Here is a 116,624-nt window from a genome sequence, read left to right as displayed (position 1 = left end):
GAACTATACTGCACCTAATGTGTGGGAAATGTACTGCACCTAATGTGGGTGAACTGTATTGCACCTAATGTGGGAGAACTGTACTGCACCTAATGTGGGGAACTATACTGCACCTAATTTGGGGAACTATACTGCACCTAATTTGGGGAACTATACTACACCTAATGTGGGGAACTGTACTGCACCTAATGTGGGGAACTGTACTGCACCTAATGTGGGGAACTGTACTGCACCTAATGTGGGGGAACTGTACTGCACCTAATGTGGGGGAACTGTACTGCCAACCTAATGTGCTAGGACCTATACTGCACCTAATGTGGGGAGCTATACTGCACCTAATGTTGGGAACTATACTGCACCTAATGTGGGGGAACTACAACCTAATGCAGTGGAACTATACTGCCAACCTAATGTGGGGGAACTATACTGCCAACCTAATGTGGGGGAACTGGGGGGGGGGGGGGTTGTTGAAGAAAAGTGTAGTGGAGAAGGACCAGGAGGGCATGGGGGGTTGATGTGAGGTTGTTTGGGGGGGGGGGGGGGTGAGGTAAGGTAAGTGTGGGTTTGGTAAATGGGGCAGAGGAGTGTGAAGGGGACTGGGGGGGGGGGTAGGGAGTGCATAAAAGTGGTGTGATGGATCCATCTGCTGGTTAACCTCTTGGCCCCAATTAGAACATTGTGGTTAACCGCAGACACCTCTCCATTCTATTCGTACGGGATGGTCGTCGTTCGTCGACCACGTGGCGGCGGCCGTTTTTGGGATCCGAGGAAAAATCTGCAGTGTTCGGTACAAATCCTATGCAACTAAAAACGGACCCTTTATCTACCAAACACCGCTGGAAGCTGCCGCCCATCTTCTATTTCGTAATTTATATGTTTAAATGTGTTTTCTTGTTGTGTTCTGGAATGGCGATTGTCTCTGTCCTGGGAGATAATTGGAGATTTCTTCCCAGTTGTCTGGGGGATAGAGAGGAGGGAGGTATGGGTAAAGTGGGAAGGGCTTATGTTGAAGCCACTGCGATTGGCTACTGTCCACTATGTTTTACAGTCTTCCATCAGGTCCCCTAGGGGAGTGTCCACCTGGTGGAGACCTGCATAAATATCGCGCCGGTAGCCCCATTAAATTAATTCCTGTTTGACCCTCAAGAAGGAGCTGGTCTTGTTTGTGGGGGGAATTACTAATGGGATAGCGCTTTCGTTATTTCTAGCTATGGAAAGAGTTCGACTGATTTGCTGATCGGGAGCAGCCGCGTTCGTATCCTCTGGTCGGGAGTTGGACAGTCGGCTGGAACCAACCTGCGTTCCTAGAGAAGGGGATCATTCCAAGTGGCAGCTTCCTCTACCTGTCGGGGAGTGTCGTAACAAGTGGAATAGTGGAAAAGGACCAGGAGTGTTGAAGGGGGGGGGGGGGGACTTAAGGACCAGGGGAGGACTAAGGCTAGGTTTCCAAAGAAGGCAAAAGCACAAGAAAATAATGCCCAAAAATTACCATAACACAGGAAAAAGCAGTAGCAGTTTTTCTGTTTTTTTTTTGCACGTAAAAAAAGGGGGGAAACCTAGCCTTAGGGGTCTCTGGGAGCGGGAGTCTGGAGGAGGACTTATGGGTTTGGGGGAATTAGGGCTCGGCCACACTACGAAATTCCGCCAGCAGAATTTTGCTTGTTTTCAATGGGATGCTGCTGCTCTGTGCACACTACGGAAGACAGTGTGTGGTAGTATTATTTTTAGGGCATGATGTTTGGCAGTATAATATACACGGTACACAGGGTTTGGCAGTATTATATTTAGGTAGCATAGTCTCTTGAAGGGTTATAATGATTGTTGTCTTTATACTGAGGATGAGGATCGGCTGGAAAAGTGAGGAACCAATGATGTCCAGGCATCGAACTTTACAGAGGAAGATGGAGCTGGAAGAAGACATGGCGTCTGGACCAGATGAAGAAGAAAAGGAAAGACAACAGAGAAGATGTCTCCTGTGAGTCATTTTATGTTTGTGTATTCTCCTGACTGTCCCATTAAATCTCTCGTCACTTCTAAGTTTTGTAGTAATAATGGATGACACTGTACCCCAATTTGAGGCTTTAGCAGTTACAAAACTACAACTCCTATAACCGCTGAAGCTCTCCAGACAGAATGGGTGTTGTAGCTTTGCAACAGCTGGAAAGAGTGACTTGAACTGAAGTGATTTTAGACCATGCAGCCCATTTTATTTTAACGGGGGCCTGACTCCTGTGACACCCACCAAAAAAAAAAAAAAGGCAACAGTCTAATATGCCCAGGCCTATTCTTAGTAGTCAAAATTATTCAAATTCTAAGTGTATATATGTATGTAATGTATACTTACCTTGTTGTGGTGTCGCAGGACCTGCGGGTCACGTGATGCGTTCCAGAACTCTATGGTTTTCTAGTTAAGGACCTTTGGAGGTAGTCAGGTGATCACCCACCATGCATTGTAACGGTGAGTGACAGCTGACATTGGACCAATCCAAAACGGCCCTGCCCATATAAGGGAGCGGCGGCCATTAATCTCTCTTGTTCCTGCGCTGCTGATGAGGACGGATCTGCGCAGCTGTCATCAGCACTTGCTAGGCCTAAGCCCTGCGGCCACGGCCATCTCTCAAAAACTGTGAGTTACTTCAATCCCTGTTAACTCCGCAAAGATCACTGGACCTAAATAATCCCCTAAATCCAGCGCATCTCTGGAAGAAACCCTAATTCTAATGATTTCTGGATAATTCAGTGGTCCTCAGCATCTGTCAATCACTGCCGTGCTGAATAGAGACTTTGTTAATAAGACTGTTGCTGTTATTGGATGTACCGCAAATACCTCAGTAAAGTTTCACGCAAGTTCAAGTTCATCTTTGCTGTGGACATTCAGTTATTTATGCATGCACCTATCGTTTCTGGGAAGGGTGGCGATAGGCCGAAAATTTACCTCAGCGTATTAACCCTCACCCTGGCGTCACAAGTGGCAAGGGTTAAATTAACGCCTCATATACCAACACAGCAACACCCCATCTACACAACACCCCAAGGCACTTACCACATGGGCTTCTAGTACGGCCCCCCTTTATAAGCAGGGCCGGCGTTAGATAAGGGCAAACCAGGCAATTGCCTAGGGCCCCCATCCCCCAGGGGGCCCCCTGCCGGCTGCTCAGCATAAGCATGCACACGGGATGTGCCGGGTGTGCCTTGGCCGCGGCTGCCGCTGAGCATCCCGCAGGAGGCCCCCGTCACATTCTGGACATCCCTGTGTCCCGAAATATCTTTTCGGGACACAAGAATGTCTCTGTTACCTTTCTGTGGCGGCCCCCGCGTTAACTTTAAAAACGCAGGGGCCGCCGGGAGGTAGCGCACGCAGGGACCTCACTGACGTCACCCGTGTGTGTGCCCATAGCAATGGAGGAGCGGAGCATCGAGGAGGACGCACGCCGGCCGGTATGGTAAGTCACAAGCACCAGCTGGCAGTCCGTCAACTTCGGTGTTCCGACCACCTCCGGTCCCGGGACCTACTGCTATGGTCTATAGGCCATAGCAGTAGATTGTGACCCCGGATCGGAGGACCGGTGGTTGGAATACTGAAGTGGGGCAGTACACAGACATACAGCCTCCAGCCATACACTGTATATGGCTGAAGGCTGTATGTCTGTGGGGGAACTATAGTGCACCTAATGATGGGAACTATACTGTACCTAATGTTCAGGGCCAGATTAAGGCTGCCTAGAAGACTGAGCACTTCATTATGATGCCCCCCCCCCCCCTCCTGTTCTTCTTCATCTGGTCTAGACGCCATGTCTTCTTCCAGCTTCTTCTTCCTCTGTAAAGTTCGACACCAGGACATCATTGGTTCCTCACTTTGCCAGCCAATCCTCATCCTCTGCATAAAGACAACAATCATTATAACCCTACAAGAGACTGTGCTTCCTAAATATAATACTGCCAAACATCATGCCCTCTAAAAATAATACTACCACCCACTGTGTCTTCCGTAGTGTGCACAGAGCAACAGCATCCCATTGAAACAAGCGAAATTCTGCTGGTGGAAGTTCGTAGTGTGGACAAGCCCTAATTCCCCCCAGACCCCTCTGCCCCCCAGACCCCTAAGGGGTAATTACAGTATTTATCTGCGTATAACACGCACTGGCATATAACACGTATCCTCATTTTCACAGGAAAATTTGAGGGAAAAAAATAAGCTCTGAACTATATGCTTCATCATCCCCCAAACTCTGATTCCCCTTGATCCTCAGTTTGCCCCCCCCCTCCTTCCTCCCCCTTTTATCAGCCCCTGTGCCATATTTACCCCTCCCCCCCCCCCCCCCGCTTCCTTTCCCGTGTTTTCCCCTGCTCATCTTTCCCCCCTGCTCATCATTTCCCCCCGCTCATCATTCCCCCCCTGCTCATCATTCCCCCCCCCCTGCTCATCATCCCCCCCTTCTCATCATTCCCCCCTGCTCATCATTCCCCCCCCTGCTCATCATTCCCCCCCGCTCATCATTCCCCCCGCTCATCATTCCCCCCCGCTCATCATTCCCCCCCGCTCATCATTCCCCCCCCTGCTCATCATTCCCCCCCCGCTCATCATTCCCCCCCCCCTGCTCATCATTCCCCCCCCTGCTCATCATTCCCCCCCTGCTCATCATTCCCCCCCTGCTCATCATTCCCCCCTGCTCATCATTCCCCCCTGCTCATCATCCCCCCCTGCTCATCATTCTCCCCCCCCTGCTCATCATTCCCCCCCTGCTCATCATTCCCCCCCTGCTCATCATTACCCCCCTGCTCATCATTACTCCCCCTGCTCATCATTACCCTCCCCTGCTCATCATTCCTCCCGCTCATCAATCCCACCCCTGCTCAACATTTCATCATTACCCCCCTGCCAATCATTCCCCTCATGCTCATCATTACCCCCTCTGCCTCATCATCTCCCCCCCCCCACTCATCATGCCCCCCCACTCATCATCCTCCCCCACTCATAATCCTCCCCTGCTCATTGCTCCCCCCCTCCCTCCTCCTGCTTTTTTTATTTTTCATATTTCCTTACCTGAGCCTGCCGACGCACTCGTCACAGCCCACAAGACCCGACACATTACATGAGCCTGCCGAGCGCGGCCAGGTAAGGAACTAAGAAAAATAGAAAAAGCAGGAGGAGTCCGGGCCCACAGGAGCCGCCGCTGGTCACTGTTTTAAAGTGGCCGCGGCTGGGCTACGTACTGATCTTTAACAAGCAGCCGCCCCATCCACTACTGAGCAGCCCGCAGGGATGTCCCGAATGTGATGGGGCCCCCTGTGGGCGCGGGGCCCGGAGCAGGTGCTCCAGGAGCGCCAATGATGATCCGGCCCTGCTAATGTGGGGAGCGAATAGCTCCCCACATTAGGTGCAGTATAATTCCCCACATTACGTGCAGTATAGTTGTCCACATTAGGTGCAGTATAGCTCAGAGCTATACTGCACCTAATGTGGGGGAACTATACTGCACCTAATGTGGGGAGAACTATACTACACCTAATGTGGGGGAAATATACTGCACTTAATGTGGGGGAACTATACTGCACCTAATGTGGGGAGAACTATACTGCACCTAATGTGTGGAACTATACTGCACCTAATGTGGGGAAAATATACTGCACCTAATGTGGGGGAACTATACTGCAATTAATGTGGGGAAACTGTACTGCACCTAATGTGGGGGAACTATACTGCACTTAATATGGGGGAACTGTACTGCACCTAATGTGGGGGAACTATACTGCTCCTAATGTGGGGGAACTATACTGCACATAATGTGGGGAAACTGTACTGCACCTAATGTGGGGGAACTATACTGCACTTAATATGGGGGAACTGTACTGCACTTAATGTGGGGAAACTGTACTGCACCTAATGTGGGGGAACTATACTGCTCCTAATGTGGGGGAACTATACTGCACCTAATGTGGGGGGAACTGTACTGCATCTAATGTGGGGGGAACTGTACTGGACCTAATGTGGGGGAACTATACAGCCCTAACTAATGTGGGGGAACTGTACTGCCAACCTAATGTGGGGGAACTACACTGCCAACCTAATGTGGGGAACTATACTGCACCTAATGTGGGGAACTATACTGCACCTAATGTGGGGGAACTGTACTGCACTTAATGTGGGGAAACTGTACTGCACCTAATGTGGGGGAATAATACTGCACCTAATGTGGGGGAACTATACTGCACCTACTGTGGGGAGCTATACTGCACCTAATGTGGAGAACTATACTGCACCTAATGTGGGGGAACTGTACTGCACCTAATATGCGTGAACTGTACTGCACCTAATGTGGGGGGAACTGTACTGGACCTAATGTGGGGGAACTATACTGCACTTAATGTGGGGAAACTGTAGTGCACCTAATGTGGGGGAACTATACTGCACTTAATATGGGGGAACTGTACTGCACTTAATGTGGGGAAACTGTACTGCACCTAATGTGGGGGAACTATACTGCTTCTTATGTGGGGGAACTATACTGCACCTAATGTGGGGGAAACTGTACTGCATCTAATGTGGGAGGAACTGTACTGGACCTAATGTGGGGGAACCATACAGCCAACCTAATGTGGGGGAACTGTACTGCCAACCTAATGTGGGGGAACTACACTGCCAACCTAATGTGGGGAACTATACTGCACCTAATGTGGGGAACTAAACTGCACCTAATGTGGGGGAACTGTACTGCACTTAATGTGGGGAAACTGTACTGCACCTCATGTGGGGGAACTATACTGCACCTAATGTCGGGGAACTATACTGCACCTACTGTGGGGAGCTATACTGCACCTAATGTGGAGAACTATACTGCAGTTAATGTGGGGGAACTGTACTGCACCTAATGTGGGGAACCTAATGTGGGGGGAACTGTACTGCACTTAATGTGGGGGAATTATACTGCACCTAATGGGGGGAACTGTACTGCACCTAATGTGGGGGAACTGTACTGCACCTACTGTGGGGGGAATTGTACTGCACCTAATGTGGGGGGAACTGTACTGGACCTAATGTGGGGGAACTATACAGCCAACCTAATGTGGGGGAACTGTACTCCACCTAATGTGGGGGAACTGTACTGCCAACCTAATGTGGGGAAACTATACTGCCAACCTAATGTGGGGGAACTACACTGCCAACCTAATGTGGGGGAACTGTACTGCACCTCATGTGGGGAAACTGTACTGCACCTCATGTGGGGGAACTATACTGCACCTAATGTGGGGGAACTATACTGCACCTACTGTGGGGAGCTATACTGCACCTAATGTGGAGAACTATACTGCAGCTAATGTGGGGGAACTGTACTGAACCTAATGTGGGGATCCTAATGTGGGGGGAACTGTACAGCACTTAATGTGGGGGAATTATACTGCACGTAATGTGGGGGAACTGTACTGCACCTAATGGGGGGGAACTGTACTGCACCTAATGTGGGGGAACTGTACTGTACCTAATGGGGGGGGAACTGTACCGCACCTAATGTGGGGGGAACTGTACTGGACCTAATGTGGGGGAACTATACAGCCAACCTAATGTGGCGGAACTGTACTGCACCTAATGTGGGGGAACTGTACTGCCAACCTAATGTGGGGAAACTATACTGCCAACCTAATGTGGGGGAACTACACTGCCAACCTAATGTGGGGGAACTATACAAAAATATAAAATTGTACTATTCCGACCCCTATAACTCTTTTATTTTTCTGTATATGGGATTTGTAGTTTTTATCGGTACCATTTTTGTTTTGATGGGACTTTTCAATTGTGTTTAAGATATTTTTTATGATATTTGAAGTGACCAAAAAAGTGCAAATCTGGTTAGTGCACTATTACGACTTTTGGGGCCCCTCTTTTGATTTTGCCCAGGGCCACGCTAAGCCTAAAACCGTCCCTGTTTATAAGGAAGGGAGGTGCTGGAATCTGCCTCTTTTGGCTCTTTTTGCTCCTCTACCATCACTCTTGCTGAGGAACAGTGGAGACCAGATGTCTCAGTGCTAGTGTCCAGCTACCTGGAAGGCCTCAAATCTACAGTCACTTCCAGTAAGTCAAGTCTATGTCTGCTGTCACTACCTACAGTCCAGTCAAGCCTAAAGTCAATTATCTAAAGTCTATTACAGGTACAACTAGTCCCAGCAAGCTGTGAGGTCCTTCTGTGTTCCGGGCCACCTCTCTGGGATTTTGGCCGAGTTGTAGAGACTATAACAACTGTCTGACCTCCGTAAAGCCTCTGTTAAACCATAACCTGGTTGTGGACTCTCATTTCACTGAATAGCCATTGGGATAGCTGAGATATCGTTTGTGTTGTTCCCGATACCCAAAAACCACTCTGGCGTCACAAACATTACGGGTTAATCACACCTCACCCATCGGGTTAATACCATCTGCCCCATCCACCTACACCGCTACACCCCGTGGTCCCACCATTCACCGTGGCTCACCACAGTGGCACAATAAATAGGGGCATAGCGGCACAGTACATGGGGGCTTAATGGCAGAGTTCACGGGGGGGGGGGGTATAGTGGCACAATATATAGGGGCATAGTGGAACAGTACATGGGGTATAGTGGCACAGTACATAGCATAGGGACATACTGGTACAGTTCATAGGGGCACCATGGCACGGCTTATGGGGGCATAGTGACACCGTTTATGGGGGCACAATTCATGGAGGGACAGTGGCACAGCTTATGGGGGCATAGTGGCACAGTTTATGGGAACATAGTGGGAAAGTTTATGGGGGCATAGTGGTTCAGTACATAGGGACATAATGGCACAGTTCATTGGGGGACAGTGGCACAGCTTATGGGGGCATAGTGGCACTATACACGGGGACATAGAGGCACACTTCATGAGGGCATAGTGGTGCATTTCATGAGGGCATAGTGGCACAGTACATGGGGGCATAGTGGTACAGTTCATGGGAGCACAATGGCCCATCTCATGGGGGCATAATGGCACAGTTAATGAGGACATTGTGGCACAGTTCATGGGGACATAATGGCACAGTACATAGGGGCAAAATGGCTGATCTCATGGGGGCATAACGGCACAGTTAATGGGGACATTGCGGCAAAGTTCATGGGGACATCGTGGCACAGTTCATTGGAGCATAGTGGCACAGTACATGGGGGCATAGTGGCTTATTACATGGGGACATAGTGGCACAGTTCATTGGAGCATAGTGGCACAGTACATGGGGGCATAGTGGCTTAATACATGGGGACATAGTGGCACAGTTCATTGGAGCATAGTGGCACAGTACATGGGGGAATAGTGGCACTGTACATGGGGGCATAGTGGCACAGTTAATGTGGGGACATAGTGGTACAGTTCATAGTAGGGCAAAATTGGCATGGGGCATAGTGGCATCATTCTTTGTGGGGGCACACATTCATTGTTTTAAGGGACACAGAGGTACAATTATTCGCTACAGGGCACATTGTTTGGCAATATTATATTGGGGGCACAGTGTGGTGCAGTATTAAACCGTGGGAACAGTGTGTGGCAGAAATATACCAGGAGGAACATGTGCACCACTAATGCATTTAGGGGCACAGTGGGTGGCAGTATTATACCAGCGGCACAGTGTGTGGCAGTATTATACCAGGGGCACAGCATGTGGCAGTATTATACCGGGGCACAGCGTGTGGCAATATTATGCCTGGGGCACAGCGTGTGGCAGTATTATACCTGAAGCACAGTGTGTGGCAGTATTATAACAGGGGCACAGTGTGTGGCAGTATTATACCTGGGGCACAGTGTGTGTGGCAGTATGATACCAGGGGCACCGTGTGTGGCAGTATTATACCTGTGGTACAATGTGTGGCAGTATTATACCAGAGGCACAGTGTGTGGCAGTATTATACCAGGAGCACAGTGTGTCTTAGTGTTATACCAGAGGAACAGTGTGTGGCCGTATTATACCAGGGGCACAGTGTGTGACAATATTATACCAGAGGAACAGTGTGTGGCCGTATTATACAAGGGGCACAACGTGTGTCGGTATTATACCAGGGGCACAGTGTGTGGCAGTATTATACCAAAGGCACAGCGTGTGGCAGTATTATGCCTGGGGCACAGCGATTGGCAGTATTATACCAGAGGCACAGTATGTGGCAGTATTATACCTGGGGCACAGTGTGTGGCAGTATTATACCAGATGCACAGTGTGTGGCAGTATTATACCAGGGCACAGCGTGTTGCAATATTATACCTGGGGCACAGCGCGTGTTAGTATTATACCTGGGGCAACGTGTGTGGCAGTATTATACCAGAGGCACAGTGTGTGGTAGTATTATACCTGGGGTACAATGTGTGGCAGTATTATACCAGGGGCACAGTGTGTGGCAGTATCATACCAGGGGCACAGTGTGTAGTAGTGTTATACCAGAGGAACAGTGTTTGGCCGTATTATACCAGGGGAACAGTGTGTGACAATATTATACCAGGTGCACAGTGTGTGGCAGCATTAAACCAGAGGCACAGTGTGTGGCAGTATTATACCTGGGGCACAGCGACTGGCAGTATTATTCCAGAGGCACAGAGAGTGGCAGTATTATACCAGGCGCACAGCGTGTTGCAATATTATACCTGGGGCACAGTGTGTGGCAGTATTATACCAGCGGCACAGTTTGTGGCACTATTATACCTGGGGCACAGTGTGTGGCAGCATTATACCTGGGGCACAGTGTGTGGCAGCATTATACCTGGGGTACAGTGTGTGGCAGTATTATACCTGGGGCACAGTGTGTGGCAGTATTATACCTGGGGCACAGTGTGTATCAGTAATATACCAGAGGCACAGCATTTGGCAATATTATACCTGGGGCACAGCGAATGGCAGTATTATACCAGGGGCACAGCGTGTGGCAATATTATACCCTGGGCACAGCGTGTGGCCGTATTATACCAGGGGCACAGTGTGTGGCAGTATTATACCAGGGGCACAGTGTGTGGCAGTATTATACCTGGGGCACAGTGTGTGGCAATATTATACCTGGGGCACAGTGTGTGGCAGTTTTATACATGGGGCACAGTGTGTGGCAGTATTATACCTGGGGCACAGTGTGTGGCAGTATTATACCTGGGGCACAGTGTGTGGCAGTATTACATCAGGGGCACAGTGTGTGGCAGTTTTATACCAGGGGCAAAGTGTGTGGCAGTATTACATCAGGGGCACAGTGTGTGGCAGTATTATACCAGCGGCATAGTGTGTTGACTACTCTGGTTTGATAAATATGGTGACTGTCATGGTGCAAAATTAGTTATATAAGTGCCCAATGTGTCCTTTCACATTGTATCAAGAGGATCCTCTAGGTGTGACTTATAGGTTGGTGGCACTGTATGTAAGGTGCTTTCTTGCTTGCACTGTATATGGAGGACTCTCTTAGTGACACTGTATATAGTTGATTCCCTTACTGACACTGTATATGGAGGACTCTCTTAGTGACACTGTATATAGTTGACTCCCTCAGTGACACACTATATGGATGACTCCCATAGTGACACTGTATATGGAGGACTCTCTTAGTGGCACTGTATATGGAGGACTCTCTTAGTGACACTGTATATAGTTGACTCCCTCAGTGACACAGTATATGGATGACTCCCATAGTGACGCTGCATATGGATGACTCTCTTAGTGGCACTGCATATGGATGACTCCCTTAGTGACACTGTATGTGGAAGATTCTCTAAGGGGTTCTGAATATGTTCACATTAGAAGACACAGTAATTTTGATGGTTCCATTACACTCTAGGTGGCGGTGACCGGTGACTGCTGCTGGTGTAGAACACGGAAACATTAAAAGATACAACCTTAAAGGGTTTATCCCAGTATTAATAGTTATCTGGAACTTCCTGCTGCCATTGTTCCTGGGATAGTGTTTTCCAACCAGGGTGCCTTCAGCCAATGCAAAACTACAACTTCTAGCATGTCCGAATAGCCGAAGGCTGTCCGGGCATGCTGGTAGTTGTAGTTTTGCAAAAGATAGAGGCATCCTGGTTGGGAAACACTGGCCTGGGGTAACAATGAAGCATCACACGTCCACAAATAAATCATAAAATACCCCTTTAATTTCTATGGATGTAGAAGGTCCTGAAGGTGTCATGTGTTGGTGTCTCAGGACCAGGGCCGGATTAACGTAGGGGCGGATGGAGCTGCCGCTCCAGGCCCCTACATGAAAATAGGCCCAGTGGCCTGCACAGACGGCCCGCATAGGCCGCCCGGCACCCACGATAAATATGATAACAGAAAAAGAGGGCCGGCCCTGCTTCTTACTTAGGGCCCTGGGTCACTGCAGGCCGCTGCAGCACTGTTTTCTTTTTATAAATAGTTAGCCTCCGGCCCTTTAAGGTGAGTGCAGGGGCCGTGGCTGCAATGCATCTCTGGGAAGAGAGCAGAGGGAAGCTCCCCCCACACTCCTCTGTGTGCAGGCTGCAGCCCTATTGGAGCAGGCAGGTGCTTTGCTTCCTGTTCCATTGCTGACTACATCACCTGCCCGCGCCGAAGGGGAACAGGAAGACTTCCCATGCCCACCGCTGCGGCCCCCTATACAACAGGTAATTTTCTGGGAGGAAAAGGTTGAGGGGCAAATTGCTGTTTGGGGGGGTCAGTGGGAGTTAAATGGGCAATTTCTTAATGTTTCCTGACCAGGGTGCCTCCAGCTGTTTTAAAAATACAACTCCCAGCATGCCTTTGGCTGTCCAGACATGCTGGGAGTTGTAGTTTTGCAACACTTTATCTATCTCATATCTATCTATCTCATATCTATCTATCTCATATCTATCTCCTATCTATCTATCTCATTTCTATCTTATATCTCAGTGTTTGCTGACCATGGTGCCTCCAGCTGTTGCAAAACTATAACTCCCAGCATGCCTTTGGCTTTCCAGACATGCTGGGAGTTGTAGTTTTGCAACACTTTATCTATCTATCTCCTATCTATCTTATCTATCTATCTATCTATCTATCTCATATCTATCTATCTATCTATCTCATATCTATCTATATCTCATATCTATCTATCTATCTATCTCCTATCTATCTATCTATCTATCTCAGTGTTTGCTGACCATGGTGCCTCCAGCTGTTGCAAAACTATAACTCCCAGCATGCGTTCGGCTGTCCAGGCATGCTGAAAGTTATAGTTTAGCAACAGCTGGAGGCACCCGGGTTAGGAAACACTGATCTATCTATGTATCTAATATCTATATTATATCTGTGTTTCCAATATACCAGTGTACCCAGTATACCAGTGTACCCAATATACCAGTGTACCCAGTGATACAGTGTACCCAGTATACTAGTGTACCCAATATACCAGTGTACCCAGTGATACAATGTACCCAATATACCAGTGTACCCAGTGATACAGTTTACTCTCCCCAGGGCACCGGCTTCTCTTCTACCCCACATAGTGGATAGTCCTGATGGGCAGGGGCATATACTGTCACTGGGGTCCGGGTATATATACTGTCACTGGGGTCCGGGTATATATACTGTCACTGGGGTCCGGGTATATATACTGTCAATGGGGTCCGGGTATATATACTGTCACTGGGGTCCGGGTATATATACTGTCACTGGGGTCCGGGTATATATACTGTCACTGGGGTCCGGGTATATATACTGTCACTGGGGTCCGGGTATATATACTGTCACTGGGGTCCGGGTATATATACTGTCACTGGGGTCCGGGTATATATACTGTCACTGGGGTCCGGGTATATATACTGTCACTGGGGTCCGGGTATATATACTGTCACTGGGGTCCGGGTATATATACTGTCACTGGGGTCCGGGTATATATACTGTCACTGGGGTCCGTGTATATATACTGTCACTGGTGTCCGGGCATATTCCTCTTTCCTTCCTCATTAAACTAAAGGGCTCTTGTTTTTCTTGTCCTGTGTTTTCAAATATTTTTTTTTATAGATAATTTGGAAGTTAGTAGGCAGAGGGGGGCCTTGAGTTGTGTAAGGGGCCCCAACATTTGTGATGGCAGCCCTGGTCTTGTATATAATCACTTATATGGTATACAGACCATGTGTACAGCTAGTAACTTTTGCTATATGGGCACTGTGTGGGGGAATACTGGTCTGTGTATAGTGGTTTTATTCAGTACAGGATGGCGGTATTATCAAGTTATTGTGTGATGTATATATTTCCTCCTTGTATACTGGTATTATTGTGTGATGTATATATTTCCTCCTTGTATACTGGTATTCTTGTGTGATGTATATATTTCCTCCTTGTATACTGGTATTTTTGGTCATGGAAAATTATCTTACCTATGTTAACTTGTTATATATTTTCTTTTCTTTTTATTTTGTGTGTAGGTTGGGGCATTAGGAGGCATTTGGATGGGATAGGGGCGTGGCAGAGGTGTGGCCATGGGCGGAGCCTCACAGGGGCCCCTTACTTTATTTGGTCCCAGGGCCCTGCGTGTTGTCATTCGGCCCCTGCCTGGGTGGTCACATGGGCTGGGTAACCTCCTGACTAGCGTGACTCACGTCATGGTATCGTAGGACGCTCCTCCCCCCTGTCAGAGGATGGTATGTGCTGCTTTCCTGCCTGGCCCACGCCCGTCAAAAAATGTTACTGTGTGACAGCGGCTGAGGTCCCGCCGGCGGTCATTGTTCTCTGCTTCTGAAGTCCCCCAAAAAGGTACCACCACCAGTCATGAACTGACTTGCAATTCAGGTACATAGAAAAGCTTGGTGACAATTTCTCACCTAGCTTTTCCATGCTCCTGAATGGCAAGCCTGCCTATAAAAGCTCAGTTTTTATAGGCAGACATGCCATTCAGGAGCATGGAAAACTAGGTGAGAAATTGTCACCTAGCTTTTCTGTGTACCTGAATGGCAATGGTGCTTATCATAGCTCAGCTATTATAGATAGATTTACCTATAACCTTTCTGTCATATCTGTCTATTCTATGGTAAGCAGATATGCCATTCAGGAGCCCAGAAAAGCTAGGTGACAATTTCTCACCTAGCTTTTTCATTCTCCTGAATGGCATATCTGCTTTTAATAGCTCAGCTATTTTAGACAGATTTGACTAAAGGCTATAGGTAAATCCTATAATAACTGAGCTATTATAAGCAGATATGCCATTCAGAAGCATGAAAAATCTAAGCGAGAGATTGTCACCCAGCTTTTATGTGCTCCTTAGTGCCATTTCTGCTTATATTTTAAGCTAATATAGACAGATTTGCCTATAATTTATAGTAGGTTATCCTTATAGGCTATAAGCAGCAATGGCATTCAGGAGCACAGAAAAGCTAGGTGATAAGTTCTCACCTAGCTTTTTTATGCTCCTGAATGGCATATCTGCTTATATTAGCACAGCTATTATAGACAGATTGGCCTAGAAGTTATAGGCAGGTGTGCTTGACCCCTTCCTGCGAAAAAAAATTAATAATAAAATTAAATGAACCCTTTCCCTGATAAAAGTTGAATGACCTCCCTTTTCTAATTTTTCAAAGAAACATTTTTTATCCAAAAAAAAAAGTGATATAGCTGCTTATAATGTTGAGTAATCTGCATGGTCAATGGCCCAATTTGGGTATCATTGTAATCGTATGGACCTACAAAATAAAGCTAATGGGAGAGACTTATCAAAACCTGTGTAGAGTAGTGATGCAGTTGCCCATAGCAACCAATCAGATCGCTTCTTTCATTTTTTTTAAAAGCCTCTGAAAAATGCGATCTGATTGGTTGCTATGGGCAACTGCACCACTCTTCCTCACAGGTTTTGATAAATCTCCCCCAATGTGGGACTGTTTGCAAAAAGTGCACTGTGTAGAAAGACCCCAAAATTGCATTTTTATTCAAGTTTGTCCCACAAATATTTGTTTGTTTGTCATTGCAAAGTATAATTGGTGACGCAAAAAAACAAGCCCTTATATGAGTCTGTAGGTAGAAAAATAAGAGTTATGTCTAGAGATGAGCGAATCGGAGCTGACGATCCAGAATTCATTACGAATTTCAGAAAATATACGATTCGCAACAAATGTGAATATCGCTGTGATTCTATTGCGCAAATCACTTCATTAAACTCCATTTACTGCGGTGCAGGCTCCAGGGCATCTAAAATGGCAGATCCACATGTCAGTATATGGGGCAAGGAATGCTGGGAAGGCGGGAAGGGAGGTAGACATGATGACCCTGAATCACATGCAGGATGTAGCCAGTCACCCCTGTGATGTCACAGCCCTATATAATCGGCAGCCATCTTGCGGACAGTCACTTCATTATATTACACTGCAGAAGGATCATAGGACGCAGAGCCTGTGTGTGTTACAGCAGAGAAAAGCGCAGTCCTCCTAACATCCTCCTAGTAACATCAGATAAAAGAAGCCATCTGATTGGTTGCTGTGGGCAACTCAGCAACTTTTGGACACCAACATATATTCATCTATCCTGGTAATTTAATGTGCATAACGTGACGGATGCGCTTTATTTGTGTTAAACAAAATTGCTTTGTGTTGCTTTTTCATTTTATATATTTCGATAAAAATGCCCATCAAAATCTTCAGCACCAGGCCCATGATCCTCTTAATCCGGCCCTGCTCAGGACGTTCGTCCATGTAGGGTAGATTCAGTGTGTGAACACCGCCCAATACACATGGGGTCCAGGTGAATCTGATCACAATTATGTTACACACTAAAGCAGTATGGCGACATATACTGTAACATAGCGCAGAGGGTGCCCTCCATTTCAATGCATTCACTTATAATAACTAGGGTTGCCACTAATTTTGTAATTTTTATATATGCGTGACATCACAGGACGCTATATAAGAGATACAATACATATGCCAGGGGAATTTTTTTTTAAATCAAGCCTGGGAATTTTTTTTTAAATCAAGCCTAAATAAAGAAAATTAGAATTTTTTTTCTGGTATACAAAGTGATCAAAAATACACAATTCTGGACTCTGGTATCTTGTTTTTTTTTACTTTACGCCATTGACCGTGCTGCTTAATTAACGTTATCAGGATATGGAGATTTATCAAAACCTGTTCAGAAGAAAATGTGCTGAGTTGCCCATAGCAACCAATCAGATTGCTTCTTTCATTTCTGAAAAGGCCTGTGAAAAATTAAAGAGGCGATCTGATTGGTTGCTATGGGCAACTTAGCAACTTTTCCTTTAGGCAGGTTTTGATAAATCTCCCCTTATATGTTGTTACGCCGAGCGCTCCGGGTCCCTGCTCCTCCCCGAAGCGCTCGCGGCATTTCTCTCCCTGCAGCGCCCCGGTCAGACCCGCTGACCGGGAGCGCTGCACTGACATTGCCGGCGGGGATGCGATTCGCATAGCGGGACGCGCCCGCTCACGAATCGCATCCCAAGTCACTCACCTGTCCCGGTCCCCCGCTGTCATGCTCTGGCGTGCGCGGCTCCGCTCTCTACAGCTCTCTGAGATTTAAAGGGCCAGTGCACCAATGATGGTGCCTGGCCCAATCACCCTAATTAGTTTCCACCTGCTCCCTGGCTATATTACCTCACTTCCCCTGCACTTCCTTGCCGGATCTTGTTGCCTTGTGCCTAGAGAAAGCTACTCTGTGTTTACCACTACTGTGTTCCTGACCTTCTGCTATCACCATTGACTACGAACCTTGCCGCCTGCCCCGACCTTCTGCTACGTCTGACCTTGCTCTTGTCTACTCCCTTGTACCGCGCTTATCTCAGCAGTCAGAGAGGTTGAGCCGTTGCCAGTGGATACGACCTGGTTGCTACCGCCGCTGCAAGACCATCCCGCTTTGCGGCGGGCTCTGGTGAATACCAGTAGCAACTTAGAACCGGTCCACCGACGCGGTCCACGCCAATCCCTCTCTGGCACAGAGGATCCACCTCCAGCCTGCCGAAGCGTGACAGTAGATCCGGCCATGGATCCCGCTGAGGTCCCCCTGCCAGTTGTCGCTGACCTCACCACGGTGGTCGCCCAGCAATCCCGACAGATCGCCCATCTAAGTCACCAGCTGTCGCAAGTGTCCACCATGGTACAGCAACTTCAGTCGCAGCTACAGCAGCTGCAACAGCAGCCACCATCTCCTGCACCTCCTAACCTCCGCTTGTCCCTGCCGGACAAATTTGATGGGGACTCTAGACTCTGCCGTGGTTTCCTGTCACAATGTTCCCTACATTTGGAGATGTTGTCGGACCAATTTCCTACAGAACGGTCGAAGGTGGCTTTCGTGGTTAGTCTCCTGTCTGGGAAGGCTTTGTCTTGGGCCACACTGCTCTGGGACTGCGATGATCCTGTCACCGCCACTGTACACTCCTTCTTCTCTGAGGTTCGTAGTGTCTTCGAGGAACCAGCCCGAGCTTCTTCTGCCGAGACTGCCCTGCTGAACCTGGTCCAGGGTAATTCTTCAGTAGGCGAGTACGCCATCCGATTTCGTACTCTCGCTTCCAAATTATCTTGGAACAACGAGGCTCTCTGCGCAACCTTTAAAAAAGGCCTATCCAGTAACATCAAAGATGTGCTGGCCGCACAAGAGATTCCTGCCAACCTGCATGAACTTATCCATTTGGCCACCCGCATTGACATGCGTTTTTCTGAAAGACACCAGGAACTCCGCCAGGAAAAAGACCTTAATCCCGGGGCACCTCTCTCACGGTATCCCTTGCAATCTACCCCTGTGCCTCCCGCCGAGGAGCCTATGCTTGTGGATCGGTCTCGCCTGACTCTTGAAGATAGGTCTCGCCGTAGGGATAAAAATCTATGTCTGTACTGCGCTAGTACCGAACATTTCTTGGTGGATTGCCCTATTCGTCCTCCACGTCTGGAAAATGCACGCACGCAACCAGCTCACGTGGGTCTGGCGTCTCTGGGTACGGAGTCTGCTTCTCCATGTCTCACTGTGCCCGTACGGATTTCTCCTTCTGCCAACTCCTCCTTCTCTGCCGTGGCCGTCTTGGACTCTGGTTCTTCTGGAAATTTTATTCTGGCCTCTTTGCTTGATAGGTACTGCATCCCGGTGACCCGTCTCATCAAGCCGCTCTACATTTCTTCGGTCAACGGAGTCAAGTTGCACTGCACTGTGCGTTACCGCACAGAGCCCCTGCTTATGAACATTGGACCGCATCTCGAGAAAATTGAATTTTTGGTTTTGCCCAACTGCACCTCTGAAGTCCTCCTCGGTCTGCCATGGCTCCAGCATCATTCTCCCACCCTTGACTGGACCACCGGGGAGATCAAGAATTGGGGTCCTGCTTGCCTCAAGAAATGCCTCACTTCTGCTCCCAGCCCCGTCTGTGGAGCCTCAGTGTCTCCTCCTGTGCCTGATCTCCCCAAGGCCTATCAGGACTGTGCCGTGCCTCCTCATAGCCCCCATCCTGGTGACACTCTGCCCCCTCCCCATTCTCACTCCTTCTGAACTGTCTGCCGTTATTGAGCATACCCAGGACTTCACTGTCCCCCAGAAGGAGACTCTACAATCGCTCCCAATGTCCTCGTCCTATGTGGAGCGACATCCCGACAAAAAGAGGGGGAGACCTAAGGGGGGGGGGTACTGTTACGCCGAGCGCTCCGGGTCCCTGCTCCTCCCCGAAGCGCTCGCGGCGTTTCTCTCCCTGCAGCGCCCCGGGAGTGCTGCACTGACATTGCCGGCGGGGATGCGATTCGCATAGCAGGACGCGCCCGCTCGCGAATCGCATCCCAAGTCACTCACCTGTCCCGGTTCCCGGCTGTCATGCTCTGGCGCGCGCGGCTCCGCTCTCTAGGGCTCGCGCGCCAGCTCTCTGAGATTTAAAGGGCCAGTGAACCAATGATGGTGCCTGGCCCAATCACCCTAATTAGTTTCCACCTGCTCCCTGGCTATATGACCTCACTTCCCCTGCACTTCCTTGCCGGATCTTGTTGCCTTGTGCCTAGAGAAAGCTACTCTGTGTTTACCACTTCTGTGTTCCTGACCTTCTGCTATCACCATTGACTACGAACCTTGCCGCCTGCCCCGACCTTCTGCTACGTCTGACCTTGCTCTTGTCTACTCCCTTGTACCGTGCTTATCTCAGCAGTCAGAGAGGTTGAGCCGTTGCCAGTGGATACGACCTGGTTGCTACCGCCACTGCAAGACCATCCCGCTTTGCGGCGGGCTCTGGTGAATACCAGTAGCAACTTAGAACCGGTCCACCGACACGGTCCACGCCAATGCCTCTCTGGCACAGAGGATCCACCTCCAGCCTGCCGAAGCGTGACATATGTTAATAGTTTGTGATAACAAACAGTGTGTGATAACACATGTTTTGTCTACATTAATTTATCTATAAAATGGGAAAAGGGCATGATTCCAACTAATATTAGAGAGGATTATACACATTTATTACCTGTACCTTCTCAATCTGACCCACCTTCTGATCCCCCCCTGTGCCAGGTGTCATGTCCGTAAATTTTTTTTTTTGTATTTTTCTGTTTAGGTGTGTATTCACACACTAGTTTGTTCAGAGCAGTTTGCTATTCCACTTGGAAAGGGAATAGTTAATGCTCTGAGCGAATGAGAACTCGGGTGGAGTTATTTAGCCAGAGTTCTGCATTCTGGTGCTGGTTATTTAGTGCAATACTACTATGTCTGTTTGTGCTATATTCTGACTATGTCTGCTTGAGCATTTACCTTGTATGTATCTTCAAGAATAACTCAAAAAGAGGCAAAAACAGTCTTATGAGGCGCTGCTTAGGAGATCAAAAAACGGAAAGACTCAAGCCAGCACATGACAAGTGATTTTTATTTGCAAAATGGACAACGCATTTTGGCACTTACAGAGTGGCTTCCTCAGGTCCAAACATATAACAGCACTCTTCAAATGCTGATGGGTTCAAGAGATGCTGGTAAGGATCCTGTGTGATGCGGTGCTGGCGTGGTCTGACCACACCAGCGCTGCATCACACAGGATCCTTACCAGCATCTCTTGTACCCATCAGCATTTGAAGAGTGCTGTTATACGTTTGGACCTGAGGAAGGCACTCTGTATGTGCTGAAATGCGTTGTCCTTTTTGCAAAAAAAAAAATCACTTGTCCAGTGCTGGCTTGAGTCTCTCTGTTTTATGATCTCCTAAGCAGCGCCTCATAAAACAGTTTTTGCCTCTTTTTGAGTTATTTGTGTCGTAAAACTGTCTCTTCCTGCTAAGAGTCCAGTCCTGGTCTGAGTGCAGCAGCTTCTTAAATACCTCTACCCACCAATCCTCCTCAGAGATTTGCACCAACGGGTGAGTAATATCACCTAGGTGTGGTGGAGGGACCCACAGATCTTTTGCCTGTTATAAAGGGAGTGCCCCCTGTCTCTTGTTTTTTGTCTTTTATTTCTGAGCTTGTATTTATCTTGTCATTTTATCTGGTGTTTTAGCCATGGTTATATAGCATGCTCCTTGTATTTTAGTCTGTGTTACATTAGTCTGTTTTAGGATTATGTCTGTTTAGCTTTATCGGTGTTCACACTATGGCTAAGTCTTGCTTGTTACCTGTGCCCTGTATGTTATATTCCTGTTCTGGAGTCTAGTCAGACTCATCCGGTTCTAGTCTAGTGTTTCATGTATTATATTTCTGTTTTCCTACTGGGTCAGCATTTTGTCCACACGGTGGAGTGTGTCCACTGGCCAGTAGCCTATTTGGCTTTATTATTAATGGCTACTCCTATAGTGGAGTGGGGAGTCCAGTTTGTTTGTTCTGTGTCCCGGTGTGAACGGTGTCCTATATTTATATCCTGTTTGGTTGATCTGATCTTTGATCTTTTGTACTTGTACCTGATTGTGATAGTTCTTTAGTAACTTACCTGTTCAGTTACGTGTTTTGCTCTCAGTTCTTCTGTTTATCCCCTTCATCTCCTGGATTCTGCTGTATACTCGTATCATACCTAGTCTTGTTCATTTTATTATGTCTGCTGTTTATCTGGTATCCGGTTTATGAACTGTTTGTTAATTCACTATATTCTGCTCTGTTTGTGAGTTTATATTCTGCCCTGTTAGTATTTGTATTCTGTCCATTATATCTGGTTGTCCAGTAGTTTTCTGTTCTGGTCTGTGACCGACTATGTATATTATGTGTTTTTACGCCACTGCACTTTAGCGCAGGAAGGGACCAGCACCCAGTTGTTAAACCATTGTTTAGGATGGATGGGCAAGTAGGCAGGGGGAGATGTTTTAGAGTCAGTTTAGGGCTCACTCTCCCTGTCCCCCCAGTCGGTCTCTGACACCAGGACAGCTTAATCTATGTGGGATGACTGATGTGTGGGAGGGAGAAAAGTGACCTCACACTTACAAACAAGGGGGATCATGGGACTTGTAGTTGGAGGGAAGGAACTCCATCAGGAAATAGCCATAAAGAAAACAGCAGTGATATGGTGTAATAACAACACAGCCAATTAGAGCTCACTTATACATTTATCCATCTTTTTTTTTTTATAAATGCAATCGGGGGGAACAAACTGGGTGAAAACAATTATGTATAAGCTTAGAGAATGCTGCATTTTTGGAGAAGCGGTCCGTTCACATGTGCTTATTTTGCTACCTATTGACTTTATTCTGTGGGTCAGTAGGCATTTAAGGGCACCAACGCTTTGTGTATAATCTCAGGAATTTTGGGGGAGATTTATCAAAACCTGTGCAGAGGAAAAGTTGCTGAGTTGCCCATAGCAACCAATCAGATCGCTTCTTTCATTTTAAACAAGGCCTTTGCAAAATGAAAGAAGCAATCTGATTGGTTGCTATGGGCAACTGGGCAACTTTTCCTTTGCACTGGTTTTGATAAATCTCCCCCTTTGAGGGGCATTCATCAATATTTTACTAGTATATGTGCTATTATAGATGTGAAAAGTTTCCTAAGAATATACTGTCCTGCTCCAAATTCACCAAAGGTCACATGCCACTTGATGAATTAACCCCTAAAGGACCAGGCCCATTCTGGCCTTAAGGACCAGACCAATTTTATTTTTGCATTTTAGTTTTTTCCTCCTTGCCTTCTAAAAATCATAACTCTCTTATATTTCCATCCACAGACCCATATGAGGGCTTGTATTTTACGTCACCAATTGTACTTTGTAGTTACATCACTTATTTTACCATAAAATGTACGGCGCAACCAAACAAATATTATTTATGTGGGGAAATTGAAAAGAAAACAAACCGCATTTTAGCAAATTTTGGAAGGTTTTGTTTTCACGCTGTACACTTTCGCGTAAAAATGACATGTTTTCTTTATTCTGTTTGTCAATTTGATTAAAATGATACTCATGTTATATGCTTTTCTATAATTGTACCGCTTAAAAAAAATCGCAAACCATTTTAACAAAATTAGTATGTTTGAAATTGCCCTATTTTGACCACCTATAACTTTCTAATTTTTCCGTATTTGGGGCGATATGAGGGGTCATTTTTTGCACCATGATCTGTAGTTTTTATCAGTACCACTTTTGCTTAGGTTTTACTTTTTATTAATTTCTCATAAATTTTTTTTGGAATAAAATGTGACAAAAAAGCAGCAATTTTGGACTTTAAAAAAAAAATTACGTTTACGCCGTTCATCGTACGGGATAATTAACAATATATTTTAATAGTTCAGACTTTTACGCACGCGGCGATATCAAATATGTGTATTAATTATTTTTGCTACCCGTTCAGACTTCTTTCCGGGGCTGAAGTGACATGGTGCTGCGACTTTTGTGAGACTTTTATGAGACTTTCAGAGAAAAGTCTCACATAATGAATCAGTGCCCACTGCATAAAACTAGTCTAAAGCACTGCAAATGGTAGTTCACTTTCAGATATGATCTATAGCAAAAGTTGCACAAAAGTCTCAGGGGAAGTGACTAAGACTTTGTGTGACACAAAAATAAACAATCTAAACAGATTGATGAATTCCCCTCTTTATGTCTAAGGGTATTTTCCAGCATAGCACATCCGCAGCATATTTGAAATTTGGAATGTGCTACTGACTGTGCCTAGAGTTTGCCCCCTGCCGTGCCCGTGGGTCCAGCAGACACACAATAATCTGCAACTCAGAGAGCCGCGATGTGCGTGAGAACATGTGCAGTGTACAGACTTTGCGGCTCTCTGATTTGCAGATCCCTGTGTGTCTGTTCATAGCAGCGGATAACTCCTATGAGCAGACAAAGCAGGACACGAGGACAGCAGGAGGCACACTTAAAGGGGAACTCCGATGATTTTTTTTTTAATCAACTGGTGCCAGAAAGTTAAACAGATTTGTAAATTACTTCTATTAAAAAATCTTAATCCTTCCTGTACTTATTAGCTGCTGAATACTATAGCGGAAATTCTTTTTCTTTTTGAAACACAGAAATGTCTGCTGACATCACGAGCACAGTGCTCTCTGCTGACATCTCTGTCCATTTTATGAACTATCCTGAACAGCATATGTTTGCTATGGGGATTTCCTTTTACCCTGGACAGTTCCTAAAATGGACAGAGATGTCAGCAGAGAGCACTGTGCTCATGATATCAGCAGACAGCTCTGTGTTTCAAACAGAAAATAATTTCCACTGTAGTATTCAGCAGCTAATAAGTACAGGAAGAATTAAGATTTTTTAATAGAAGTAATTTACAAATCTGTTTAACTTTTTGGCACCAGTTGATTTAAAAAAAAAAAAAAAAAAGGTTTTCACCGGAGTACCCCTTTAAATACGCTGGCAATGCGATACGTGTGACTCTACCCTACTCTAAAGAGGTAGTCTTCCTACAACACTTATGTTACTTTCACACGAGTGGACCCACAGCGTATTTTACGCTGCAGATCTGCTGCTGAAGGACCACTGCATGGTTTCTTTCTTTACATGTGCCTGCTTGGAGCAGACACACTGCGATGTGCGAGTTGCTGCGCATGCGAGGTGTACTGGCACACATCGCGGCCGCTCCCCCTGCTCCATGAGCTAGGCCGAGAGCTGCAGCAATTTGCGAGTATACTGTGCACGCGTGCTGCGACTCGCACATCGCAGTGTGTCTGCTCGTAATGGCGTATTGCCGCTCCAAGCAGGCACATGTAAAGCCACAATGCAGGGGTCATTCAGCGGCGGATCTGCAGCGTAAAATACGCTGTGGGTCCGCTTGTGTGAATGTATCCTTATACAGGATGGAGCAGAAGTTTATAATCACAGGGGTCTAATTGTTGCCCCCTCCTGCCTCTCAAAAATGGGTTGCTGAATCTCCCATAGGAAAAGATTGTATATCTTTGGCAACAGGGCCGGCTCTCCCTATAGGCAAAATATAAAGCCGCCTAGAGCGCCCTCTTAACAGGGGGCGCCGATCTGCCAGCCGCAAGAAAGTTAGACAATCAGCATCCAAACCACTTGCTCAGCCAATAAAATGAGGAGGAGGTTTGTTACAGTGTGTCTCCACAGTAGTAAACTAATTACATGAGGAGGAGGTTTGTTACATTGTGGCACCCCAGCAGTAAGTTGCAGCAGGCCAATGGGCGGAGTCAAGGGCGGCAAAATTAGCTTTTGCCTAGGGTGACAAAAATCCTTGCACCAGCCCTGTTTGGCAGCATGTCCAATCCGTGACTGTAGTGACAGTGTATACTTGCTACCACTGCTCCAATACGAGAGACCATTCTTAAAGGGGTACTCCGGTGGAAAACAGTATTTTTTTTAATAACTGATGCCAGAAAGTTAAACAGATTTGTAAATTACTTCTATTTAAAAATCTTTATCCTTCCAGAACTTATTAGCTGCTTTATACTACAGAGGAAGTTCTTTTCTTTTTGAATTTCCTTTCTGTCTGAGCACAGTGCTCTCTGCTGACACCTCTGTCCACGTCAGGAACTGCTATAGGAATTTTGTTCCTGCTCTGGACAGTTCCTGAAATGGACAGAGGTGTCAGTAGAGAGGACCGTAGACAGTAAAAAACTAAAAAAATAAAAAAAAAAAGGAATCCAAAAAGAAATGAACTTTCTCTGTAGTACACAGCAGCTGATAAGTACTGGAAGGATTTAGATTTTTAAATAAAAGTAATTTACAAATCTCACATAGGAGATAGTGCGGCACTGCGTGAGTGTGCTGGATTTGGAATAGCAGGTGGGAGTTGGTGTAGCTGTAATGCCTCAGGTGGTGCTCAGATAATGCAAGCAAAGTTCATAGTATTCGTGAAAAGAAATGAAGATATCGGCACTCACCAGTGTGGCTGCAGGGTCTTCTTTCTTGAGACGTACTCACATGCGGGGTACTCCCCTCTCTTCTGTACCCCGCATGTGAGTATGTCTCAATAAAGAAGACCCTGCAGCCACACTGGTGAGTGCCGATATCTTAATTTCTCTTCACGGATACTAATTTACAAATCTGTTTATCTTTCTGGCACCAATTGATTAAAAAATATTTTTTCCATCGAGTACTCCTTAAAGATATAATTTTGCCATTACACTTATAGAAAGATTCACTTTTCAGGAGTGTGTGAAAGCTGGGTGACAGCCTCTGAGGTTGGTACGGTAATGGGCGCCATGTTGGTTGTCATCCTGCTTGTCCCGTAGACTATTCCTATGGGATCTGTCCATGTGGACACCTCTACCAGGAATTTCCCTTCTTCACGAATGTTGCTCTGATGCTCTTCTGGTGTGGATGTTCTCATAACAGGAGCGTCCATAAAGCGTCTATAGAGATCTATTACTCAATGAAGCATCCTCCACTGTGTGCTCATTCTAGGCAATCCTCCATGACCTAAATATACCCCAGCTCTGACTTGCACTGATACATTGTAACAAACCCTCACTTATATTTTATATTACCATAAAAGTTGTTGCTGCGTTTAGAAAACCAATCTTACAAACGATCTATTAGGGGATTAAAGATGGGTAATAGATGGGGGTCCCTCATTCAGGATCCTCATATATAAGTCAGAATGGAGAGAGGCTACTAGCAGCGTCAATAGGACATTTATTAGATTGACATCCAGTGGAAATAAAGACAAGTACAACCATGTAGAGGGTAAAAAAAAGAGTTTATTTATAGGGATGGGGGGGGGGGGGGACAATAATAAACAAGATACTATTATATTATACTATTATATATGTGTAAGTTAGTGGTCTGTTGTACTGAACCGTGCTCGGCCGTGTTGATCCAGAGGAAGGCGAAAACCCCCTGTAAGGAAAGAGCCAATTGTCCTTATTACCAGGGGGGAAAATTCCTTCCCGACCCCAAATATGGCGGTCAGAATAAATCCCAGGATCAAAGGCTGGAACCAAACCAGAGTGATAGAAAGGGGGGGGGGTAAATTAATTTAAATTATAAATATTTTTTTGTTATACATGTTTCTAATAGTCTATTGGTAAGTCTAGTAGTCTAATTTTAATGTTTGGGTCAAATACATTTTTAAGATAAAAAAATATATAAATATATATTTATTTATTAATTTTTTTGAATTAGTTGTGTTACTAAGAGGGTAATTTTATGTTATTATGCTAAACCTATTTACGGCTATATTGATCCAGAGGAAGGCGAAAACCCCCTGTGAGGAATGAGCCAATTGTCCTAAAATCAGGGGGAAAAATTCCTTCCCGACCCCAAATATGGCGATCAGAATAAATCCCTGGATCAAGCCGATATGTCCCCTATCTGTGGTCTGTGTCTATGTGTGTGCGCCTATCCCTATCGTGTAGTGTGTGTGGTGAGTGCAGTACTTACCCGGCCTGTGCTTGGATGGGTTCAGGGATAATATCCGCCACTCAGCACCGCAGTATTACAACATGCGGCTATTGTTCCTGAACTTACCAGATGGAATCTAAGCACAGGCCGCTCCTGGGGTTGTAGAGGATCTTCCGGCTGCAGTGATTTCAGATGCCAGCCCCGGAATGGAGGATGCCAGGTAAAGGGCCTGGGGCAGTAACACAATGGCAAAGGTGTGGCATAAAGATGTTCTAGAGCAGCCGAGGTTACAGCAGCAGAGACATGATGCCTGGATCAGGAGGCCGGAGGTTCTGAGCAGTAGGCGCGGTGTCCTCAGAGTCCAGATCCACCTATGGAGAAGTGAAGAACATGTGATGATAGTTATCCCAAGAGAAGGTTCTTACTGGGCCCAGCTTGGTGACGTATAATTGAATCCGGTCCCATGGTGGGTGTCCTCTGTGTCCTCCGGCCACTGCAGATGGTGATTTTGCAGAACTGTCTCAAACGGCTTACATGGTGGCTTGGCTCTCCTCTCTTCCAGTTCCTCCCAGCGAATGGTGGAAAAGAATGGATGCTTCCGGATGTTTCTGCGCACCCCAGGGCGCTTATCGGGATTCTTGCGCAGAAGTTGACTGATGAGATGTTCAATAGCAGCATCCATCCCGGGTGGAAGTTTTGGCTCCTTTCTGGTGATGGCTTTGAAAACCTTCTGCTTGCTGTGGCCGATGAAAAATGGGAAGCGTCCTGTCGCCATCCTGCACAACACAATCCCAAGGCTCCACCAGTCAACGGCTGTGTAATACTCTTGTCCGAGAAGCACTTCAGGGGCCATGTAGTAGAATGTTCCTGTCACTCCATCGATCTTGCTGGAGGCTGTGACTCCATCTTGTGCCAGGCCCAGGTCAATGATCCGGATGTGGCCTTCTGCATCCAACATGATGTTCTCTGGCTTGAGGTCTCTGTGGACGATGTTCTGTCCATGGAGGAACTGGAGGCCGCATACCATCTCTGCTGCGTAGAACCTTATGTTGTTGATGTCCAGGTAGCAGCAAATCCTGATCAAATCCTCCAGACTGCCGCCGGACAGGTACTCCGTGATGAAGTATGCGCGCTCCAGAGACTGATGTGCAGCATAAAGGTGGCATAGAAATGGACAGTCTCGGGCTGCCAGGAGTATCCGCCGCTCTCTCTTGATGGTTCCCTCGTTGTCCTCTCTTCTGTTGATGATCTTTATGGCCATGTGGGTGTCTCGGCCAGGGACTGATGCCAGGACCACCTGTGGAAAACAAATGGAAGACGCTCATTAGAAGACATCATAAGGTTGATATTGATCAGTGTTTGTCAAGCTCGGTCCTCAACACCCCCAACAAGTCATGTTTTCTGGATTTCCTTTAGTCTTTCACAGGTGATACAATTATGGTCAGTGAATCAGGAATCACCACAGTTATATCACCTGTGGAAGACTAAGGAAATCCTAAAAACATGACCTGTTGGGGGTCTTGAGGACAGCGCTTGATAAACATTGATATGGAGGAGGGGGGGGGGGGGCTGTTTATGGGTGGACTTAGTGATGGGTCAGTTAGATAGCACCCAGGAACCTTAAGCCTAGGAAAACTGCAAGAAAGAGCTATAATAACCTGTAAATCCCCCTTTAGCAACAATCGTCTATAACAAAGTTTCCTGCAGCTACAAATGCTGTAAGTTTTGTTCACCAATAGGATACCTGGCAGGTTTGGTGGCGGAATCCTGGTGGAATCCAGTCCGCAAGATGACGCCAGCTCTAAAAAGGGCGTTCAGTGCATAGTTGTGATGCCGATGTGATTAAATCAAAAGTAATTTGGCTAATAGTGGAGATACGGTATCAGACCTGCCATTCAGGCGCGCAGAAGCAGTAGATGGAAAAGTTACACGCACGTTCGGACAGCACTTTGAATCATTTATGCACTCTTATGCACAATTGGTTGAGGCTCAATAAGTACAAAAGTGGTAGGTATATGTTGCGCAAGTTCAAACAGCCTTATGGATGCATAGGCAAAATAAATACAAATAAAGATATGTGATATTGTAGGGACACAGGTTGGCGTTTGCGAACTACACATACATCCATAATAATATGAATATTTACCAATTTAATTGGCAGAAAAAGACCATTGTGCACATGTGTAAAGGGGGAGGAGACCAAATGAGTATCAGGTATATACTCTGTACACCTGTCTATAATGCAGTTATATAACAGTAGATGTTACAGCTATTACATAAGAGCTAACGCAATCTATGAGAATAGAACAGAGGGGAACTTGTGCCAAGTGTAACGAATTGTAATATTAAAAGTGTATTAAAAAGATAAAAAAAAATTAAATGTGAACAAAATTTAGGAAAATGTTGAACAGCTTATCCACCATCTGAAAAGGTAGCGTAAAGGAAAAAAACGAATGGTGTAAAAGCCAAAAACCTGGATCCCTAATGTGAAAGTGATTCATAGAGGTGGATGAAGAATGGGAATAGAGTGCGGAAATAGTGCTAGGCGAATGTCACTGAATATCAGCCGGTGCATGGTGGTTATGTAGCAGTTGTATGTTGATTGTAAAGCTGGGCTCCAACCTTCACAACTCCCAGATTAGGTACCAAGAGGAACAAAGAAAAATGATTAGAAAAATACTATAAAAATAGTCTACTATGTGGTATTGCAGTTTTCCCGGAATTAATGGCTCCAACATGAGAAATAGTCTTAAAAATGGGCAGAAGTCCCTACAATAATGATGGGTCCAGAAAACAAAATAGCATCCTCATCGAGAAAGAGGACAAGAATGGATCATCAGGAGGCATCAATGGGGGTATTTATTAGATAGTATAAAAACAGGGGAATTCCAGAGGGTTCACTTACTTTATCTCCTAACTCTATGAATGCATTGAACAATGGATAGACATGTCTTTGAGTTGGTTGGGATCAGTGTAGTTCTCATCTTCTGGTCCAAATAGGTTTCTGTAAGATTGTATTGAAACCATAGAAATCCATATATGGATAACTAAAAGAGAAGCATATATATATATATTTTTTTTACTAAGAGCCAGGGAACAGGCTCTTGAATCAACCAAAGTGCAAACGTGTTACACTAAAAAAAGTGCACAAAGGATGTGGTCTATCACAAGCCCTTCTCCTATAGTTCGCCTCCGGATCAAAAGGTACCTGTGAGGTTCCAGGTTCAATATCCCTTTTTGCCGAAGCTATTAAGCAACCACAAATGCTCCCTGCATCCCCCTTGGCGTTAGCAAAGGTATCTGCCCACAGAGTCGATAATAGTCGGTACCCTGCCCATGCAGGAGTACCCGGGGTTTTTGCAGGGAGGTGCAGAACCTAATGGCCACACACACCTCCCCTAGACCGCCAGGAGGAACACTGAGAAGGGCTACCGTATCCTAACAATCTTGTGGACACACAACACGCAAAAAGTGTCACAGTGACAAAAAAGGAAATAAATAAGTGAATGTGTGCAGATATCCTGGCCAAACATACAGCCAGATCTATAGAAATGTCTCTGATGCTAGCCAGAAGGCCGGAAATCAAGAGGTGAGTGCCACAAGGTGAAGAGTTTATGGTGCCAGTGCTTCCACTCAGTGCGCCAATACTCCCAGTGAGTTTCAGCACCTCAGGGTCACCACTCCCCAAGGCACTAAAGTACCTCAGCTCTAGACCCTCTCAGCCTCATGGCAAGACCCTGAGGAAACAGGTCACGTTGGGGCAGCAGTCGAGCTGTTTCCTCAGAACCAGCCCTGGAACGCCCTGGTACACCTGTTCCCTACATGCCTGACCCCTCCATGCAGCACCCATCCCCACCAGCCCAATACCGGAGCTTCGGGTCACCGCCTGAAACTGATAAGAACAGAAACTACACTTGATCTTAGTCAAAATGCCGAGAAGCGACCTCTACAGCTTCTAGATTAGGTGCCAAGAGGAACAAATAGAAAATGAATAGAAAAATACTATAAAAATAGTCCACTATGTGCAGTTTTCACGGAATTCATGGGTCCAACATGATAAATAGTCTTAAAAATGGGCAGAAGTCCCTACAATAATGATGGGTCCAGAAAACAAAATATTATCCTTATTGAGAAAGAGGACAAGAATGGATCATCGGGATGCATCCATGGGGGTATTTATTAGATAGTATAAATACAGGGAAGTCCAGAGGGTTCACTTACTTTATCTCCTAACTCTATGAATGCATTGAACAATGGATAGACATGTCTTTGAGTTGGTTGGGATCAGTGTAGTTCTCATCTTCTGGTCCAAATAGGTTTCTGTAAGATTGTATTGAAACCATAGAAATCCATGTATGGATAACTAAAAGAGAAGCATTGAAGGGGACAAAATTCAAGGACTTTATTCCACAGAAGACTGGGTGCTTTTCACCTTCTGGTCCTGGTCCGGTCACACACCTGTAGAGTCAGGGTTGCCACCTGACCGACATTCAACCAAGGAAAACAAAGGTAAAATATACATAATAAGCACCATCTGACCCCCAAGTAATGCACAAAAGAAAGAAAATGTGCAAAAAAGAAATACAACACAGCATACAGAGATATAGGGCAAGGAAAAAACCAGACAATAATGAATAGAAAACCGTAATCCCATAGGGGGAAACTCTTTTGTTTCACTTTATTATTGGATTTATATTTTGAATCCTATATATATTACATGTGAAGAGATATTATTTATTACCTGCGGTATTGGAGGAACAATTTACAGCGATATAATATCAGCACATAGGAACTTTTCTACATTTACCTTATATTATTGAGTATTCCCGTGCCCATTATAAAGACCTTTGTAGAGGAAGAGCGGTGCAGTTCCCATAGCAACCAGTTTGCTTTTATTTTTCAGAGGCCTTTTTCAATTGGTTGCTATGGGCATCTGCACCTACCAGCAGACCCACCTTACCACAACACTGCATGTATGGATAACAAAAAGAGAAGCATTGAAGGGGACAAAATTCAAGGACTTTATTCCACAGAAGACTGGGTGCTTTTCACATTCTGGTCCTGGTCCGGTCACACACCTGTAGAGTCAGGGGGATACCTCACCTGGTCGCACCATGGATGATGCGTCACTAGGGTTGCCACCTGGCCGGTATTTTGGCCACCTTGACGGTATTTTTATATTAAAAATACCGGCAATACAATGACCAGTATTTATCCAACCAATCCTCCAACTCCCGGAATGTTGCACCATAACCTATACCAGTGTTTCCCAACCAGAGCACCCCCAGCTGTTGAAAAACTACAACTTCTTGCATGGGCATGCTTGGAGTTGTAGTTTTGCAACAGCTGGAGGAACCCCATGGTTGGTAAACACTGACCTATACTATATACTACTGTACCGTCCAACATGCTGGGAGTTGTAGTTTTCCTTTGGGCAAGCTGCTGAGTTGCAGGCTGTATCAGGTCATGCTGGGAGTTATAGTTAGTAGCTAACTGCAACTCTTGAATTTAATTTAAAAAAAAGAAGCGATCAAAAAGTCACATTGAAATAAAAATGGTCCTGTTAAAAGCTACAGACCGGGGCACAAAAATGAGCCTCATACAGGCCCTTATAAGGAGAAATAAAAAAGTTATAGGGGTCAGAATAGCACAAAATTCCCCCCACATATTTGTATCATGTGATGTCACGCATATATAATTAATCAGGCCAATGATCATGGCCGGTATTTATTAATTTTTTTTTTTTTTGCAAAAAAGGTGGCAACCCTATGTGTCACATGTGGGCCATATAAAGTAAGTGGTGTGGGGATCCTACAAGTTTTCCTCAGTCCACCCCCAGGAATATCCAGGCCAGTTAGCTCAATTTAACTGGACTACAAAAGGGTTCAACCAAGGAAAACAAAGGTAAAATATACATAATAAGTACCGTCTACCCCCCAAATAATGCATAAAAGAAAGAAAATGTGCAAAAAACAAATACAACACAGCATACAGAGATATAGGGCAAGGAAAAAAACAGACAATAATGAATAGAGAACCGTAATCCCATAGGGGGAAACTCTTTTGTTGCACTTTATTATTGGATATATATTTGGAATCCTATATATATTACATGTGAAGATATATTGGGGAAGATTTATCAAAACCTGTGCAGAGGCAAAGTTGCCCAGTTGCCCATAGCAACCAATCAGCTTACGTCTTACATTCTTAACAAGGCCTCTGAAAAATGAAAGAAGCGATCTGATTGGTTGCTATGGGCAACTGGGCAACTTTCCATTCCACAGGTTTTGATAAATCTCCCCCATTATTATTTCTTACCTGCAGTATTGGAGGAACAATTTACAGTCATATAATATCATCACATAGGAACTTTTATCCCTTTACCTTATATTATTGAGTATTCCCATGTCCATTATAAAGACCTGTGTAGAGGAAGAGCGGTACAGTTCCCATAGCAACCAGTTTGCTTCTTTTATTTTTCAGATTGGTTGCTATGGGCAACTGCACCGCTCTTCCTCTGCACAGATTTTAATAAATCCCCCCTATATGTACTGTTTACACACTGCTCCAGAAGACCCCGCTGCACCTTCTCTTCTCCCTGCGTCTGGTTTCCTGCACCCACACCATCTTGGGCATCCCAACTTCCATCTGCCAGGACACCGTACATGGAGGTGCCCCAAGGGATCCGTTCACACCTAATACCAAGTGTAGTCCCTTCAGGGAGTCTTATATGGATGTGCATAACCACCAAAGCCATCAGGGGCATAATATTGTGGGACTACAAGTAACAGCAGACCCACCTTACCACAACACTGCAACCCACAACAATACAGATGCAGCCTAAAATGGCTGATAACAGAAAACAAGATGGAGATAGAACTTACTTTGCCGAAGTTGCCTCTACCCAGGACTTGGTGGAGGTTGTAGCGGCTGATGGTAAGCCTGGGGTAGGGGCCCGATGTTCCTTGGCTGCTCCCAGGTGTTGGCTCCTCATCCTCTGATCCTCCATTCTCGTCTCTCCTCCTCTTGACTCCATCCTCGCCTTCCTCTTCCCTCTTCCTCTTGCCTTCGCTCTTCCTCTTCTCCTCCTTGCCATCTTCTTCATGTTCAGTAGACGCCATCCCAGGTGTTGGCTCCTCATCATCTGATCCTCCATCCTCGTCTCCTCTCCTCCACTTGACTCCATCCTCGCCTTCCTCTTCCCTCTTCCTCTTCTCCTCCTTGCCATCTTCTCCATGTCCAGTGGACGCCATCCCAGGTGCTGGCTCCTCATCCTCCGATCCTCTGTCGTCATCTCCTCTCCTTCTCTTGACTCCATCCTCGCCTTCCTCTTCCCTCTTCCTCTTCTCCTCCTCGCCATCTTCTCCATGTCCTGTGGTCGCCATCCCAGGTGTTGGCTCCTCATCCTCTGATCCTCCATCGTCCTCTCTCCTCCTCTTGACTCCATCCTCGCCTTCCTCTTCCCTCTTCCTCTTGCCTTCGCTCTTCCTCTTCTCCTCCTCGCCATCTTCTCCATGTCCAGTGGACGCCATCTCAGCGGTTCTCCTTCAGTCTGTAGACCTCGGTCCAGTCACGTCGGTCGCCAGCAGAGAGTAAACGGCAGTTGGTCGTGTGCAGGTGATGTCATCGGCCATGGGATGCTCTGGTGGCACCTGCCTGACACTGGCCCTATAGACCTGCTCTGCCATATACAATGTGATGTGGGAATCATGAGGGGCATCTAGGGTTGACCTTAGGTTGTTTGCTACCCAGTGCAGTTTGATGGACCTTATGATGGACCACAGTGGTCTCCAAACTATGGACCTCCAGGTGTTGCAAAATTACAACTCCCAGGCTTGTTGGGCATTGTAGCTTTGCAATATCTGGAGGGCCACAGTTTTGAAACCAATGGATTTAGGCACCTATGGTCCTTGGGGTCCAAGCCCCTTTTGCCCTGGTGCAGGTCTCATTCCCCTGGTCATGGTCTAAAGTCAAGAGGAACAATAATAATTCATGGGGGTTCTTCAGTGTTTGGGGGTAGGTGGTGAAACTGCTAGTGGTATATATTGGCACAGTGGTCATATAGGCGGTATATATAGATCTATGTAGAGGTAGAATTAAATATAGTGGATAAAACACACACACTTGTGAGTATGTAAACCTATTCAGCAATATGTTCCTATTACAACTATTCCTGTAAATCTGCTGCACACACAGCACCAGATATGATGTATAGCAGCGGTACCCAACGGGCTGACCGTGGTCCAGGTCCAGACCATGACTGCCAGACATCCGGACCACTAGCCAGCTCTCCCCTCATTCATTTGTATTGGTGTCTAAGACACTCTACGGGGCATTTATTAAAAGTGTACTTGGTCTTTGTTCACTGTAGATTAAAAAAAGTTGCAGGCAAAGTGGCGTTTATGCGCCAAATTTATCAAATGGTGCATGGACGTTGTTGAATGCCCACTGAACTGCTTAGCTTTAAAGGGGTATTCCAGGCAAAACCTTTCTTATATATATCAACTGGCTCCGGAAAGTTAAACAGATTTGTAAATTACTTCTATTAAAATTTTTTAATCCTTCCAATAGTTATTAGCATCTGAAGTTTTCTGTCTAACTGCTCAATGATGATGTCACGTCCCGGAAGCTGTGCATGATGGGAGAATATCCCCATAGGAACTGCACAGCTACCGGGACGTGAGTCATCAGAGAGCAGTTAGACGGAAAACAACAACTCAACTTCAGAAGCTAATAATTATTGGAAGGATTAAGATTTTTTTAATAGAAGTAATTTACAAATCTGTTTAACTTTCCGGAGCCAGTTTATATATTTAAAAAAAAGTTTTGGCCTGGAATACCCCTTTAATGTTGCATAGCAGTGGCGGGCTGTGTGACAATTCTATTAAAAGTCACATGGACCCTAATACAATTGTCGCATGGTTGGGCATGGTTGAAGTGTCCTGTGATTTCTTCTAAATATGGTCTATGCACATTTTTTGCGACTTTTTGCAGAACAGTTGCACATGATCAATTAGTGACCACTGCACAAAGTGATCTAAATCAGATCAGTTCGTGGTAATAAAAATTAAACATTCTAAATGAAATGTTGCAGGAAAAACCACACGGAACCTGCAACAAATTTAGACAAAAAAAAAGCTGTCTAAATTTCTTGATAAATTCCCCTCTTTGTTCCCTGCCCAGCGCTTCTTCTCTGATCGGCGTAATGAGTTAACTGCACAGTTCATAGGGGGCATAGGGGCACAGTACATGGTACTTTGTGGAACACGTATTAGAGGCATAGTTGCATATTTCTTGGGGCCATAGTGGTACAGTTCATAGGGGTATGGTGGCACAGTACATTTTGAAATATTGGTACAGTACATAGGGGCGCAATGGCACAGCTTATGGTGGCATAGTGGCATAGTTTATGGGGGGATAGTGGCACAGTACATGGGAGCATAATGGCACAATACATGGGGGCATAGTGGTACAGTTTATAGGGGCCCAATGGCACAGCTCTTGGGGGCATAGTGACACAGTTTATGGGAACATAGTGGCACAGTTTATGGGGGCATAGTGGTGCAGTACATTGGGGGATAATGGCACAGTTCATGGGGGCATAGTGTCACATGGGGGTATAGTGGCACAAGACATGGGGGCGTAGTGGCACAGTTAATGGGAACATAGTGGAACAGTACATGGAAGCATAGTGGTGCAGTTCATGGAGGCATAGTGGCACAGCTTATGGTGGCAAAGTGGCACAGTTTATTGGGGAATAGTGGCAAAGTTCACAAGGGCATAGTGGCTCAGTACATGGAGGCATGGTGGCACAATACATGGGGGCATAGTGGCACAATACATGGGGCATAGTGACACAGTTAATTGGAACTAAGTGGCACAGTTTATGGGGCATAGTGTTGTAGTACATAGGCGCATAATGGCACAGTTCATGGGGGCATAGTGGTATAATGTCCCAGTACAGCATAAGGTCCTGCACTACACTTAGGTCCTGTCAGGTTGAGTCCCTCAGTGACCTGGGGCTCTTCTGCAGTGTCTCCCCTGCTGTTACTTTAATGTTATTTATTGTGCTATATGTATAGTCAGTATACTAATGTATAATCAGTATAAAGGACCTTTGGAGGACTAATGTAATTGTCTAAAGGACCTGTGAGATTTTACGCTCACATGATGTTACCCAGAGAGCACCAGCTTAACACATGAACCGCAGCTTGACCTATGGGCTTCTAGTACAGTCCCCCTTTATAAGGAAGGGAGGTGCTGCCATCTGCCTCTTTTAGCTCTTTTTGCTCTTCTACCATCACTCTTGCTGAGGAACAGTGGAGACCAGATGTCTCAGTGCTAGTGTCCAGCTACCTGGAAGGCCTCAAATCTACAGTCACTTTCAGTAAGTCAAGTCTATGTCTGCTGTCACTACCTACAGTCCAGTCAAGCCTAAAGTCAATTATCTAAAGTCTATTACAGGTACAACTAGTCCCAGCAAGCTGTGAGGTCCTTCTGTGTTCCGGGTCACCTCTCTGGGATTCTGGCCGAGCTATAGAGACTATAACAACTGTCTGACCTCAGCAAAGCCTCCACTAAACCATAACCTGGTCGTGGACTCTCATTTCACTGCCAAGCCATTGCTATAGCTGAGATATCGTTTGGGTGGTTCCCGATACCCAAAAACCACTCTGGCGTCACGAACATTGGGGGTTAATACACCTTACCCATGGGGTTAATACCATCTGCCCCATCCACCTACACCGCTACACCCCGTGGTCCGGCCATTCACTGTGGCTCACCACAGTGGCACAATACATAGGGGCATCGTGGCACAGTACATGGGGGTATAGTGGCACAGTACATGGAGACATACTGGTACAGTTCATAGGAGCATCATGGCACAGCTTATGGGGGGCATAGTGGCACAGTTTATGGGGGCATTGTGTTTCAGTACATAGGGACATAATGGCACAGTTCATGGGGGGACAGTGGAACAGCTTATGGGGGCATAGTGACAGTACACAGGGGCGTAGAGGCACACTTCATGAGGGCATAGTGGTGCATTTAATGGGAGCACAATGGCCCATCTCATGGGGGCATAATGGCACAGTTAATGGGACATTGTGGCACAGTTCATGGGGGAATAGTGGTACAGCTCATTGGAGCATAGTGGCACAGTACATAGGGGCATAGTGGCACAGTTAATGTGGGGACATAGTGGTACAGTTCATAGTAGGGCAAAATTGGCATGGGGGCATAGTGGCAGCATTCATTGTGGGGGCACAGACACATCATTCATTGTTTTAAGGGACACCGAGGTACAATTATTCGCTACAGGGCACATTGTTTGGCAATATTATTTTAGAGGCACAGTGTGTGGCGGTATTAAACCGTGGGGACAGTGTGTGGCAGAAATATATTTAGGGGCACAGTGTGTGGCAGTATTATACCAAAGGCACAGTGTGTGGCAGGATTATACCAGGGACAAAATGTGAGGCAGCATTATACCTGGGGCACGTGTGTGGCAGGATTATATCAGGGGCACAGTGTGTGGCAGTATACCAGGGGCTCAGTGTGTGGTAGTGTTATACCAGGGGCACAGTGTGTGGCAGTATTATACCTGGGGCACAGTTTGTGGCAGTATACCAGGGGCACAGTGTGTGGTAGTGTTATACCAGAGGCACAGTGTGTGGCAGTATTATACCAGGGGCACAGTGTGTGGCAGTATTACACCAGGGGCACAGTGTGTGGCAGTATTATACCAGGGGCACAGTGTGTGGCAGTATTATACCAGGGGCACAGTGTGTGGCAGTATTATACCTGGGGCACGGTGTGTGGCAGTATTATACCAGGGGCACAGTGTGTGGCAGTATTATACCAGGGGCACAGTGTGTGGCAGTATTATACCTGGGGCACAGTGTGTGGCAGTATTATACCTGGGGCACAGTGTGTGGCAGTATTATACCAGGGGCACAGTGTGTGGCAGTATTATACCAGGGGCACAGTGTGTGGCAGTATTATACCTGGGGCACAGTGTGTGGCAGTATTATACCAGGGGCACGGTGTGTGGCAGTATTATACCAGGGGCACAGTGTGTGGCAGTATTATACCAGGGGCACAGTGTGTGGCAGTATTATACCTGGGGCACAGTGTGTGGCAGTATTATACCAGGGGCACAGTGTGTGGCAGTATTATACCAGGGGCACAGTGTGTGGCAGTATTATACCTGGGGCACAGTGTGTGGCAGTATTATACCAGGGGCACGGTGTGTGGCAGTATTATACCAGGGGCACAGTGTGTGGCAGTATTATACCAGGGGCACAGTGTGTGGCAGTATTATACCTGGGTCACATTGTGTGGCAGTATTATACCAGAGGCACAGTGTGTTGACTACTCTGGTTTGATAAATATGGTGACTGTCATGGTGCAAAAATAGTGATATAAGTGCCCAATGTGTCCTTTCACATTGTATCAAGAGGATCCTCCAGGTGGTACATATTGGTTGGTGGCACTGTATATAAGGTGCTTTCTTGTTTGCAATGTATATGGAGGACTCTCTTAGTGGCACTGTATATGGAGGACTCTCTTAGTGACACTGTATATAGTTGACTCCCTCAGTGACACAGTATATGGATGACTCCCATAGTGACACTGTATATGGAGGACTCTCTTAGTGACACTGTATATGGAGTACTCTCTTAGTGACACTGTATATAGTTGACTCCCTCAGTGACACAGTATATGGATGACTCCCATAGTGACGCTGCATTTGGATGACTCCCATAGTGACACTGTATATGGATGACTCTCTTAGTGGCACTGCATATGGATGACTCCCATAATGACACTGCATATGGATGACTCTCTTAGTGACACTGTATGTGGATGACTCTCTTAGTGGCACTGCATATGGATGACTCCCATAATGACACTGCATATGGATGACTCCCATAGTGACACTGTATGTGGATGACTCTCTTAGTGGCACTGCATATGGATGACTCCCATAATGACACTGCATATGGATGACTCCCATAGTGACACTGCATATGGATGACTCTCTTAGTGGCACTGCATATGGATGACTCCCTTAGTGACACTGTATGTGGAAGATTCTCTAAAGGGTTCTGAATATGTTCACATTAGAAGTAATTTTGATGGTTCCATTACACTCTAGGTGGCGGTGACCGGTGACTGCTGCTGGTGTAGAACACGGAAACATTAAAAGATACAATCTTAAAGGGTTTATCCCAGTATTAATAGTTATCTGGAACTTCCTGCTGCCATTGTTCCTGGGATAGTGTTTTCCAACCAGGGTGCCTTCAGCTAATGCAAAACTACAACTTCCAGCATGTCCGAATAGCCGAAGGCTGTCCGGGCATGCTGGTAGTTGTAGTTTTGCAAAAGATAGAGGCACCCTGGTTGGGAAACACTGGCCTGGGGTAACAATGAAGTATCACACATCCACAAATAAATCATAAAAAAAACGAATTAAATTTGATTACACAGAGGGACACTTAAAGGGGTACTCCAACGTTTAACAGCTGTTGACTCCAAACCTCATTTGGAGTTAAAATCAGCAGCTCCATATTAGTGAACGGTCACATGGAATGGATCTGCAGTGTATCTTTACGAAAATATGGGGGACTGACCTCTCTGTATAGTAGATAAGTTCTTAGGGGCCGGAATACCCCTTTAATTTCTATGGATGTAGAAGGTCCTGAAGGTGTAATGTGTTGGTGTCTCAGGACGTCCGTCCATGTAGGGTAGATTCAGTGTGTGAACACCGCCCAATACACATGGGGTCCAGGTGAATCTGATCACAATTATGTTACACACTAAAGCAGTATGGCGACATATACTGTAACGTAGCGCAGCAGGTGCCATTCATTTCAATGCATTCACTTATAATAACTAGGGTTGCCACTAATTTGCGTAATTTTTATATATGCGTGACATCACAGGACGTTATATAAGAGATACAATACATATGCCAGGGGAAATTTTTCTAAATCACGCCAAAATAAAGAAATTTTGAATTTTTTTTCCGGCATACAAAGTGACCAAAAAATACACAATTCTGGACTCTGGTATCTTTTTTTTTTTTTACTTTACGGTATTGACCGTGTGGTTTAAATTAACATTATGGGGGAGATTTATCAAAACCTGTCTAAAGGAAAAGTTGCTGAGTTGCCCATAGCAACCAATCAGATTGGTTCTTTCATTTCTGAAAAGGCCTGTGAAAAATGAAAGAAGCGATCTGATTGGTTGCTATGGGCAACTCAGCAACTTTTCCTTTAGACAGGTTTTGATAAATCTCCCCTTATATGTTAATAGTTTGGACATTTACGCATGTGGTGAGAACACACGTTTATTTTTCTTTACATTCATTTATCTATAAAATGGGAAAAGGGGGCGATTCCAACTTTTATTAGAGAGGATTATACACATTTATTACATGTACCTTCACAATCTGACCCACCCTCTGATCCCCCCCTGTGCCAGCACAGCTTAATCTTGGTGGGATGACTGATGTGTGGGAGGGAGAAAAGTTACCTCACACTTACAAACAAGGGATCATGGGACTTGTAGTTGGAGGGAATCACAGTGATACGGTGGAATCACAACACAGCCAATTAGAGCTCACTTATACATTTACCCATCTTTTTTTTTTTGTAATAAATGCAATGGGGGGGGGGGGGGGAACAAACTGAGTGAAAACAAGTATGTATAAGCTTAGAGAATGCTGCATTTTTGGAGAAGCGCTTATTTTGCTACCTATTGACTTTATTCTGTGGGTCAGTAGGCATTGAAGGGCACCAACGCTGTTTGTATAATCTCAGGAATTTTGAGGGGCATTCATCAATATTTTACTAGTATATGTGCTATTATAGATGTGAAAAGTCTCCTAAGAATATACCGTCCTGCTCCAAATTCACCAAAGGTCACATGCCACTTGATGAATTAACGGCTCCTACTCCCATGCTACCTGCTTAGACTTCTTTCCGGGGCTGAAGTGACATGGTGCTGCGACTTTTGTGAGACTTTTATGAGACTTTTGGAGAAAAGTCTCACATAATGAATCAGTGCCCACTGCATAAAACTAGTCTAAAGCACTACAAATGGTAGTTCACTTTCAGATATGATCTATAGCAAAAGTTGCACAAAAGTCTCATGGGAAGTGACTAAGACTTTATGTGACAATTTTAGATTAAAAAAACAAAACAATCTAACCAGCTTGATGAATTCCCGTCTATGTCTCATAGTTGAGGTATATTATGATGGAAATTACAGGCCTCTCTCATCTTTTAAGTGGCAGAACTTGCACAATTGGTGGCTGAATACTTTTCTGCCACACTGTATAGACATGTCCTTGTTTCTCTCTTCAATAAAATATAAAAAATTTTTTTACAGCTGCCTCACCAGGTAAGTTTAGTCATCTTAGTTGGGCATATCGGTGTGGCAGCAGCTTGGCATGATGCAGATTCAGCAGACAAATCCTGTCCCAGCAAATGTGATGAAGGTCGAGATAGCAGATGTTATGGTGGCCATATCCAGACCCACAAGATATGAACCAATACCTGTGGTATATAGACAGCCATACCTATAGTACTAGGGTATGTTCACACGGCGGAATATCCAGGCATAATTCCGTCACCACTGATGGCAATGCAGGGTTGTGGACTTCCGTGCAAAGAATAAACATATTCTTTCTTTGCACAGATCAATTTTAGCAGCGGAATTACGCAGGGTGGACATACTTTAAGTCTGTAACATGTATTTAACCACATGTCCTTGCTCAGCTTTCCATGAAGAAAGTGACACTTAAAGGAGTACTCCCCTTGAAAAATTTTTTCTGGTTGCAGAAAGTTAAACAGATTTATAGATTACTTCTATTTAAAAATCTTAATCCTTCCAGTACTTATCAGCTGATATTTGCTCCACAGGAAGTTATTTTCTTTTTGGATTTCCTTTCTGTCTGTCCACAGTGCTCTCTGCTGACACCTCTGTCCATGTCAGGAACTGTCCAGGAGTATAGGTTTGGGGATTTTCTCCTGCTCTGGACAGTTCCTGATATGGAAAGAGGTGTCAGCAGAGAGCACTGTGGTCAGACAGAAAGGAAATTAAAAAAGAAAAGAACTTCCTGTGGAGCAAAAAGCAGCTGATAAATACTGTAAGGATTAAGATTTGGAAGTAATTTACAAATCTATTTAACTTTCTGGCACCAGTTGATTTAAAGAAACATATTTTCCAGCGCAGTACCCCTTTAAAGGAATAGGACTTTCATAAGAGGATAATGTGTATCTAAAATTACATATATGGTAATGAGGACACGTCTGACAGTGGATGATGATTAAGGAATCACCTCTAATGATTTATCCTTCCTGCAGAATAAACTCCTGGGAATTCAGTCCTTTAATGCTTGAGGGTGAAATCACAATAGCATAACACAAAGGTCATGGCAGCACTCATGCAGCTCCCTGGAAAAGCTGGGTACTTTAGTTGGCGCCAATCAGGAATGAAAGAAAGGGCACTCCAGAATCCATGTGTATGATTGTTGGTTATTGGATAGCAGACAAGGCATTTCGAGGGGTTTTATTCCTCTTCGTCAGGTCTCTAGTATAACATGGACACCTTTTTGTGTCTGAATTATGCCTCTGTCTCCCCGTCGGCTGAAAGTTCTGTTTGTGGGTCTAATAACCAAAGCAAAGCATCATAGGGATGGATGATCCTTCTAGTTCAGGTTATTAAACCCATACTCAGCTGGGACTTGTGGCTGCCACACAGATGCAATATAACCATATTACATAAGTCTAAAACCAGCCGTACAGTGGGTTCTCACCCAAGGACCTCCTATTTAGAGATGAGCGAACTTACAGTAAATTCGATTCGTCACGAACTTCTCGGCTCGGCAGTTGATGACTTATCCTGCGTAAATTAGTTCAGCTTTCAGGTGCTCCGGTGGGCTGGAAAAGGTGGATACTGTCCTAGGAAAGAGTCTCCTAGGACTGTATCCACCTTTTCCAGCCCACGGGAGCACCTGAAAGCTGAACTAATTTATGCAGGAAAAGTCATCAACTGCCGAGCCGAGAAGTTCCTGACAAATCGAATTTACTGTAAGTTCGCTCATCTCTACTCCTATTATTAAGCTTTAGTACAGGGAAATGCTTAACACGGGGTCACCAGCTGTTGCAAACTACAGTTCGCAGCATGCTGGGAGTTGTAGTTTTGCAACAGCTGGAGGCACCCTGGTGGGAAAACACTGCTCCATTCACCACACTACTACTGCATTTCTAAAAACAAACAAATAAATAAAAAATGTTGACATGTGATGTAAGTTTTTATTGGGAGTCTCTGTGCTGAGACCTCTACTGACCACTAGAGAGAGATGAGTGAAGCGAGCTCATTGCAGGAGATGGGCTCCTTTTATTGTCTATGGAGTCTATCCTCTACAACATGACTGATTGAGCACATTATCTAGCCATCAGTTGGAGAACGGAGACCCCGACCTATCAAAACTTAAGATGTGTCTGCATGACATTTCTCATTAGCTCATCTCTACTCTACTGAATGAGGCTAGGTTTCCACTTGGTTTTTGTTCTGGCAGTTTTTGGATATCTGCCACTGTAGTTTTTGGGCCAAAACCAGAAATGTATTCAAAAGGAATAGGAAATATAAAGGAAGGACTTATACTTCTCCTCCTTTATGGATCCACTTCTGAATTTGTCTCAAAAACTGCACTGGCAGTTTTCCAAAAACTGCCAGAAAAAAAGAACCAAGTGGAAACCTAGCCTTAGGAATTAGTTTAAGACGTACTCAAGTGGAAAACAAATGTTTTCAAATCAACTTGTGCCAGAAGGTTAACCCCTTAAGGACTCAGTGTTTTCAGTTTTTTCATTTTAGTTTTTCATTTTCTTTTTTTCCTCCTTGCCGCACATGAAATCATAACCCTTTCAATTTTCCACCTACAAAATCCATATGATGGCTTATTTTTGCACCTCCAATTCTACTTTGTAATGACATCAGTCATTTTACCCAAAAATGTATGGCGAAACAGAAAATCATTGTGCAACAATTGTAAAAAACAAAACGCCATTTTGTAACTTTTGGGGGCTTCTGTTTCTACGTAGTGAATTTTTCGGTAAAAATTACACCTCTTTATTCTGTAGGTCCATACGATTAAAATGATACCCTACTTATATAGGTTTGATTTTGTCGCACTTCTGGAAAAAATCATAACTACACGCAGGAAAATGTATATGTTTAAAATTGTCCTATTCTGACCACTATAACTTTTTTTATTTCTCCCGCATGTGGGGATGTATGAAGGCTCATTTTTTTTGCACCATGATCTGAAGATTTTATCGGTACCATTGCCTTAAGGTATAAAAAGTAACCAAAAATACGCTATTATGGACTTTGGAATTTTTTTACGTGTACGCCATTGACCGTGCGGTTTAATTACAGAACTATTTTTATAGTTCGGACATTTACGCACGGGGTGATACCACATATGTTTATATTTATTTACATTGTTTTTTTTTTTATGGGAAAAGGGGGGTGATTTAGACTTTTATTAGGGAAGGGGTTAAATCCCATTTATTAACACTTTATTTTCAATGGTATAGCCCCCATAGGGGACTATAAGGCTAGGTCCACACTGAGGAATCTCCGGGCAAAACATTTCCGGAGATTCCGAGTGCGGCCAGCGCCGACTGACTAGGACCGTGCGGACCCTGCAGTCTCCAATAGACTACAATGTGTTCCGCGAGTATTTCTGCTTGAAGAATGAGCAACGCCATTCAAGCAGATTTTCCGTTCACAACTTCCACTTGACAAATTCTGAAGTGTGAATTTGTGAACGGATAAGTATATAAGGAAAAGTATATGAGATACAATAACACCCTCCCTCCCATAATGCGGTGTTACACTTTAACCTACTTACCTGTCCTGTGTCTTGAGCAGACTCAGATGCAGGTAGGTGCAATCCCATTTGGTGGCGCACTGACGGGTGACATCCTCCTGTGCTGTGCAGCACCTCCCCACAATGCCAGGGAGGTCACACATCAGGCACGCCAGCCCCTGCAGCTCACTTGAAGTGCGGTGTCCAGTCCTCTCTCTGCGCTGAAAAATATCAGCCATTGCATGGCCGTTTTTTTATGAGCTAAATGCCGTACCCCCGCCTTACCCTTGTGGTACCCCTAGGGGTACGCATACCACTGGTTGAGAACCCTGGCTTTAGCACATGGGCTGTGTCAAGTGTAGAGCTGTTTATATGCACAATGCTGTATTGTGATTCAGCTATAAGAGGGCACCCATAAAGGAGCATTGGGCCCTACTGCATACCCCTGCGGGAATTGTTGCATGCATTACTGCCATTAGAGATGAGCGAACTTACAGTAAATTCGATTCGTCACAAACTTCTCGGCTCGGCAGTTGATGACTTATCCTGCCTAAATTAGTTCAGCTTTCAGGTGCTCCGGTGGACTGGAAAAGGTGGATACAGTCCTAGGAAAGAGTCTCCTAGGACTGTATCCACCTTTTCCAGCCCACGGGAGCACCTGAAAGCTGAACTAATTTAGGCAGGATAAGTCATCAACTGCCGAGCCGAGAAGTTTGTGACGAATCGAATTTACTGTAAGTTCGCTCATCTCTAGCTGCCATATTATGGGCGACACTTCTAGAGGAAAAAAATCTGACACCTGACAGGGCATCATTTGGATGTAAACGGAGCCACATGGGTGAGGCTGGATGGCCAAACACTGTCAATCATGTCCTGTTTAGATGGACCTTTGCAGTGGTGGTCAGCATCAGTTCCTCCTCCAGAATAAGGAGGTTGTCCTAACCCAGTGTTTCCCAACCAGGGTGCCTCCAGATGTTGCAAAACTACAACTCCCAGCATGCCTGGACAGCCTTCGGCTGTCCAGGCATGCTGGGAGTTGCAGTTTTGCAACAACTGGAGGCACCCTGGTTGGGAAACACTGGCGTAACTCTGTTTTATTTGTTTCCACCACTGTCTCACATTCCAAAATCCATAGTCAGATTACCTGAACATCACCTCCACACATTCTTTAGTCAGTAAGTGATAGATAAAATCAATGGCGATGGGAATGCCGCCGATCAGCTCTCCAGGAAGTTGAGATTTCTAGGGCACGAGACACCTGCCCGGTACCTGCTGCCTCAGTGGTGTCACTAGTTCCTGGTGACTGCTCCCTTTATAATAACATTACAATAATTCATGGAAATGCGATCACACCAAAGCACATAACAAATAAGCCACAGTCACGTTGTCTCTTATCGTAGGTGGAAATAAATACTTTATTGCCCAGTTAAGCATGCAGAGGCATGACGTGCCCATGTCACACAGTATCAGGACAATGGGAATAAGACATACTAGCAGTTTACATAGCACCGACAAGCCAGATTTGTTGGATAGAGCTAGGCCTGTCACACTTCACTGCTCCGACTATAGAGGAACTACATTTACTCTAATGCTTTGAGTTGGGGGTGAAAAAGCATTATGGGAAATGTAGTTCAGCAACAGAGGGATGCAGCAACCTGACTGACCCTTGGCTGATGTTCACAACCCTGAGTGCTGTACCTAAGGGTACGTTCACACTACGTAATTCCCACGGAATTCTGCAATCGGGATTCCGAGGTGTGAAGTTTAACATCAGCGTGAATGGCTCTGCCGTGAGACCCGTTCAAAGTGAGGAATTTCAGCGGCGGACAATTCCGCCACTGAAATTGTTCAGCGCAAAGAAAGAACATGTTCATAGCCATCAATAGTGACTGCACAGTGTCGGTCGGCGGCCGGCCGAACAGAATCTCTGCTTGTGGAATTCTGCGAGCGGAGATTCCGCAGTGTGAACATACCCCTAAGGCTGGGTTCACACCACGTTTTTCAAATATGGTAACCGTAAACGGTTTTCCGCAAAAAAACGTATACGACCGTATCCGAAACCGTATGCATAGAGAATGCATTGTAAACCGTATTCCAAATGTTGTGTACGGTTGCATCCGTTTTGCCTCGGATACGGTTTTGCCGATTTTTCAACCGTAGGCAAAAACGCTGTCGACCACGTTTTTTGCCTCTGGTTGGAAAACCGTATGCGAACCGTATGTGGTTCTTTTAACATTGTTGTCTATGGGAACCGTACACAGAATTTCAGAATACGGTTGCACACGTTTTTTCTAATCCGTTTTTGGAGTTGACACATGCGCAGATTGGAATTTCAATAGAACAATAGTAACTTTATTAAATTGCTGGAAAACTAATTCCAACAAAATAGCAAAACCGTTGTCAAAAACTGATGCAAACGGATAGAACCGTATGGGGAAAAACCGTATACGTTTTAATTTGGAGTCATACGGTTGTATAAGGTTGCATACGGTTTTTGCCATACGTTTTTTAGCGGAAAACCGTATACGGTAACCGTATTTGAAAAACGTGGTGTGAACCCAGCCTAAGACAGAAGATTGATGTGGTGCAGCCTTAGCACTCTGCACCATGTGCTACAATGTGCCTATGGTTTCAGAGGACACAGACAAAGAAGGTATCTACAGATTTACCATAGAGAACTATCTTCCCATCGCTGTGAAACATGATGCTAGTCGCAAATTAAAGAACATCTAGAAAAATAAAATCAGATCCTCTGCAAGAAATTACATATTGGAGGAGGGTTAAAAAAAAAAAAAAAAAAAAAGGAAATTAAAATGATATTTCCCATCATCCCCCACACTCCACATATGTCTAATATTACAATGAGCTGGGAATAAGGCACCAGTCCTCATGGGCGGGACATCTGACCACTTACAGTGATATGGCACATGACTCCTCCCACTAGGGGAAGAGGCAGACACCAAAAGACTTGTGGTAAGTTAGGAAATACCATGCATGGCAGGCCTGTCACTTATTCATGCCTGGGCAAATTATCAGGATTTTTTTTTTGTGGGGGGGGGGGGGGGAGGGGCACTGTACAATTTATTAAAATTTCTTAAAATATTACAATTTTGTTTTTTTTACTTTCCTCATTCCTCTACAAACCCAATGTAGTTTTCAGAAACACAACCATAAATGCATTCTCCAGTATATAATAAAGACAGCATGAAGTAAAAGTCACACAGCAACAATATACATATAAAAAAGGTGCTTAAAGCAACCAATATTGACCAAAAGTAAAGTGGGTTCCATGTAAGAGAGGCCCACAAATGGCTGCAATGAAAACAAGACCTGAGGTGGAGGCAATATGAGAGTGTAGTGGATGGAAAAATAGAGGCGGCCATTTATGGGTCCATAGTCTGACCCTATAGTCTGACTAGTGAGCACTTGTAATCATTTTGATCCGTGTCATAAAGAATAATGGAAAGGGTATAATGTTATTCATACAAGTGCCTGTATGTAACACCCACTATTGTTTCTGTTCTGAAGCAGTGGGGGGAGGGGGTCCAAGTGTTACAGATAGATAACATGGATATGTCCACCTGGATAGGACCTAACTGTGGTTATGCAATGTATCCCTTTTTTCATAAAAAATAATACAACCTTATTTGTGGAGCTGACAGTCTCACTGACCAGGGGTTTTGGGATGAAGGATCTCCAAGTACTTGGCCAAATGCAAATGGTTTTCCTAGGTTATTATTAAGCAACTACTTCCTCAATCTCTTCAATAGCAGCCTTAAAGGGGTTCTCCATTCCTAGACACCTTATCCCCTATCCAAAGGATAGAGGATAAGATGTCTGATTGTGGGGGTCCTGCCGCTGGGGACCCCCCACGATCTCTCCTGCAGCACCCCCGGTCATCTGTTGCATGAAGTTTGCTCCGTACACCAGATGACAAGCAGGTGCTGCAGCAGAGATTGTGGGGGTCCCCAGCGGCAGGACCCCCACAATCAGACATCTTATCCTCTATCCTTTGTATAGGGGATAAGATATTTAGGGGCAGAGTACCCCTTTAAATGTGGCTGCAATATGAAGCATCAATCCCCTTATTTCCCTTAGGTTGGCTGCTATATTTGCATCGATCCTGTTATCCAGGGCTTATTCTAAGAAGTGCTTTCTCCTTCGTATTCAGGCAGCACAAGTATAAAGCAGATGTGCAGCATTCAGACTAAAAATCAAAGCAACATTACAGATAACATTTCACAATTGTCTTCTATCAGATGGGAGGAAGGATGCCCTTTATCATGACACCATCATAAATGGTACAATAAAATCAATACAATACGAATCCCTATTATATATTTAGTGCAAATCTGTTACTATATATTCAGTGACAGGAAAAGCCTTCTATATGTATACAACTCCTGGGCCTGGTGTGGGTGGGCAGCACATCTGTCCAGAATGTACAGAAGAGCCACCGATTATAAAACTTAGCAATAAATCGGTGTCAACATAAAAAAATTCCATCCATGCACAAAAAGAAAAAAAATGCCTATATAAAGTTTGTTCTCGGCCATAAATCAAACTGCTTATCTTGCCTGTGTAAAAAGTTAGTGAGAGAAGAGGTAATGCCATGTGTGTGTCCTTCGGAGGCACATCAGCGATGTCCAGTGTATGCCTTAAACCAAGAGGTGACGGAGGCCGCGGCAGAGGAGATCATCCCCCCGGCACTACTGCTGGCGATGGGCTGAGACATCATGGTGCTCTCACAGTCCTGCATCTCCAGTGGTTGAGAGGGAATGTCACAAAATTTAGGACTTGGCAGATTTTCCCAGTCAGTGCCGAGGTCTGTTTCTTCATCGCTTATGTGCTCATCTCCACTGTCATCGCTCTCGCCAGCGCCACTGGGATCTACGAATTCCATGGAGTCCTCAAGATCAGCACTGATTTCAAAAGGTCCGGACCTACAGAACAGAAGGTAGACAATCGTATCTGTGTCTGTCACTATAACAGAGTGTACATGTGATGTCACTGCTCCGACAGGAACAGTGTCATCGAGATCCCCCCATCAGACATCTATGACACAATCCAATCTATAAGGTAGAAAACCCCTTTAAAATCCCTGTACTGTCAATTGCTCTTGCACAAGCTAAAACTTCAACTCCAATAAGAAGTACACATCTGCTGTGCATCCATTCATGTACATCAAAGAAGTACTCCAGTAAAAAATATATTTTTTTCATATCAACTGGCTCCAGACAGACTTTACAGATTTGTAAATTACTTATATTAAAAATCTTAATCCTACCAGTACTTATTAGCTGCTGAAGTTGAGTTCTTCTTTTCTGTCTGACCACAGTGGTCTCTGCTGACATCTCTGTCTGTCTCAGTAACTGTCCAGAGCATTAGAGGTTTGCTATGGGGATTTTCTACTCTGGACAGTTCCTGAGACAGACAGAGGTGTCAGCAGAGAGCACTGTGGTCAGACAGAAAAGAAAAAAAACTCAACTTCAGCAGCTGATAAGTACTGGAAGGATTAAGATTTTTTTAATAGAAAGTAATTTACAAATCTGTTTAGCTGTTTAAAGGGGTATTCCGGGCAAAACAAAGGATAGGGAATAAGATGTCTGATCGTGGGGGGGGCCCACTCCTGGGACCCCCCCCCCCCCACGATCTCCCTGGATCACCCGCATTCTATGCAGGAGCTGCGTCTCCAGTTTCGGGAACCTCCAAGTTTCCGGAACGGGGACGCGACATCACGCCAAACCACGCCCCCTCCCATAGACATGAATGGAGGGGGCGTGGCATCACGTCCCCAGTCCCGGATACCTGGAGGTTTCCGAAACTGGAGACGCAACTCCCGCATAGAATGCTGGTGCTGCAGGGAGATCGCGGAGGATAGGGAATAAAAAAATTTTGCCCGGAATACCCCCTTTAACTCTGAGGCCAGTTCATATGGAAAAAAAATAGTTTTGCCCCAGAATAACCCTTTACATACCAGCTGTTACAGTGCGAATTAGCTATGAATTAGTTTATGTTCCAGTGAGCAAAGGATCATACACACACTGTGCAGACACAATGCTACAGTCTTTCACTACTGTACATTGAGAACATTGAGGAAAGGAAAAACTTCAAGCTTACCTGCCCAGGTTTTCACTGTCTGGACTAACCAAGTACATAAGATTCCTGAGCGTATGTAGTGGATGGAGCAGATCCAAGTCCACGTGCTGCGGGTGAGACAAACAGTATTGTTATACAGCCTCACAAGACAGACTCCCTTTAAAACCTTTATGTCAGTGTTTTTACAACCAGGGGGCCTCCAGCTGTTGCAAAACTACAACTTCCAGCCTACGGCTGTCCAGGCATGCTGGGAGTTGTAGTTTTGCAACAGCTGGAGGCACCCTGGTTGGGAAACACAGCTTTATGTACTAGATAAGACACAAACAAAAGCTTAAACATGAGTAAGATCCAGTTCCTAGTGAATGGAAGCCCTGGAGGCCACTAAAGTGCCACAGATTTCTCTCCGTAATTGCTCTCCAAACCCTTGCAACTTGACTGGCAGGTCTGGAGTTGAATTTCCATAGGAATCAATTATGATAGGGAACAGGGCTTGGCTACACCTCCATACTTGTGTGACCGAATAAAAGATCATATTTTGGGGGTATCTGACTGATAGGCTTGAAACCCTGGGTATGTGTAAACTTGTTTTTGTCTGACCTATCCAGTAATGGTCGAGGTTAAAGGGTTACAATCATTCCGACTGGCAATATACAGTTGAAACTAAAAGTGCAATCCTGTTGCCCGAGAATAGCACCAAAACTCACATGATCAGACGAACTAGAGATGGATGGACATAAATGGGACATCAGGCAGTCCGTGTGAGCACATGAGTTTTGGGACTAGTCTCCACACTGACGGCAATGTAGTCCACACCAAATTCTTCCTAAAGAATGATCATGTTCATTCCTTCGGCGGAGTCTGGAATTAGAATTTTTGTGGCAGAAATTTCCGCTCGCTGCAGCAGAATCCCACTGCAGACAACTTCCCCTTCTGTATGGTCGATGGGACCTTAAAAAACCAGTTCACACCCCTGTTTTAGCAAATACTTGCATCGCCTGTGAAATATCATAGGGCGACTACTCTGTTATTCCTTCTGCAAATGCACGACTAGATTAACAACTATGCATTGCTGTTATCAATAAGGTTTGTCCACATACAGTACAGCACTGGTTCCCAACCGGGGTGCCTCCAGCTGTTGCAAATCTACAACTCCCAGCATGTCCGGACAGCCTTCGGCTGTCCGGGCATGCTGGGAGTTGTAGTTTTGCAACAGCTGGAGGCACCCCGGTTGAGAAACACTGCAATACAGTCTTGTTCAGTCTTGTTTGCACAGTAGCAGAATGCATAGAGACACACATTATTGACAATGGGAATGGAAACTTCCGGCTGTCTATTTATTCATACATTATCAGGAGAATTAACAGGAACTGCCCAATACAGCTGTAAAACAAGAGAATTTAGAATTGTGATTCTCTTCCTTTTGAGGGCTGGGGTAAAGAAGAATTTACTAAAACAGACATGTGGAAATAAGCAACGGGTCCGCGGGTTTATTGCACACTTTGGATAATGATATATACAAGTTGGATTATTCTATGGACAAGGGTTCCTATCTATACCTAAACAGTCACTAAATAAACCCCATGGACACTTTAACCCATCTAGGACACAGGGCGTACAGGTACGCCCTGGTACTTAAAAACCCAGGGCGTACCTGTGCGTCCTGAGTCCCGTTAATGGGGTTTAATCCGTTCTCACGAGCGGAAAACGGGTTAAACCCAGTGGGTACCAGTTGCTACAGGCAGCCAGGACCCACGGCTAATGCCGGGCACCACCAATCGGGCCGATGCCCGGTATTAACCCTTTAGACACCGCGATCAAAGTTGATCACGGCGTCTAAAATGAAACTAAAACTATTCCGGCAGCTCAGCGGAGCTGATCGGGACTATCGCGTCAAAAATCATGATGTCAAAAATAGGCTTGGACTTAAGGGGTTAATGTGTGTTTGGCCATTGATTTACTATTCCACTCACTATGATACAATGATAACAATAGGACAAACAATGATACAGACCTGAGAAAAGCACAGATAGAGAATGTTGGAGTTCAGCTTATTAACTGCTCGATTAAATTTCCACCGATTCAAATTCTCTCCACAAAATTCACTGTAAAAATCCAGAAAGAATATGGTAATGTATATGGTTTTAGTGTTATGTTGGGTTTGCTTAGTAACAAGAAGGGATCAGCTATTCTTTCCTTCTCTACTACCTGAACACTATGGTAATACATCTTCTCAAATTGAAATCTTATGTGGAGAATGCAGAGAGTATGGTCAGCTCGCCCCACATACGCCCCACTGCCGCACGGACCGGTGTGGACATCCACCGCAGGGAATATTAGAAACAAGGAAGACCTGTCCAGCACAGTTGTTCAGATAAACGCTTTTCTTTATATGAATCAAACAAAACATATTCAGAACGTGCTGAAATAGGTGACGCGTTTCGGTCAGATTATCCAACCTTACTCATGCCATGTATGGACACTTCTTCCTTGTTTCGAAAACTTATGTAGATCTATTAGGGTCCCATAGTCAAAGGTTTTATGTAGCGAAAATACTGCGCCTGAGGCATTATGTGCAATTTTTTTTATTTACCTAAAGTTGTTTTCCCAATATTAAAACTTAGGCTGCTTTCACACTGTGAAATAGTTCCGTTTAGGAACTTCTGCCAGAAGTTCCGTCACTATATCGGCGAAACCCGGCCGTTACAAAACCCCTGGCGGCTGTGACTAAATTGCATTGCAGCCTATGGGGTTGCATGCAGTAATTTTTCCGCCACGATGTCCCGTCACTATATAACGCCCGTAATGAATTACGGGCATATACGGGTGCAAACGGGCAGTTACAAAACCCCATAGGCTGCAATGCAATTTAGTCACAGCCGTCAGGGGTTTTGTAACGGCCGGGTTTCGCCGATATAGTGACGGAACTTCTGGCGGAAGTTCCTAAACGGAACTATTTCCCAGTGTGAAAGCAGCCTTACCACCTATCCACAATATAGGGGATACGTATATAATCAGTAGCCGTCAGACCCCTTGGACCCCCCACCACCATATTACGGTATGTTCATACATTAGTAAAAATGTGCGGAATGTACATTCTGTACATTTGTAAGTTCCAGCGGGGGCTAGGACTGTTCGAAAATGCGCCATCTCATAGACGGCAATGAATTTCCAAGCCAAATATGCAGAAAGAATAGACATGTCTATGCTTTCTGCGGACACCGGAATTGGGATTTCTGCTGCAAAAACATCTGCCGCGGAAATTTCACCATGTGCACAATGCAGCAGAATCCTATTGAAATCAATGGGATGTCAGTGCAGAATATTCGGGTGGAATTCTGCACAGACATTCTGCTGTGTGAACCTTCTCTTATGGGACTTTTAAAGGGGTATTCCAGGAAAAAACTTTTTTATATATATCAACTGGCTCCACAACGTTAAACAGATTTGTAAATTACTTAAATTAAAAAAATCTTAATCCTTTCAGTACTTATGAGCTTCTGAAGTTAAGGTTGTTCTTTTCTGTCTAAGTGCTCTCTGATGATACGTGTCTCGGGAAACGCCCAGTTTAGAAGCAAATCCCCATAGCAAACCTCTTCTAAACTGGGCGTTTCCCGAGACAGGTGTCATCAGAGAGGACTTAGACAGAAAAGAACAACCTTAACTTCAGAAGCTCATAAGTACTGAAAGGATTAAGATTTTTTAATAGAAGTAATTTACAAATCTGTTTAACTTTCTGGGGCCAGTTGATATGTATATATATATATATAATATATATATATATATATAATATATATATATATATATATATATATATATATATATATATATATATGTATATTTAAAAAAAAAAAGTTTTTTCCTGGAATACCCCTTTAAAGATAAATGTGGTTGTACTCGGCTATCTTCAGGAGTCTCACTACTGGGGGGTATTGGGCACTTTCTAAAAATAAAACTATAAAGCCATACTAGACCAAAAACCCAGGCTTTTTCCTACCGCAGGGTATATACTTGCCTATTATAAATCTTTCTTGGAAGGTTGACATTTAATATGTGCGAAAGAGTGTTAACCAGCTGAGTTGCATAGCATAATGCAGCACTGATCGTGTACGCCGGGTTGTTGTGTTCCATCTCTGCAAAAAAAAAATAAAAAATGAAAAGATGACCAATATGTTATAGAAGCTCTTCAGAGTTCCCCATAAGCATGCCAAATGTACATACATAGATAAAAAGAGAAAAAAGGAACACAATAGCGCCCCTGGTGAAGTACGTTAGGCACAGGTAGGGAGATGCTGGTAATAACACTCACCCTGTGGTGTTGCGCTCAGAGCACAACATCTGGTATCGCATGTATCATAGAGTGGGATCCTGCAGCTTGATTCCCCCGATCCCAGGCAGCGTCTGGTCCGGTAATAGTATAGGCAGCAGAAGAAACAAAAACGGAACTTATTCCAAGCGCCAGATCCCTTGAGGTAGTCAGTCTAACAAAGTAGACCAATTTCAATAAAAGATAACATTTATTCCAAGCATAGATCAACGCGTTTCAGACCCGAAACAGGCCCTTCATCAGGAGAGAATGCAGGTCAATGTCTCTTCCCTGTCCGGCTGAGGCTCTGAGGACAGCCTGTCCTCAGAGCCTCAGCCGGACAGGGAAGAGACACTGACCTGCATTCTGTCCTGATGAAGGGCCTGTTTCGGGTCTGAAACGCGTTGATCTATGCTTGGAATAAATGTTATCTTTTATTGAAATTGGTCTACTTTGTTAGACTGACTACCTCAAAGGATCTGGCGCTTGGAATAAGTTCCGTTTTTGTTTCTTCTGCTGCCTATAATTGTACATACATGTCACTTTAATAGAGCAGGAGGAATAAGCAGCTGCTAACCACCCCCTAGCACCACTTATCTCCAGGGCAAATTAATCAGATCAGATAATTGTTTACTCAGGGTTTGCCAAGCCCCATAAGAAGGTGGATTTTTTTCCATATAACTTGTCAGTAACAACTAAAAAGTAATGTTTTTCAACAAGGGTGCCTCCAGCTGTTGTAAAACTAAAACTCCCAGCATGCCTGGGGCATGTAGGGAGTTGTAGTTTTGCAACAGCTGGAGGCACCCTGATTGGACACTTGTCTATGGTCTAGATCAGTTCATTTCCAGATACAGATTTGCATCAATCCAAACAAACCAGTGACAGTACTGAAAACATAGACTATGTTCACACTGGTGTCTCAGTTGTGTTAAGGTGTCCATTGTTCTGGGAGGGAGATTAGTGCTCAAGTCTGCATTACTCATGCTGGAAAAAGCCCCCCGAGGCTCCTAACACCTGTGTGAACAGAGCCGGATTACTGGATTATTATATATATATATATATATATATATATATATATATATATATATAATTTAGACAATAGCTCTTTATGCCAGTCCCTGATATATAAATGTTTGTGTTATGAGAAAACCATGGCCTTATGATAATGCTTGAGTATCACACGTTATAAAATCCATTAATTGCTGAATTAACATTTGTACATCCACGTCCATCGCAGCCATTACCAGGTCCTGGTGTTGTCTTCTTTTCCTCCACCCAGTTGTAGTAGGCAGAGTAATCGCCATTATTGGGCAGAGTGATCCAGGGTCCGGCGATACTAATGCTGGTATCTCCATTGTGATCATCACACACCCATCTTCCAGAAAGGTAAGTGGTTCTGCGGGCTTCAGCCAACTTGCTCACAGTGCTGGAGGTCATTGCATTGTCGTTCTCAAAAGAAACGTCGGCGGGATCCCTGATAACACAGACATAAAATGTGTACATGTTAGTGATAAGATTCTTTGGTTTTTATCATTCTAGAACTGCAATGTGCAAGTCAATGGGTGCATTAGATTCTGGACACAAATTTCATAAACAATGGACCCTAAAGGGGTTTTCCTACAGCAGGCTTTGTGGATCAGACAGACACTCTAGAACAGTGTTTCCAACCAGGGTGGCTCCAGCTGTTGCAAAACTACAACTTCCAGCATGCCCGGACAGCCGAAGGCTGTCCGGGCATGCTGGGAGTTATAGTTTTGCAACAGCTGGAGGTGCCCTGGTTGGAAAACACTGCTCTAGGCCAATGTTTTCCAATCAGAGTGCCTTCAGCTGTTACAACACTACAACTCCCAGCTTGCCCAGACAGTCTTTGGCATCCAGGAGGACAGCTGGAGGCATCCAGTTGGGAAACACAGCTCTACAATAACTGCTGGGGCCCTCACAGATAACAATTACCAGTGAATGGGAAGCAGTGACTATCAGCAGGCATCCTATGTGGCTTTCCAGCTGCTGTCCCAGATCGCTCTTTCTGGCTTTCTCCGCTCCCCTGGCCTGTTTTCAGCACCAAAGGGTAAGTTACACGATTTGCATAACTCCCATAGACTTTAATGGGAATTTCGCAAACGACATAGCCCCAATGTTTTCATAACTCCTGGAGTTCGGTAAACAGATTATCTTGCCATTTGCCCAACTCCTATTAAAGTCTATGACAGTTGTGCTCAGGGCTTACATTCGAGCTTGTGGTAGCGAGCGCTGAATACACAACTACGCAAACCATGCATTGACTTACCAAGCGGTTAGAGTTGTTCCGTACTTGAGATTGCACCTACATACAAACCTATGTACCTATATAAATAAGAATGACTGACGAAGCGGTTGAGTTGTGCCCATACCCGCGTATTTGGGCACGCCTATAGAGGGCATACCCTATGGTGAATTGATAAGAATAAGGGAGGGTTGGGAGGGTACTTGGAACCAAGTACGCCCCGCCTGTATGTTGCGGGGGCGTTTTATAGAGGTGCCCCCTGCATGGCCCCGCCTGTAGGTGCGGGGGGCGTGGGAATTCCTACTTATGTAAATTGCGTAACTTCCCCGATTCGCCAGCTTTCTTGAACACCTCCGGCGCTGCAAACAGGCAGGAGATGCGGAGAAAGACGGAAGGGGGCGAGCCGGGACAACCACTTTTAATGTGCACCAATAATATCAGAGGTCATAGTGTTAGGGCTTATGCACCTGGCTGTATTATGGGTCAGTTTTGCCCAGATCTGTATTAGACTTGCCATACAGGTACATAGGGTTTCTGACTCTATCAGAACATGTCACAATTTTTTTTCTATCAGACTGCACGTGTGCTGAGGTATTCTCCTTCAGGAGTATTGCTTCTAGCCAGTAATACCTCTGCATTGCTATACAGGTACAGTGACACCATGTGGGTTTATACTAAGAAGCTGTACCGCCTCCATGAACTACCCTACAGGCTCCAATCGGGTCGGCAGGACAGTAACAAGACAATGGAGCGGTAGCTCGTCTTGTCAATGGTGGACATGGTGGAGGTGCCAAAAGGACTGAAGATTTTATATCAGTGATGGCACCAGATGGAAGCTACTGAAGAAAGTGTCAAAGTGGAGACATCAGAAGCCTATAACTTGTGGTTACCTTGTTATATTTCTCACTTCTCCTATGGGAAATATCACTGAAGTCAGCTCCAGAATATGTGATCGTCGGAGGCTGGCCAACTCTGCGTGCCGACTCTTCAGATCTTTGTTCCTCTTCTCCACTACCACGCTGAGCCTTTGGTTCCGCCTCTGTATCTTCTCCTTCTTCTCCTGATGCCTTTGACTCCTGAGATAGATTTCGTGGTTGTATTTTTTGGACTTGGTAAGAAGTTCGGAATCTTTGAAGAAAAAGAAAAAAAAAGAGTAGTTAATATGCACATGAATGTTTTCTCTTGGCAAAAACAGAATCTAAGCCAGAGTTTCCCGACCAGGGTGCCTGCAGCTGTTGCAAAACTACAACTCCCAGCATGCCTGGACAGCCGTTGGCTGTCCAGGCATGCTGGGAGTTGTAGTTTTGCAACAGCTGGAGGTTCACTGGTTGGGAAACATGGATCTAAGCAGATAAAAGAGCTAGACTATAGGTTTAGGACATTATATGCCATATAGAGATCACTGACTTTTATTCTCCCCCGTCAATTCTTACATCACATATGTGGGTTTGTTGTGGTGCCGCTGGGGACTGAACGCTAAGGTATGTCCACATTAAGTTTGTTTCACATGGATTTTAGCACATATTCATTTTAATATATATATATATGTAAAATCTGGTGGCAATCAGACAACGAAGTTTCTACACTGCCATTCAAAACCAATGCCAAATAATAAGGCTGATTACAGCTCCTGGAAAAACAAATAAATAAAGAAATAATAATAATAAATCCATAAGAAGAACTAAGGGGCATGTCACATGTTTTTGGATAGAAATGGCGAAGATTTTGCAGCAAATCTGCAGTGGAAATGCAAGATCCAGCTTCTGTTTTCTGCCGCAGAAAGATGCTCTGGATTTTACTCTATCATGGTGCTGGGCGGTATAACGGTTCATACCCAATACCGGTGTGTTTTTTGTTTACGATATAAATTTTTCACATACCGCAATACCGTTTCCATAGCAACCAACTCCAATGCGTGATGGCGTAGAGAAATGTCCGGCCACACAGCATCACTGGGAAGTGTAGTCCGAGCCGCACTGAACTGACTGTGAGGAGCTGGGGGGGACTACAACTCCCGGCGGGCTCGGGAAACTAGAGCAGAGCTGCGAAGACATGGAGAAGAGTTACCTGGCGGCCTGACCGAGACCCCAGGTACCATGGTGAGGACCCCGACCACCTGACATTATACTGAGGACCCCCCCCGCCCCGCCCCGAAATACCGTTAAATACCATGAAGCCGCCACAACTTAGAAAAATATCGTGATATACATTTTTGGTCATACCGCCCAGCACTACTCCATCATGTGAACATAGCCTTAGAGATTGTTTCCACTAGATATTACAGCTGATCACTGGGGATCCAGCAGCAGGACAGAGTGTTCTTTCTTAGCTTTTAGTCAGGGGTTCCTTTTTACAAAAAGGGATTGCCTATTATGGAGAACCTAATGTTATACAAGGACTGTGGTTTAAATGGTCACTCTCAAAACTAATTTTTGCTATTGCACTCCTTGTGGTAAATAAAAAATTATTTCTAATATACTTTGGTAAAAAAAAAAAAAGGAAATTTTCTATGTTTTATTTGTGCTTAAAAAAGCTCAAGAGCACATTTTCCCCCATCTCATACACAGACTTAGGACCGAGGTCCAAACACAGAAAGTGCAGCCTGGAGTGCTGAGGGGGGTGTGTCCAACCAATAGCATATGGCAGTTAAGTGTGAGAGGAGCTATGATTGGATGAGGCTGGACACACCCCCTCAGAACTCCAGGCTGCACTTCCTGTGTTTGGACCTTGGTCCTAAGTCTGTGTTTAAGATGAAGGAAAATGTGCTCTTGAGCTTTTTTAAGCACAAATAAAACATAGAAAACTTTTTTTTTTTTAAACAAAGTATATTAGAAATATTTTTTATTTACCATTTACCACCAGGTGTGCAATAGCAAAAATTTTTATTTTAATGAGAGTTACCCTTTTAAAGAATTGTCTTCTATGGAGAACCTAATGTTATAAATGGACTGTGGTTTAAAGGGACTTTCTACTACGGAGAGCCTACTGTTATACAAGAATTGTGGTTTAAAGAGTACCTGTCAACCAAGAACCTCTGCTCAAATACTATATCGTCCAATTAAAGAAGGGGGACTAGGCTGCCCAAACCTTTTAAAATATTATTACGCTTCCCTCTTAACCCAGGTTCAGAGATTATGGCATAATGAAGTGGGGATGCACTGGGTAGTCTTGGAAACTGAGCTGATGGGGGGAGTGCCCCCTGGGTTAGCATTGTGGGTATCAGCTTTATTAAATAAGAAAATGGGAAGGGATGTTGCGACGGTTGTCGCGGGTTTGGAAGCATGGCGGTACGCGTTGCAACATCAAATCCTAAACCCATGCATATTGGAGAATGTTCCACTGGCGGTAGTCCAGTTCCTTATACCAACAACAGATTTTGCTGCCTGGATGAAAAAGGGTATTTTAACACTAGGAGATATTGTGGGGGATACAGGACTGCTGCCATTTGAACATATCACAAAAAAATTTGAAATCCCTCCAAAAGACTTTTTTAAGTATTTGCAGCTGCGACATTGTGTCTCCTCTTTTGATTGGAGAATTGAAGTAAAGTCAAGATACAATGAGTATTTCTTTAATAATAAGGGGGGTAGAGGTGGGATATCTAGATCATATAAAGCTTTACAACAAACAGAGCCCAAAATAATGAATTTTCAGGTCAAATGGGAAATTGACCTAGGGTTTTCTATCTCTGAAGAAACATGGTCGGGTATCTTTACTATCCCAGTCAAGTTTTCACATTGTCTCTCCCATTTGGAGTCATCACGCAAGTTACTATATAGGTGGTACCTGACCCCGGTTAAAATGGCTAAATTCAATATAAAGAACTCTTCGGTTTGTTGGCGGTGTAAGCTGGGGGTGGGTACATTAAAACATATTTGGTGGGATTGCCCACATATAAAAAGGTTTTGGGATGAGATATATGAATTACTGAAGCTATTGTGGGGTGAAACTATGGATATTATCTGGGGGCCAGGAATGGCGTTATTATCATTGGGTTTGAATCACCTTCAACCGAAATATTCAGTGATAGCCTTCCATGTACTGGTTACAACAAGGGAGGCAATAGCCAGTTGTTGGAATAGCCAAACTCTTCCAAATATAATTTCCATTGTTAGAACATTGAGACAAATATGTATTATGGAGAAATTAAGATTAAATAGGATTGTAAAGGATAAGTCAAAAGACAAATGGCAGGAGATCTGGGAAATTTTTGAAACCCAATTAAATAAGTTGGTGTGAACCTCCCTAAATATTTGGGGTGAACTCTGGGTGTGAGTGGAAAAGGGAGGCGGAAGGATGGTTGGGTGAGAGGGGTGAGAGAGAGGGAGAGATTGTAGGATGTTGTTAAGTAGAGGTTTGGTTGTTTTGAGTTTTATTTATGTATATGTGCGATAATTGTATCTTGAAAATAACAATAATAAAATATTATAAACACAAAAGAGAACCTGTCACCAAACTAAAAACTTTTAATATATTGGTTCTTATGTAATTATCAGACACTTTTCTATTTACTTGCTGTAAAAATTCTCAACCTTTATATGTTTTTAATGTGATTGAAAAAACGGCCTCTAGGTGGCTCTGTTCTGTCCCTTGCCGCAAGTCAAACAGTTAGTTTGGTCTCCTCCTGGCCTGGCAGGAGACCAAACTCAGGAAGTGCTTGCGAGGCATGGCGAGGCACAGCTCTCACAGGCTTCAGTGGCGTCACGCCTGCTGGGGAACACCCACTTACTCCTCCCGGGAGCTCACACAATGTGAGTAAGGGGAAAGGTATGATGCAGAGCTTTATAAAACTCAGATTTTAGTTTTAAAGGGCAGAAGGGGTGTTAGGAGTAGTTAGGGCATATAATCAGAGTGAGTTTAGAAAATATAAAACACAGAAGATCCGTCTCACAAGGTGATGATCCAATGTTACTTTATTCATATTCCAGCAAACAAAGTCATATAAAAGCAGGACTAAAGCGTTTTGGACGCCATGTCCTTAGTCACTCAATATAGTGGCATCCGAAACGCGTTAGTCTGCTGTTATATGACTTTGTATGCTGGAATATTAATAAAGTAATATTGGATCATCCCCTCATGAGCCGGATCTTCTGTGTTTTGGATTCTGTTGGGGAGGGGCTCTGCAAGTTGCAGGTGTGGTGAGCTGTAGTGTTGAGCGGCATAGGCCATATTCGAATTCGCGAATATATGGACGAATATTCGTCATATATTCGCGAATATTCGCATATTCGTAATATTCTCCATTTATTTTCGCATATGTGAAAATTCGCGTATGCGAAAATTAACATATGCGAAAAGTAGCATATACAAAAAATAGCATAAGCATGTCATGTGGTGTTACATGACATGTTTATTGTGTCACTTTTTCATGCATCTCCTCCCTTTTGTAGGTTTTTGCCCTAAAGCTTTGTCTTTTCAAGAACTAGGGGGAAGATTTATCAAAAGTGGCGGAGTGCAGATTAAAAATGGAGCAGCGGCCCATAGCAACCAATCAGATCACTTTTATTTTTCAGAGGCATATTTTTTTTTTAATTAAAAGGGGTTATATCCAAAAAGTTAAACAGATTAGAAAATGACTTCTATTAAAAAATCTTAATCCTTTCAGTACTTATGAGCTTCTTAAGTAGAGTTGTTCTTCTTTGTCTAAGTGCTCTCTGATGACACGTGTCTCTGGAACTGCCCAGTTTAGAAGCAAATCCCCATAGCAAAAGCTCTTCTACTCTGTGCAGTTCCCGAGACAAGCAGAGATGTCAGCAGAGAGCACTGTTGCCAGACAGAAAAGAACAACTCAACTTCAGCAGCTGATAATTATTGGAAGGATTAAGATTTTTTAATAGAAGTAATTTACAAATCTGTTTAACTTTCTGGAGCCAGTTGGGTGGGACAGCTGGCAGCTGAATAAGCGTACAGTGAAAGCTATCTGAGGTGTATGGCCAGCTGTTATCTCATGCACTGGCAGCAGAACTGTGCCCACTTTATGTTGTCGCATAGTGGTCACTAAAACAGGAAGTCAAGCGGTTGCTAATAAATCTGGACTGGACATGTCATACAGAATACAAATACGATCGTAAATTTTTTTTTGACAAAAACAGCCCTGCACAGATGTATTATACCCATAATACTATGCTTCTGCATTGACGGCGGTGGAGTGAGGCTTTGATACATTCTCATAAAGCGATGCTATGCGCATTTCTACTTAAACTGATTTGCCGCCCCCATCGAAGCAAACAGATCCGATGTTTATTTTAGCACAGATAAATATTTGAGTTGACTCTTCGGTTAAATGAATTTAGAGACATATAAAAAGACATTTTCCACTATTTCATCGGGCAGAGAACTTTCCACAAGTTTGAGAGTGTCTGCAAATAGTCATTCTAAGGCAGTGTTTCCCAACCAGGGTGCCTCCAGCTGTTGCAAAACTACAACTCCCAACATGCCCGGACAGCCAAAGGCTGTCCGGGCATGTTGGGAGTTGTAGTTTTGCAACAATTGGAGCCACCCTGGTTGGAAACACTGTCCTAGAGAGTGTCTGATCCACAAAGTCTGCTGTAGGAAAACCCATTTAGGGTCCATTGTTCATGAAATTTGGCTGTCCGGGCATGCTGGGAGTTGTAGTTTTGCAACAGCTGGAGCCACCCTGGTTGGAAACACTGTCCTAGAGAGTGTCTGATCCACAAAGCCTGCTGTAGGAAAACCCATTTAGGGTCCATTGTTTATGAAATTTGGCTGTCCGGGCATGCTGGGAGTTGCAGTTTTGCAACAGCTGGAGGCACCCTGGTTGGGAATCACTATTCTAAGGGCTAAAAAATATAGGACAATAGGCTTCTTGTAACCTCCACCCTTCAAGCTTCTGGGCCGCAGAACTTTTTCCAGGCGTGCTAGCATTGCGAGCCATGTTTGTAGAGTGAACTGGGCCCGAGTTTGCTGATATTAAAATGCTTGTTGAACAGCACTACATCTACTGCACTACATCTATGCTGCAGGAGATACAGCTGACCATATGTTATATACTATCCCTACATGCAGGTAAGGCTTCCTTCATGTTCAGAATTGCCCAAAATGTTTCTATCACGGACAAAACTATGTTATTCCGGATGATCTGGCGTACAGCCCAAAACAACTTACTCTTTGCAATCTCCTCATTCCCGTTCCATATGCTCTGCTTCAGCTGTTCAATCCGCATCTTGCAAGACATGATCTTCCATTTCTGAAAGAGAAGATTCTACAGTCACAATAGGACTCCAGCGCTGAATAGGAGTTGCGGCCATTTAGAAAAACATTCGACATGTCAAAAGTTATGACCAGTTGGGGAACTGCAGCAAGTGCTGGCGCACACTTTACCTGGCTGTATCTAGAGATCATTGGGGGTCTCAACTGTTAGACCCCATCTGATCAAAAATGTCAAACATGTCAAAACTTCCTCTCTATGGCAGTTATGCATTAAAAGGGGTACTCCGGTGAAAAACTTTTTTTTTTTAAATCAACTGGTGCCAGAAAGCTAAACAGATTTGTAACTTACTTCTATTAAAAAATCTTAATTCTTCCTGTACTTATTAGCTGCTGTGTTTCAAAAAGAAAACAGAGAGCTCTGTGTTTCAAAAAGAAAATAATTTCTGCTGTAGTATTCGGCAGCTAATAAGTACAGGAAGGATTAAGATTTTTTAATAGAAGTCATTTACACATCTGTTTAACTTTCTGGCACCAGTTGATTTAAAAAAAAATTAAAAATAAAAAGTTTCCCCCGGAGTACCCCTTTAACCCCTTAATGACCAAGCCCATTTTCACCTCAAGGACCAGGCCAATTTTATTTTTGCGTTTTCTTTTTTCCTCCTCGCCTTCTAAAATCCATAACTCCTTTAGATTTCCATGTACAGACCCATATAAGTACTTGTTTTTTGCGTGACCAATTGTACTTTGTAATGAAACCTCTCATTTCACCATAAAATGTACGGCGAACCCTAAAAAAAAAATTTTTAGGGAGGAAATTTTAATGAAAACCAAAATTTTGCACATTTTGGAGGATTTTGTTTTCACACTGTGCACTTTACGGTAAAAATGACGTGTTCTTTATTCTGTGGGTCAATAAGATTAAAATTATACCCATGGCTAGATACTTTTATATTTTTGTACCGCTTAAAAAAAATCAAAAACTATTTGTACAAAATCAGTGATCTAAAATCGCCCTATTTTGACCACCTATAACTTTTTCATTTTTCCATATATAGGGCGGTATGAGGGCTCATTTTTTGATACCACATTTGCATATATAAAACTTTTAGATAATTTTTTTAAAATTTTTTTTTGAATAAAATGTGATAAAAAAGCTGGATTTGTGGACTTTAATTTTTTACGCTTACGCCATTCACCGTACGGGATCATTAAGATTATATTTTGATAGTTCGGACATTTACGCACGCAATGATACCAAATGTTTACTAAAAAAAAAATGTTTATGCTTTTTGGGGGTAAAATGGGAAAAACTGACAATTTTCATTTTTATTGGGGGAGGGGATTTTTCACTTTCTTTTACATTTTTCAATTCTTTTTATTTATTATTTTATTTTTATTTTTTACACTTTTTATGTACCCATAGGGGACTATCTATAGCAATCGTTTGATTGCTAATACTGTGCAGTGCTATGTATAGGACACAGCACTGCTCAGTATTATCGGTGATCTTCTGCTCTGGTCTGCTCGATCGCAGAGCAGAGCAGAGCAGAGAAGACCCCGGGAGACAGCCGGAGCCAGGTAAGGGGAGCTCCGGCTGTCATGCTGGATGATCGGATCCCCGCGGCAGCGCTGCGGGCGATCCGATCATCCAATCAAAGTGCCGCAATGCCGCAGAATCCATGATCTGTATTGATCACGGCATCGGAGGGGTTAATGGCGGACATCCGCGCGATCACGGATGTCGGCCATTATCGGCAGGTCCCCGGCTGCTGCTAGCAGCCAGAACCTGCCGTGTATGACGTGAGCACCCTTCCGATGCTCGCGGTCATACACAGGACGTAAATGTACGTCCTGGTGCCGGAAGTCCCGCCAAACGAGGATGTACATTTACGTCCGTGGTCGTTAAGGGGTTAAATAAATGACGTATCCACCTACTGATGACACTGATATTGTATATACAGATTCAGAAGCAAAGTCAAGCTTTTATTTTGCCTGGAAGTATAGCTGAAGAGGACTCGCCACTATGACAAATCAGTGTGACACATAATTATAAGAAATGTCACCAAAACAGCCTCAAAACAGGCAAATAAAGGTTTTACAGGTGGCCCTGAAAGGTGTATAATATGATCCCACTGAACAAATCAAAAATTCTAAAATGGATCATGTCATGTGACAGACTCCACAACTCCTCAGAAACCGTCCCAGACAGCATCACATGTGGCTCCATAAACACTGAATATATGTATGATTGGGGGGTCAGATTTCAAGAACAGGGTTGGCAAAGCTCCTGTCGCAATGCAGTGGCGGTCCAGTATGTGCACTACCACTTCATGCTATGTTTATGGGACTGACGAAGATTGCAGAGCACTGTATTCTTTAGCAGTCCCATAGACAATGAATGGAGCACTGGCAGGTGTTAGCTATTTAGCACTTTTATAGAAACATAGAATGTGTCGACAGATAAGAACCATTTGGCCCATCTAGTCTGCCCAATAATGTGAATCCTATGAATATTCCCGGGCCCTATCTTATATGAAGGATAGCCTTATACCTATCTCTATCTTATATGAAGGATAGCCTTATACCTATCTCTATCTAATATGAAGGATAGCCTTATACCTATCTCTATCTAATATGAAGGATAGCCTTATACCTATCTCTATCTTATATGAAGGATAGCCTTATGCTTATCCCATGCGTGTTTAAACTCCTTCACTGTATTTGCAGCGAGCACTTCTGCAGGAAGGTTATTCCATGCATCCACTACTCTCTCAGTAAAGTAATACTTCCTGATATTACTGCAGAAACCTTTGCCCCTATAATTTAAAACTATGTCCTCTTGTGGTAGTTTTTCTTTCTTTTGAAAATGCTCTCCTCCTTTACCGTGTTGATTCCCTTTATGTATTTAAAAGTCTCTATCATATCCCATCTGTCTCTTCTTTCTTTTAAGCATAATATACTACAATACAAAGAGAAATGGCACGGTCAAGTTTTCAAGTGGGACCTCAAAGGAAAAAACACAAACAAAAATCTTCAGTAAAGAATTTCGAAAAAAATAATTAAGTAAATGGAAAAAAAAAAAAAAAAAAAAAAAAAACACCCCCTCCCACAAAACCGCATCTTATCTCTGAAAGCTGAAACTGCCTTTTATGTCAGTGGGATCAAAGCTCCTTTTAGACATATAAAGTGGTGTTCACTTCTATTTTTATAGTGGCCGCACAGGTCAATTGTTTACTCAGTCTTAGGATCCCAACTTGTTTAAAAGTCTTAAGAGCAAGGGAGAAACTCCAAAGTAAATATAACCCCACATAGCAATGAAAACACAGTAGTACCCAGACTTAGGCTGGGTTCACACCACGTTTTGTTAAATACGGCTCCCGTATACGGTTGGGAGGAGGGGGGGGGCGGGGCTTAATCACGTCGACCACGTTTTTGCCTGCGGTCGGGAAACCGCATACGGCCGAAAACGAAGCCGACCGGAGGCTGCGGTTCACTCCGGTCGGCTCATAGACATACATTAAATACGGTTCCCGAATATGGCTGAGTGCGGGTGCCGCGATTAAGCCCCGCCCCCCTCCTCCCAACCGTATACGGGAGCCGTATTTAACAAAACGTGGTGTGAACCCAGCCTTACAATAATTCTGAACCCATCTTTGTTAAATTGGTTGACTAGTTTAAAAAACCTACTCCCTTATATCCTATTGATAACATCTGAGTTTGGGTAGAGTCACACGGAACGGATCCGCAGCGTATTCGCCAATGACCCAACCCTAAATTTGCCACACATGGACTTGCGAGTCATCACACGCATGGGCAGTGTACTCCCATGCGCCGGCTCCGCGATGTCTGAGTACACTGCGAGTACATACAGTGACACGCAAGCCCGTGTGGATGCTCGGAGCGGCGCATAGTCGCTAAGAGTAGCACACGGACAGACAGATGGGGAGGGTAGGGGACAGCTGGAGGCACAATTTAGGGTCAGGTCATCGGCGGATCCGCAGCGTAAAATGCACTGTGGATCCGTTCCGTGTGACCCTACCCTTATAGGGGATATCCAAAGATTACACTTATCTCCAATGCGTAGAAAAGGTGATAAGCATCTGATCAACAGAGATCTGAATACTGGGACTCTCCCCTTCCCGAACAATAAAACGGGGGTCCCATGTCCCCTAAGTGAATGGAGCAGCAGTGCCAACACTTAATCACCACTCCATTAACTATCTAGAACACTGTCAAAGATAGCTACAGTAGAGTACAGTGATTGGTTATGTTCAACAGTCTCATAGTGGATAAAAAGAGCACCAGTCCAGAACGCATGCTGCTGCTCCAATTTCTTTTTGTGTCCCCCACCCCCCCACACACACAAAATATCAAACGTTTTGTGTGTTGATAAACTCTACGGAAAGGTCCTACAAAACTCACCAGCTTGTCTGCTGCCAGCTTGCCCTCTACAACTGATGCCACCCTATAAAAGAGGAAAAAAGTATACAACATTCTTCAAATGCAGATAAGGTCACTAAAATATACAACCAAACCCTTTATTATCCTACTATGTAAATGCTTGCAAGAAACACAATAAGTCACTAGGAGTGAACAATGTTGCTGTGCATCCACTCCTAGCAAACCAAGAGATTGTCATCTCTTGGTTTGTATGTACCAGTGTTTTCTAAACTTTGTGCCTCCAGCTGTTGCAAAAGTACAATTTCCAGAATGCTGGTAGTTGTAGTTTTACAACAGCTGGAGGCTCACTGTTTGAAAAACACTGGTATATATATAAAGGATGTGAGGACAAAAGTATATAACTATCTTTATTAGGCCCATGGAGTTGAATGGAGCAGCTATCCCCATCATTCTGTCCCCAACACAGTCCTCAAGGCTCACCAGCAGTCCAGGATTTAGCTTTTTCCCTGTTCTATTCTAACAGAGTAACTGAAAAAAGTGACTGGACAGGGGATTAGCGTAGGCAAGTTATTTTTAGCCCAGTCGAATGCCACAATTGAGTGGTGTTTGACAACTTCTTTAAAGAGGTGGTCCAGTGAAATACAACTGAGGCTGGGTTCGCACTACGTTCTGGACATACGGGGACCGGTTCCAGCTGGGGGGAGCAAAAACCGAGTGTTCCCGTATCTTGAATGAGCCGACCGGAGTCACCTGACTCTGGTCGGCAAATTTTTTCCCCCCTTTCCGGTTTTCTGACCAGACCTAAAACCGCAGTATACCACGGTTTTAAGTCCGGTCAGAAAACTGGATACAGGGCAAAAATGAGCCGACCGGAGTCACTATCTGACTCCGGTCGGCTCATTCGAATGAGATAGGGTTCGGGTCCGGATGGGATACGGGAGCGCCCGGTTTTCACTCCCGGGATCCGGTCCCCGTATGTCCAAAACATAGTGTGAACCCAACCTTATACCCTATCCACAGGATAGGGGATAAGTAACTGATCCCGGGCGGTCTGACCGCTAAGACCCCCCACTATCTCCTAAACAGGACCCCAGCTCTCTGAGATGAGTGCATGCTGCATGCACTCCATTAATTTCTAGGGGAGCGCGGGAGATGTCCGAGTATAGTATTTGGGTCTCTTTGGCACTCCCACAGAGAATGAATGGAGTGCATGTCGTCTGCAGAGCTGGGGTAGGGGATAAGTTGTATTTAGTGTTATGGCTGATCAGTATCTATCAGGGATGGATATAAAGGATTGGATAATTGAATGCTGATGCATGATGGATGTTCAGTTTAGAACAAAAAATATTTCTCGATGCATCCATCCTGTAAGTGACTGAAATGCTGACGGCTCCATCAATTTAGTATCAATTATAAGTAATGACACCCTTCCCAGGACGGGCCTCTATCCTTTTATCTCATAGACTGGGGGGGTTCATGTGTTGGCTTACAGCTCAGATTTCTCATGCCAGTCTTCATTGTTGTATTGGAAGAAATTAACTGATCGTGTCAATTCTTGTTTTATACAATGTGAGAAGATGACGGATCGGAGACACAACCACCCTCAGCAGGAATGTTAATAGCCGCAGTTTTCAGTCATTATTTCGAGTACGAGGTTTTATGTGAAGTGCCACTTACTGTTTCTGAAAATCCAGCTGCGTTTCCCTTAAGCGATTTAATCTCTCCCTCTTGTCTGCAAACCTGAAAAAGATCAAAAAAAGGTTAAAAAAAAGTGTTTACCAAAGAACCAGTGACCACATAACTCAGCGCCAACGTCTAATAGCTCAAGGAAGTCATCTCAGATTAAAGATAATCAGTCAGGACCGTCATAGACATCTTATTACTGAGGATGGAGAGAAGCAGCTGTCCAACACATCTGATGCTGCTTATCCCACAAAACTGCCAACATTTTTTCCCCATAAGGGTTGTCGGACTGTCATGACCACAGAAACAACTTTGTTTGTGGGATCTACCTACAGTAACAGAATGCCTGACTTTTTGCAGTGCTACCGATTACTTATTGAGGGCTATTCCCTACTCATAAATGCTGCTATGATATACCAGGGTCTGACATCCAGGACCTTCACAGATCATACAAATCAAGGGGCTGCAGTGATAGTGCAGTGCTGCATCTCCTTCAGGGGTTTTCCTTTGCACAGTACCCAACCAAGTGAATGGGGCTAGCTGCAGTTCCCTGACCAGCCAGTGGGCTGTGAGTGTCGCTATGCAGAGAAAACCGCTGAATGGGACACCGCGCTTCACTACAGCTGCATCACCTTAACATTTTAAGGACGCCGGGCGTATGCATACGCCCTGCATCCCAAGTCCTTAAGGATGTGGGGCGTATGCATACGCCGTGGGAATTCCGGTTGGGGACCGGACCGGAATGCCTGCTGAAATCATTCAGCAGGCATCCCGGCACATCGCCGAGGGGAGTCCTGAGACCCCCCACCCCATGTCGGCGATCGCAGAAAATCGCATGTCAATTCAGACATGCGATTTTCTGCTATTCCGGGCTGATCGGGTCTCTGGTGACCCGATCACCCGGAAAATAGGGATGATCGAAGCAGTCAGGGACAGCCCTGATCATCCTGAGAGATAGGAGTGAGGTTGCAGTGCTGCAATCTCCTCCTATCCCCTGCCATTGGTCAGAACTGATTCTGACCAATGGCAGGGCAGGACAGTGGGTTGCCCATGGCAACCCCCCGTTCTGCCCCCCCTGGATGTCAACTCAATAGTTGAAGTGTTAGAACTATTTCATACAGTGATGTCCTAGGTGGACTGGGGACGTGACGTCACGCCACGCCCCCTCCATTCATTTCTATGGGAGGGGGTGTGACGGCCATCACGCCCCCTCCCATAGACATGAATGGAGGGGGCGTGGCGTGACATCACGTCCCCAGTTGTAGTTTTGCAACATCTGGAGTGTCACAGTTTGGAGACCACTGTTACAGTGGTGCCCAAACGGTAGCCCTCCAGATGTTGCCAAACTACAACTCTCAGCATGCCTAGACTGCCCAGGCATGCTGGGAGTTGAAGTTCTGTAACATCTGTCCCTTCAGATTTTGCAATTTTCATGACATTTTTGAAAATTGCTGCTCTACTTTGAAGCCCTCTAATTTTTTCAAAAAGCAAAAATGTCCATTTTATGATGCCAACATAAAGTGGACATATTGTATTTGTGAATAAAAATAAAATTTATTGTGAATATCCATTTTCCTTACAATTAGAGAGCTTCAAAGTTAGAAAAATGCAAAATTTTCAAAATTTTCATAACATTTTGGGATTTTTCACCAAAAAAAGGATGCAAGTAACGACGAAAATTTACCACCAAAATAAAGTAGAATATGTCACGAAAAAACAATCTCAGAATCAGAATATTTGGTAAAAGCGTTTTCGCGTTATTAGTTCGTAAAGCGACGGTGGTCAGAATTGCAAAAAAGGGCTGCGTCCTTAAGGGGTTATAGGGGTATTCCAGGCAAAAACATTTTATCCCCTATCCAAAGGATAGGGGATAAGATGTCTGATCGCGGGGAGCCCGCTGCTGCGACCCCCCGCAATCTCCCTGCAGCACCCGCATTTTATGCGGGTGCTGAGTCTCCAGTTTCAGAAAACTCCGGGTTTCAGGGACTGGGGACGTGACGTCACGCTACGCCCCTCCATTCATGTCTATGGGAGGGAGTGTGATGGCCGTCACACCCCCTCCCATAGAACTGAATGGAGGGGGCATGACGTCACGTCTCCAGTCCCCCTAGGACATCACTGTATGAAATAGTTCTAACACTTCAACTATTGAGTGAAAGCTGCAGTCCACAAGATTGTACAGCTGTGAACTTAAAAACAATGTGTCTTCAGACAATATCGTCCATCTATAATTTAAGATAATCTTAAACTCTAGGAATGACCTCTGCACAGGTCACAATATGGTCAGACATCTTTTCTATTCATATCAATGGTAGGGCTGGGCGGTATGAGCAAAAACGTGTATCACAGTATTTCTTTAAGTGATGGCGGTTTCACGGTATTTAACGGTATTCCCCCCGCAACCCCCCCCCCCCCCCCATGTGACCTGGGTGCCGTTTCTCTCCCAACCTAGTGAATGACCTGCAGAGAGCTGGGACCAAAGTAACAAAGGCTACCATCAGTAACACACTACGCCTCCAGGGGCTCAAATCATGCAGTGCCAGACATGTCCCCCTGCTTAAGCCAGTACATGTCTGGGCCCGTCTGAAGTTTGCTAGAGAGCATTTGGATGATTCAGAACAGTATTGGGAGAATGTCATATGGTCAGATGAAACCAAAGTAGAACTTTTTGGAAAAACTCAACTAGTCATGTTTGGAGGAGAAATAATGCTGAGTTGCATCCAAAGAACACCATACCTACTGTGAAGCATGGGGGTGGAAACATCATGCTTTGGGGCTGTTTTTCTGCAAAGGGACCAGGACGACTGATCCGTGTAAAGGAAAGAATGAATGGGGCCATGTATCATGAGATTTTGAGCGAAAACCTCCTTCCATCAGCAAGGGCATTGAAGATGAAACATGGCTGGGTTTTTCAGCATCACAATGATCCCAAACACACTGCCAGGGCAACGAAGGAGTGGCTTTGTAAGAAGTATTTCAAGGTCCTGGAGTGGCCTAGACAGTCTCCAGATCTCAACCCATAGAAAACCTTTAGAGGGAGTTGAAAGTCTGTGTTGCCCAGCGACAGCCCCAAAACATCACTGCTGTAGAGGAGATCTGTATGGAGGAATGGGCCAAAATACCAGCAACAGTGTGTGAAAACCTTGTGAAGGCTTACAGAAAACATTTGACCTCTGTCATTGCCAACAAAGGGCATATAACAAAGTATTGAGATTAACTTTTGTTATTGACCAAATACTTATTTCCCACCATAATTTGCAAATAAATTCTTTAAAAATCAGACAATGTGATTTTATGGATTTTTTTTCTCATTATGTCTCTCATAGTTGAGATATACCTATGATGAAAATTACAGGCCTCTCTCATCTTTTTAAGTATGAGAACTTGCATGTATGTCCACCGGGCCTGCTGTAATGAATATAACTAAATGCTGTTAAAAACTGCATAGATAAAATGGCTGCACTTATGTACAAAAGAATTAAATACAATTAGAAAATAGAAAACAAAAATCAGTATATGGCTCTAGACAACACATTCTCTTAAAGGACACACACACAACATACATGTATGTCGCTGTGCCCTGGTACGTTGTAGTGATCTGGTCAAGATGGCTGCTGTAAAGCTGTAACAATGGCTCTGCATGGTAGGGTAAAAAACCAGTCACTTATTACTGTCTATTAATGCGGTATGGGACTTCTAAAAGGCCGACATATTCTACAGTGGTTCCTAAAGTGGTTGATAAACAGTTGTACCTGAGATTTCCAACCAGAATACTGTCTAGCATGACACTGTCTGCACCACCTTGTCTTCTTTGTAATGTGTTCCCTGGTGCCCTTTCTTCCCTTGGTAAATGACACACACACCATGTAATGTAAAACATGCTGCTCCCGATTATGCCACCTTCTTCTAATGCGATTTGGTCCAGTTATGATGTTTGCGTCTTGATCTGTAAGCACTGTTAGCAGTGGATGGGGGCAGCATTGGCGCTGGCCTATGGCAGAACAGCCCCACATATAGCAAGCTGCAATGCCCTGTGTGTACCAACACCTTTCTATCATAGCCAGCAATTGGTGCTACAGTAGTTGTTCTGTAGGACTGGACCAGATAGGCTAGCCTTCCTTCCCCACAGTCATCAATGAGACACTGCAGACTGTTGCTGTATTCGCATTACACACAGAATACGAGGGGCACCCTACAAGAACCGTTTGAGATGCCTTGAACTAGTCATCCAACCATCATATTTTTGAAGAAAAAAAAAGCAACAAAAATTGGACATCCAGAGTGGCGCCAAACCCCAAAAATTGGATTTTGCCAAAGAATAGAATAAAATGGTATTTATTGAACAAGGTGCACCTGGTAAGGAGATTTACCCCTTACATTGCACTACTACTTAAAGGAGTACTCCGCCCCTAGACATCTTATCCCCTATCCAAAGGATAGGGGATAAGATGTCAGATCGCCGCGGTGCCGCTGCTGAGGAGCCCCGGGATCCCCGCTGCGGCACTGCGCTATCATTACAGCACAGAGCCAGTTCGCTCTGCACGTAATCACGGCTCCGCCCCTCGTGACATCACGGCCCGCCCCTTTCAATACAAGTCTATGGGAGGGAGCGCGGCGGTCGTCACGCCCCCTGCCATAGACTTGCATTAAGGGGACGGGCCGTGATGTCACGAGGGGCGGAGCCATGACGTCACACGGCTCCATCCCCTGTATCGCCCGTCGTTACGCACAGAGCGAACTCGCTCTGTGCAGTAATGATAGCGCAGTGCCGCAGCGGGGATCCCAGGACTCCCCAGCAGCGGGACCGCGGCGATCTGACATCTTATCCCCTATCCTTTGGATAGGGGATAAGATGTCTAGGGGCGGAGTACCCCTTTAAAGAGGTAATCCGGCACTAAACATCTTATCCCCTATCATTAGGGGATAAGATGTTAGATTGGGGGGACCCCACCGATCTCTCCTGCAGCAACCCCGTTTTTAAGCTGCACAGAGCGAGGATCACTCTGTGGCTCATGACGGGCGGTGCAGGGGACGGAGTATTGTGAAGTCACAGCAACTCCCATAGACTTGCATTGATGGGCGGGGAGGGGTGTGACATCACCAGGGTGCGGGGCCGTGATGTCATGATACTCCGCCCCCTGCACCGTCTGTCATCAGCCAGGGTGATCCTCGCTCTGTGCAGCTGAAAAACAGATGTGCTGCGGGAGAGATCGCGGGAGTTCCCAGCGGCAGGATCCCCGCGATCACACATCTTATCCCCTATCCTTTTGATAGGGGATAAGATGTTTAGCGCCAGAGTACCCCTTTAAGTAGTATTTCACTAGGAGCACACTTTTTTTTTTTTATTCTACAAATCGTCATATTTTGGCCCATTATAAATTGGCTCAGATTCGTACACTTGCTAATTTTTCTTGCTTACAAAACATCATCTTCAGGGATTGCCGCCTACTAAATCCTGCCCCACGACAGCTGATCAGGACGAAGAAGAGAGACCATAATGTTACTAATACCAGGGAGGAAAAGAGGTCTTCCGCAGATATAAAAGGAGTATTTCTTCATGATGCTTCATGATACTTGCTCCTTAATAATTGACGTTTCTTTAGGTTTTACTTGCTACAACTGATAGAAAGACAATGACCAAACACAACACATGCCAGATGCTAGACACGAGAGGAGAGGAGGGCCGACAGCTGTCCTGCAGGCGATACAGTCAGCGCTATCCTTATGTTATCAATAGGTTTCTTCAAGTTTCCTCAGGCATCATCAATGCTGGGATTAGGCTGCGTTCACACGGCCGTCTAGACCCGTCCCGTTCTTCTCTCGTCAAAAAAAACCCCAAAAAACGGACAATGACGGATGCAAACGGATGTTATCCGTTTGTATCCGTTATTGTTCAGTTAATAATCCAAGAAACATTTTTTTTTTGTTCTAAGCATGCTGAGAAGTAAAAACGGATCAAAAAACTGATGCAAACGGATGACATTAAAGGCTCATCTGTTTTCCATAGACTTCAATGTTAAATTTACTGTGTCCGTTTTTTTCTTCCTTTTTTTTTCTGGCAGAAAAAATACTGCATGTGCCGTTTTTTCTGCAGAAAAAAATGGGAATGAGTGCACACGGGTGCAAAAGGATGTAAACAAAATCCCATTGACATGAATGGGATTTTTTTTTAAACGCTTTTTAATCCGTTTACAGCCTGGAAGAACGGAACCGAAACGGGGATAAATAAAACGGGGAAAGACGGCGGTGTGACCGCACCCTTAAAGGGCAATTCCTGCCCAGACTTCAAGTGGAGAACCAGTCACACAGGACTTCAGACATGATATAGGGGAGGAAGCGCTCGCATGACTGCAGAAAATTCTCATCTTAGGGTGGGTTCACACAAGACATTTTCCCTTCCAAAAAAAAAAAAGAAAAGAAAAAACACTGCATCCAAGGAGTTAATAGTGTAATGTTTTCTAAATAGCGTGTCTCCAACTGTTGCAAAACTACAACTCCCAGCATGCCCGGACAGCCTTCGGTCGCGGTCGCGGTGCGGCGGGGCATTATGCCGATACCGATAATGCACAAAATCGTGATTATCAGCCGATAATATCGGCCATACCGATAACCGGTCGATCCCTACTGCAGACCTCCAGATGTTGCAAAACTACAACTCCCAGCATGCCCAGACAGCCGTTGGCAAGTGAAATCGACTGCAAACACTTCCCAACCAGGACCTATGGACCTCAAATCATTTCCTGATGTAGGAGCAGCAGAGTGTCTCCTTAGAAGTAGTATACACCCTTCCTCACCCTATTAGCGGTGGTACCCCCTTACCCAGTAGCAGGTGCAGAACCAGCCCACCAAACCCAGTAGTAGTGGCTGCTAAACAACCCTTCTCTGTTCCCCCAGTAGTAAGAGCATCAGGGTATCACCATTCGTACCCTACAAGTAGAGTAAATGAGTGGTGCACTGTGATGAACTTTAAAAAGTCCCGGGGGTGCCCAGTCCTCATGACCAGACCACGGACAACAATGTAAGTAAGGTAGAAGAATTGGAAGACGGCAGTCCAATGCAGGGATAGTAAAGATAGTGGGTGAATAAACTTTTTTTTTGTCTTCACTATCCCTGCTTTGGAGTGCAGTCTTCCAATTCTTCTTCCATTCGTCCCCTAGTGTCACAGTACGGTCACACCACTCAGCAGTGCCTGACTTCCCTATTAAATGCTTGCCAAGTATGCCCTCTGCTGGCAGAAAGCTGCATTGCACTCAAATCCAATCCCAGCTGTTTTATAAGGGTATGTTTTATGTTCATAATAGAATTTCGGTCAGGAAATTGTTGCCTTCTGTCCTTTTATCAATCAAGTAGTATGCAGGTGGAATTTCCACGCAGAAATGAAGAGGAATGAAGGAGGAGGCTATTTAATTCTTCTTTTCTGAATTCCACTTGAAAACGATGTCGGGCAGAATTTTTTTTTTACCATTGAATACTGCTTGAAGAACGAACATGTTCTTTCTTCAAGCGGAACTGAATTCAGCGAGCAGAATTTACTGGAAGTGGAAAATACATTGAAGTGAATGGAAAATCAATTGCTGAATAATTTCAAGCTGAAAAAGCTAGCGGAATTACTCGAGGAAATACCTCAGTGTGAACATACCCTAATGCTTCCTATTCCTGCATTAATCCTCCCGAACAGAGACAGATCCTGGAGGGTGCCCGCTCATCATCTGCTCATCGGAAGCACTCGGGGTGCATGCCATTTACATCACTATATTTAATCAGTTTAGGAAAACGTATGCTTCAAAAACTTACAAAACAGTATGCAAACTTGTGCTCATAATTTTAAGGGGTACTCCGGTGGAAATTATAATTTTTTTTTTTTTTTTTTTTAATTAACTGGTGCCAGAAAGTTAAACACATATGTAAATTACTTCTATTAAAAAAATCTTAATCCTTTCAATAATTATCAGCTGCTGAAGTTGACTTGTTGTTTTCTGTCTGGCAACAGCGCTCTCTGCTGACATCTCTGCTTGTCTCGGGAACTGCACAGAGTAGAAGAGGTTTGCTATGGGGTTTGCTTCTAAACTGGGCGGTCCCCGAGACAGGTGTCATCAGAGAGCACTTAGACAGAAAAGAACAACTCAACTTCAGAAGCTCATAAGTACTGAAAGAATTAAGATTTTTTTAATAGTAGTAATTTACAAATCTGTTTACCTTTCTGGAGCCAGTTGATATTTAAAAAATGGTTTTTCCTGGAGCATAAAAAATGAAAAAGCTTTTCCTGCAATGAAAAATGCCCCCCATAGGGTATGTTTACACGGTAGGAGAATGTGCGGAATGTCCGCCCAGAAAACACAGGCAGACATTATGCATATTTGCAAGTTCCGGTGGGCACGCAGAAATGCGCCGTCTCATAGACAGCAATGCATTTCAGAGCTATATCCGCCAAAAAAAAAAAAAAAAAAAAAAAAAGAATGTCTGGACGCTAGAATCAGGATTTTGGCCAGAAATTCCACTGTGTGCAGTAGAATCCCATTAAACTCATTGCAGAATTCTGCACAGACATTGCACTGTGTAAACATACCCATACAGTGGTGTTTGGCATCTCCAACGTGGAACAAACCTTTTAGGCCGTGTTCATACACTGTGGTTCTGTATGCATTCTAAAGCTCCAATTATAGTGTATGGCCCTAATAGAAACATTTATCCTGCTCTGGTCTACAATACCTCTAAGAACCTGCATATTTCATGCTAGTAATTACACGTCCAGGCTTCTCTCCTAGATGATCCAATCGTTTATGGAAACAGGAACCAGGCGCACGATGGGTGCAGTGACTGTCTCAGAGGGCAGGGCTGGCTCGGGATGTAGGACACAGACAGAAAAGAATGAGGTTCAGCGAGCTGGCATCAACATGACATCATACGTGTCTACACATCCTGTCTGTATGATCTATACCGCACATGATATCATCGCAACGTGAGATACTTTCTGTGTATAGGAAAATAATTCTCACTTCCTATCAATGTAACGTGTAGTAGATTTCTAGAATAAATGCTACACTGCTCAAAAAATATATAAAGGGAACACAAACAACTCAATGTAACTCCAAGTCAATGACACTTCTGTGAAATCACACTGTCCACTCAGGAAGCAACACTGATTGACAATCAATGTCACATGCTGTTGTGCAAATGGAACAGACAACAGGTGGAAATTATAGGCAATTAGCAAGACACCCCCAATAAAGGAGTGGTTCTGCAGGTGGTGACCACAGACCATTTCGCAGTTCTTTTGCTTTCTGGCTGATGTTTTGGTCACTTTTGAATGCTGGCGGTGCTTTCACTCTAGGGGCAGCATGAGACGGAGTCTACAACCCACACAAGCGGCTCAGGTAGTGCAGCTCATCCAGGATGGCACATCAATGCGAGCTGTGGCAAGAAGGTTTGCTGTGTCTGTCAGCGTAGTGTCCAGAGCATGGAGGTGCCAGGAGACAGGCCAGTACATCAGGAGATGTGGAGGAGGCCGTAGGAGGGCAACAACCCAGCAGCAGGACCGCTACCTCTGCCTTGGTGCAAGGAGGAGCAGGAGGAGCACTGCTAGAGCCCTGCAAAATGACCTCCAGCAGGCCACAAATCTGCATGTGTCCACTCAAAGGGTCAGAAACAGACTCCATGAGGGTGGTATGATGAGGGCCCGACATCCAATAGGTGGAGTTGTGCTTACAGCCCAACACCGTGCAGGACGTTTGGCATTTGCCAGAGAACAGCAAGATTGGCAAATTCACCACTGGTGCCCTGTGCTGTTCACAGATGAAATCAGGTTCACACTGAGCACATGTGACAGATGCGATAGTTCATTCAATCAGATCTAGGATGTGTTACCTTAGTGTCCCCTGTATTTTTTTGAGCAGTGTATATGTTAACGGAACCTGTCACCCAGGAATTGCTAGGAAACTGCTGGGATGTGCGTATAGCATTAATTGAGGTTAGAGCATCGGTACCTGAATGTAGCATCTCAAGTGGGGCTATAGAGGAAAAGACACCTCTACCTCCTCTTCTTCTTCTTTGACGAAGACAACGCCTTCAAGGAGGAGGGTATACTTTGATCCTGATGGAGCCCTAGTTGTCCTTAAAAATGAGCAGGTAGAAGCATTGTGGACAGTGCCCTGGCCATGCCTCTAACTCCTCATGCTTATAATAAGATAGATATTTTTCCACTAAAGTGCCAACAGAGATGCTACAACAGAGATGCCCAGACAATTAAGAATGCGCACCTGCACATAGACATGTATACACTGTTTTTATATACATATATTGTTTTAGATAGTTTTTAACTATTTGACACTTTAGCGCCCCGACCTAGGGGTGTGAATCGCCAAGAATTTGGCGATTCGATTCGAATCGCGATACCAGTGTGGCGATTCGATATATCCCGATATATCGCGATATCGTCTAGGTGACGATACATCGCGATATATCCCGATTCTGTTTAAAAAACAATGTCTTTTATGCTTTTATTAAAACTTTATTTATTTATTTTTTTTTGTACACTTTAGTCTTTTAGGAATCATTAGATTCCTCAGACAGATGAATAGAGTTCTATTGAACTCCATTTATCTGCGATCCATTGATAGAGCCTGGTCCGGCCAGGCTCTATCAATGACAGAGCCACGGAGAGCCTACACATCTCCCTTTAGACGCCGCTGTCAGCTTTGACAGCGGCGATCTAAAGGGTTAATAGCCAGCTGCAGCGATCGCCGCATGCTGGCTATTAGCGGCGGCCCCCGCCTACTAAGAACAGTCGGGGGCTGCAGAGTATGGAGCGGGCACGAGTCGTGTCAGATCCGGCTGACAAAATGTGGAACTTGTATCTCCTGATGCCCGGGACATGCTTTCTGTGCATCAGGAGATACAAATTCCACATCACTAAAGCGATTTTTCACTTGCCGATACTGAATCGATTCAAAATATTTTTGAATTGATTCAGTATCGGCAAGTGAAAAATCGTGATAATCGCGGGAATCGATTTTTTCTTACATCCCTATATGGGAGGCCTTAAGGATACTCTTATTGCACTTTGATCATTATTTATTATGTTTGATGACATGTAACAAAAAAATATTTTCCTGGAAGGGGATTGACGGCTGCAACCACATGCTAATTTACATTTTTGCCACATTATAACAAGGACTATGTTCACTTCTCTTGGATCCTGTTCTGTGCCACCTGTTGCCTAGGGCAACCGCCAATGCCGGTGGGACCAGAGGCAGACAGGGAAGGGTTAACGGGGCGGGCAGTGAAACCCACAGCAACCCTGTTTGACCTATGGGCTAGAGGAACAGGTGGAGATTGCTGTGATCTGTTTGCCCTACATAAAGATGGCTGCGGTGGAACCAGTAGCTTCAAGGCGCCTGTGCAGGCAGAAGCTTACACGCAACCTAGCAACAACCAGCGGATGTTTTAGCAGCGACGTCATCTCCGCCTCCAGAACGAACGCTGACAGGATCGGCGTTCCGTCGCCATAACACATGGCTTTTGTTTACCTGCTGTCTCCTGGATTGATCTGGTGAGTGCCCGTGCCCCCGCCCAGACAATTAAGAATGCGCACCTGCAAATGGACATGTATACACTGTTTTTATATACATATATTGTTTTAGATAGTTTTTAACTATTTGACACTTTAGCGCCCCGATATGGGAGGCCTTAAGGATACTCTTATTGCACTTCGATCATTATTTATTATGTTTGATGAACTGTTTTCATTGTATTTTGTAATATGAGGTCACTAATTGACTGGCCCTGCGCGGCCATATATACTCACCAGTTTGCAAATTGTATAGCTTGATAATGGCTAGGTGAGCTAGCCGAAAAGTCGCCACCTTCACGTTTGTGTGAATAAAGACCCTTTTTTTCTGCAATATATGGGAGTGCAGTTGCCTTTCGTTTTCTACTTGGAGGGATTCGTAACCGGGATCTGCAGCAACTGAACGCACCCTATCATCACTGCATTGACCCTAGGAGTGCTGCTCTCGGAGTTTTCCATGCTTATAATAAGATATTTCTCCCACTAAAGCGCCAACAGAGATGCTACATAAAAAGGCAGTGTTGCTCTAAATGCATGTAATGCTAAATGAACGTCTCAGCAGCTGACTAGCCAATTACTGGGTGACAGTGTGCCTCCAGCTGTTGCTAAACTTCAACTCCCAGGCTAAGGACACCATGGTGCCCGCCCAAGCACCACAGCCACCGATCTAATGTTAATTGCCAATGCTGTGGGCAGACCATCAATTTTAAAGGGCTGAATAAGCCGATGTTTGCTGGCCATACATGTTCCATAACCATTAATGAACATTTCTTCAGCCTCAGCTCAGCCCCGCATGCATATACACTGAGCGAAAAGAGACAAATGGCGGCCTGGAGAACAAAAGAACTGAAAATGTTGAAATACAATATGGCCGTCTGGTTCTCCGTACAGACTATGGACTGCACAGAGCAGAGGTGGTCGACATGCACTGTCTATGTAATTAAACGGATCCCTCCAAGGAACAACCCAGGATAGAGGCAGCGCACAGGACTTCAAAGGTAAAATGGTTTATTTACCCGGCATGCAACGTGTTTCGCTGGATAACCAGCTTCATCAGGCATGAAGCTGGTTATCCAGCGAAACGCGTTGCATGCCGGGTAAATAAACCATTTTACCTTTGAAGTCCTGTGCGCTGCCTCTATCCTGGGTTGTTCCTTGGAGGGATCCGTTTAATTACTTCGCCTGTGTGTCCAGGAGCAGCTGCCGTTCTTCGCCCGTTGCAGGGTCACTTCACGCCTTCACCATAGTTGTACTTGGTCGCAGTACAACTTTACTTGGTGAGCAAGTTTTCTTGTTTGTTCATATTATCTTTGCATTACGGTATCACACTAGGAGCGCTCTCCTTGTCTGTACTATGCACTGTCTATGGGAGAGCACTGTACTCATGCATTGCCAGCTCTCCTATAGACAGTGCACGGCGGGAGTGCATCCACCATCGCCACTCCGTGCACGAGGATAGTCTGTGTTCTGAACACAAATCTTCAGAACATCAGGACGCTGGGCAAGAGATTATGGGGGGGGGGGTCCCAGCAATTGGACTCCCGTGATCAGAAAGTTACCGACTATCCTGTTGATAAAGGATAAGAGGAAAAAGTACCAGCATTCCCCTTTAATCCCTCTAACTTGCCTTAGGACATCTTTGGGACAGATCTTTACATCTCCATATATAATGGCACGGATATCAATATCAGCAGACCTGCCATTTACATCCGTCAATGTCATCCTAATGGCCAGCAATGACTGCTGCAGACGCCAAAAATCACTATATTCTAATAGCCGTATACAGATCTATTGGAAAAGCTACAACGCTGAAGGGACGGCAACCTGACATGTGGAGCGTCATCTCCATTCCTCTGTAGGGACATTTTAGCACTACACATATTCCCCCATTTTCAGTGAGGGAACGCGGATTTGTGCTTTGTGCTCATTTTATTAGACCCGTCTTATGTTAGTTTTTTCTGTTTTTTAATAACACCATTTCCATATTTGCAAATATTTCCTATCTGAAAAAGGGGTTCATTTCAATAATTGTCGATAGTTTTTTTTTTTTTAATACCTCAGTGGTCAATTCATTTAGCCATGTAAAAGTCTAATTCCCCAAATAAAATCAGATAAAAGACTCTGGACTGCCACCTTCCTCCTCTTAATAACTTATTCAAGACTAAATTAAACAATATTAGCTTCAGGTCTGGCAACTGATACTGTAGATTCACTCAACCCTGCTCTTTAGGGCACCGTTTTCCCAAAAGTGTGTCTTCAGGTGTTGCAAAACTACAACTCCCAGCATGCCCGGACAGCCAAAGGCTGTCCGGGCATGCTGGTAGTTGTAGTTTTGCAACAGCTGAAGACACACTGTTGGGAAAGCACTGCTTAAGGGTAAGGTAGATCTGCAAGTTGTTAAGATTTGTCATTGCATATTTTAGTGTTAAGTGTAGAAATAAGTTAATATAGGTAAAATCTGCAGTTGAGAATGTTCCTGCCACCCACAGAAACACAGTAAACTGGAAGATGCCTCATTTATTCCAATGTCTATCATTACAATAGCACAAGACTACCACTAGATGGCACTATGAGCAAAATGGCAACCAAAAATATAAATAAATAAATAGATTAAAAACACCATTAATCACCACTGTGGCCTCCAGTCATAACAGGTTATGTAAGAGGACACATTCCAAGAGGACCCAGCAGTAAGAAAAGGCAGTGCCATCTCATGGATTTCTTCTACTAAATGTTCATTTCCATCATATTACCCACTGTGCGTTAAAGAAGTCTTCTAAAATGTTTTAAATTGATGGCCTAACTAGAGATGAGCGAACTTACAGTGAATTCGATTCGTCACGAACTTCTCCGCTCGGCGGTTGCTGATTTTTCCTGCATAAATTAGTTCAGCCTTCAGGTGCTCCGGTGGGCTGGAAAAGGTGGATACAGTCCTAGGAAAGAGTCTCCTAGGACTGTATCCACCTTTTCCAGCCCACCGGAAAGCTGAACTAATTTATGCAGGATAAGTCATCAACTGCCGAGCCGAGAAGTTCGTGACGAATCGAATTTACTGCAAGTTCGCTCGTCTCTAGGCTTAAGCTCAGGACAGAACATCAATATCTGAGAGGTGGGAGCGCCGACACCCCCCTCCTAATCAGCTGTTTGGCGCAGTCACTGCACTCTGATGTACACAGTAAAGGGGAGCTGAGCCACAGCTACTAATTCAGTGTATATCTAGTCAAATATATTATGTCCGGAATTTTTTTTATATATATATATATATATATATAGATAGATAGATAGATAGATAGATAGATGCAGGTGTGCTGCATCTATTTGCATATTTGGATAGTGGAACTGGTGGACAGAGGTACTGAATATGCGAGCACCCCAACTCATTACTTCAATATTTCTGGATGCTTTTATTTGGGATAAGAATATATATATTTGACACGTTTTTGTCAGCTAGATAACCCCTTTAACTATATGTCATAGGGCAGGAATGGGTTAAGTCATGGACTGGATTGCATTCAAGGAGATCTGCAGCCACGGGACACTTATCCCTATCTGCAGGATAGGGGATAAGTGTCTGATTGTGGGGACCCCTCGTGATCTCCCGTGCAGGAGGGTGATGCCCCGGCCGACACGTCCCCTCAATGTATCTCTATGGGAGAGGTGGAGACTCAGCGTGCAGCCCCGCCTCTGCCATGGAGCTGTATAGACGGAGCGTGTCACTGACCTCAGTGAGGATGACGACACGCGCATAAGCCACAGTACCGCCAGTTCCCCTGCGGTCAGACTGCCCACGATCAGACACTTATCCCTGGTCCTGCAGATAGGGGATAAGTGTCTATGGCTGCAGTACTCCTTTAAAGCAAAATGGTGTACATTAATGTCATTTCGCAATACCGGTCTTTGAAGAGAGAGCAGGAGCTGAAAAAGGCTGCAAGCAGCAGCCAGTACTCACCTCTGATGCTTCGTGAGGTCACCGCTGCTGTTTCTCTGCTGGGCCCTGCTGCGAGCAGTCCTGGGGAAACCGCAGCGGTGACATCACGAAGCTCTGCCTGTGCCCCAAGCCTGCCGAATGTAGATACCGCAACAACGGGAGCAGGGATCACAGACACACAAGTAGGGATCACAGACACACAAGTAGGGATCACAGACACACAAGTACGGTTGTCATCACATCACCCACACTACACACCTGGAGCAGCAGGTTAGTGCAGTGACATTGATGACAGTTTTCCTTTAAAAAAAAAAAAAAAAAAGTTTGAGGGTGGAAACCCCCTTTATGGGTAAGATCACACGGGTGGATTTAGAAGACCATTTAAGCCACAGGGGAAAATTTGCACAATGAAGTCAATGTAATCTGCTGCGGGAAAACTCAGCTTAAATATGAAAACTGTCAGCTTTCTCCACCCCCCACCCACACTAACCTGCGGTACTGGCTGGTAGTGCGGGGGACGCTGATCAGTGTGATCCTTACCGTGCCTGGATCCGCCGCAATCTTCTATTTTTAGTATATGCTAATGAGGTGCTAACTGGCACTGGCCGGGCTAACTGGCACTCTGACATCAGTGCCGGAGCACCACCCAGCTCATCGATATTCCTCCCGTCTCAGTAATGAAGAGGGAGGGGAGGAATATTGATGAGGTGGGCGGCGCTGCGGCCGGTGGTGGTGGTGACGCCAGAGTGCCAGTTAGCCTGGCAAGTGCAAGTTGGCACCTCAATAGCATTTCTCAAACATAGAAGATTAAGGCCGAACGGCGCAGTGGATCCGGGCAGGGTAAGGATCAGACTGATCAGCGGCCCCCGCACTACCAGCCAGTACTGCAGGTTAGTGCGGGGGGGGGGGGGGGGAGAAAGCTGACAGTTTCCCTTTAAATCCACCTGTGTGAACGTACCCTTAGGGTCTGCTCACACGGGTCAGATGTGCTGTCAGTTTTTCGTTGCAGGTTTACCCTCGGCAGATTTCGGAAACCTCTGATCAAATCCGCTCATGTGAAGGTACCCAGAGACTGGGCTTATACCTGCGCCATTTTCTTCAGCATCATCACATCCACTATATCAACAGTCTCCAAACTGCGGGCCTCCAGATGTTGCAAAACTACAACTCCCAGCATGCCCGGACAGCCAACGGCTGTCCGGGCATGCTGGGAGTTGTAGTTTTGCAACATCTGGAGGTCCACAGTTTGGTCACCGTTGACACAAGTGGCCAGCCTAAAATGTAAGTATCCACCTTGGTCAATCGCTGCATGATAGGAGTTGTACTGGCAGCAATGTAGGACAGGAGACCACCATGGAAAGTGATTGGCTGCTGCCATCACATCTTTGCAGCAGTGCCGTAAATCAAGGATTTTCTTCCCTTTTACAAAGCCAAAATGTCGCTACAAGTCAGGGACAACTTCCATAGAGACACTCGATGTGCGGCATAGCAGTGTCAGAACAGTGTCCATAGGGGGCGCAGCCTATAGACCCCCCCGCCCACCTACCTCTCCGTGTCCCTCCCGTCAAAGAAGATGAAGTCCCCGCTCTGGACGCACTTGGCGCAGGTCAGCCTCCGGCGGGTGGTGTTACATAGCGGGCAGCGCTCCACCGCCACATACAGCCCCTCCGCGTCGTCCACAGAGTCCACCAGCTCCGTCCCTCGGCGGGGGCTGCCGCTTCCCCCCGCCGCCGCCGCCAAGCGCTGCCAGCTCGGGGCTCCCCGCTCACAGGGGGACGCCATGACAGCTTCTTCTCACCGGGTGTCACGTGGTGTTTTGCTTTTACGCTGCTGTATGCTGGGAAAAGAGGGGCGGGGCTGAAGTGTGCGTGACTGACAGGCTGGGGCCACGTGACCGCGCTGTATCTTAGCGGCTCTGCTTTGTATACAGGGGGAGATTTATCAAACCCGGCCCAGGAGAAGTTGACCAGTTGCCTATAGCAACCAGATTGCTTCTTTAATTTTTATACAGGTTCTGAAGGGGGAAACAAAAAAAAAACGATCTGATTGGTTTCTATGGGCAACCGGTCACCTTTCCCACTGAAGAGGTCTTGATAAGTCTCCTAAGGGTACGTTCACACGGATGGATTACCTGCGGAATTTCCGCAGCTCATTTGCTGCGGAAAATCCGCAGCAGATTTTACTACCATTGACTTAAACGGGTCATCAGAAAATCCACAATAGAGGCAGTTTTGCAGATTTTCCTTCGGACCCATTCTGCCCCTGTGAACGTACCCTTAGGGTTTTCCAAACATTGTACGTCTCCAGCTGGTGCAAAACTACAACTCCCAGCATGCCCAGACAGCCAAAAACTGTTCAGGCATGCTGGGAGTTGTAGTTTTGCAACAGCTGGAGGCTCCCTGGTTGGGAAACACTGCTCCATTCATTACAATAAAAAAAAAAAAAATTATATATACATATATATATATATGGAAAGCAACAGCTGAGCAAATCTCTTTATTCTAAGATGAATCTAGAATAAGAGTCCGGACATGCTGGCAGTTGTAGTTTTACAACAACTAGAGTCATTAGTTGTAAAAAAAACAAAAAAAAAAAAAAACCCTGCTTTAAATGCTGGAATTTAAGGCTAAGTTCACACTGCGTTTTTGTCGGTTTAGTAAAACAAAAAAAAGCCAACTACGCCGTCATAAGGCAAAATATATTACTTTTCTATTTTTTAATTCTCACGATAAAAAGGAACATACTGCTGTATAGCATACATCAGAAAAAAAAAATCCTTCTATAAATAAGTTTATATAAAACACGTTTCAGCCTTGTGATTTGCAACTCGTCGCATTGGTGAAAATGCAGCTAGTCGTTAAGACTAGGGCTATGACAAACCAGCATCACATGCAACAGTAGCAAACAAATAATCCAAGAGATTTTCAGCAAGTTGCGCCAGACTTTGCTACCATTGATGGCTATTTTGTTTAGTTGCTCAACAAAATATTTGTGTCGTCCCTAACCTATGGTTTGTTTCACATGGGCATAATAGACTGGGGCTTCACCATCGTTTTGGTCACGTGACCAATGTATTTGGTGCGAGTCGCTGCAGTTGTAATCACATGCAATTTAAATGGAGGTCAATGGTAACGTCACATGGATTTTTGTGAGTCACATCTTTCACTTACAATAATCATGTGGGGCAGCATGTAAATTTGGTGTGTAGCCCCAGCCTTACAGACAGCTGTCAGTGCATCTCCAGCTGTTTCAAAACTACAACTCCCAGGATGCCCAGACAGCCAAAGGCTGTCCGGGCATTCTGGGAGTTGTAGTTTTGCAACAGCTGGAGACAACTTGTTTGGAAAACACTGGTTTAGGTCATCAGAATTGCACACAGGCTTGGACTTTGTCATGATACATCACCTATGGCTAAAGGTTACATGGTGATTTTGGCCATCCACTGTGTGGATCAGATGAGGTGAATGAGGTTGCGTTGCTCCAACAATTGCAAGAAATCCATCGCCAGTTATTTTTGCCATGACATTAAAAATCAATGCGGATTCTGCTGCATGGCAAAAAAAAAAAAAAAAAAAAGTTAATGTGGCTGCATTACAATCCAAAAGTAGCAGTGAACATAAGTGGCAGTCACAAGAAATCCATCTAAAATTAACCACCATCTGGTTCTTGTCTAATGGGTTGCAAAGTGAATTCACAGATACTAAGTTCAATGTGATGACCATGGGTTTCCTGACCCTCGTCATGGGCAAAAAACACCATGTAGTCCCAGCTTTAAATAAAAATAAACTAGGGCTATAAATGTCATGTGACAGCACGTACAAGTTTTCCAATCATAGTAAGCTAGGGCTCTGGTTTTGCAATGTTAAAGGGGTACTCCGGTTAAAACCTTTTTTCTTTTAAATCAACTGGTGGCAGAAAGTTAAACATATTTGTAAATTACTTCTATTAAAAAAAAAATCCTTCCTGTACTTATTAGCTGCTGAATACTACAGAGGAAATTCTTTTCTTTTGGAATGCTCTCTGATGACATCACGAGCACAGTTCTCTCTGCTGATATTATAACAACACTTTATTTATTGTTGTCCTTAGTGGGATTTGAACCCAAGTTCCCAGCACTGCAAGGCAGCAGTGCTAACCACTGAGCCACCATGCTGCCCTTAGCATACATCTACTATGCATGGTTGCTAAAATGGACAGAGATGTCAGCAGAGAGCACTGTGCTCGTGATGTCATCAGTGTTCCAAAAAGAAAGGAGTTTCCTGCACCAGTCTATAAGATGGCACTTAGGTCCTTAGCCGCCTTGGGCAGAAGCGCCAATTCCAGCAAACTGAGTGCCACAGATCCACTGTGGAAATTCCTTGCCGATTTCCTGTACTGTAAACTGGCCCTAATAAAACCAAAATGACAGCAAGATGCAGATATGGCCCACAAATATTTTAGATGACATTTGTTGTCACATAACATGTACTTGCCCTGTACCCCTAGTGGTCAGAAAATCCAGCTATGTTTTTTTCACAAGTGTGAAAATATATTGTTTTGGCAGCATAGGTAATACTGAAGGAAATAGAAAGGACTAAACCAAACCACCTAACACCCCACACACAGGAGTGTATATAAGGGCTTTTTTGGGGGGCCCCATCTGTTAGCAGTACCCATAGTAAAGTACTGCAAAAAGAAGAAGACGTTTTAAGGAAAATCAGTCAATGGGCACAATAACTACATGGAATTACTTTACAACCACATGAGCCCAACGTTTGTTACAAAACTTTATTTTAGAACAATGTTTTATAAATATTACACTTTTTTAACCCCCTTCCCCATCAGCAGAATGTTCATGTGGTCTTCTTGAAACCTTTTAAAATAGGATATATGTTTTCGAAAGCTTCATAGATTTCTGAACGTTCTTTGGCACCTACAAGGTTAGGAACAGACCATTACTTGCATCCTAAATACATTTTTAATTTTAAACATTTTAAGGGTCTATTCACACGTACGGTATTCTGCGCAGATTTAAAGCGCAGGATTTGAGGCTGTGTTCAGTCATTTAGTTTACATTGGAATCTGCATCAGAAAATCCTGCGCATTAAATCTGCGGAGAATACTGTACGTGTGAATAGGCCATAAAGCAACGTGTTAGACATAGTAAAAAAATAAAAATAAATAGAAACACTAAAAATGGCTAAACCTCAATAGTCTGCTGAAAAGTTCTCTGCTGATGAGGAGCACCTCCTGTTCAATACAGACAGGATTACAATGAAAAGTCACCAGTATACAGACCAGTGATGGCGAACCTTTGAGCTCAAGTGCCAGAACCGTAATGCACGCCAAGTTTTTTCCCCTCAAAGTGCCAGCACAGCAATTAAATCAGAATACACAGGGTTTGCAGTATAGTTCCTCCACATTAGGTTGGCAGTATAATTCATCCCACATTAGGCAGGCAGTGTTCCCCCACAGACATACAGCCTCCAGCCATATACAGTGTATGGCTGGAGGCTGTAAGTCTGTCGGAACACCGAAGATGACGTCCTGCTGGTCACTTGCGCGCATCATCCTCTGTCCTCCCCGATGCTCTGCTGCGCTTTACGGGCACATGCATGACGTCCCTGCGTGCTCTTCCTCCCGGCAGTCCCTGCATTTTAAAGCTAATGCTGGGCCACAGAGAGGTAACCGGGACATCCTTGTGTCCCGAAATGACCTTTCGGGACACAGGGATGTCCGGAATGTGATTGGGGCCTGTGGCCACGTGCCCACAGAGGGGGCTCGGCATGCCACCTGTGCCATAAGTTTGCCATCACTGATACACTATCAGGCCATTTACAATTTGTGATGATCACAGCTCTCCCACCCCCATGCACAGGTCACAAAGCATGCCTAAGCATTTAGATTCACTTTAATACATCTGGCATCACAACCTAAGCAGTTTTAAGGTTGAAAAACTGCTGACAGCACTGAATAGCCAGAGAAGGTTAGTGCATAGTGCTATTTACATGACTGAGAAATCATCATTTTAATGTCTCGCCTGCTGAACATTCAGAGGCGCGTTCTTTCCCCAGACTCTGTAATGTAGTGTCCGCTCACCAATGACTGGCAGATCTAGCATCCAGTCAGAAAACTGTTTAGCTCTGCCAAACATTGGCAAGGGGCAGGGCCAAGGATACTCCCATTACAGGAAGCTTGGGGAAAGAGACCGCCTCTCCCAGCACTCAGACTCACCCAATCAAATGCCAATGTATTCTGTGGATAGGCAACATTTTATTGCTGGTATACCCCATTTAAAAAGGGCATCTTCCTTCAGGATCAGCGGGTGATTACTGTGATCAACATCATCCATAATGGCATAACAATTACACAAAACACCTTTAAAAACTCAAAATCTTACCAGTTAAGACAACCTTTCCAGAGACAAAAATAAGGAGCACAATCCTTGGTTTCACCATCCTGTAAATGAGGCCTGGAAACAACTCTGGTTCATAACTAGGTAAAGAAGATACATTTTTATTTAACATACATATCTAACACTCTGCGCCAATTTGAAATTTTACAAACAATTTCCTGCATAGATATTATGGAATTCAACAGTAGTTCTATGCAGAGAGCGCTCCCCGTTGGCCGATGACTGCATTATTTACCTATATGCATTCACCTTAGGTCTGCTGCTAAAGTTAATGGGAACAGCTTTCACCATGGTCACCACTGAACCATGGAAACAAAAATAGGTGTTTAACAGAAGAAAGCCGGCTCATTACAATGATCAAAATGGGCCTCCTATTATGGCATAAAATTTTAGCCACAGGTTACGCATTGCTTTTCATAATCCATAAGACCCTCCTCAAACACATTGAGATAAATCTGCACCCACTGTTTTCGGTGGGACAAGCTGATAGCCTCATATTTATGGAGCCTCCCTACTCTCCCCAGACAAATATTAGAGAAGGCTGCATTCACACCATGTTTTTGCAATACAGTTCCCGTATTAGGATTTTGATGAAAAATGGATTCCTCAAAACCGGACTAAACTGTATCAAAACCGTACACAGTTAAAAAAACTTATACGGTTTGAAAAATGATGTCCGGTTGCATCCGTTTTAAGAAAAAAAAAAAAAAAATGTACAAGTTTAACTTTTCACTCCATTTTGAATAAAGTTTCACTTGTATGGTGGAAACCGGATTGAACCGTATGCATATACGGTTCCCACTGACTCCCATGTTTTAAAAGACTTATACGGTTTAATACAGTTTTTCACCTGGACCAAAAACCGTGGTAGACTACAGTTTTGGGTACAGGAAGAAAAAAATAAATAAATAAATAAATAAAAAATAAAAAAAATAAAAATAGAAAAACCCTGACAAAACCGTACAGGATGCAAAACGGACACAACCTGATGCATCATTTAGCATACAGTTTTCAATGGAGAGTCAATGCATACGGTTTTCAATACGGTTTTCAAATAGAAAACATATACGGGAACTGTATTGCAAAAACGTGGTGTGAGTGCAGCTGAAGAAACATTGGGCATGTTTGATTATTGCCCGATAATTTTGTTTTCGGGGAGATAAGATGTTGCCAGACCCCTCCCTCTATTTATGTTGAGCCAACAGTTACTAAAGTTGTATGGGCACCTTTGGGTCGATATCCTCAAACATGCAGGGAATTGCAATGTCAGTAAACAAAGGTATATTACCAGTGGCAAAAAAAAAATCTAACCAGAGCAAGGGCCCTATAGCAGCTGTAGGATCTGTCTATGGTATGTATGCCCTGGCTTAGAGACCAACTAGACTGGGGTTACATGTGGCCCACATTCCAAATGGCACTTGAAATGTATAACCTAGTTTGTTCTCGATATCTTGCAACGTATGTCCATTTAGTGATCATGATGGGCAGTTGAAAAGAAACGGGATGGACCAGCTACAAAAACACAAGTGGGGAGATTTAACAACACCTGTTTAGAGGGAGTGGTGCAGTTGTCCATAGTAACCAGATAGCTTCTTTCATTTTTCACATGCCTCTTCAAAAATGAAAGCAACAATCTTATTGGTTGCTATGGGCAACTGCACCACTCTTCCATTACATAGGTTTTGATAAATCTGCTCAAAAGGTCTTTACCTGCTGAACTGTTGATGAGTAAGAACCAGACCTTCCAGACGTATTGGGAACCTCACATCACAGCTTCCCACCATGTTCTGTATTTTGAAGTCAAGAAATTTTGCCGGAAACCCCAGTTTTTGTACAACTCTGGCATACTTCCTCGCCGCCAGCCTGGAGTGCTCTTCACTGTTGAGAAAAATAAAATAATCAAACCCTTAAATGGAAAAATACAGGGATTTCCATTTTTGAATAGTGAAAACACTAAAGTATGAAGCCAAATAAGCCATCCCATTTAATTTATTCTTTTTACTATATGTAAGATTTCTTCTTTCTGTCCTTACTCGCAGTGGCTAAAAGCCTGCTCTGGGTGTGGCTGTATAGGGCTTTTGACCCAAAATCCAAACATACTGCTCATTACTTATTTTACCCAACCAGGGCCAGAAAAATGTCAGTGGTGTCCCGGTACAGGACCTTGTCCTGTCCGTGTCTCAAGTCCCCTCAGTTAGAGTCCCACGCTTCCATAGGGCTCACCATTTACTCGCCTCGCATAATGTATTATAAAAAGGTATAGTGTATATTGGTCGTTATGTACAAAGATGTATAAATGTATAGGACCTTCCTGGGTCATGTGATGTACCCAGAGTTCCCTGGGTTCAGGACCTCCAGGCTTGACAACCAATGGGATTAGTCCAGCCCCCCGTATATAAGGGACTGTAGTCTCTAAATTCACTCTTTGGACCTGCACACAAAGCAAGTACAATCAGCATCTCAATTCATCTTACCTAGGCCAAAGCCTAAAGAACCAGCAGCCACTAAAACAGAGTTATAAAGCTCTATCTACAAATTCTTTGTGACTACTATTCAACTCAAATCCTATAATTAGTAGCACAGTGGCCTGCTTAAAGCTCAAGACTATTAGTCCCAGCCAAGCCTGTGAGGAACCTGCATCCTGATTACCTCAAGAGAAACTGTTCTGTTTGCACAAGTAGTTAAGTTAAAGTTCCAGTTCTCATAAATCCGGCTGTGGACAGTTTATTATCCTGACGTTTTTTGGGATGGTTGTCGGCAGGGCCTTCTATACAGAACCACCGCATCCTGGCGTCATGACAAACCAAGGGTTAATACCACCAGACCCTGTAGCATCATTGCAACACCCCGACTCCACATCAGCATTTAAACACAAAATGAAAAACTTAGGCTTTGAAGCCCACTGGGTATTCCCTCTTGGCAGCTACATTACAGGGGAGAGGTAAGGATTACAATGCAGCCTAATGATTGTCAGTCAGGGGGTAGAGGAGGTGATCAGCGCACAGAGGGGAGGGATCAACATCCTAAAGACCCTGCAGACAGGTCTATTTGAAGCCTGATCACCCAGACTCTGGCCAATCTAAAATTTTTAAACGAATGGAGAACAAGTCAGGAGAGGTCTGCACTAAGTGCATCCTCTCCAGCATCTGTGCCATATGATAAAGACTGTCACATTATGCAAGTATGTAATCGTCTCGGATCCTGGGCACAGGGAGTGCTAGTTCTAGCAACCCTAGGACAGGCATAGGCAACCTTGGGCACTGCAGATGTTTTGGACTACATCTCCCATGATGCTCTTACAGCCAAAATGCTGACAAAGCATCATGGAAAATATAGTCCAAAACATCTGCAGTGCCAAAGGTTGCCTATGCCTGCCCTAGGAGGTGAAACATTTTTTGAACACCGATGCCTTTTAGAGGAGGGTCACACGTGCCAAAGTAAGTGGGTAGCAAAGTCAGCTGCAGAAAATAGGCAGAATCAAATATGTACCCTAAGAATACAGTCACTAGACTGATCTTAAACCAGTAATCCAGGCCTACCTCTTTGCCCCAGTGCAGACCATTTTGCCTGAGCTGAATATCAGTGCAGTTGTCCTGGGTTCACGGATCCTCATAATAACTGCTGCAAACCTCTGGAATCAAAGATGTAAGAAGAACTAAGTATTTTCCACATGAGAGATTACAAGAGACTCAGATTGATCTTTTTTACCTTTGGGTTGTATTCTGCATTTCTAGCATGCAAGGCAATCTTCTTTAGATCAAGTTTACAAGCCAAGTTCACTGTGGATACAATATTCCTGGGAAAGAAAATAGGGGTTGTGTGTGGAAGATGTTGGGCAGATAACTTCGAGCTGGATTCTTATATCTTTACTAGAAAAGAGCGAATTTACAGTAAATTCAATTTGTCACAAACTTCTTGGCTCGGCGGTTGATGGCTTATCCTGCATAAATTAGTTCAGCTTTCAGGTGCTTCAGTGGGCTGATAAAGGTGGATACAGTCCTAGGAGACTCTTAGGACTGTATCGAACTTTTCCAGCCCACCGGAGCACCTGAAAGCTGAACTAATTTATGCAGGATAAACATCAACTGCCGAGCCGAGAAGTTTGTGACGAATCGAATTTACTGTAAGTTCGCTCATCTCTAATCTTGACCAGAGGGTGTAAATCGCAACTTTCCATGTTGTCCTATGAAAGTCTTTATGGAGTGAATCAGATCAAATTTTAAATATATACATACACACACCAAAAAATGTTGCAGTATCTTGTAATACCTTTTTTATTGGACAAAATTTTGTAGAGACAAGCTTACAGGATTCCTCCCTTTATCAAGTCCAAAGCAAATTGGATTCGCTTTGGACTTGATAAGGGAATAATCCCGAAAGCTTGTCTCTAAAAAATTCTGTTTGTCCAAAAAAAAAAAAAAAAAGGTATTGTATATATTTATAATAATATATTATAATATATTATATTATATTATAATATATTATATTATATTATATTATATTATAATATATAATATAATATATATATAGCAACATTTTTTGATTTGCATCTGCATCACTGGACTAATACAGCTACTCAAATTTACTATTTTCCCTTATGGAAAATTGTATTAAGGTGATAACCTATTTTCCATAACAAAGGAGCCATTAGTCCTTTATCCAAAATATAGGAGAAATAAGCTCTTGAAAAGGGCTAGGCTGGTCCACCAGAGAAAAACATTTAGCTAGACAAAAGTCTTTATGAGGGTGGACCCAACGAAAGAGCCTCATACTGATTGAGACCATAGAATGTGGGTCTTAACCTTCAGGTGTGGCCAAAGCAGGAAGCATTAGAGATTAGTACACTGCTCAAAAAAAAATATAAAGGGAACACATATTAGATCTGATTGAATGAACTAATAATATTAAAAACTTTCGTCTTTACATAGTTGAATGTGCTGACAACAAAATCACAAAAATTATCAATGGAAATAAAATTTGTCAACCCATGGAGGTCTGGATATGGAGTCACACACTACATCAAAGTTGGATCAGCCTGTAGTGTGGTTTTCCACTTTGATTTTGTGTCCTTAAAACAAGTCAAAATGAGGCTCAGTAGCGTGTGTGGCCTCTACGTGCCCGTATGACCTCCATACAATGCCTCCTCGGCATGCTCCTGAGGGATGTCCTCCCAGACCTGGACCTAATCATCCGCCAACTCTTGGCCAGTCTGTGGTGCAACGTGGCGTTTGTGTACGGAGTGAGACATGATGTCCCAGGTGTGCGCAGCTCAATCAGATTCAGGTCTGGGGAACGGGCGGCCAGTCCATAGCATCAGCGCCTTCCTCTTGCAGGAACTGCTGACACACTCCAGCCACATGAGGTCTAGCATTGTCTTGCATTAGGAGGAACCCAGGGCCAACCGCACCAGCATATGGTCTCACAAGGGGCCTGAGGATCTCATCTTGGTACCTAATGGCAGTCAGGCTACTTCTGGCAAGCACATGGAGGGCTGTGGGCCCCTCCCCAAAGAAATACCACCCCACACCATTACTGACTCGGGAGGGGGGGGGGGGGTGTCTTGCTAATTGCCTATAATTTCCACCTGTTGTCTGTTCCATTTGCACAACAGCATGTGAAATTGGTTGTCAGTGTTGCTTCCTGAGTGGACAGTGTGATTTCACAGAAGTGTGAATTACTTGGAGTTACATATACACTGCTCAAAAAAAATAAAGGACATTTAAACACCAGAATGTATCAAATCTCTAAAGCACTTTCTGCCTTTACAATGATGTGTCACTTACTGTAATTGGGGAACAATTCCAGAGGGCTCTGAAACCGGGGTCATGGGAGTCATCGGAGTCATAGGGGTAATAGGCATGGGGCAGAGGTTAGATGCATCATGTGAGGCATCTCTGTTTTCAGATGGGGTGAATGGCTGTGACAATCCAGTAGAATCCATACAAATACCACTATCCTGTAGTTGTGAGCAGTATTGCTGTCCTTGAAGTCCATTTTTGTCTTCATGATCAGGATTCAAGTCATCAGGTAAAAAGCTTAGATCTACTGAAGAGAAGTCAGTCGAGAGGTCTTTGGAATGATCCAAAGCCGATCCATAAGATGTGTTTGCGAGTGGTTGTATACTCAAGTCATCATATGGCATCATAGAGGTGAACATCTGGGGTGTAGAACTGAGGTCATCCTAGGTAACAAGAAAGTGTGGATTACACAGATCACTATTGAGCTTTTAATAAAATAAGTGGATAATGATATACAGAATAAATATATATATATATATATACACATATACACACACACACACACACTATTATATTTGTGGTCAGGACTTTGAACCGTGCATGAGCTTACCTGTTACCTCCTGCCAAGGCCACCTGCAAGAAATTAGATTTACCAAGACCTAACACAAAACTACTTATAACATAGAACAGCGGTTGAGGTGTGCCTGAAAACCGCGTCGAGGGTCCGCCTATAGAGGGCAAAAATACACCACCAGTTAGGGTAAATTAAGTATCATTTATTTATAATGCCAAAAATTGAAATGCCTCTGCCATTTCCCTTGAGGGATCTGGGACATAAGTGGTATATGCATCAGAACGCCACCTCCCCAACTTCTGGATGACATGTACAGGCACCTTGTGCCTGGAGGCCGCCGATGCTGCTCCTATGCGGAATGAGTGACCTCAGAACTCTCTGGGGTTGTGTCCTAAAGTGCCAAGCAGCGTGCGGACATGCGATATTAAAAGAAGTGGTAAGAGCACCCCCACAGAAAGGCAACAGTGGCGACTCCGGAGGCTTATCCTGGAGGAACTCAACCAGTTGTGCCAACACCGCCACCGGCCATCAGTTGTTACCTGAAGGAAAATACTTAACCACCGCCCCCCACCTGCAAGTTTGTGACGGACAGTGAAACTTCGAACCAAGAACCCTGCCACCTTAAATGAGCCTTCTGTGGATGTGTCGCTCCCCGCCTGACACATGAAAATTCACCCGACCGGAGGAAGCCATAGAAGGCTAGATAAATGGCAGATTTAATTATCAGACTGCGCTCAAAGCCAAACGGGTTATTGGCTAATGCGTCAGACATGGCTCGGAACAGCTCGCCGCTGATCGGTTTCCTGAGAGGTGGCGCTGTGGAGCTACGAGCCACCACCCCTCTGAGCGCAGCCTTGACAGCCTGAGATGATAGGATAGACAGCCTGTCTGGGTGGGATAAAGAAATGAAATGCTGAATGCCCGAAAGGTAAGATTTAATAGTGCTATGAGACAGGTGCAGAGAAGAATGGCAGAAACCGATGAAAGATAGAATGATAGTGGTGTCGTAAGAAAAAGGGATGCTATGTTGAGACAGATATGACCTAAAGGTATCGTGTGCTGCATGATAGGCCTTTCTGGTATTGGGGGCTAAGGCGTCCGACATTAACTCCCGGGCCACCTGTGTATAGTAATTCAGTCCAAGATTGATTGTGCCAGGCAAGGGGGTTGTGTTCCTACTGCGTCTGCTTGCGGAGCCACCTGTGAAAAGAGATGGAAATTAGCCCTGGACAGAGCATCTGTGGCCTTGTTGTCTACCCCCGGTATGTGTCTGGCAAAAAAATTGAAGTTGTGTTGTAAGGACACCCAGACTAACCTGCGCATGAAAGGCATGACAGTAGCATGCCTGGAACTGCCCTTGTTGACTATGGCCACTGTCGCCTGATTGTCACACTGAAACTCCACCGCCTGCCCTGACCACTTGTCGCCCCATGTCACTGCAGCTGCTACAATGGGGAAAACCTCAAAAAGTGCCGAAGTGCTGCTGAAGCCTGCCAGAGCCAATACCTGATTGGACCATTGGCCCGCCATCCACCTGCCGCCCCACACTGCACCAAAACCGGAAGATGATGCATCAGTGCAGATCTTGGGGGACAACTCGGAGGCTGGCGGGACAAACATAGCCGTCCCATTCCATTGTGCCATGTACCTATCCCACATGTTCAGGTCAGCCAGGGCTTGGCAATCTAACCAAACCCTACTGTGTTGTTGAGGGACACCATGCAGCAAAGACAATATTCTGGATACGAACGCTCTGCCCTGCGGAATTGCCCGCATAGCAAATGCCAGCATTCCCAGCAAGCTCTGCAACTCGCCCTTGGTCGTGACCTGGGAGACCGTGTACTTGTGGATAGTGTCTCTGATACGGTTGAGTTTGTCAGTGGGCAAGCTGACTTGCATTTCGACTGAATCTAGGATTACTCCCAGAAAGGTGAGACACTTCGTTGGACCGACCATTTTCTTGGGAGACACTGGCACCCCAATATCAGTGAACAGTTTCAGCAATCTGACCAACTGGTCCGGCTCTTCCCTCGGGCGACTGAGCAGAAGAAAGTCATCCAAATAATGTATGACCTGGCTGCATCCAGAGACATTAACCAGCAGCCAGTGCAATGCCTGGGCCAGTTGGTCAAACAGCCACGGGCTGCTCTTGCATCCGAAAGTCAACTTGGAAGCAAAATAATATGCACCCTGCCATTTGAGCCCGAACCATTGCCACTGGTCCCTGTGCAATGGCAGCAACTTGAAGGCATCTGTGATATCCGCCTTCACCATCCAAGTCCCTGGGCCAAGCGCCAAGAGGACCTGAATAGCCTGGTCTATGGAAGAATAGTGCATACTAAACTCCTCGGATGGAATGAGAGAGTTGATACTGGGGACAAGTGACCCATGAGGAGCCGACAAGTCAAATATCAGTCTCTTTTTCCCATTGAACTTGCCTGTTACCACCCCTACCGGACTGACCCTCCAAGACCTGAATGGAGAAACTAACAAGGGGCAATCATATAACCTTTCATTAGCTCAGCATTTATTAATTCAGTGACAACAGCGGGATAGTTTACGGCAGACAGCAGATTGTCACATTCAAATGTGGCCTGCGGCAGTGTGACCATGCCGGCGTGGAAGCCTCTCAAAACTATTGATCAACCACTGGACCCAGTCTGGGTCCGGGTGATCCACGAGCAGAGCGACCAGGACTGGGGTACGTACCCCCCCCCTAGTCATGCTGGCCCTTTCTGCCTACATGCAGAGCCCGGATGTGCCCTGAAGCAGTAGAAGCAGACGTGTAATAACCTGCAATTGCTGAAGTTGCACGAAGACATGTTATAGTTGTTACAAATTTGTGAGCCTCCGAGATAGTGTACTGGACGGCCCAACTTATCCACGGAAGGTGCGGACCTGCTGAAACTGTCCGTGGAAGTGGAAGGTCTGGCAGCGCCCTGCTCGCCCTGTTGAGCCAGCCCTACACACCACGCCGTAGTATGCGTGATTGCTTGACAGGCGGCACATGCAGGGAATTTGAGATTTGCGAAGTGGCTGCAGAACATCTGTGAATCTTCGATGCTTCAGTCCGTGAGGTACCCATCTTGGCTGAAGGCCGCCGCTGCCATGGCTGAGAAACTTCTATGATAATCGTAGAAATGGGTACCACCGTATTTGTATGCGTATTCAGTAACCCTCAGCAAATACAGGTCGAGCTCCTCTCTGCGCTCCGGTCTGGCTGAGCATATCACCTCCCCGTATTTGCTGAAGGCAATCACAAACTCGTGGATATTTTGCTTCCATTTCAGCCTGGTGTCCTTACTCTTAAGGACAACAGATAAGTCAGCGCACGCTACCGTTCTAGTGTCCTCAACGTCGAAGGCAGATAGCAACAGGGACACCAAATTGATGTCCTTCCCTTCCAGTATGTCCTTTCTCAGGGCCGCTGGGACAAAAGGGCCTGGTGACACCCTTGGTGGCCCAGAGCGCCTACCTGGGTTGCCTTCCGGAACAGGGGCAGACATCTGTGTAGGCGTTGGCGCCTGCAATGCTGCTGGGGGCCCCTGAATGCCCCTTCTCTCCAGAGAATCCAGCCTGCCCAACATGGAAGTCATCATTGCATGCAGTTCAGAGAGGGTGGACTGGCCCGAGGTCCCCTCCTGACTGTTGCTAGCCCCCTGATCCGCCATGAGGAGTTTGTATAACTCTGCTTTGCGGGCGGTTGCTGGAAATGGAATTGCCCTCTTGCGCAACTCCTCCATCAACTTGGGGATGGTCCAAGCCCTGTAAGCTGCAGAGGAGGGCGTCCCTCGCACGGAGCTTCTAGCTGGTGTATCAGGGATGGACATCGGGTCCTCTATGTCTGACACGTGAAACATGACCTGTCCGGGCCGTAACGGGTGCCGGGGAAAAAAAACGGTAATCATGAGTGACCTGATATGAGAAACGTGTACCCCCCTTGCTGAGTACTGACTGACCTTACCACCACTGTAACACAACAGTAAGACGCCTGAAACGAACAGCAAATCGACTGTAACACCTGCGGACAACCGAATACATACTTAATGTTAGCTTACAGCTGCAGGTGACTGCCCGTGCAATGTGGCCGAACCCAAGAGTGCTGACCGTAGTGCCAGTGCGACCCAGAGTACCACCTGACTAGTTTGAAACGAGGCCTGACCGTGAGTCTGACCGAGAACGTGTGCATGACGCGTATAGTCATGAATAACTAAACCATGAACACCTCCTGACTGCGAGTCAAGATTACAGTGTGCACCGTTTCTAACTAACTAGCGATGGCTCTGAAGACGTTTCAGCAACCACCGCAGGCAAGTGGTCACCCTTGAAGAAGAGTCAAGATCGCAGTGACCACTACCCGTGTAAACGAAATGCTCTGTATGCGTGACAGTAGCAATGATGCCTTGAACCCTATCTGACATGTAGAGTCAGATATACAGTGATTCAGGGCCTATGTGTAACAGCAGCAGTGCGTAACATTAACTAGTGTAACAGGAGTATTTAAGCATTTGAACTGAAATGACGTGAACTAGCGTCTGCTAGCGAAAGTGATGACCACCGTGAAACGTGAATAAATAACATGAACAACCGCCGTACGGTTGGTACTGACCGTAGCCAAGTTTGCAATGACTAGGAATGTAACGACCACCTAACTGGATACAGACCACCCAATCTGCAAGAGAAACCATCAGTGTTCTAACCATATGGGTTACGCGCCACCTACCACCTCTGACAGATAAGTGCTGGCACCCCCTAGCCCCCCCCCTATGCCTGAAACTACCCTAACCCCACTAATTACTTGACTACCCCAAGCATCCGACCCGGTACCCCGATATGCATGACCACCCCCCCCCCCCAAACCGAAGCCACAGTAATATGGATTATAGTATTGTTAACTTACAAGCTGCCCCTTGTCTGCGACAGTGCATGTGTCAGGAAACTGTGGCCTGACACCGGTGCACCATAAGCCAGCCCCTCATTACTGCATGGTACCAATACACTCTATAAGCCTGACACATTTCCTCACACACACATTTTTTTTTTTCCCAGCGCCACCTGCTGACCATCCGTGGAGCTGTGCCGCCGGGCTCACTGGCATGCTGTGACTCTGCCTGTTCAGAGCCCCGTGTTACACGTGAGATGCCGGCACAGGGAGACCCACGTGGGTCGCGTCTCCCCGCGCCTGCCATGCCGCCAGCTGCCGCTGGACCCAGAGGCCGTGTACAGTGCGGCCAGCCCAGGCACGCGCTGCACCATCGGACCGCCGCCTACATAACGCGCTGGGTGCCGGAGCCTGCCCGCCAAACGAGGGGAGCAATTGCAACAGACCAGGGCCCCAGTAAATGAAACCTGCCGGACACCCGGCACTTACCTGCACCACCACACACCTGACCCAGCGTACGCAACGAAAGAACCCCCGCAATTTCGCCAACCCAGCATACGCCCAGAGGGAGGGGCCGATGGCTGTTAAATAGCCAAAGCCCCTCCCACAAATTCAGCCTGATAGGCTTCCCACGTATAATAAGTTTATATATGTGCACATAATGAAGGGACAAATTGGTACAAAAATACTAAGGCCATGTTCACGAGGCTGAGAACAGAAGTTTTTAATTTGAAATTCCCCTCAAACTTTAAATTTCATTTTTTTTTTTATTGTGCAACAAAATTTAAAATAAAAAGCCATTTTGTTAATTTTTGGGGCATAGTGCATTTTCTGGTAAAAATTACGCACTATTCTGTAGGTCCATATGATTAAAATGATGCCCTACTTATATTAGGTTTCATTTTGTCTTACTTCTGGAAAAAGTCATAACTATGTGGTGGCGGGTGAGAGGCTAAAGTCTTGTGGGAGTGTAGGATAGTTAGGGTGTTGCTGTTCAGGATAGTTAAGGGCGCTGTTAACCCTTGTCACTCGTGATGTCAGGGTGGGGGTTAAATGCTGTATTCTTGGTAGGCCTATTGCCACCCTTCCCAAGAGCAATAGGTATATGCAGAAATTAAGGATTGTCCACAACCACTGTTAACTGAAAACTTGCAGGAATTTTTACTGAAGAATTTCTGTACATGCAGCAATAGTAACAGTCCAGATAACAGAGTCTCTTTGCATATAGCTAGCGCAGCGATTGACAGTCGGTTGGGATCACATAAGCCCAATTTAGCCTCTTAAAGATTGTATAGCAGAGATCCGCTGGATTTAGGGGAGTAATTAGGTCCAGTGATCTTGCGATGAGTAGCGGGGAATTGCTTAGTCTATTTGCTATGTTAGAGGCCTAGGCCGCAAGACTTTGGCCTAGTAAATAGTCTTGTAAGCTGCAGAGGTCCTACCTCTTCCAGAGTAAGCAACCCAAGAGAGGGATCAAGATGGCGCAGGTCCCTTATATGGGCAGGGGCTGGCAGTTTTGGATTGATCCGTAACGACTGTCACTCACCATTACAGTGCATTGTGGGTGAACACTTCACGAAAACGTCCAAAAAGGTCCTGTAGCAAAACCATAGAGTTCTAACCTAATCACGTGACCCGCAGGTCCTGCTACGCTCCAAACAGGTAAACTGCTATATAGTCATCGACTAACTGAGGGGTGACAAGGGGAAAGCTACAAAAGAGGGACCCCCGACGTCTTAGGGACCTCTATACAGGTAACGTATACAATACGATATCGTGACACCACGCATTTTTGATCACTTTATACCACAAAAAAGTGAATAAAAAATGATCAAAAAGTCTGATCAGAACAAAAATGGTACCGCTATAAACTTCAGATCACGGCGCCCTGAACACAGAAAAATAAAAAAAGTTATAGGGGTCAGAAGATGACCATTTTAAACGTATACATTTTCCTGCATGTATTCATGATTTTTTTCTGAAGTGATACAAAATCAAACCTATACTAATAGGGTATCATTTTAACTGTATGGACCTACAGAATAAAGATAAGGTGTAATTTTTTCCGAAAAATGTACTGCGTAAAAACAGAAGCCCCCCAAAACTTACAAAATAGTGTTTTTATCAATTTAAGGAGGAAAAATTGAAAATATATATTTTTTTATAGTTTGGACATTTATGCACGTGGAGATACCACACGTTTATATTTACTTTTACTTACATAGTTTTTTTAAATGGGAAGGGTGATCAAACTTTTAAGGAAAGGGTTAAATCCCATTTATCATCTAGTTCCCCCCCCCCCCCCCCCCCAGCTGTTGCAAAACTCCCAGCATGCACGGTCAGTACATGCTGTGAGTTGTAGTTTTGAATTAGCTGGAGGTTTGCCAGGGTACATTCACACGGGCAGGTTTACAGAGAGTTTCCTGCTTCAAGTTTGAGCTGCGGAAAATTTTTTGGCGCATCGCAAACTCCTAGCAGTAAACACACCATAACCCGCCAGCGCGAATGTACCCTAAAAACACTACACTACCACATAAAGGTTAAAACACTACATATACACCCCCTTACACTGTCCCCCCCCCCCCCCCCCAATAAAAATACGTATTGTACGGCAGCGTTTCCAAAACAGAGCCTCCAGCTGTTGCAAAACAACTCCCAGCATTTCTGGACAGCCTCCGACTGTCCAGGCATGCTGGGAGTTTAGCAGCAGCTGAAGGCACCCTGTTTAGCAATCCCTAATTTAGTCCTCAAATGCGCATAGCGCTCTCAATTCAGAGCCCTGTCTTATTTCAGGGAAACAGTTTAGGGCCACATATGGGGTATTTCTGTCCTCGGGAGAAATTGCACTATAAATGTTGGGGGGGGGGGGCTCTCCTTTTACCCCTTATGAAAAGGAAAAGTTGGGGTTACACCAGCCTGTTAGTGAAAAAAAATAAAAAAAATAAAAAAAATGTTTTACATTAACATGCTGGTGTTGTCCCATACTTTTCATTTACACAAGCAATATATATATATATATATATATATATATATATATATATATATATATATATATATATATATATATATATATATATATATATATATATATATATATATATATATATATATATATATATATATATATATCTATATATCTCCCCCCAAGATTTGTAATGCAATTTCTCCTGAGTACGGAAATACCCCATGTGGGTGTAAGATGCTCTGCGGGCGCACAACAATGCTCAGGAGTTAGAGCGCACTATGTACATTCGAGGCCTTAATTGGTGATTTGCATAGGGGTGGCTGATTTTACAGCGGTTCTGACAAATGCAAAAATAATACCCACATGTGACCCCATTTTGAAAACTACACCCCTCACGGAATGTAACAAGGGGTACAGTGAGCCTTAACACCCCACAGGTGTTTGAAGAATTTGCATTAAAGTTGGATGGGAAAAACGGAAACAAATTCTCACAAAAATGCTGGCGTTACCCTAAATTTTCTCATTTTCACAAGGGAAGATAGGGAAAAAAAATAAAAAAAAAGTCTCCCAAAATATGTAACCCCATTTCTTCTTAGTAAGAACATACCCCATATGTGGATGTAAAGTGCTCTGCGGGTGCACTACAATGCTCATTAGAGAAGACGTGCCATTGGGCTTTTGGAGAGAAAATTTGTTTGGAATTGGAGGCCACGTGTGTTTACAAAGCCCCCAGTGGTGCCAGAACAGTGGACCCCCCCCCCCCCACATATGACCCCATTTTAGAAATTACACCCCTCACAGAATTTAATAAGGGGTAGAGTGAGTATTTACACCACACTGGCGTTTGACAGATCTTTGGAACAGTGGGCTGTGCAAAGGAAAAATTACATTTTTCATTTTCACGGACCACTGTTCCAAAAATCTGTCAGACAATCTGTCAAAAATCTGCTCACTGTACCCCTTATTACATTACATTACATGAGGGGTGTAGTTTCCAAAATGCACATGGCCCCTGACTTCCATTCCAAACAAATTCTCTTTCCAAAAGCTCAATGGCGCTCCTTCGCTTCTGAGCATTGTAGTGCGCCAGCAGAGCACTTGACGTCCACACATGGAGTATTTCCATACTCAGAAGAAATGGGGTTACACATTTTGGGGGTTATTTTCTCCTATTATCCCTTGTAAAAAATGTTAAATTTGTGGAAAAACCAGTACTTTAGTAAAAAAAAATTTTTATTTTATTTATTTATTTATTAATAAATAAATAAATAATTTTTTTTTTTTACTAAAGTACTGGTTTTTCCACAAATTTAACATTTTTTACAAGGGATAATAGGAGAAAATGACCCCCAAAATGTGTAACCCCATTTCTTCTGAGTATGGAAATACTCCATGTGTGGACGTCAAGTGCTCTGCTGGCGCACTACAATGCTCAGAAGCGAAGGAGCGCCATTGAGCTTTTGGAAAGAGAATTTGTTTGGAATGGAAGTCAGGGGCCATGTGCATTTTGGAAACTACATATATATATATATATATATATATATATACACACACACATATACACACACACACATATATACATATACACATATATATATATATTTTCTTCATTTATACATCCAACAAGAAGTTGTCAAACACCTGTGAGGTGTTAAGGCTCACTGTTCCCCTTGTTAGGTTCCTTGAGGGGTGTAGTTTCCAAACTAGTATGCCATGTGGGCATTTTTGCTTTTCTGGCACCATAGGGGCTTCCTAAATGCAACATGCCCCTCCAAAACCATTTCAGCAAAATTCACTCTCCAAAATCCCATTGTTGCTCCTTCCATTCTGAGTCCTCTACTGCAACCACTGAACACTTGACAAACACATATGAGGTATTTCCTTACGCGAGAGAAATTGGGTTACAAATTTGGGAGGCTTTTTCTCCTATTACCACTTGTAAAAATTCAAAAACTGGGTCTACAAGAACATGAGTAAAAAAAAAATAAAAAAAATAAAGTGTTTTATTTTCTCCTTCACTTTGCTGCAATTCCTGTGAAACACCTAAAGGGTTAACATGCTTACTGAATGTCATTTTGGATACTTTGAGGGGTGCAGTTTTTATAATGGGGTCATTTGTTGGGTATTTCTAATATGAAGGTCTTTCAAATCCACTTCAAAACTTGTTCCTGAAAAATTCAAATTTTTTACCAAGAAATGATGCAAGTATCGACAAAAATTTACCACTAACAAAGTAGAATATGTAATGAAAAAAAAAAAAAAAAAGTCAAGTAAAAGCATCCCAGAGTTATTAATGCTTAAAGTGTCAGTGGTGAGATGTGCAAAAAAAAAAGCTCGTCCTTAAAGGAGATGTCCGGTGCTCACTTTTCTTATTTTATCCGTTCCGGGCTGCATAAAAAAGAAAATAAGCTTTCTCTTGCCTGCCTAGGCTCCCCCGAAGCTCCGATACAGGTGTTCGGTCCCCGGGCTGTATTCTTCTTACTTCCTGTTAGCCCGGCACGTCACACGGAGCTTCAACCTATCACCGGCCGCAGCGATGTCCCGCCTCGGCCAGTGATAGGCTGAAGCTCCGTGTGACGTGCCGGGCTAACAGGAAGTAAGAAGAATACAGCCCGGGGACCGAACACCTGTACCGGAGCTTCGGGGGAGCCTAGGCAGGCAAGAGAAAGCTTATTTTCTTTTTTTTATGCATTCCGGAACGGATACAATAAGAAAAGTGAGCACCGGACATTTCCTTTAACCCCTTAAGGACTCAGGGTTTTTCCACTTTCGTTTTTTCCTCCTTACATTTTAAAAATCATAACCCTTTCAATTTTCCACCTAAAAATCCATATTATGGCTTATTTTTTGCGTCGCCAATTCTACTTTGCAGTGACATTAGTCATTTTACCCAAAAATGCACGGCAAAACGGAAAAAAAAATCATTGTGCGACAAAATCAAAAAAAGAAAATGCCATTTTGTAACTTTTGGGGGCTTCCGTTTCTACGCAGTGCGTATTTCGGTAAAAATTACACCTTATTATTCTGTAGGTCCATACGATTAAAATGATACCCTACCTATATAGGTTTGATTTTGTCGCACTTCTGGAAAAAATCATAACTACATGCAGGAAAATTTATACGTTTAAAAATGTCATATTCTGACCCCTATAACTTATTTTTCCACGTACAGGGCGGTATGAGGACTCATTTTTTGCGCCGTGATCTGAAGTTTTTATCGGTATGATTTTTGTTTTGATCGGACTTTTTGATCACTTTTTATTCATTTTTTTTAATGGTATAAAAAGTGACCAAAATACGCTTTTTTGGACTTTGGAATTTTTTTGCGCGTACGCCATTGACCGTGCGGTTTAATTAGTGATATATTTTTATAGTTCGGAGATTTACGCACGGGGTGATACCAAATATGTTTATTTATTAATTTTTTTTTTTTTTTACACTTTTATTTTTTTTATTGGAAAAGGGGGGTGATTCAAACTTTTATTTGACGAAGGGGTTAAATGACCTTTAACATTTTTTTTGCAGTGTTATAGCTCCCATAGGGACCTATAACACTGCACACACTGATCTCCTATGCTGATCACTGGCGTGTATTAACACGCCTGTGATCAGCATTATCGGCGCTTGACTGCTCCTGCCTGGATCTCAGGCACGGAGCAGTCATTCGTCGATCGGACGCCGAGGAGGCAGGTAAGGGCCCTCCCGGTGTCCGATCAGCTGTTCGGAACGCCGCGATTTCACCGCGGCGGTCCCGAACAGCCCGACTGAGCAGCCGGGTCACTTTCAGTTTCACTTTAGAAGCGGCGGTCAGCTTTGACCACCGCTTCTAAAGGGTTAATACCGCACATCGCCGCGATCGGCGATGTGTGGTATTAGCTGCGGGTCCCGGCCGTTGATGAGCGCCGGGACCGAAGTGATATGATGCAGGATCGCGGCGCGATCCCGCTTCATATCGCGGGAGCCGGCGCAGGACGTAAATATACGTCCTGCGTCGTTAAGGGGTTAAGGGGTTACTCCGGTGGGAATTGTTTTTTTTAAATCAACTGGTGCCAGCAAGTAAACAGATTTGTAAATTACTTCTATTTAAAAAAAAAAAAAAAATCTTAATCCTTCAGGTACTTAGCTGCTTTATGTTCCACAGGAAGTTTTTTGTCTTTTTGAATTCTTCTATGACCACAGTGCTCTCTGCTGACACCTCTGTTCATGTCAGGAGCAGGATATGTTTGCTATGGGGACTTGCTGCTCTGGACAGAGGTGTCAGCCGAGAGCACTGGTCAGACAAAAGAAATTCAAAAAGAAAGAACTTCCTCTGGAGCATACAGCAGCTAATACGTACTAGAAGGATTAAGATTTTTATATAGAAGTAAAAAAAAGTAGTGTTTAAAGGCAACTGTTTAGGGCCACATATGGGGTATTTCCATACTCTGGAGAAATTGCACTACTGATTTCCGGGGCTTTTTCTCCTTTTACCCCTTATGTAAAGGTAAAGTTGGGGTCTATGCCAGCCTGTTAGTGTTAAAAAAAAGGAATATTTTGCACCAGAATTGAAAAAAAAAAAAAAAACCTGGGAAAAGGGGGCATGGTCACCGGAAAGGGAGTGTTCAACATTTTCACGAAAAACAACATATTTACTAAGGTTTCCACAGAAATAGTGAACTATTTCTTCCGTAACAAACTAACGTCCGTTATCAATAACGGACTATAACGGATTCATACGGATATTAGAAAATCCCATTAGACTATAATGGGATTTTCTAACGGACGTGTAGAATTTTGTTACTGCCGTTTTCAGCTGATTTTCACATGGCTCTTCCTACGGGTGTGTAAAAACGGAGGATTTTGTAGTGTGAAAGAAGCCCAAGTTTCAAATTTTTTTTTTTTTTTTTTTTTTTTTTTTAAACGCCAAGAAAAGCCGCATGGCTTTTTTCCCCACCCAAAAAATGTTGCGGCCAGATGTTAGCTGTAAATCAATGAGAAATCGGTGAATTCTTATTCCACTTTGGCGTTTTTTTTAATCCTTTTGGCATTTTTCAGCTCCTTGGAGGTTTTCCCAAAATCGCAGCATGTTGAGCCACTGGCGATTTTTTACTCAAAATCGTGGCGTTTTTCTCCCTGGGGGGGGGGGGGGGGGGGGGAAGATATGCATGAGTGATGTTCTATTCACATCACTGGCCAGAGTACAGAGCAGAGATGTGAGCGCTGTATAGAGCCGCTCTGCATCTCTGCTATATTATGGACCATCGCATCGGGTGTCACGACTGACACCCGGGGCGATATGTCTATTAGTACAGGTACTACTACTCCCATCATGGAACAGTATGTTCCATGCTGGAATTAGTAGTAGTACCTAAAAAATTAAAAAACTAGAGAAAAAAAAGTGAAACACTATTAAAAAAGAAATTTATAAAAAAATAATGTTTCGTTAACACTCCCCCCCCCCCCCCCCCCCCATCTCTACTGCATTTTTGTTAGTACCCAACAAATTTTGGGTACCAAAAATAAAAATAAAAAAAAAGCCAAAAAAAGTGGCAAAAATGCAATTACCACACAAATGAAAAAAAACGCCAGATGCAGGAAATTGCACTAGCGTTTTTCAAACAAAATGCAGGGCAAAAAACCCAAGTAGAAACTTAGCCTAAGGAAAAGACAAAAAAAAAAAAAAAAAATAGCAAACCCCCACATAAAAACCATGGAGGTACCATCTTGTAGAAATGCACTGGATACCACACAAAAGCCATCCCAATCTCTCTCATTTAATTGAAAAGGGGAAAATAAAAATAAGTCCATAAGAAATCCATGAATGACCAGTTACTCAGATACGTGTAGGACTTTTGCCATTTTGGGTCTAAGATACCAGTCATGTGTGAATTCATCCTTAGGAGCAGGTTAGTTACATTTTTGCAGCCATATTACAGCCAGGCACCTCTAGGATGCTGTCAGTTTGGGTCAGGGTTTCCTAACCAGGGTGCCTCCAGCTGTTGCAAGACTACAACTCCCAGCATGCCTGGACAGCCTTGGGCTGTGCTAGCATACAGGGATTTGCAATTTTGCAACAGCTGGAGACACCCTGTTTGGAAAACACTGGCTTGGGTCACTTCTATTAGGCAAGGACAACAAATGCAGCTCCTATACATGATATTAAGGTGTGCGCTGCGATCACAACACAGGCCCTCATTTACTATTGCAAACCCGACATGTTTTGTCGTGTTGTGCGCCAGAGTTGAAAAAACCCCGACTAACTTTCCATTTTTTCTAGGAAAACCCGAAAAATGAAACCGGGAAAAGGGGGCGTGGTCTCCAAAAAGGTGAGTGTTCAACATTTTCACAATAACCCAACATATTTACTAAGGTTTCCACATAAAATGTGGTGGATTGGAGCTGAGGAAAATCAGACAGATCAGAGCATGTTAAAATTATATATATGCGCAAAATGTAGGGAAAGCTTAAAAGCTTAGTAAATACAGTGGAAAATAAATTTGTAGGAATAAAAACCCACAAAGAAACCTACACAACACTCTAAGATTATAATGGCCACAATGTATAGTGTGGGCAACATATAATTACAACCAAATATAGAACCTCAAAACTTCTCAAAAGGGGTTATCCAGGATTAGAAAAACAGAGCTGGTTTCTTCAGAAGAACAGACAACTCCACTCCTGTCCTCAGGTGGTGTGTGGTATTACAGCTTAGTACCATCAAAGCATATGAAGTTGTAATACCACATAAGCTGAGGTAATCTTGCTTTCCTCTGCTTGCTTCCTATAGAATACATACCCCAGCCTCACATTGGTCCAAGTATCTTTCCAAGGAAGATTCTCCGTCCATTTTGCAAGTCTCCTGAAACCAGAAAGAGTTCTCTCAGGAGGAATACAACTCCCAGAGTGCCTCATTCCAAACCTCAGTTTCATAGGAAGCAGGTTTGTACCAATAGAGTAAGAACACATGAGGGCGCTTTCTTGTTTCCCACACCTGGCCTGTAATACCTCATACCCAGCATGCCCCCAGTTACCCCCCCTTTAAATTACAAGGCCTAATGTGCTTCAGCCTGAGTCCAGGTGATCCATCAGGTGTCCAGCTCTGACACTGACTAGAGGTTTTTTTCTAACTAGTGTGCCTCCAGCTTTTGCAAAACTACAACTCCCAGCATGCCCGGACAGCAGTTGGCTGTGTGGACCTACCTATACTAATATGTACAATTCTGGGGGGAACACAAAACACCACAAAAACTGCATCAGGTTAAATTAAGTCAGAACCCACTACGTTTTGCCCCCATTAATCGTATCCGTATCCCGCCGAAAACGTTATACTGACGTATAGTGTTAATGGGCACAGCAGACCCCATTAAATTCTATGGCTGAAAGGAGTCCCCTTGTCACTCCTTTCAGGACATGTGTGATATTTCAAAAGTGCCACAGCCCCTGTCATGAGAGCGCTTAAAATAGCGCAAATGTCCCGAACTGAGTCACTAGGGTTGACTCCATTTGGCAACAGAAGTGAATGGAGTGCGCTGCTCCCGTTACCAGTATACGCCAGCATTCCGTTTTTGGCGTGATGCCAACATATACAATGACGGTGGCCAAAACGTAGTGTGTTCCAACCCTTTCCACTTTTTGTTCTTTCTATTTTGACCTGAAAAAAGTTTTTGTGGCATTCTTTACCAAAAACAGTGACTTTTAGTCTTGACGTTTCTTTCTCCCCCCTTGCGGTTTCATCAAGTCATGCGAGTTTTTCATCATGTGACTCAAGTATTTCTATTGAATAAAAGGGGAAAAAAGGAGAAAAAGGCCATAAAAAAACATTAGTGCTAAACCTACATAAAAATGTTTTGCTCCATAAGGGTGCGTTCACACGTGCATATTTTCTGCTGCAGAGCTGCCTCAGATTTGCTCTAGCTGATTTTCTTACCAATTGAAGTCAATGGGCAGCCTGAGGCTAGGACTCCACTGAGATTTTTGCCCTGCAATTTTTGTGGCATAAAAACGCCAGAAAGAACGCCAGAAAAACTGCCACAGTTTTTCCCTGCATTTTGGTGTTTTTTCTTGCGTTTTTACCTTTGTGTGGAATTTGCCTTTTTTGGCCCCTTTGGCCCCTTTGGCGTTTTTGTTTTTACAAAATAGTTGGGTACCAAAAAAAAAATAAAAAAAATTTAACTA

General features: G+C 44.5%; 3 protein-coding genes and 1 long non-coding RNA gene across 6 annotated transcripts in view; 1 reads left to right on the top strand and 3 right to left on the bottom strand.

The window, feature by feature from the left end:
• Positions 1-2,854, top strand: part of LOC130295531 (uncharacterized) — a 6,282-nt gene extending 3,428 nt beyond the window's left edge. Inside the window, exon 3 of the long non-coding RNA XR_008848880.1 lies at positions 1,838-2,854. This is a non-coding gene — a long non-coding RNA (uncharacterized LOC130295531). The remainder of the gene's footprint in view (positions 1-1,837) is intronic.
• Positions 2,855-26,959: 24,105 nt separating this feature from the next.
• Positions 26,960-35,243, bottom strand: LOC130295510 (protein kinase C theta type-like). 2 transcript variants are annotated; one of them, XM_056546342.1, is made up of 3 exons: positions 34,500-35,243; positions 28,150-28,912; positions 26,960-27,986 (listed from the first exon to the last, which is right to left on the bottom strand). In XM_056546342.1, exons 1-3 carry the CDS (start codon positions 35,145-35,147, stop codon positions 27,970-27,972), a joined length of 1,428 nt encoding a protein of 475 aa, XP_056402317.1. In that variant the 5' UTR covers positions 35,148-35,243; the 3' UTR covers positions 26,960-27,969. The 2 variants fall into 2 exon arrangements, with proteins under 2 accessions (XP_056402317.1, XP_056402316.1); XM_056546341.1 differs by having other exon boundaries at positions 26,960-28,912; positions 34,500-35,240.
• Positions 35,244-50,490: 15,247 nt separating this feature from the next.
• Positions 50,491-89,800, bottom strand: ATG14 (autophagy related 14). Its single transcript, XM_056545305.1, has 10 exons — positions 89,464-89,800; positions 72,418-72,480; positions 70,762-70,804; positions 66,295-66,376; positions 60,060-60,297; positions 58,151-58,380; positions 56,616-56,733; positions 54,615-54,705; positions 52,625-52,710; positions 50,491-51,447 (listed from the first exon to the last, which is right to left on the bottom strand). Exons 1-10 carry the CDS (start codon positions 89,697-89,699, stop codon positions 51,141-51,143), a joined length of 1,494 nt encoding a protein of 497 aa, XP_056401280.1. The 5' UTR covers positions 89,700-89,800; the 3' UTR covers positions 50,491-51,140.
• Positions 89,801-92,710: 2,910 nt separating this feature from the next.
• Positions 92,711-115,379, bottom strand: TBPL2 (TATA-box binding protein like 2). Of its 2 annotated transcripts, XM_056546057.1 has the most exons (7): positions 115,246-115,379; positions 100,095-100,492; positions 98,020-98,107; positions 97,851-97,942; positions 96,022-96,189; positions 94,297-94,391; positions 92,711-92,829 (listed from the first exon to the last, which is right to left on the bottom strand). In XM_056546057.1, the coding sequence occupies exons 1-7, from the start codon at positions 115,294-115,296 to the stop codon at positions 92,750-92,752; spliced, it is 972 nt and encodes a 323-aa protein (XP_056402032.1). In that variant the 5' UTR covers positions 115,297-115,379; the 3' UTR covers positions 92,711-92,749. The 2 variants fall into 2 exon arrangements, with proteins under 2 accessions (XP_056402032.1, XP_056402033.1); XM_056546058.1 differs by lacking the exons at positions 97,851-97,942; positions 98,020-98,107.
• Between the last annotated feature and the right edge of the window lie 1,245 nt (positions 115,380-116,624).

The sequence above is a fragment of the Hyla sarda genome, chromosome 11 (genome assembly GCF_029499605.1).
Source record: "Hyla sarda isolate aHylSar1 chromosome 11, aHylSar1.hap1, whole genome shotgun sequence".
NCBI classification, from domain to species: domain Eukaryota; kingdom Metazoa; phylum Chordata; class Amphibia; order Anura; family Hylidae; genus Hyla; species Hyla sarda.
The sequence above is the reverse complement of the archived record's forward strand: the minus strand, read 5'-3'. Positions and strand labels throughout refer to the sequence as shown.

What these genes read in the sequence shown, in the direction of transcription:
- TBPL2 (XM_056546057.1), bottom strand. Translation starts at nt 115,296, where the DNA reads ATGGACGGAGAATCTTCCTTGGAAAGATACTTGGACCAATGTGAGGCT. An exon ending in ATGCAGAATACAACCCAAAG is followed by an intron (nt 97,943 to 98,019) that starts GTAAAAAAGATC and finishes CTTTGATTCCAG; the next exon opens with AGGTTTGCAGCAGTTATTAT. An exon ending in TGGAAAGGTTGTCTTAACTG is followed by an intron (nt 92,830 to 94,296) that starts GTAAGATTTTGA and finishes CTAACCTTGTAG; the next exon opens with GTGCCAAAGAACGTTCAGAA.
- ATG14 (XM_056545305.1), bottom strand. Translation starts at nt 89,699, where the DNA reads ATGGCGTCCCCCTGTGAGCGGGGAGCCCCGAGCTGGCAGCGCTTGGCG. An exon ending in GAATGAGGAGATTGCAAAGA is followed by an intron (nt 60,298 to 66,294) that starts GTAAGTTGTTTT and finishes TTTTCTTCAAAG; the next exon opens with ATTCCGAACTTCTTACCAAG. An exon ending in GAAGTGAGAAATATAACAAG is followed by an intron (nt 58,381 to 60,059) that starts GTAACCACAAGT and finishes CTGTGTTATCAG; the next exon opens with GGATCCCGCCGACGTTTCTT.
- LOC130295510 (XM_056546341.1), bottom strand. Translation starts at nt 35,147, where the DNA reads ATGGCGTCCACTGGACATGGAGAAGATGGCGAGGAGGAGAAGAGGAAG. An exon ending in GTAGAGGCAACTTCGGCAAA is followed by an intron (nt 28,913 to 34,499) that starts GTAAGTTCTATC and finishes TGTTTTCCACAG; the next exon opens with GTGGTCCTGGCATCAGTCCC.